The sequence below is a fragment of the Eulemur rufifrons genome, chromosome 19 (assembly GCF_041146395.1).
Source record: "Eulemur rufifrons isolate Redbay chromosome 19, OSU_ERuf_1, whole genome shotgun sequence".
In the NCBI taxonomy this organism is placed as follows: Eukaryota; Metazoa; Chordata; class Mammalia; order Primates; family Lemuridae; genus Eulemur; species Eulemur rufifrons.
This window is the reverse complement of record NC_091001.1, coordinates 74,240,244-74,384,422: the sequence shown is the minus strand read 5'-3', so window position 1 is coordinate 74,384,422 and position 144,179 is coordinate 74,240,244.

Below are 144,179 nucleotides of genomic sequence, written 5' to 3'. Positions count from 1 at the left end.
AACAGCATCTAACAAAAACAAAATAAAGTATAAGAGTGAATTAAATGTGTAAGGAGAGAGAATAATGGGAGCAGACACAATAAACAGCAAGCATTTATAAAGAGCCATCATGCCAGGAAAAAATTGATTGCTTTTATACTAGGAGAGAATTCCAAATGAAGGGCTGGAGATACACATTAGCATGTGAGGTTGAGCATTTGACACAGTACCTCAAAAGATAATGAATTAATTCAGAGGAACTTTGGGATAAGAACCGTTAGCCAGGCTTAGAGGACATTTGACCCTGTTCTTAGCATTGTTCAAGACACATAGTTTGCAATTGAATAAGACGTGGTCTCTTTGCTCTTGAATAACTCACGGCTAGAACAAGAGTAGGAAACCAGAGAGATTCAGATCATCCCTTTGCCTTGAGGTCAAAATCTAGAATTGCAAAAGTTGGCAAAAGCTCAAAAATGTGTCTGCATAGTGTCTTTCTTGCCTTCTCTCCTGCTTATAAGTCATGATAACTTGCAAAAGTCAGATAATGACGAACCTTCCTATGGAGAAGGTCACTTTCCATTTACCAGGTCACCCATTACCCGAGACTGGTTTGAAGCTTAGTTATTTTAATTCCATTGTCTTTTAATTTTTGGACACAATAGTTCAGCCTTCTAGCAAATATTTTTGAAGAAATCAACTAACAATACAGAAATATTAGTAGTTTCTTAAAAATACAAACTGTATTCCATCCTTCATTTAAAAATGTTATTAATAATGTATGTGTCTGTCTCTTGGATGTTTCTTTCCTCATCCATAAAATGAATGCAATATGATACTTGCCTGCCTTATTGAAAGGCTCCAATAATTAAAATTTGTGAAAGATATTTGTAAATAGGAAAATACCATGTTAACATTAGCAGCCATCATTATACTCGAGAAAGCCGAGGTTGCCAAGTTCGTGGTTGCAGTTCTCATTTAGCGATCCACAGGGAGGCTGTGCATGAGGAAGAATGGCGGAAAGCTCAAATGAAAAGGATTCAGTTCATCACACACTCAACAGACCGATGGCACAAGGCGGCACAGTGGACAGCAGGGTGAAATAAAATCAAGACAAGTGGGATGTTGTCCTACCTCCACAATCGGAAGTGCCATTTAGGGAGAACCAAATGATTTATGGGTCGTGCCTCATTTATTATCTCTCAATATGTTTTGAGCTCTGTATGTAAAAGATAGAATTTTCCTAAAATTAAATAGTTCACAATATTCAACCTCAGAATGTGGATCTCTGCCATAAGATCAAAAGCACCCATGGGGAATTTTGTGGGGTTAAATAGATGACTTTTCACTGTTAAGCTGAAGTGTTGAATAAATAATTTCAGCTCCTTTTGAAAGGCTCACTTACCAATATTCAGGGTTTTCTGTAACTCAGAATTCTTCAGTCTCTAATACCCTATTTGCTGTAATTCTTTGTACTGAATTCATTTGTGTTTATTTGGAAGAATCCAGGGGCTAATTGTGCCACCAAAGTGGCTAAAGGAATATAAATGAGTTCTTAACATTTCTTAAGCCTTCAGAGCCCATCAGAAATTAGAAAAATAAAATTAGAAACAAACTGAACTATAATGCAAAACTTTTTTTCTATAATCTGGAATGGGCATGAAATATTTTTACTACATCAACCAATGATGTTGGGCAACTATCAGGGTTCAACGCAAGAAACAGAAAACCTTCTATGTATTTCAATAAGAAGGGAATCTAGTAAGGAATTAGATATTCTCAAAATCACTTGAGAAATGAATGCCATGGAGCTGCCACTGACTTGGATTTTTTTGCTTCAAAGTCACAACCCCTCAGCTGTGATTCAGAGGTTATTGAATTACTGCTGTGACCACCTGTTGTCCCATAACCACAAACTGGTGGCCAGAGAGTGGAAAGTGGCTCCTGGATGCTGAAAATGCTTTACATTCTTGGGAGCTGGTTTGTCAGCTGACATGTCTGAAGAAAGCAATCCTTCCACTCTCGTGCATGTATTAATACATCTCGCTGGTTCTACACAAATCACATCATTACCTAAACTAAAACAGAGTCTCGGGAATGTAGGTTTTAGCCTTCCAGCCCCTTTTATATGGATTGGTTGGGGGAACAAAAAGGAAGTAGACATGCATGCTGAGTGTAATAAACCATATTTAGCCTTGCATGTTAGATGCAAGGCAGTTAGTCTAAGCATTTTCAAAGATTAAAAGATAGACAAGACAGGAACCTTTCTCTCAGGGAGCATTTATTCTAACTAGGAAGACAAGAGATATATGTGAAGAGTTAAACATCAGGAAAAAACAATTATTAGTATTCAACACAACAAAAAATTAGTTATGGGATTGAATATAAAGATTCATGGGCATGGCAAGTAGTCAGAAAATTGGCTTTGTGTTAGGTGAGACACAAACTACTTGCTTCTCTTTATTAACTCCTAAATCATTTCAGTAATGAGGAGAGCACTGCCAGTATATAAAGGATTGAATAGATATTTAAAACTCCTTCAGGGTCAAAGCAGACTCACAACTCCAACTACTTCTTTCTACCCAGCTCTCAAACGCGTTGAAAGTTTCAGCAGTGATTGTGAAAGTACATTCCATCACGCAGAATGAGAGAGTTGTCTCGAAGGGAGGAGGCAAGATAAAACACCTATCATAGGCCTCGGGAGAGAGAAACAATAACGATACAAGGGACTGACTCCAAGCCTATTGACTACGGTAGGCAGCAACTAGAGGGCCCAGAAGCTAAGGCCCTGTGAGCCTAGGAAGTCCATATTTTCAGGAAGACTTTGCTACTGGGAAATCCCAGAGATGTTTTCCGGTTAGTGAGTCTCTCGGTCCTACGTCGAGTTTGTCCTTTGTTCAAGGTACCTGTGGTCAGAGATTCCTCAGTGGTCTGTTGCAAAGGTACTCAAGGCCCACGCATGGCTAGCCCTTACTGGGAGGCACAAACGAAAGAAGAAATGGAGAGTCAGAAAGAAGGAATGGTACTGTCAGCTAGAGGCTAGGGCTGTCATGCCATAGCTTATTGAAAACTTTAAATATATAATATGTGACAATTCCATTATCTGTAAAAACAAAATTACACTACTGGAAGCACAGTAACATTTCCTCCAGTTCCAAGCAGACATTTCCTGGTTGGAAGGAATCGTCATAATTTCTGAATCAGTATTCCATAGTATGTGTGCCTCCATTTCAGAATCATATATATTAGAGGAAAAATTTTGACCTATAGGCAAATCCCTGGTTTCAGGATGTCATTCTGAACTTTTTTCTTCACAATTTCTTTCTTCGAGGATTTCATTCCTTTTAAGTTTGCCCATCTTTTAAAAATCAACTACTGTTAACAAATAAGAATTAAAGTTTCCAGGATAATCCCCTCAATACTTTTTGGTTGTATGACAAATTAATTTGGGGGCAAAACTAATCCAAGTAAAAGATCTTTAAAGGGGCATTCCTAATTTGATGTGTTTAAGTACAACGTAATTCCACAAATGCTTTCTGAGTTCCTGCTGCACACCAGGCAACAAAGTAGGCAATGGGGACTCAGAGATGTGCAAAACACAGTCTCAAACCTCAAGGAGATCACTTCTGGGGGGGTCACATGCAAAAAACAGAGGAAATTACGCTTGCGTGGCATAAATGCTATACTGGGCAAATGCCTAAAGCTGAGGGATCCCCTACAAGGAGCACTAAGCTAGACGGAAAAGGCTCCCCGGAAAAAGTGATGTCTGCACTTTTAAGTAAAGAGAGCGTCTTAAATGTACTAGAGTCTTCCCATAAGGAGAGAGGGCAGTAGCACATTGAGAAGTGGCTCTGAGACTTGCATATAGATGGTTTACTAGGAGCACTCTTGGATCAACACTTCGAAGAGAGTGAAGGAAGCAGAACTAGGCAAAAAGCGAAGTTGAAGCATGAGACCCTTGGAAGAGAGGCCTCAGCTGATTACAAGTGAGCTCTGAAGCTGGGTGGTCCTTCAGAGAAGCCCTGCACTGAGGCAAGGGGGCCAGGCCTTTGTAACTCTGAAGTCTTATCAATCACTGGATGCAAGCAGCCCTAAAGGAGGGGGCCAAACTCATGTGGGACAACTCCCTCCATCAGAAGGCAATTCCTGGTGACGAACTCACTTGTGAGCTGCCAGCAGTCAGCACAAGCAGAAGCTGGGAGGGTAAGCGGTTCCATGGAGACAAAGGGACCCGGGCGTGCACCACAGCATCCACTGCGGGTGTGAAAACCCACTTCCCACTCTCATTCTTTGGGTTTATCAAGAGGTCCCTTCATTTCTCCATGGTAACTCTGGCAGCTGGATAAGCCACAATGTTGGCAAAAAAATCCGATCTTCCATTAACACAGAGCATTTATTTGGACCCCATGTTTCATTTTCACACGTTAGGCCTTTCTACCAAATGGATGCTTTGGCCTGATGACAAGTTCAGAAAGGGGACTTGTTTCAAGACATCCATTGTTCCTGAGCAACAGACATTTCCTTCAAATATGAAAGATCTGTCACCACTATGAACTTTAACAGAAAATTAGTAACAAATTTTTCATCCAGATCAGTGTTACCCTGTTCAAGGTGGTCAGTTTTTGACAACCTGTACTTGATACTATTTTGGAAACTGCTCTTTGGAAATTAATTTCAAAGCCTATGACACATTTTTGTGGAAGAAATGTGATAGTGTGGTAGAGATAATTTAGGGCCCAGGTAAAAATGGGTTCAAATTCTAATGTTTACCAGATATTATTTATTTTTCCTTAGTGAAAGTTTTAACTTTTCTCAGTATCCTTTTGTTTTTCTCCTGTAAGACTGCAATAATAACTATTGCCATGGAACTACTGTGAGAATTAAATGAGAATACAGACATAAGATTTTGGAACATAATAGATACTCAGAAGAGGTTAGTTTTTTGTTCGTTTAGTTTATTTCTCATTTCCTCTTCTGTTCTCAGTCAACGAGACATATCAGAAACAAGGATGATATCTTAAGTATGAGATTTGTCCTTTTTTAAAATCCTTTGTATTTTGAAATAGTTTTACATTTACGAAATTGTTGCAAAGATAGTACAGAGAATTTCCATGTGCCTCACACCCAATTTCCCCTATTATTAATGTTTTATATTTGAATGATATATTTGTTACAGTTAATGAACCAAACATAATTATTGACAACAGTTCACAGATTATTCAGATTTCCTCAGTTTTTCTTCAATATTCTTTTCATGCCTCAAATTTGTCTTTTTCAAATAGCCAAATATCATTTGAAACAAAATTCAGTAAATAAGGTAAATAATAGAATTTATTTTCAAAAAGGAGTTAGCAATACAAATAAATAAATGAAGAAGGCTTGTGTGATTTATAAACTGACCTTTAGAACCATTTCCAAAGACTTCCAAAAACGTTTTCAGCCCCAGCACATCACTGGAATCAGAGTCGGTTCCCAAGCTGACTACACCAGAGGACAGCATGCATGAGGAGCACAGGATTGCTTTGTGAACAAACTTAGCATGCTAGTTTCTAAGCAACCTTTTTTAATTATTTTCACCTTCACCCCCTACTACTATAAATGCTCTTTCAAACCCAAGCAAAAATTACAATTAGGACAAAAAAGGGCACCAAAACATATTTTGGGAGATTGGAATCCCAAGAATCAGCCTTTATTTGGACTCATAATGTAAACTTTGATCTTTCACAGATAAAATACCCCAGTGAAAGTCATCTCTGCTCCATTGTAAATTTATTTCAGTCTTTTTTTAAATTTTAATAAAGTAAACTTAATAAAAATATACCATAAAACTTATTAGTAATGATGGTTACCTCCCAAGAGACTTGTCCATAAATATTCAGTTTGAGGTTAAAGTAGGCTGTGGGTTTCATTGGAAGTTTGTGGAGTTGTTTTGATTTAATAACAATACATTCCTTATGCTGAGACCAGGTTTTGAAAACCATTCTCACAGGTTCTTATTTGGCCCTTTGCATAGTTAATGTGGCCTCAATAAAGAATATGCATGCTACTGGCCAAGGGGATGAAGTATTCAAATCTCTCAAGCATGTTATAGTTATGGATTAACAAAATCTCCCTCTATGCTCCAGAGTAATTAAAATATGCAGTGTGGACAGAGCTGAGAATTGGGAATGCACCTGAAATTTTATGAAGACTCATTAAACCATCAAAGATAATCCTAAGCAAAACATACTTCTCTGTTTACTCCCTTGGTTTTTGCATGAAAACAGAACTCTTTGCTTGCCCCATGCAAAAGTGAATGTGTTGGACTTCCTTCTTTTACTTTTCTAGTCAAGAATGCAAAACTCCTTTTGAACAGACATTGCCTTCAATTACAAATTCTGTGCTTCTATGGTCTAGAAATACAACAATCCTCAGCCTACAGAGCTATTAAAATCTGGTAGCAAACCTCAGGAAAGTGAAAAACATACTGCTTATCTTGTTTTATTTTAAACAGAGAGTTTAGGTAACTCAACGCTTTTGTGGGAGGAAGAATCTCATATCCCTACACTGAGCCTTTTGTGCTGCCTTCTATGGCATGTTACTAACGAGGCTAATGCCACCTCTACAATACGTATGTTGCATTGTTTTCTGACCACAACTCTATGCTTAACGCATGTTATATAGCAGAATTGTTGATGGAGCAGACACTTATTTGGAGGAGAGAGAGGTGTCCCACTGTTCTGTTGTTTCTCTTAACCCTGATGCTCTGATAAGTTCTTTCCAACTCTTCTCAAGAAATCTACATCCAGCAAGGGAAGAGACAGTAGTTAAAGAAAATCACAGAGAAAAGAAAAGGAGATGTACAGGTGCCATTAATGCAGAAAACCACTAGGAGAATATGCTGTAGAGGTATAAACAATTTCAGAATTTCAAGGATTTTTAGTAGAAAAGAGGCATTTTCCTTTGATAAGTTGGAATAGGGAATGGGGTCCACTGTACCTTTTCTTTGCTGCCACATGCATGTATGGATACACCTCAGTGGCCACATGAAGGAGCAGTGAGTTCATGGGCCCTCCTCGTAGTGAGTCGGTATTTCCTTTAGAAGAAAAACAGTATGTTATTTCACTTAGCATAATTTCTTCAAGGTTCATTAATTTTGTCTCATACTGCAGGATTTCCTTCTTTTTATGGCTGAATAACTTTCCATTGTATGTATATACCACATTTTCTTTATCCAATCATTCCTTGATGGCCATTTAGGTTGTTTCCACATCTTGGCTATTGTGAATAGTGTTACAATGAACATGGCAGTGCAAGTATCTCCTCTAGATCCTTATTTCAATTCTTTTTAATAAATACCCAGAAAGTAGGATTACTGGATCCCATGGCACCATTTTGCATTCCCACCAATAACATAAATGGTTCCTTTTTCTCCATATCCTCACCAACACTTGTTATCTTTTGTTGTTATTCTTTTATATAACAGCCATCCTACTGAGTAGGAGGTAATATCTCACTGTGGTTTTGATTTGCATTTCTCTGATAATTAGTGGTCTTTTCAAATACTTATTGGCTGTTGGGAATCAGAAAACAATACCCCAAAGTGAAGGCCTCAGAAGCAAAGTTTCTCTCTGACCTTCTCCTGCCCTCCTGTCTTTCAGCCTCATTCTCCCCGGAGGCAAGCTACGGAAACTAGAATCCTTCTTCCCCAAGGAAGGTCATAGAAACCAGAACCCCTTTTCCCCAAAGCCAGCCATGAAACCTAAAAATATTACTTTAACTTTCCCCATACCTTTCTATGTAAAAACTGACCATAAAGATATTCTCTGACCTACCTTGTTTGATTATAGGTCATAAGACCCCCATTCTAGAAAGGGTCCTGCCCCCTAGTCGGAAGGAAGACATGCATGCTCAGAGAGGCCACAAAGAATCCAGACAGACAGGCCTTGATGGATCGATCCCTCCCCACCAACTCAGTCTATTATTAGATCATACCCTTTTTGTCCAATCACACTTCTATGTGGCTGTCCCTGCTTCCTTGAACCTAAGCATAAAACCAAATAGCCTCCCTGCATCTTTGGGCCTTCATTCTGAAGGATCTCAGTTCACACAAAATTATAATCAAATAAATTCGTTACACTTTTCTCTCATTAACCTCTCTTTTGTTATAGGGGTGTTGGTTGTCACTCTTAAGGTGGGATGATGGGGATGAAAGGGATCACTCTTTTTCTGTCCCTACATGACTATTTGTACGTCTTCTTTAGAGAAATGTCTATTCAAGTACTTAGTCCATTTTTTTATTGTTATTAGGTTTTTTGGGGGGGTAAAATGAGCCAGTCACAGAAGGACAAACACTGTAGGCTTCCCCTTATGTAAGGTATTTAAAGTCATCAAACTTTATTAATACAAGCAAAGAATAGAATGGTGGCTACTGGGGATTGGGGCAGGGGGTGGGGGTGAGAAATGGGGAGATGCTAATCAGCAGGTATAAAATTTCAGTTTTGCAAAATCAGTTCTAGAGATCTGCTGTATAACATTGTGCCTATACATAACAATACTGTATTGTACACTTAAGACCTAAGAGGGTAGATCTCATGTTAAGTGTTCTTATCACAATAAAATTAAAAAATTTATTTTTAAATTTAAAAAAATAAAATAAAACAGAAACCATGTAAATTTTCTGCTCCCCTACCCAATGAGAGAGATGATTGTCGATAAGCAGTGAGTAAGCAGAAGTGTGGATAAGGCCCTGCAAGTTCTGCAAGCTGAATTTTATTTTCAAATCTCATTTAAATAATTTGTAAGACTCTCCTGGTTTCTAATGCTTACCACTAAAATTAAGCAACTAGCATAAAAGCAGTGTTTAGTAGAGCTGTTATCTTGGGAGAAAAGTCATTGTCAGCCCAGAAAAAAAGGAAAAGAGGAGACTCACCCTGCAAGGATAGATTTCTTTCAAAGGTCAGCTACCGTGTTGCATGCAGAGCTTGTTTGCCGTACCCATTATCTGTATCGAGGGAGTGTGGCTTTGGCCATATTTGTATGATTAAGAAGCTAATGAATCACCTTGCAGTAGCTGACCTCCAAATTAGAACTGCTTGATAGTTCGTATCAGAGTCAGTGGTTTGCAAAAGGCAGCTGCTTATATGCAGTCAATGCAATAAGCCATGTTTACTAGGAGCTGGGACCAAAATGCATTTAAAAAAATAATAAAAAAAATTTAGTTGTCTAACTACCAAACAGTTGTAATATTTATAATTTATTTGTAAATGAAGATTTTAATTTATAGAGTATTTGCCCTCAATATATTGTCTCACAGACATAGGATTCTATGCTTAATACTGACTTCAATTATTTTTCAATCACTGTATCTTAAAGTTCTTCTTTCCAGCGTGAGCAACTTTGGCACTGTGTTCATAATATGAGAGACTTTTAAATATGATACTATAAATACCTCGGCACCATAGCTGCTTATTGACTTAAATGAAATGGACTGTTAATATTTAGAAATCCAATATTCATCTCTCAGTACTAAACAAAATTGAAAACTGGAAAGGAAAACAAGTTTCCAGTCAAAACTGGCCCCTCAGTTCTTCATGTTTATAAAAGTGAGAGTTATAAGCTTTGTTCCTTGGAAAAGCAACAGTAGGCTGCAGTTTTGAGGGTGGTCTCAAATCTCCTCCAATTCTAGCCAAGCAAGTTTAATAGCATCCCACAGCTTCAGGTACCTCATCAGGGAAAAAGAGGTTAACATATTTCCTGTAGGGTCATTTCAAAAATTGAACGGGAAACTGCATGTGAAAGAATCTAGCAACAATGAGCACTCATTCGATAAATATTTTTAAATATAAATCTACCTCTTCTTAACTTTTCAACCTGTAAGAACAACTAGAAGCCAGGGAATTTCTTTTGCTCTAGAGAGGGGCAGCCTCATGACCTCAATATCCTTCATGTCTTTGATTTGTTCTTCATCTCTTCCTAATCCCACAAAATATCCATCACCACAAACCACCTTAGTAAACATTTTTCCCTTTTTGTAGAGCTGAGATATCCACTGGATAGCAAAGAAAGGTAAAAGGCACATTAGGAGTTAAAACAGAAGTTTTCTAAGAACAGATATGACTTGCCTTTACAACACTGAAGCACACAGAAATACACACATAGGAAGCCCTCTGAGACATTTGCTGTGAAAAGGAATGTCTAATCAGCCTCTCTGAGCCTCATCTGGAAAGTTAAGTTAACAATACCCCCGTCACAATGCTATTGGGAAGACCAAGTGAGAGAATGTGAAAATGTCTGCAGCAGTAGCCAGCAGTGGCCAGCTTGTCTGAATCATTGACTTGAATCTCAAGCTTTCCCCACAGAGCTGACAAGCTAATAAAACATCCTTCCTCAAAATTGTCTGCAAATCCAAAAGTGTCTGCCATACATCAAAGGCATTAATATGAGTGATTTACACTTTATTCAGGCTTTCGTAGATGTATATAAACATTACCTTAGGCAATCCCTATACCTGAAGTATATAAAGTCTCTTTGAAAACCGACCTGCCATGAATTTGACCTACCACTTTGTGATCAAGACAAGGCCTGATGCTGAATCACCAGCTACCTGTATACATCAGTAAGAACCACTTTAGTAAGACATAAACTGCTAATGCTTCATCATAGTCTATATTTAGGCCTTAACCTTCGCTACTTTCAGAGAATAAAAGAGACTAAAAACAGACCTCACAATTAAGAACAGTCTGTTTGGGGCAGTCTAGCCTCTTTTAAACAAATGTGTCATGATTAATTTCTCTTTCCAGAAAACTCCTATGAAGTTTGATGTCACTTTCACGTTGCTTCTTAAAATATACCTAAGTCAGATAACTTTCACTATGATCTGGTCTTCAAATTATTTGTGTCTATCTTCACTGATCGCTGATTGTCTCAGCCCAAAGCCAATCCCATCTGAAGCTAGTTTCCTAGATGCAGGGTTCAAGTTCAAAACAGTTAACACCCAGTATGGCACAGAGCAGCAACCAGTCAGAGAGGACGTTGACTCCAGCACCTAGCTGGGTTTTGGAGCCTACCCTGCTCTGCTTGCTGTTGTTTAGTCCTGGGGAGGTGGGCAGGGGTAAGATTGCAGTGGTAGTGTTAGAGTGACTGGTGAGTGATGGGCATCACTCAGTATGCTTAAGACAGTCCAACAAATACGGATGTAGTTTGGTATCTTAAAAACCAGTAAGGCCAGTACCTCCTTCCAAATATGTACCGTAAATGTACGGGAAATTGAAGAAACAGAAGAGCCCAGCACGTAAGGAGCTGCCTAAAATTCCCATCATTAAAAGACAGTTGTAAGGACAGAATCATGAGAGTCTTAAAATCTCTATTTAAATGCAAATTACCTGAGAGAGCAACTCCATAAGGTATTAATATTAGGACCTCTTATCACGTTGGTACCTATTAGTTGAAGACACAAACAGTGGACACTGTGAAAAGCAGGTAGAAACCCTGGCAGACTGGGGGAAACTCTGGCCTAGAAGTTTGCAGAACTGAGGGAAACAGGGAAGGCTGGAGAAATAGATCAAGATTCTGGTGTGGCCTGGAGTCCTCAGGAGCATGGAGAATAATTTGATGTCACTTAGCTGACCTGCATCCCCTTCTTGCCAATGGGTTCATGCAAGGTTGTGCTATCAAAACCCAACCACAGTCCATAGGCTGATGCCGTTTCTGGTTTGGGTTTTCCCCCATTATCCTAAGTACAGATAAGTGAGCAAATTAATTCAATGCTGCCAAACCTCCTCTAACCTTTCTTTAAAGACATATTGATCAACAGTTATTTAAAGGTAGGACATTTAATAGCCAAAGCCTCTTAACAGAAATTTAGATTCTCTTGTAAGCAACGCATCACACCATTTATTTTCAAGATGTTTAAGGAAGTGGCTCAACTGAATGCTTGCAAAATAACCACAGGTGGATAGGAAAAAGAAGATGAATGGCCAATAGCCCAGCCTTTCAGGGCCATATAAATGAATCACTACTAGCAATAAATGGATTAGATGGTTTCATAACCCACATTCTGATTTCAACTAACTTCTCATTTGAACAGGGAATAGAAGAGTAGAGAGACCCACATAATTCAATAAAGCTCATGAGCATTTTGATCTTTGTAAATATATATCTGACAACAAAAATAATTTAATTGTAGAATCACTCTGTGAACAAGCTTTCACATGCCAATAGGACAGTTTATAGGCTAACTAAATTCCACTCTATTGGAAAATTTTTTCTCCCTTGCTTTTCAATGCATTTGATTTTAACATCGTATTACAAGTTCTTTAATATTGATTATTTTTCTAATGGAAGTATCAATCCCACCACGTAGGTTTCATCATTTTTCCCTAAATGAAAAATGTGAATCTCAGAGCTGTATGTCACCAATCACCAGTGTATATGTGGATGTCAATATGGTATCACTCTAGAAAGCTCTGTGTGTGTGTATGTTGTGTACATGTGGAGGAGTGAGTTTGTTAGAGGATCATTCAGAACGACACCAGGAAAAATTAAGAAATCAAAAACAAAATATTCTTTCAATGTAATTTTAATGTGCTTTTCTTTTTCTATTTCAGTTCTACTTCTTTTCCACCATGACAGTGACTTGTAAAAGGGCCCAATTATATCATTCCAGAAGAACTGATTGCTGGCGAGTGAGGAAGAAAAGGTCAGAGAAGCTTAAGAATTAATATTCAAGAAGCAGAAAAACAGGTTTTTTTTAAAAAAAAAAACAAAACAGGAAAGTTAGGATCTTCTGGTAATACTGGACAGAACACACAGGAAAGCTGAATGTTGCAGAGGTTTGGAGATCGACACATGAGCAGCCAGTCGGTTGAGACTGGACCCTCACACTAGAGGGATTTATTGTATTTAGAAGGCTGGATGGTAGGGTAAACTGCAAGCATATGAAAAGATGACAAGGAGAATCTGGCTCCTTCCAAATATGCAATCCTAAATTCTGATGAAAGAAAAACTTCTGACAAACCCAGACTTTGGAGCCTGGCTTTTTGGGCTCAAATTCAACTGAGAAAAGTTACTTAACTCTCCTCATATGTAAAATGGGACTAAAGAGAGGATCTACCTTATAGGATTATTGTAAGAATTAAAAGAGTAAATATTCTTAAGTGATTACAGCATCCCTGGCAAATACATGAGCTATATAAATTTTTATTAAATAATAAAATAAAACAAAAAGATTTATGATATATGTATTATATATAAATAGAGATCATCAATTAATTTCATGTGACGCACTCACATGAATACCTCTTAGAATATTCCATCAGCCATATGCCTTCTTTTAGCCCTGATTTCAATTTAGTATGGGAGTCCAAATGATTGAAGGCCACAGTCTTCTGAATCCCCAAGTCGCTCCCCATCCATGCCTCCAACAATGGGGGCATTGCTAACCCTAACCTCCGACCCTTCAGGGAAGCACCAGGAACAGTTGAGCAGGAAATGTGATTAAATTAAGGTCCTGCCAGCACTTCCACATGCTTATTTTCAGAATGGTTTAATTAAAGTTTCTGACACGAAGAGAGCTATTTCTGCTCATCTATTCAGAGCTGGTTATGGAGAGAAAAAAAAATTGAAATAGGCTGTTTCAGTCAATTTGTAACAATATAGTTGTACAATTAAGCTGGAAGGGTACAAAGAAAGTTAGTCTATATAATTTTTCCTCTTATAGGGGTATTCATTAGAGAACAAATTGAGGTCTCAGATAGAATAATGTTCAGACAAACCAGTCAGAGGATAACACAGTAGTTTCACAATGTTCAGCGTGATCTCAACGTCCAAAATTTTAATGGTGTTCCTATTTTATTAGCAATTCATTCCAAAAAGCTACAGAATGGTCAAACTGAACTAATTACTGCACTGCTCATTAATTACTACTTATTATTGCTGATATACTTAATTATTCCTATAGATTATAAACAAATGCTTTATTTTTTAATAACTAAACTGACAGAAACTGAATAATTATTTGAAAAGGATTTTGGTTGCTTCAGTTAATCATTATATCCATACTGGGAGATGGATACCATATATCGGGAAAAAATATCTAGGAGCCATTCAAGCATTTGAAAGGAGCTGGAAGGAGTGTAGATGTGAATTCTAAACAGTTCCTCTCCCCAGCCTCAAAAAATGCACTCAGGTCACAGAGCTTGTACATCTCTTCCCGCAGCCCAGAGCCAGAGATGGCTATGAAACTATTTATTCAGCCCGCAACGCGCCAACCCCATTTGTCAGTTGGCCTGAGCAGGTGAACGGTGGTAGGACTTGTCGGTCACCTAGAGGGTAGCAGCTGCTCCGAGTTCTGAAGAGGCCCGAGGAGGGAAGGGCAGCCTCATGTCGTGCGCCAGGAAACAGCGTCTTCCTGCCCACGTGGATCTGTACTCAGCCTGCACACACCTGGGCCAGGATGTTGGGCACCATCCATTACGCCAGTGATCACACAGGTCTCCAGCTTCCTGGGGAGCTAAGGTGAGGAATGCTTAATTGCACTGCAAAATAGCTTTTGCAGGAACAGATGTAGCCTTTCACATTCTAGTGACTTTGGGGAGCGGGTGGGAAGAGGAATGAGAGGAGAGAAGGAAGTGAACAGGAGAAGGAAATAGAAGGATGAGGGAGCAAAGATACAAAAAGCCGACTAGACTTTTGTCTCCCCTTTCCCCTGTCTCTGTTGCACACAAGTGGTGCCTGGACAATAAAGAAATGGCCTGCATGTAGGGATGTGGTTGCCACCTGAACAAATGTTCTTTACCAGAATTCAGCCATGGAATAAAGACAGCATATGTCTTTTTATTTTTCACAGCATTATGGAGCTATAACCAGCATTCTATAAAATGCACATATTTAAAATGCACAATTTGATGAGTTCTGATACATGTAAAAACCACAGATCGTCCCCACAATCAAGATGTGAACATATCCATCATTCCTAAAAATGCCCTCAGGCCCCACTGTCCCCTTCCTGCCCTGTCCCCTTCCCAGGAAAATATGATCTGCTTCTGGTCACTAGAGCTTAATTTGTATCTTCTAGAATTTTACATAAATGGAATTGTATTGCATGTACTCTCTTTTGTCTGGCTTTGAGGGCGGCATATACTTCTTAAATCAACTTCTCTCATCTACTTTCTCTTGTTCCATTTGCACTCTCTTCATCTTTCCGTTTCTAGTTCTCTACTTTTAAACAGTTTTGAATTCTAACATTCACCAGCTGATACAAAAGGTATCTTTAACCCACTCACAAATATCAGAACTTTGCATAGGCCATATGTAAAATTGGTTTGATGTCTGGATAAGGCAAATATAAATGTGTTGCCTGTCCCAGACTGCTTGAAGCCCCCCTCCTCACACGGGAATTATAGTGGTTCCTGTTCAGAAAAGCAGAGTATGCTATCAAGTCTGTATTCAAATCTGCCAATTGGGAACGTTCTACAGCTGGCTGGCCCAGGCATCTAAGCCCGCACCATGGTGCCCGTAGCAAATGCCACCGGATTTCAGAAAATCTGTTGGCACTCCCAGTTCTTTCCCAGCGGCGAAGTCACCTCTACTGAACTGATCATAACTTTAAAGCAGGCAAGTAACCCAACTCTGAAGAAAATGTTTACATAAAACCTAAATGGATGAATCCCAACAAGTATCTAACTCAGGGGAATAGCCATGCCATTCTGCAGACACAGAAATTATCGTCACCACCAGAACCAATGAACCAGACATTGTCATTTTGCCTCTTAAAAAGAAAAAACATTGTTCACCAAAACAACTCCACCCCCAGAGAGGAATGTCTATGTCAAAATAAGGTGGGTGAAAGAAAAGACAATTTAGCAAGGATGGAGAGAAGAGATATGAGAAGACAGCCTTGCAACCTTGGAAATGAGAGCAACAGGATGGCCTCAGGTGACTCATGTTCCATCTGAGGATGTCAATTTCCCCTTCTGTGGAGCAAGGGCATCAAAGCATGTCTTTCCTTCTCAGCTCTGTATTCAGCAAGGCACAAAGAGAGGCAGGAAAGGGGAAAGAAACAGAGGATGGTAGGACCAGTATGATTCAGACTGATCAGCATAATGTATTTGTGGCTTCCTTTATTTTTCTTAAAAATCCTCAGGACCCAATCAAGGCAGAGGATAGCCAGATTAGAAAGCACAAATGGGGCCTCGATCCCAGAAAGTCACAGACAAGCCATGCTGGATCTGGACCCAGACTCTGAGCCACCCACCAAGAAATTTAAGAGAAGGGCTCCAAAAGCAGAGCTGCTTCCAATCCAGCACCTCCGCCTCAAACAGTCAAGGTCCGTCTGACTGTTCCCTTTGCAGCAAGGACTTACGCTTGTCAGCCTGCCAGCACCCTGGCATTGCTGGCATGTGGACTGCAAGGTCACTGGCCTGTTAGATACACTCTGTAGTCTCAGTGAAAACAAGACAAACCATGGGGGTCGGTGTGTGGCGGAAACACCTGGGGTTGGATCCCAGGGTCACACTCTCTGACACTCTGACACTTTCCTGCTGGCAGTCGAAGACAGCAACGTTTCATGACGTGGGGAATTTTCTCTGCTTTTATTCTTAATTTTTTTAGGAAATAAAATTGCCTATTCTTAAAAGAATTCTTTTCAGAATGAAAAGAATAAATATTCCTAAAATGGGCAAAGAGATGATGGGGGATATTTTAGCTGCTCGAAAAAAAGTCATGATTCTAAATCTTTAGAATGCATCAAAACACAGATTGCTGGGCCGCCCTCCCAGGGCCACTAATTCATTAGGACTGGGTCTGGGACTGCACTTTGAGAATGAGTGCCTTGAAGAACTTTCTTTGGCTTGGATAAATAGATTCTAGCACCACCACCACCAATAATAACAGTTAACATTTATTGAGGGCTTACTATGTGGTAAACACTAAATGCTAAATGGTCTGCTCACACGAATCATTTCATTTAATCTTCACATCAGCCTGTTGAAGTGTTGTTATTCTTCATGTTTTACAAGTAAGGGAACTGAGGCTATAGGAGATTAAGAGAAGAATAGCAGGTAAGACTGCCAAGTCCCACAAGATCTCTGGGGAAACTGAGGGAGCAGGTGTGGTAATGAACAGTTGTATACATGGGATCTGGAAATCACAACTGAGCAAACAGCAAAGAGACAGTGGAAAACAGCAGTCCTTGTGGAAGATGCCCGAGTTTTCATAGGTAAGGAACTCAACAGATTCAACACCACAGTATGGCTACCCAAAAAGTCATAATGATCTCTACCTGCATTTCCTGACCCCTAAGACAGGGGTCTCAAAGTCTAGGACCTGCAGAGGACAGACAGGTGGCGTTGCTGTTGTTGGTCTTGATAACATCAATGTCAGACATCTAGCTGTGCCCTGGTGAGAGCACCTTCCTTGCAACCCTCTTAAGGTATTAGGGTTTTTTGTTGTTATTGTTGTTTTAATTTCTTTCCTTTCACACTCAAGCTACCTCAGAGCCTAGAGTTAGGTACATGCATTAGAGTAAGTGATGCTAGTGACTTAATACCATAGAAGTCTCTTTCTTGCTCATGTGAAATCCAACCTGGTGATCAAGAGCAGCAGACATTCAGGGACCTAGGATCCTTCCATTCAGTAACCCATCATCCCCAGGGCCTGGAAGTCCTCCAGGGATCCTCTGTCTCCATCCAGCAGACAAGAAAAGAGAGGGAATGGAGTAATGCACATGCAAGGTTTTAAGGCACAGGCCTGGAATTGCTGAGCATCACTTCCATCCCCATGCTGTCAACTAGAACTCATCTCATAGCCACGCTTAATTACAAATAAAGCTTAGAAATGCAGTTTGTGTGCCCAGGAAGAAGCAGCAAAGGGATTGGTGCATATCTGGCCAGTGTTTGTCATAGGAGATCAATGGCCTTCCAAGCCATTTGTCATCCTTCTTCCTTCAAAAACCCCAACACACTTGAAGTTCCTAACTTCAGACTTCCTTAGTCCTCCTACAGACCTCCCAGGAACTTACCTTCACTCACCATTGAATTTAGCACCTGGTTTACTGTATTTCTCCCTACTTCTATGCCTGTCCCCATTCTTGGTGACTTTGATATCTACCTGGAAGGGCCATTCAACATCTTGGCCTCTGTGTTGTTTGACCTCCTCACCTCCAGTAATCTTTCCATCTCAACTCTATCCCCAACTCCATAACAGTAGCTGAACCACTTCCCAAAATATCAAGAGTCCCACTTGCTGACCAACATCATTTATCTGTCTGGCACACTCAAATTATTATTCCCATTTCAAGATGTCCTGATTTCATCAAACCACCAATACAATGACCCCAACAATGTTCACCACCTTCCTCCCCCTTATAGCCTCACTCTTTTGCTTACCCAGCGAAGAGTCTAAACAATCACTCCCTTAAAAACATCAGTAATTACTCTACCTCCATCCATTTTACTCCATCCATTCTACTTACCTACAAAAACTTCAAACCTGGCTAACCTTGACCAGCTGCCTATCCCATTCTTGCACTCAAACAGCTGAGCATTGTTCTTCACAAACATTCCAGTTCACTATCTTCTAGGGAAATTATGGAATGACATTTCCCACTCCTTTGAAATTAGGCTAAGGCAGAAGTTGACAAACTATGGTCCAAGAGACAAAATCAGCTCAATTCCTGTTTGTGTAAATAAAGTTTTATTGGAACACATTTATTTGTTAGTTAAAAAATTGTCTATGACTGCTTTCATGTTACAACAGCAAAGTTGAGTAGTGGTGACAGGCTTTTTATGTCCCAAAAAGTATAAAATGTTTACTATACAGCCTTTGATAGGACAAAAGTTTACCAACTCCTCAGACTATCATGCTCTGTGTCACCTGAGTTTTAATGGCCATAAAAAGTGTCATGAATTTTGACAGGTTTTTTATTAAAGGGTTGTAATTTTTAAATTCATAGTTTAAAGTTATAATATTCAATTGTCTGCAAAAATAATTGTAAATTATTGTGTGTCCCTGATGCCACAATATAATATGACTGCTATGGTCTGAATGTTTGTGTCCTCCCAAAATTCATATGTTAAAATACTAACCCTCAAGGTGATGGTATTAGGAGATAGAGTCTTTGGGAAGTGCTATGGTTTAAACATTTGTCCCCTCTAAAACTCATGTTGAAACTTAATCCCTGCAATAATTTAGAAATGGTTGGTTTGTCCCCACCAAAACTCATGTTGAAATTTGGTCTCCAATGTGGCAATGTTGGAAGGTGGGGCCCAGTAGGAAGTGTTTGGATCATGGGGGCAGATCCCTCATGAATGGCTTGGTGCTGTTCTTGAGGTAGTAAGTGAGTTCTTACTCTGGAGAGACTGGATTAGTTCTCTCGGGAATGGATTAGTTCCTGCAAGAGTGGGTTGTTATAAAGCCAGGATGCCCTGTAGGTTTTGTCTCTTCACACATATTGTCCACTTTTTCTTTGACTTTCTACTGTGTTGTGATGCAGTATGAAAGCCCTTCACCAAAAGCCAACCAGATGCTGACACCATCTTCTTGTACTTCCCAGCCTGTAGAACTCTAAGCTAAATAAATGTCTGTTCCTTATAAATTACCCAGCCCCAAGTACTCTGTCCCACCAACACAAAATGGACTAAGACAATCCCCAATGTAACAGTATTAAGGGATGGAGCCTTTAAAAGGTGATTGGCTCACAAGGGCAGAGCCATTCATGGATTAATGGATTGACGGATTAATGGGTTATCCTGAGAGTAAGTTAATTGTCATGAGAGTGGGTCTGTTATAAAAGCCACTTTGGTTCTTGCTGGTGAGCCTTCTTGCTATGTGATGCCTTCCGCCATGTTATGACACAGTGAGAAGGACCTCACCAGATGGGCCCCTCGAGCTTGGACTTCTCAAGCCTCTAAAACTGTAAGAAATAAATTTCTTTTCTTTATAAATTTCCCAGTGTGATATTCTGTTTTAGCAATAGAAAATGGACAAAGAAAGGAGGTGATTAGATTACGAGGGCAGAGCACTTGTGGATATGATTAACAGCCTTATAAAAGAAGCCTCAGAGTTCTCCCTCACCCCTTTTGCCATGTGAGGTTACAGTGAGAAGGTGGCCATCTACCCGGAAGCAGGCCCTCTCACCAGACACGGAATCTGCCAGTGCCTTGATCTTGGACTTCCCAGCCTCCAGAACTATAAGATAAATTACTGTTTTGCCTTAGCCACCTAGTCTGTGGTATTTTTGTTATTGTAGCCTGAAAGGACAAAGACAATGACTGAGGTGTAAATACGTACTCATGCTGATTGCTACTGACTTTCTCTTACAGTACTTTAAATCATCATCCTGTTGGAACTTATAATAGTTCTGTAATGAGGATCAGGCAGCCATTACTGACTCTATTTTAATGATAACAGGAGAAGAGAACTGAGGCTTGGAGATTAAATGACAACCAATCAAATAACTGTCCCTGGGCTGAGACTGAAACCCCAGTGTCTCACTCTTAGCAGCTAATGCTGTCTTATTCAGCTTTGCTGCCTCTCCCAGGAAGACAGTGTCTAGCCCATATGGAAACACTGATTCTTCTGTCCCCATTGTCACTCCCACTACAGGAATCTGCACCAGAATATGCTGGATCCCAACCAGAGACCAGCGTATTGACTCCTGGTACAATGCCCAGGGCCTGGTAAATGTGGTAGATGGTGCACACAAAATATCAGGATGGAGACATCACAACACCCAGGTTCAGCACTATTTTTCTGTATGGAAAAGTAAAATGTAGTTGTCAAAGGAAAAAAATCACTGCCTTCTCTCAACAGACTTTGTATGGAATTATGAAAATGAAGGTAAACCGTTTTGTCAGCTTGCCTAGCTTTCTGAGTCCTCACCACACATTCTCATAGACATCTTCCTCCAAAGTAGGATGAAAGCTGACCTTCTGGTGTTTTTATTGCTCATTTAGTACAACTTCAGCAAAAGACTCTTAATTGCTTTGAAAGTGAGAATAGAATTGGGATTATGTGAGTATGTTTAACAGACATTGATCTTATGTTGGGAGATGAAAAAAATGACTGTGCATGACTTCCATGGAAGGTCATTTAGCCACAGCTAAATATGGCTTCACAGCCAGCCAGAAAACCTTGCCGAACACCCACCTTGCCTTCTAATTTCTGCAATGAACAATGCTCATTGTTCCTCCGCAGTCCACAATCAATAGGGACTCATCTAGTCAGGTGTGATGCTCTGCATCTTTCAGCTCACTGATCCAAATCCAGCATTCATGCATGTCACATGCACTTGAGACAGACACTCCAGGGAGAGCCTCTGCCTGTGCAAATCAATAAACAGATGATTCTTAACCCTATGTCATGTTTCCATTACGACAAATGCACAGTCTGAGCACAGCTCCCATGAGCCAGCCACAGATCTCCCAGATGGTCTCCCTCAGCCTTTGCCCCTGCACCCCTTCTCTTCAAGCCCAATACCTTTATCACTAACACCCACCTGCCATTGAGGATATGGCAAAAATGTTAAGTGATCTAGAAAGTGGACTCCCCAAGGTTATGCTACATCTTTCCTCCTCTGTTCCTCGAGCAACTGGGAGAGGAACCACCAAAGACTGAACTTACCCTCCCCCAAAAAATTCTCCTGTTATAACCTAACCCCCAATGTGATGGTATTTGGAAGTAGGGTCTTTGGGAGGTGATTAAGTTATGAGGGTGGGGCCCTCATAAATGGGATTAGGGCCCTTATAAAAGAGGCTTCAAAGAGATCCCTTGCTCCTCCTACCATGTGAAATTATAGAGAGAAGAAGGCTTTCTCTGATCCAGGAAACAAGCTCTTACCAGACACTGAATCTGTCGGTGCCCTGTTCTTGAACTTCCCAGCCTCTAAAACTGTGAAAAATAAATTTCTGTTGTTTATAAGCTCCCCAGTTTATGACATTTTGTTATTGCATCCCAAAAAGAATAAGACAGGAACTAAATATTAATTTCCTAGAAGAATTTCCTGTTGCAAATTGCAATAGATTTGTAATAAGCCCTGACTCCAAACCAAAGTCAGGATAGGCAAACTATATGAACACTGTACTTTTAATTACCTCTTTTCTTTTTTTGTGTCCTTTTATCCAGTAGATTCTAAGCTCCTTTATCCTAAGCACAGGGACTGTGTCTTATTTTTGAGTAGTATCTCCAGCCCCTAGCACAAACACCAACACTTAAGGGGCACTCAATACTAGTTGAATGAATATTGTTAGATTGCAGAGGATCTGGAGTTTGTATCATCTTTGTGCTCTTGCAACTAAAGGTCATACACTATATGACCAAAATGCAATACTAGATAATGTAGATTTCACCTAGATCAATCATCCTGGCTGATTACTATATAAAGTCCAATTTATAGTAATACTTTCATTCTAATTCAAAGGCTACTAGCCATTGCAATCAAACTTAGAAATATTCCACCAAGGTATGTGTACTTCTCAGTACTTTTTGTAATGCATGGTTTTCTTGAATACAGGAAATAGCTGAAAACAGAGTACTTTTTATGCTACAGAGCTGGATTTCCACTCACCTAGACTGGCTGTCCACAGTCATGCTACCAGGAAATTCTGATTGTTGTTCTCATGTGGAACCTATGAGTACAGAGGCCATCACCAGGGTGAGTGGCCAGGCCAAATCACAAAGCAGCTTCGTAGTTTGCAAATAGAAATGAGAGTTCATATTGGTGTAAAGGTTGCTGCCTGGAAAGGCACTCTGTTTCTGAAATGTTCTTTGCAGACAGCATTGCAGAAATACTACCTTTGTGCTGGAAACAGTGTGTTTTCCAAGAGCACCACTTTAACAGTGCTGAGATACATGAAAAACCCGAGGTGTCAGATTCACTAATATATATCTTATAAATGAACATTACAACTTAAGCCACCAATTAAACATTAATAACAACGCATAAATGGGAGCCAGAGGAGGACATACTAGCTGGACTGCCCCTTATAAAAGGCAGACATACATTTATATTTTCCATGTATTCATCTTTTTCTTTTTAAATAAGATTCCAAATCCTCCAAAGCACAGACACTTTATAGTAAATCAAATAAGTAAAGAAAAAAAGAATTACTGCCCACAGTTTCACATGCTTCATAAGATTCTGGAGAATGTTTCTGTCTGCCTTGTTTTTATTAGTGTTATTCCTAGTCTACTTGAATAAGAAAGATTTCATTCTGATCTAATTTGAAAGCTACATTGCACCTTCTCTTTCCACATATTCACCCATCTCTTTAATGACTAGGAGTTAGAAAACATGCCAGGAAAGAGCTCTTAAAATAATCAGTGTTACTTGTTACCTCAAGTAGTTAACAGGCTCTTTGAATGAAACTGGGCATTTTTAATTCTCATGACACTCCCAGAAAACTATCATTCGGGGCAAAATGTCACCTGTTTTATCGTTGACACTAAAATATTTCTGTGATGCTGAAGGGAAAGAAAATGCTAGAATCAAATATGTTCCTAGAAATATGTGGAATCCTTGCAAGCATATGTTATATACATAATAGATAAAATTCCTTCTAGCTCATCTTTCTGCTGATAAATTGGTGGCTTCTTGTGCAGAAGCACACTCATTGAAGGCAGGCTGGTAGAATGATCTCTGTGGAACTTTTAATCAAACCTTACACAGAACCAGGGCTCCAAAGGTGATCTTGTTTCTTCCCAAAGAAGAGAGGCAGCTCTCTTTCAATTAGGACCTCAATCTCAGACAACACTGGCAGAAAACCACCTAATAAAAAACAAAAAAAGAAATTTTAATTCCTTTGCCAGTTCAAAAAGAGGGGGTAGGTAATTATAGATTAGAAATACCCTGAAATCCTAACATGGCAGTATAAACATGCCTCATGATACCATAGTAACATTCTCTTTTTTTTTTTAATGAAATTGATTAATTAGTCTGTGAGCTCGCAAAATGTCAGAGCAAAAGGATTGAGAATGCTTCTCTCCACAGCTAACACCTTCCCTCGTCTCTTTCTTCCTGAGCTTGTCAATCGGAAACACTAGAGGTCGATCTGTTGAAGAAATCTTGAACTACAGCTCTGTTTTAAATGCATAAGCAATGTGGAGGCTTCGATAACTTGCATTCCAAATCAGCTTGGAAGATACAGAGAGGAGAGTGCCTCAGATACGTAAAGCTCAAACTAAATACAGCCCCATTTGACTGGGGTGAGAGTGGAAGGAGAGAACTGGGGAAGTTGTTTTGCAAATTGAACCAGCTGGAAACAAATTTATGTCTGTGTGTGTCTGATATAGCTCTGAAGGAAAGAGACCATTTTCACAATTCATACATGGGCATTTCATGTGATCATCACATCTCATATGTATATGGAAAGATAGATATATTAGCGTGCTTTTACATGTACTATAAATTTCTAGGAGTTACTGGGCAGAGGCAGTATGAATGAAAAGCTAGGCTTTGCTGCTCCTTCAGGGCAAGGGAGGTCATATTCTCTTTTGGAAGCAAAAGCAAGAACAATCTTTGCCATAAGCCTGAGCCTAGTCAGAGTGGATTTAGATATACCGCTGGCCTTATCTGTGTTATTTTAGTATTCCTGTCCTATCCACATAAAAAGACCCCTCCACACACACCTCTCCACTGCCTGGGGGCCAGAAATTCCTATCTTTAGAGCAGAGTTGTTCACTCTCAGCACTATAATCATTTTGGTCCAGATAATTCTTTGTTGTTGAAGATTATTCTGCACATTTTCAGATGGTTAGCAGTGTCCCTGGCCTCTACCTGCTAGATGCCAGTAACCATCTCCCAACTCCAGATATTGCAAACGTTCCCAGGTTCTGATGGGGAGGAGGAAAACTCACCCTCAACTGAGAACCACTGCACTGAAATAATCAGTGAGTAAGAAAAGGAAAAAAAAAAAGGAGAGTGCTTTGTCTTGTGAAAAAAAATGCAAGTCACTCAAATGAGAAAGAGAAACAGCTATTTTTATTTATTCAGAGCTTTCTAGAGCGAGGGAGTCAGCTACCATCACTGGTGATTGGCAGAGACTCAAAGGCAGACAGGGGAGTAGGAAGGCTTTATACTGAGAAAAAAAAGGTGGGAGGCTTCAGATATGCTCTGATTGGAGGTTGTTGGCACCAGGAAGCTGGAGGCAGCATCTTAACTTGACTGATTTGGGAAGCACATTTGGTTTTCTCTGGTTCATCCAGCGATGGAAACAGGAGGAGGAGGAAGGCAAAAATATAGGGAAGCTCACAGTCACCGACCAAGTCAGTTTTCACCTTTGTGAACCCAGTACCCACCGCTGTACCTGGTGGCATTTATATTAGTCTCTTTGTGCTGCTATAACAAATTACCTCAAATTCAGTGGCTTAAAACTATGCAACTTTATTATTTTACAATTCTGTAAGTTAGAACTCTGATATGTATCCTAGTTGGCTACAATCAAAGCGTCAGCAGGCCTGTGTGCCCTTCTGGGGACTCTAGGGGAGAATCCGTTTTCTTTCCTTTTCCAGCCTGTAGGTGCTGCTTGCATCCTTGGCTTATGGCTCCATCCCCATCTTCAAAGGCAGCAACGTTATCTTCTTCAGTAGTCACATCCCCCTGGCATTCTCCTCTTCTCCCTCTTCTAATTTTAAGGATCCTTGCGATTACATTGGGCCCACCTGGATAACCCAGGATACTCTCCCTAAGGTCAATGGTTTAGCAACTTAATGTATTGATCTATTAATTATAAATTAATTCCATCTGAAGACTTAATTCTTCTGCACCATCTAGCACAACATGTTCTGTCTCCAGGGATTAGGACATGGTCATTTTGGAGGGCCATTCTTCCTCCGACCACCGCAAGAAAGAAACAAAATATGGTCCCTAGACTAGGAACATGAGTATCACGTGGGAACTTGTTAGAAATGCAAATTCTGAGACATATCGTTCCAGAAGCTCTGTAGGTGGATCCCAGCAACCTGTGGGGTTTTTGAGGTTTTTTTGTACACCAGTATTTAAACATTTATTTCACATTATGCAAGGTCAATTATAACATAGTAAAAAATGACAACAGCTATAAACTGCAATTTTACATTTATGCATTGGAAATGTCCGTTTTCAAGAGTTGAACATAATTATCATATTGTCTGTAACAGCTAAGCTTTGATTCAACTGCTTATACAGATAAAATTGGCTATTAAAAACAATGATTTCATATCTGTCCACATTCTGTGATACTTTCACTAACAGACGCTTTAGGAGAACCAAATGATTCAATCCTTTTCACAGTATCCACGCCATCCTTTAACAAGCCCTCCGATGCAAGCTCACGCTAGAGAAACACGGATCTACACTCTACGCCCACTCTCCCCAGTCTAAAATTGGTCTGTATATGAGGCCCTTGGGTAGCACAACAATTAAGTTCCTTAGAAATACTATTTACAGAGTAATTAATCTTTCCAAAATGTGAATTCTAATCATATCACTCATCTGCTAATAATCCTTAAATACATGTGATGGTTAATTTTACATGTCAACTTGACTGGGTTAGGGCAGGCCCAGACAGCTGGCAAAACATTATGTCTAGGTGTGTCTGTGAGGGTGTTTTCAGAAGAGATTAGCATTTGAATTGGTAGACTGGGTAAAGAAGATTGCCCTGGCCAATCGGGTGGGGACCATCAAATCCCTTGAGGGCCCGAATAGAACAAAGACACAGAGGAACAGTGAATTTGCTCTCTGCCTGAGCTGGGACTTTTGTCTTCTCCTGTCCTGAAACATTGGTGCTCCGGGTGCTTGGGCCTTCAGGTTGGGACTGGAATTACAGCACTGGCTTTCCTGGACCCCCAGCTTGCAGATGGCAGATCATGGCCATAATAATTTCATGAGCCAATCCCTCATAATAAATCTCCTTCTATATAGCTATATATATTTATTGGTTCTGTTTCTCTGGAGAATCCTAACTAAAACAGTTTAATCCTCTATGGATAAAACTCAAACTCCTCAGCATGGCCTAACAGCTTCCGAATCATCTCACCCCTGTCTGTTTCTCCAGGCTCCTCTCTCTCCTCCCCTGCCTTACTAAGCTTCTCGGGGCTATGGGCACTTTCATGCTTTGATGATTCATCCATCCTCTTCCCTTCTCATGGAAAGTTCAACTTCTTTGCCTGACACCTTAATAACATTACCTCCTCCAGAAAACTGCCGCAACTTCCATGGGAAGTTGGAAGTTGCACTTTCTGTGGCCCATAACCCCTTGTATAAACATCTCCGTAGCACTTTCATGGAATGGTTTTACACATTTGTCTCTCTCCCGAGACTCTGAAGTTTCCAGGCATCAGGGTGTGAAATACCAGCACAAAGCAGAGTACCTGGAATACAGGAGACTCTCTGTGGATGTTTAAGGGCATGAACAAATGATAACATTTAATGAAACATTATTCCAGCAAAGTTACTGGTGATAGCCTAAGGGGCAGCTACCATCAGATAAATTTGCCCAGAAAGAGGTTTCCTGAAGATATATTAATATTTAAGTGATGCTAGGAATAATCACCTTAATCTTCTATAAGGGAAAAAACCCTCAAGGGCATGGAAATATTATTAAAATCCTCCTCCCACACCAACCCATCTCCACACACCTCCTGCTACCTCCTCCTGAACAACAGTCTGAAACTTGATCCAAAAGCCATGAACCAACTAACAGGGTAGGGATTGGCTTGGCAAAAGGGCCCCACTGTTCTCCTTTGCTTGTGTGCTCTACACAGGCAGCCGCCAGCATGGCCTGCTGGGCTTGAGGCGGGGATGGGGGAGAAGTTAGCCTGAAATTACTGTTGAAGGACGACCTGTACTGCACAGACACCAGCACGGCCCCTACCTAACCCTCTGCAGAGATACTGAAGATTCTCCGAGCTTCCTAGAAGGCTATGAAGAGAAGAGCAGGAGGGTGGCACAGTGGAGAATGGCCACTGTGGGATTGTAAGTCAGGGCTCAAAGGCAGTACTTTTCAGGTTGTGAGTGAGTGATGGGTGTTTGATGTGTGGCCACGGGTGCCTAGATATTTGGTTAAACTCTGTTTCTGGCCGTATCTGTGAGGGTGCTTCTGGACGAGATTCACATTTGAATAGAAAAATCGAGTAAAGCAGGCTGCCCTCTCCAAGGTGAGTGGGGCTTATCCAATCCATGGAAGGTCTGAATAGAATAAAAGGCTGAGTAAGGAAGAATTCTTTCTCTCTGACTGTCTTCAAGCTGGAACATCAGTCTTCTCCTGCCTTCAGACTTGGACTCAGACTGGAACTTATACCGCCAGCTCTCCTGGGTCTCCAGGTTGCTGACTACATATCTTAGGAATTCTCAGCCTCCATGATTGCATGAGCCAATTCCTTGGAGTAAATATATATTTTGTGTGTGTGTGTGTGTGTGTGTGTATGTATATATATCTATCCTATGGGTTCTGTTTCTCTGGAGAACCCAATCTAATGCAGGGCAACCAATTAGTAGGGCATTTAACAATTTATTGAGAGCGTAACTAGCATTTTTTCATAAAATAGAGTATTTCCATAGACTAGCATATTAAAAAATAAAAAAGACTAGAATAGAATAGACCAAAGTACACATCACATAGAAAGGGTGAAGTATTTTTTGGTGAAACATCAGTTTCAGTGATTCACATCCATACATGTATATGGTTTGATATAAAGTACTCTTCCTCCTAAAATTCAGGGTCAATACAGCATGGACACACCACTCCAGGAGATGTTGGAATAGTGCTAGACACTTTCCTGGACCATCCCTGTCTCTTTAGCTGGAAGTGATTCCATACTGAAATGATTGCCTACTTTGCACAATACAGTGGTATCCAGCACACACAGCTATTGTGGGCTTCATTGTGATTTCACATGTCTCCTAACTTCCTAGTCACACTCTAGGTTCTCTGTGGACCAGGACAGACTCCATTCTGCCTCACAACTTTCTCAAGCTTGGCCCGGTGTCTGGCACACAAAATAGGTTCTTAATGAATATTGGTTAGTTGGCTGATCTTACATACTGTGAACTTTATTAAGAGAATCAGGTAAAATGTTTAGAGGAAAAAAAAAAAAAATCAATAGCCCCTCAAGAACAGTCCAAATGCCAGATGTCCCTTTGAAAATGACAACTGAATAGCAGTCCCAACTAATAATGCATCATGACCCCACTAGCAAGAGACAGTGGAGCTGCAACCGCGCACTAAGAGCAGAAACCAAGGCAACGTGTTTTCACTCTGCTTGGAAATCTATGCTCTTCCCAAAAAACCAAAATTAAGTAAGAAATTGTAGTAGATGCAATCAGCTCCATTTATTATCAATGTTTCACAGCAGCAAGCATTAATAATACATCTTATATTTATAAAGCTTTTGTTTTCCAGCTTTCCCTGGTACTGAGCCAGCAAGATTTGAGAATGTCTGTGGGATCCAGCCTTTGTTAGGAAAAAAAAAAAAAAAGAATTTCCAAGAGAGAAAATAATCAAATTATAAAACTATTTAAATATTCAGTATCCATGTGCAATTTTTCAATTATGCTACTACTTTATGATATATCCGACATGAGTCATTATAATAAAACCAGAAACAAAAGCCACACATAAAACAAGAAAAACCACCAAAAGTTCTTGGTATGGACAGAGCTTCCTGCCTCGACGCATAATTTATACTGTCTATAAAGCCAACACCTGGGAACTGCTAATTTAATTAGTTTGTATCGAACACTTAATTGTAGTAAGCCAAGGTTTCAGACTATTCTGACAGCTGGTTTCATTACATCTAATTAATCTATGGCATTCAGTTCTCTTTCCCACTGTATTAGTCAGCTTAGGCTGCCATAACAAAATACCACAGACAGCGTGGCTTAAACATCAGCAATTTCTTTTCTCACAATTCTGGAAGCTGGACTGTCCAAGATCAAGCTTCCAGCAGGGTGAGGGCGCTCTTCTCAGCTCACAGGTGGCTGCTTTCTCAGTACATCCTCACACGACCTCTCCTTGGTGTGTGCCCACAGGGAAAAGAGGGAGAAGTGACATCAAACTCTCTGGTGTCTCTTTGTACATGGCTACTAATATCAGATCAGACCCCACCCTTAGGACCTCATTTAACCTTAATGACTTCCTTAGAGGCCTCATCTCCAAATACTGTCACCTTGCGGGTCAGGGCTTCAACATATGAATTTGGGGAGGACATAAACATTCAGTCCACAACATTCATCCTGCATAGACGGTAGAGACTATTTAATTTTGTTTGGTCTGAGGAATCCTTTGCATCAGATGACATCATGTAAATGTTACACTCCCTTAATCCCCTCATGCCAGCAATGTATGTGCTGATAGTAGAAAGTGTTGCGTGCTTGAGGACACCCAGCTGTCTGCTGTGGTCTCACCAACCCCTCCCAAAGAACAGCCCTGTGGGCCCAGCGTCTCCTTCACAAAGTTTTCCCTGACAGCAGCCACCTTCATAAAGGCATTCATTCACTTATTCACCAGTTGGCACACGTGTACGAAGTCACTTATGCCAGAAATGCACAAGGGGATGGAGTTACAGGGCCAAAGAAAATCCAGTCCTTGCCTCCAAGGAGTTCCCAGCCCAGTGGAGGGCACTGAAAGGAAAGCGACATTAAGAATTCAGGACAAGCTCAACCTTAACCTTTGCAGGCCCAGGCTGAGTACATATAGGGCCCACATACCATATGATATGATTCAAGCTAACAGCAGTTAAATAAAGCATGTTCTCTCCTACAGTTTTAATAAATATAACTTCAACATTACCTGGAAGGCAGTTTCAGATTTACAACCAGCAGAACAGGATAAAAACAGACCCCAGCCTGTAGCTCAAGCCCTTCTCTTCCTTCCCCAGCTCCAGGCTGCCTGGCAAGGGGTCCGGCACACGTGTGTCCGGATACCCTCGCGTGTCCACAGCCCTTACAAATAGCTGCCCCTTGGTGGACTGAAGAAAAAGACCAACATAGGTTCTGGAAACAGACTTAGGGCAGAGGGTTTTAGAGCCTGGTTTTGAAGTGTGTTCAAGGATGGGGACACCCCACCAAGAGGGGCATTAAAGAAAGGACAGAGCAGGGCTCTCTAGAGCAGTGCGTGGCAAGCACTCGCCTCCATGACCACCACCTGCAGAGCACATTAGAACATGGGTTCCTGGGCCCTAGCCCCAGAGAGGAGGCTTCAGTAGGTCTGGGGTGAGGTCCAAGAATTTTCATTTCTAACAATGCCCACAAGATGCCTGTCAGTGAACCACACAATGAGTAGCAAGCCTAAAGCACAGGGCCCAATTAAGTCAGTTAAGTCTAACAGCAGCAATGATTTCCTGAGATACATGCTTCCAAAAAATCTATGCACAAAGTACTAGGGAAGGGCAGCGGCAGACACAGTAATAATAAATATATGTAAGCGTACATGTACTTACAGGTATACAAGTATACACTGAGAGCCAACTTTATGCCAAGTACTGTATTAACTGCCTCATTCATTCATTTACCAAATAATTATTGAATGAGAGACTATGCATGTGAAAAAACTCATAGAACTATACACCAAAAAAGGTCCATCTTATTGTGTGTAAATTTAAAAGTTTTACAGGATACAAGCAAAAAAAAAAATCAATATGTTCTAGAAACCTCCAGTTCTTCTAACAGCAGAGTAGCTTGTATCAGAGTGTTACTCCCACTACCAATTGTAACCCGTGGTCAAAATATTTTGAAACTTCTGTTTGGAGGCACTAGAAAACAACCTACATGTGCCAGACACAATCCTAGGCATGAATATACGCCAAAAGGAAAAGGAAAAACTTCATGCCTTCTATGGAAAAATAAGCACCACATGTACTCACCATCAGACTGGTTTCCCTGATCATCACCTAAGTGCACATTTGGGAATAACACCAATTGGGTGTTGGGCAGATGTGGTGGGGGGGGGGATGGGTGTATAGCTACATAAGTGTGATGTAGCTATGAGTGCGATGCGCACTGTCTAGGGAATGGACACGCTTGACGCTCTGACTCGGTGGGGTGGGGAGGCATGGGCAATATACATAATCTAAACTTTTGTACCCCCATAATATGCTGAAATTAAAAAAAAATCTCCATGCCTTCTTTTACGTATATGCCTATAGCATGCATCCCTAATTCTCATAATATTAAAAATTAATCATAGCTATTCCCATTTTAAAGATGAGAAAACTGTTTCTCTGAGATGTTAAGAAATTTGTTATGTAGTTAGAACCCAGCAGAGCAAAGATTTGAACTTGGGTCTGTCTAACACTGTCAACTCCCCAAGCTCTCCCCGGTGTACAATAATGTGGGAAATCAAGGGAGATAAGGAGGTCTAAGGAAACCTTCTAGAAGAGATAATGACTTTTTTCTAACAGAAGTTAGCAAAAGGGAGAAATAGTCAAAATAAAGGCATTCCAGCAGAGGGCAGAGTTTGTGTGGCAGCAGGAGTATTCCATATGATGGTGAATTAGGCGAAGAGTGGATCTCGGACATAATGCCAGCTACTCAGGAAGCTGGGGTGGCAGGATAGCTTGAGCCTAGGAGTTTGAGGCCACAGTGAGCTATGATGACCTCTGTGAATAGCCACTGCACTTTAGCCTGGGCATCGTAGTGAGACATGTCTCTGAAAAAAAAAAAAAATGAATCCTTTTATCTGCAGTGAAGGTGGGCATACATAGGCAAGCAAGAAAGAGGGAGGAGCCATGTGCATGGGGAAAATGTTACGGATGTGTGCACTGGGCCAAAGAGATTGAGACAGAGACAGAGACAGAGACAGAGACAGAGACAAAGCAGGCTTGGGGAGGAACATGAGATCCATTTTATACATGTTCTTCCTGTCCTCTCCCCTCCCACAGTAATTAATGTCCACCGAATTTGGCTTGTAATTACTTATATACTTCACAAAGAAATCTCTGTTGATATTTTGAACATTTATTTAAGTAATCTGTCATTAATTCACTATCCACATGCCTGTATCTGGGCTTCTCAACAGCCTGTGTCGTTTGTGAGCAAGAACTGCGTGGGTGGGTTTCACAGAACAGCTACTCATTATTTGTTGATTTCGTTCAATAACGACTGAAGTGTCAATAGACTTTGCAAGGAAGTTATTAGCAATGAAAATGTCAAGTTACTTCTCACTGGTGATGAGCAGAACAAACAATACGACGTGTCCCTTATGAAGGTGCTTGGAAACATGCGTGTTTGTAGACCCTGACTCAATAGGCAGAGAGAGGCAACAGAACGAGTTCTTAATTGGACAGAGGTTTCTTGATAATGTCATGATCTGAACAGAGCTAACAATTCTGGTCATCATTTCTCATGTGGATCTTCAGATAGTTATATAGAATTTAAAATAATGTCTAAAAATCCATCAAAAAAAATAAATTTCACCAACTCCCTTACTGGTGAATTATTGAATAAAAACAAACAAGACACATTCCAGTACATTTTAAATTCATATGCAACAGAAAATGCCATCAAGATGACTTCTAAGGAAGTAAATTCCCTTTGTGTTGCTGACCTGGAGGTGTAGAGAGAACATCGGTGCACTTACAAAGTTTGTGTATAATGTTGCAGCAGAAAACTTACAAAAGATTCACTGAAAAGAAAAATACAGATTCCCCAACTTGAAGTTTAGCATCCCCTTAAGGAGGTGTAATTTCAAACTCCCCTTGTACCTAAAGCACCGTGTGAAGTATTCACTCCCTACAAAGAGGACCACTACCAAACTTGGGACAGTACTTTATGACATGGTGAATTAAGTGACAAAATTTGCCATAAGTTAGACCTCTGTTGGCCCTTGCCACAGAACACCCCTTGCTGTAAAGATACTAGGAAAACTGCCCCCATTGCTGATGGGGGTTGGAGAGGGATGAGTTAGAAGCTCTCATTATTATATTGAGGCTATTTGAAGGCCCGCTGCTCACCAAATCGGCATTAATGTTTCCCTCAGCTTGACTAAACTTCAGACAGCTTCTTTCTGACCACAAATCCCTGACTGCCCTTTTCTTAGAGCATTTACTTTAGATAATTTCCAACCGTAAATTTTTATATGCCCCTTTGAGATGTAAATCTTTTACGACCCAAGAATGACCTGGAAGCCACCCCTTTGAAATGTAATCATCACAAAAGATACTGCCCCATCTCCCAGCCTCTGAGGGAGGGTGGGAGCCTAACTTCCCTTACTGACAATTAGGAACACAAGCAGCCTAATCACGTTGACCAACCTCCTGCTGGGTGCTTCCACGCTGGGAGGAAGGAGATGAGAGGTACCAATAAGGCATCCCTGCTTTCTGAGGTTCAAAGCTAGATTTACCTGTTGGAATAGACCAGGGAGGATCAGACCCAGGCACAGTGGCATGAAAAGACAAAAAGCCCTGGAGATTCTAGGCTGGTGACTCATGCTCAAGACAAAAACTAAGGTTTTGGGGCAAGGAGGCCTGGTCAGGAAGTGCACATGGCTATGAGCTGTGCTTTGGGGGACAATGGCCACTCTCGTGAGAGAGCACTAAAAGAACAGTAATCCTGGAGTCCAAGTTTGGGCACACTTGTCCTGTGCAGGGACCAGGAACTATAAGCCTCAGGAACCAACTTCAGCAGTGACATCTTGTGGCTCCAAGAGACAATGGCTGGAGAGGACTCCAGTTCCCTTTCCTAGGCCCTTGGTGGAGAGGGCTGGTTCCCATTCACACGAATGAGCCCCAGAGTTCTTGGGCAGCTGGGGGTTGAGGGGTGGCACTGGTGAACTTCAAGCAGAAGGTAATGGACTTCCTGCTCACAGGGCCACTGCTCAAACAAGTGATTAGAAAACATGAAGAGATTTTAATGCATTTAAATAGACAAGTGCACACACATTTCTGAGCTGCTTATCCAATATATAATTTTTTTAATGAAAATAGTCATATGACAAAAAATACTTTTCTCTTTTCTAGAGACATAAAGGAAAGATTTGCGGAGGTGGCAAAACCAGAACTCAATCATATTTGGACAGGTGGAGGTGGAAAGGTCTTCAGCAGGAGTAATTCCCAAGCTCGTGTCTTCTCCCTACTGGGTATGACTTAATTTATAACAACAATGATAAAACAGCTGAATAAGAACCCTGAACAGGACCCTGGGAAACCTCTAAGAAGCTTCGGCTGCTCAATCACCTTGGATATCAAGTTGTTAGAGGTGGCAGCAGTATCACAAATGGTGAATCTTAGTTACAAAGCCTCAGAGAAGTGTACAGAAGTTCTGTGCTTCAGGTGGAATTCATAAAGTTACCTCAGATTTATGAAACATTATTTTTTTAAATTTTAGAGATGGGGTCTCGCTGTGTTGCCCAGGCTGGTCTTGAACTCCTGGCCTCAAGTGATCCTCACTCTTCAGCCTCCCAAAGTGCTGAGATTACATGCATAAGCCACCACACCCACCAGATTTATGAAACATTAATAGGCAGGCTCAACCTACCAGGAATTTTATTCCTGAATAAATTCTGAATAAATTCCTGAATAAATTAACTGAATGATTCTTATCACACAAATAAGACCATTTTTATAGAAACACTAGGAAACAAAGAAAATGAAACTTCCCATAATCTCACTACCCACTAATAAGTACAATACTATTAATATTCTAATGTACATATTTCTAAACTTTTACATAAATATATGCTATTTACAAAGTACAATCACAATGTACAACCCATTTGGTAACCTTTTTTTCCTCTTAAATGCATCATAAAATCTTTTTATAGATAATAAATATAGATATGTTACCGGACACATAACAGTTTAAAGAGAAATTTGTACAGATTAACTCCTTAGCAACTATTCAGAGGATACACGCAAGAGGCAACATATTTTCATTTCTGTGGCTTTACGGAATTTAACTCTCTTGTGAAACAGCTGCACCATTTTGTGAGTCTGCATTAAGGGTACCTGCGACAGTGCGGAATTGTCTTTTCTTTATCTTTTTTATGGCTTATAACTCATCCTCCACCCTTAATCACTGAATCAAGAAGAAAGGAGTGAGATGTTCTCACACAAAGGATTTAAATATCCCACTGTTCTGCAGTCATTACCAACAGGCACATTTCAGCGTGACAGCTGGAAGAAGACATTTCGTCCTCTCTGTTAGGATGGAGAGGAGAGGATGCCCATTTCTGGGAGTAGGGCTGCTTGTCTGATGTGTGTAACCTACCAATTGATCTTTTGGACCCCATCTATTATTTTACATCGTCTATGCTCTGTTGAATTATTTCAGCCCTGCTAGGCAACCCAGTAATACCTCCACCAAACCTCGGCTTGCTCTTTTCTCAACCTCACTTCTACTGCTGGGTTGTCTTAAACTTTCTTAAATTAAAAGGCAAGAAAGACGCCTTGACTCCCAGAAGCCATTAGGCCCCCTGATGCTTTTGAATGAAGTGTCTCTGACCCTCATCATAAATATATTAAGCAAAGAAAGGTTAAAAATCCACTGAGGGGAACATGGTCAGCCATGAGTCATTTATGCCCCAGAGTGAAATCAAAAGTCGCAAATTAAGGTAAATTCATCCCAATAGTATATCAGAGAAAAGAGGAAAGATGTGAACATGTCAGGCTGCTTCATTACCAACATAGGATCTGTGTATGGTGAATAGGTCTCCAAAGACGTGGAAGCAAGTCCAGAGGGCAGGAGAAGCTGCTCTCAGAGGACTGGGTGAGGATACTTTAGCCAGCAATGATTTTGACTGCAAATCATAACCAAATACGCAAAATGTAATTTTTGAAATCACATCCCTTGAGCTAAAACTAATTCAAGCCCCCTGAAGTTCCTGCATCCTGTGCCCCTGACAGATGTGGGGTTGACTGTCTGTTCTGTGACTCTGCAATGCACTGCCTAAGATGACCCCAAACTCAAAGGCCCTTACTCCTTCCAATGCTTGGCTGCCATTCATCTGTTCACCATTCTTGGGTGAACAAACTTACTCAGTGACATGAGAAAAATCTCATCTCTGGCTCCTGGCCTCTTATCCTTCCTGCCATTCAAAAGTTCTCTTCCTTATTGATCACATTTATTAAAAAATACATTTTTATATACTAAAAGTAGACCAATATAAAATTGGTCAATTTATAGGGCCAACATAAAATTGATAGGAAGGCAGCCTATATCCCCTTCTCAGGGAGCACAAATGTGCTACGTGCTATGAGTACTGTCAGTCATTAGCTATTAAAAAATGCGGCCCCTGGCCCTACCCAACTCCCTGTGCTGCTGTTTCATATTTTTTTCAAAAAAATTAATACAGGTTCATAAAGGCAATGCATTAAATGTAAAATAAATGCAATCATACCTTTTAAATGCTTTTCATAGAAAGCAATCCACAAATTAGACAAAATACTATATGGGATTAAGTTTCCAGGCATAATTTAACAAACACATTTAAATGTACACATCCAAAAACTTCAATGAGTTTCAAGTAGACAGAAGCTACAATGGAAGTTTCAGCCTCTTGAATGTCTGGGCTGCCCTGTTGGTCTGTAGGCTCTGTAAAGGCTAAGACAGTGTCTGCATTATCTGCTGCTGTATCCCCAGCACCGAGCTCAGTGGCACAGAGTGAGTGCTCACCAAATATTTGGTGGAAGACGGGGTGGGGAGGGAGGAAGGGAGGAAGGATGGACTAACAGAGGGTGAGTGGGGGAGGGAAGAGGAGTAGAGAGAACCACATGACTTTGAGAGGACGGCTCCATCCCTCCTGTGCCCCTACACTCTAAGTATACAGTAAAGGTGAGAAGGTGGTAGTGGTAAGGGAGAAAAATCAGGAGTCTCTCTTTGTCATGGAATGGTTACTGTTAGAAAAAGAGAATACTGGGGCCATTTAACTCTTTTCTGTTTCTGTCATTTTGATTTTTTTCTTTAAGAATAACTACTTTATTCTTTTTGAAAAAAATAATTCATAATTATTATAAAAATTCAAGCAATGCAGAAAAATGCAAAGAAGAAAGGGAAAAAAAAACACTCCAAACCTCATTACAAAGAACTGTGTCAGTATTACATAAACAAGTTTCCAACCATCTTTCTGTGAACATTTACAAATTAAAGCGTCACCGTGCTTACAATATCCTCTTATAAACATAGGATCATGCTGTGCATGCTGTCATTTTGATTTAAGCTAACCCAAAGGAGCCTCTCTCCCCACCAGATCAGTCAGCTTGCTGATCTAGATGACCAGAATTGAACACACTGAAATGCAATGACCATGGCTCTGTCACTGGGCTCCCCAGGTGTGCTGGGCTGGGTGGCAGGTATTGCTGCTCCTGGGCAACAGGCTGCCACCAGACTGGGTGACACAGCCCAAATCACTTACAGCATTTCAGCAGCACAATAAATCATTATATTGACATTAATGTCCCTGACCAGGACAAAACACACATAGGGACAAACCAGACTTATCTTTTCAGGCTAACAAAAAGCTGAAATAACATCTGTTTTTCACCTAGTTTATATAAAATGATGATAAATGAGACATCTGCCAGTGTGCTTTTCACAATGGAGCACCAGTCCCTCCTTGGGGGTCTCCACTTTGAACAACAAAACTAGTATCCTAATGGAAAGGCTAAGCCTCCTGCTTTTGACTGTCTTGGGGTGATATTTAAGTTTGAGATGAGGAAGGCATCTGAATGTGCAGAGCTCCTCCCTCCTCTCTTCCAGATCTGCCTCCCAGCAAAGACATTGCCTTGGGCCACTGTGCCTGAGGCATGTAGCACATAGTGGGGAAAGACTCTGGCCCATGTGGGCAGGACTGCAGTTTTCTAGTGCAGCCTAAGACTAGGTGAGTAATTCTTTCTAATTCCGAGGTTCAACAATTGGAAGCTCACACCTAAGCTATTTTCATACAGCCCTATCAGCAGCAAAGCTGGTATTTTGACCTTCATTAGACTATTTTATCTTGATTGGAATAAAACTTGGGAAGGGAGATAAGGGTGTAATTTATTAGCACTCCCCACCCCAAACTCAATAATATACATCACATTTTTATTCCATAACTACTTTGGTTTCAATATATAATCTATAGAATAGATTGGGTACTAGATTAGGAACTCAATTCATATATCAATTCATGTGTATTCACATATATGTGTATGTACATATATACACATTAACTAGATGAAGATATATCTATAAGCATCTGAGTTATTTATACTTTATCAAGTTTAGTGAAATATTCTTACTTTCTAAGAATACAGCAATATTATCCTACTACCACAGAACTTGAAGTTAGAAGATGCCATAGATATATATAGATATAGATATGAATTTCGGTTTTTCAAACCTCCTTTCAAAACACTCATTATTAGTGTACATCAATATAAGAAGTTTTTAGAACAAAGAGCAGCAAAGTACAGCCCACAAGCCAAATCCAGCCTGTGATATGTTTTGTACAGAGAGAAAGCTAACATGATGGGGTTTACCTTTTTTAAATACTATAAAGAAAAAATTATACACAGAGACCATATGTGGCCCACAAAGTGTAAATTATTTACTAAAATAAAAAAATCTTGACAAACCCTATTCTAGACCAACTCTTTCCCAGCACGGGCACACACACAAATACACACACACACACACACACACACACACTCTTTCTCGTCTCCTACCTTAAGGTGAATGCCAGATCCTGTCAGTGGGGTGTAATGGTTAGAAGCACAAAGTTAGACAGACATGAGTTCCAATCCCAGCTTTGACATCATTGCTATGTGACCTTAAGCACGTTACTTAACTTCCCTGAGCATCATCTTCCTAGTCTCTATAAGGGAGTGATAACAATACCTGAGCTTTCCTGAAGCTTTGATAACATAAGAAGTATAAAGGAATCAGGATAATGCCTGGCATGTGGGATTGCTCAATAAATTAGTTTCTCTTAATAAAGTCTAGTTACATTAGTGCACTTCTTGGTTCATGTACCCTCAAACCTAGGCATTCCTCATCCCACCATCCACCTCAGGGACAAATTATTCCTCATGTGTCTAAAAATAACTGTTCCCATCAATACAATTCTTTTGCCTTTTTCTATGAAAACAAGTGCAAAACTAATAATAAAATGCTATATGCTAAGATTTCAGGGAAAAATACTATGCCATAGAGCAGTTCGCTCAATGTGGCTGGCAACCCTTCCTAACAGATGTGAAAACTCCACAGAATACTTCACTGTATTTGGATCTTTGTGCAAAATGATTTACTGTGAAGGCAACTAGCTCCTTACACAAAATATAGGCTAAATGAATAATCATGTTCTCAATTAGACAACTACAGAGCTGAGGGTCAACAGTTGACACTGGGGTGATTTGGCATGCATTTCTGTTTTAAACTCACACACAAAAAAATTTTTAAATTGTTTCTGCATCTCTTGACCTTGTTGCAGAAATTTCTAAACCTTGCCCTCTTGAGCTAGCCCATATCTGACATTTATACTCAAACTGAACTGCAGACAATCTGAGCTATTCCAAAAATGCATTCAATACAAGTAGCTTCCCTGGAGACACTGCCTGCATCGTCTCTTTATCCCTTGACAGGAAAAGCAAAGGAGAGCTGCCACTCAAGTTTAGGCAATATCTGTGGTGATAGGAGAGGGGCTTTATCTCTGCCCTGAGGATTCTCCAAGTCCTGTCTCGTAGCATCACGGTAACACATTATTTTTCAGAATTCCCAAGAAGCGAAGGGTCTGCACCTAAACAAAACAGACTCCAGAGGCCAATTATTGATAGTAATAAATTATACTTGTGTCACAGCTATAAAACTCACGTTTGTAACTCAGATATATAAAAATATATATGGCATTTTTATTTTTGATAACTTAAAAATGCCTCTTTCAATCTCCCATTCTGAAGGAGTAGTGAGGATACAATTTCAGTGACCTCTTTCCCAAGGTGACATATGGTTTCAGGAGGGTGGGGCACCTACATCTGTCCAGGGGTCTGGAGGGAGGCCCTGTGTGTCAGAGCAGCTGAGAGGAGCCAGTGGCTAAGGGCAGCGATACAGAGCCAGACTTGCCCGGGTTTGGTTCCCGGCTCTGCCAGTTACTTGCTGTAAGACCACAGGTGAGTCACTTGACCCTTCTGTGTCCCAGTTTTCTCATCTGTGAACTGGGGATAACAGCACCTATGTCATAGGGTGCCATGTGGATTAAGGGAGTTAACATTTATAAAGCACTTGAGCAACCTTTAGTGCTCGCTAAGCATTATGCCAGTATTTGTTAAATAAATAATAAATAAATACCTTCCAGTTGTGAAGGCATCTGCTGAGACTCCTATCTGACCCTGACTCAGCTCGCCATCCAAGCATAAGATGTCCCTGTTCCTGTCCAAATAGCCCCATCAGTCCAGTGGGTGGCTGCTGCTACTCATTCTTGAGAGCAAGGAAATCATCCCACTACTTCCATGTCACATTGGGATGGACGGAATCTCTGGGAACTGTATTTGCCACCACTACACTAATGCAAGTGTTGTAACTACAGAAACATACCCCACACAGAGCAGTTATTCTAGCTGTAATCCCCCAGGTCTTCAAACAATGCCAATGTTATTCTGTTTCACAAGAAAAAAAACCACACCATGCAAATGTTAAACAAAAATTCAAATTTTTCTGTCTCTAAAGTCAAACAGAAAGAAAAACAAACTCATTTATTCAAACACTTGAGATTTTCCTGTCTTCCACAAAGGAATGCCATTTCAGTTAGAAAATGTTTTTTGGCTCAATCCTAAAGAACCTTCAAGGTAAAACGTTATAACTTGAATGCTTCTAATTAAGCAAACTTCAAAGAGATATTGGCTGGGAAAATCCCAAAGTATATTTCCAAACTGTAGAAAGAGGGTTTATAAACTCCTACTAATGTTTTTACATTAGTATGAAATACATGGTTCTTAGGGATCTGCCTGGTTCAATATAGTGGCCAGTAGCCATACGTGGCTATTGAGTACTTCAAACATGGAAAGTCCAAATTGAGATGTGTTGTAAGTGTAAAATATTAGTACATATCGGATTCAGAGACGTGGCATGAAAAAATAATGTAAAATATCTCAATAATTTCATTTTTATTTCATGTTGAAATGATGTTTGGGATATATTAAGATAAATAAAATGCATAACCGATATTAATTTCACCTATTTCTTTTTTAGTTTTTAAATAGGGCTACTAGAAAATTTAAAATTACATAGGTGACTCATATTATTATGTTTTATTGTATAGCACTGCTCTAGATAATATAGGACTGACCCTGTGTATTAATTCAGAGTAATCAGATATTTCTAGATAATAAAAATGTCAATTAATCAATATCTTCTTTTTTGTCTTATAAAGAAAAAGAAAAAGTATATGTTCTTCTTCACTGTTTTTTTACTGTGAGAAGGGCCAAATTTATATGTATTATTGAGTAGGCTAGGAAATGCTAATATTTTGTCTTTTTTTGTTTGTTTGTTTCTGTTTTTTCTTTGATTTTTTTTTTATTGTCTTGTCCCATTTGAATTCATGCAGTCATTTACTCTAGAAACTTAGTGTAGTAGTTTACGGTAATTTTTAGTTTCAATAACATGTATCCCAGGATTATTCACCCTCTATTCATAGCTATTCCAGCCGGCTTTGGAATTCATAATAGATTCAATCAACCTAGAACTTCGATGACTAAAATCAATAGTTTCAGTTTGACAAAAAACAAGAGGAAAAGTCGAGAATCATATTTCACATGTTCTGGCCCCACGGTATCATGGAAGGTAGTTCCATAGTTATTCTAGTGTCTGCACTCCAAACCCATGGTACCTAAAACAAGCGAAGGCAGTGTGTGGTGGCTCACGCCTGTAATCCCAGCTTTGAAAGGCTGAGAAGGAAAGATCACTTGAGCTGAGGAGTTCAAGACCAGCCTGGGAAACATAGCAAGACCCTGTCTCTACAAAAAAAAATTTTTTTTTAATTAGCTGGGCATGGTGTTGTGCCCCTGTAGTCCCCCCTACTCAGGAGGCTAAGGCAGGAGGATCACTTGAGCCCAAGAATTCGAAGTTACCGAGAGCTATAATTGGGCCACTACACTCCACCTGGGAGTAACTTTACTTTCCAAAATTAGAGGGTATAGCTGAATTATATGCTAATATAATTGCCAATGCATGCCAATATGTATTGTAGGTTCAAATGGTCTCAGAACAAGTGGAAGTAAAACATGCTTCCATTACCATTACTGAATCAGCAGGTCCCTGAGTAGAGTTACCCATTTTGACAGGCCCTCGGAGGTGTCTACAAGCTTTGCAAGAGCCTTTGCAAGAGCTTTATTCATGCACAGAGGGGTTACCAAATAAAAATCAGGTTCTCAAAATAAGAAGATGAAGATGGCATAAAGCCTGAAGGGCAGAAGGACTTACGCACATGTCTTTGTCCCCTCTATTAAACTAAACCACTACGCTCCACAGGTTACACACATGTGGATTTGCAACCATGCATACACCTAGCACTCTCTGGATGTCCAGCAGACGTAAATCGCATGATCTGGTAGTGTAAACTTTAGATAGATAACAGACTGAGTTGATTCTACTATATCCATGTGTCAAAATAAAAAGAAGATTTTCATCTGGGATCATTAATCACGTAAATGTTTAATTTAAATCAGTAATTCTTAATATTTAGAGTATGGAAGAGTCACTGAGTGCTTGATAAATGCAGTTTCCCAGTCTGAATCAGGAGGCCTAGGGTGGGCCCAAAGTATATACATTTTTTTAATAAACACTCCAAATGGCTTTCATGCAAGAACCAAGGGTTCTGAGGTGGCTAGATCCACACTTTTAGAAACTCTGATTTGAAACATGGGTTCTAATGTATCACACATTAAATCTGATCCTAAAATGACTCATGGTCATGGTGTAAGGAAGGGTATGATGGTTAATTTTATGTGTGAACTTGACTGAGTTAAGGAGTGCCCAGGTAGCTGATAAAACATTATTTCTGGATGTGTCTGTAGAAGTGTTGCCAGAAGAAATTTGCATTTAAATCAGGAAACTGAGTAAAGAAGATCCACCCTCATTAATGTGAGCAGGCATTATCCAGTCCATTGAGGGCCTGAATAGAATAAAAAGATGCAGGAAGGGCAGATTCTCTCTTCTTGAGCTAGAATATCTGTCTTCTCCTGCCCTGGGACATCAGAGCTCCAGGTTCCCAGGCCTTTGGACTCTGAGACTTATGCTGGTATCCCCTAAACCCCACCCATTCCCCACAGCACCCCTTCCCTGTTCTCAGGCCTTTGGTCTCAGAGTGGGAGTTACAACATTGTTCCCCTAGTTCTCAGGCTTTTGAACTTCAACTAAATTACACCATTGGCTTTCCTGGTTCTCCAGTTTGCAGAAAGCAGATTGGGGGGACTTTTAGGCCTCCATAACCATATGAGCCAATTCCCAGGGAAGAAAAAAAAAATATATATATATATATATATACACATATATATATATATATCTCCATCCTGTTGGTTCTATTTCTCTGGAGAGCACTCTAAAAAGAGATATAAGGAGACAAAGCTTCCAAAATGTTCATATTCCCAAAGAATAAACCCTACACTCTTGACACATCTGTGCTTCATCTTCAGTAAGGCACACAAAGTTAAAAACGTTCCTTTCTGCAAAATTTGACTCAGAAGTATCCTTGTGCAAAGGCTTAGTGACTCTCAGTCATCCTTAAATTCTATCGTGCACTTTGGGAAAAGGGAGGGGAATTTCTCACTGTCCCCAATGATAGAAGGAACTTATTTTATTAAAAGAGGAAGAAAACTTTGCTGGGAATTTGCAGTGAGAGTGAGTCTGACAGTATGTTAATTGACAAGCCCTGAAGTGTTTAGCAATACAACACAGGGAAGGAGAATCAAAGATGGCGGAGTGGTGGTGACGGCCTGAATCTGCGCTCCCGGGAAGGAAGGCATCGATCCGGACCTGCCACAACGCTAGAAGACCGCTCCCACACAGGAACAGCGGTGTGAATCCACGGAGAATCAGCGTGGGACAAACAGAGCGAGTGAGGTCTGAGGTGAACGAAAATTGGGAACGCGGGACAGACACTAGCCAGCGGAGCGCGGGTCGGATACACCCGCCCCCAGCCGGGGCGGGTGCAGCCTCTCGGGAAAGCGGCTTGTCCTCCTCATTGACCGCCGCTCCCAATTGAATAGAGCCCTGACCCAGGCCAGCGCAGAATCACTGAGGGATACGTGGCGCATTGCAGACAGGAGGCTTTTTTGAGAAATTACCTTAGAACCTGGGGGATCTCAGCTGAGACAGCGCTTGGCGAGGAGGGACGGATCTGCCCCAGGGCAGAAAAACACAAAAGACTCCCGGACAGCAAATAGCGTTGTACCCCGTGCTGCCTTTTTCGGCAGTTCTCCAGCCGGTCACCCCCGGTGCGTGTCCTTGCTGGCCAGCCCCTGGGCAGTGGCGGTCTCTGCCTGCCGGGGAGCCGGTCCCCTCCAGCCCCGGAGCTTGGCAGGCGCCATCTTGAAAGCGAGAGCGAAACGGCTCGGGAGCCAAAAAGTGCCCAGCGGCTCTTTCTGCCGGTGCTGCCTTTTTCGGCGGTTCTCCAGCCGGTCACCCCCGGTGCGTGTCCTTGCTGGCCAGCCCCTGGGCAGTGGCGGTCTCTGCCTGCCGGGGAGCCGGTCCCCTCCAGCCCCGGAGCTTGGCAGGCGCCATCTTGAAAGCGAGAGCGAAACGGCTCGGGAGCCAAAAAGTGCCCAGCGGCTCTTTCTGCCGGTGCTGCCTTTTTCGGCGGTTCTCCAGCCGGTCACCCCCGGTGCGTGTCCTTGCTGGCCAGCCCCTGGGCAGTGGCGGTCTCTGCCTGCCGGGGAGCCGGTCCCCTCCAGCCCCGGAGCTCGGCAGGCGCCATCTTGAAAGCGAAGACAAAACCGCTCGGGAGCCAAAAAGTGCCCAGCGGCTCTTTCTGCCCGTGCTGCCTTTTCCGGCGGTTCTCCAGCCGGTGACCCCCCGGTGCGCGTCCTTGCTCGCCAGCCCCTGGGCAGTGGCGGTCTCCGCCTGCCGGGGAGCCGGCCCCCTCCAGCCCCGGAGCTCGGCAGGCGCCATCTTGAAAGCGAAGGCAAAACCGCTCGGGAGCCAAAAAGTGCCCAGCGGCTCTTTCTGCCCGTGCTGCCTTTTTCGGCGGTTCTCCAGCCGGTGACCCCCTGGTGCGCGTCCTTGCTCGCCAGCCCCCGGGCAGTGGTGGTCTCTGCCTCCCGAGGAGCCGGTCTCCTCCAGCCCCGGAGCTCTGCAGGCGCCATCTTGAAAGCGAGGGCGAAACCGCTCAGGAGCCATAAAGTGCCGAGCGGCTCTCTCTGCCCGGCGCCCTCCGCTGGTCTCTGAACCAACGCCAGGAGTGCGGGATATGCCGGGGCCGCGCTCGGGGTGAAGGGGCAGAGCTGCGCTAAGGCAAAAAAAAAAAAAAAAAAACACGAACAAGAAGAATAGGCTCCCCGAACTGTATATTTTATTCTTGGTAAATTTCTTCTGGGTTTTGTTTGTTTGTGTTTGTGTTTGTTTTTTTAGGGTTTTTTCTTTTTTTCCTTTCCTTTTCTTTTCTTTTTCTTTTTTTTTCCGGTGGCGGACAGCCTCGGCGGGAACGTTTGCCCTCTGGGCCTCTGGCTGCCGCGCCTTTTTGAGCGCGGAGGTTGGATCCCCACCACCCTCGGAGCTGTGCGGGCGCGCAGACGTCATCTTGAAATCCACTGCGAAACCGCCCGGGACCCAGCCGGGTGGGCGTGAAGGGGCGGAGCTGTGCTAAGGCGTAAAAACAAAAACATCTAATGGCCGCTCCGGACCCAGCCGAGCGGAAGTGAAGGGGCGGAGCTGTGCTAAGGCGTAAAACAAACAAACAAACAAAAAAAAACATTGAGTCGCTGAATTATATACTTCAGATTTGTGTATCTTTCTGCCTTGCGGTGTGGTGAAGTGCTATGTAGTTTGTTTTTGTTCATTTTTGTTGGCGTTTTTGGTGTTTTTTGGTTTGGCTTTTTGCGTTTTTCTTTTTTATTTATTTTTTTTTTTTTCTTTTTCTTTCTTTCTTTTTCTTCTTTTTTTTCCTTTTCTCTTTCGTTTTCTCCTCTTTCTTTGCTTTCTTTCCTTTTCTTTTTTCTTTTTTTTTTTTTTTTTCTTTTCTTTTCTTTTCTTTTCTCTTCTCTTTCTCCTCTCTTCTCGCCTTCAAACTGGGGACCCACGGTGAGCTTCGGAACGGGCCAGGTCCCTGGCTCTGGTACATACCGGATCCTGAGTAGTCACCCCCAGGGCCGGAGATCTGCGGGCACGCAATTGCCACTATAGAGCCCACAGCCAAGTCACTGCGGAGCAATAGGGTACCAAGAGGCTCCCTGGACGGCCCTCTCCCCTGGTCCACGGACCTTATATAGGATCCCTGCCCAAGTGTAAACACTGAATACTTCTCCAGAAGCGAGAGTGTGGAACCTGATCCCTGGGGACATTGGGCCAAGACAGACTTTTGCCCGTGGGAGCTACAGCAACTCCCCCTCTTGCCAAAAGAAGCAACATACCTAGACTGTTTCACAGCCTAAGAATAGAGCACAAAGAGTCCTGTTAACCAGACTAAACCTATAAGTAAAGATCCAACGACAAATCTAGATGGGAAGGGCCCAGCGAAAAAACACGGAGAGCAAAAAGAATCAAATGGAAAGCTCATCCCCAAAGAGAAATACCAGCTCCCAACCATTTGACACAAACCAGACTCAAAACACCAACATGTCACAGGAAGAATTCCAATTATGGATTATAAACAAGCTGAATAATATACAAGAATCAATGGATAAACAACACAAGGAAAACACAAAAAAAATACAGGATTTGGAGGAAAAATTCACTAAAGAAATTGAAATATTGAAGAAAAACCAAACTGAACTCCTAGAAGTGAAGAATTCACTCAGAGAGCTACAAAACACTGTGGAAAGTCTCAAGAGCAGGGTAGATCAAACAGAGGAAAGAATCTCAGAAATTGAAGATAACTCCTTCCAACTAAATAAGTCAGTCACAGAGATAGATCGAAAAAGTAAGAGAAATGATCTGAGTCTTCAAGAAATGTGGGATTATGTGAAGAAACCTAACTTGAGAGTTATTGGCATTCCTGAGGGTGAAGAAGATAACAAGCAAGGGTTGGACAAGCTATTTGAAGACATAATCGAGGAAAATTTTCCAGGCCTTGCCAATACTCTAGACATACAGATTCAAGAAGCTCAAAGGACCCCTGGGAGATTCATAGCAAATAAGAAAACACCACGCCACGTAGTCATCAGGCTGACCAAAATATCCACTAAAGAGTCACTTCTCCGAGCTGTAAGGAGAAAGAAACAAGTAACTTACAAAGGAAAACCCATCAGAATTACGCCAGATTTCTCAGCTGAAACCTTACAAGCAAGAAGAGGTTGGGGCCCCATTTTCACGCTTCTGAAACAGAATAATGCCCAGCCTAGAATCTTGTACCCAGCTAAGCTAAGTTTTCTATACGAAGGAGAAATCAAGACATTCTCAGATAAACAAAGGTTGAGGGAATTCACCAAGACAAGACCAGCCCTCCAAGAAGTACTCAAAAGAGAATTATACACGGATCAGCACAAGAAAGATCCACGAATGTAAAACTACTCAAGAGCTAAAGATGAAATTCCAGATACCACAATGGCCCAGGAGAGAAAACATCACAATGAAGTTCTACCCAACAAGCTGAACAAAAAACTGTCTCACCTATCAGTTTTCTCAATAAATGTGAATGGCTTGAACTCCCCGCTCAAGAGACATAGACTGGCCCAATGGATAAAAAAATACAATCCAAGTATCTGCTGTCTTCAAGAAACTCACCTAACCTGCAAAGATGCATTTAGACTGAAAATAAAAGGATGGAAATCGATATTTCAAGCAAATGGTAACCAAAAGAAAGCTGGTGTGGCAATCTTAATTTCCAATAACTTAGCTTTCAAACCAACAAAAATAATAAAAGACAAAGATGGCTACTACATACTGATTAAAGGCACAATTCATCAAGAAGCCATGACTATACTCAATATATATGCACCCAACCTAGGTGCACCTAGATTCATAAAGCAAACCCTACTAGATCTCAACCAAATGATAGATAACAATACTGTAATAGCTGGAGACTTTAACACCCCACTGACAGTACAGGACAGATCCTCTAAACAGAAAATAAACAAAGACATAATGGACCTCAATAGAATGCTAGAACAAATGGGCATGGCTGACATCTATAGGACATTCTACCCAAAGTCCACAGAATATACATTCTTCTCATCAGCTCACGGGACATTCTCTAAGATTGACCATGTCCTAGGACATAAATCATGTCTTCAAAAATTCAAAAAAATAGAAATTATACCATGCATCTTCTCAGATCACAGCGGAATAAAAGTAACAATGATCACAAACAGAAACCCTCACCCTTACTCAAAGTCATGGAAGCTAAATAACCTTCTCCTGAATAATTATTCTATAAAAGAAGAAATCAAGATGGAAATCAAAAATTTCTTTGAATTAAATGACAATGGAGATACAACTTATCAAAATCTATGGGATGCAGCTAAAGCAGTCCTGAGAGGAAAATTCATATCCATAAATGCCTATATCAAAAAGACAGAAAACATGCAAATAGACAACCTAACGAATAGACTCAAAGAGCTGGAGAAAGAAGAACAGAACGATCCCAAACCCAGCAGAAGGCGAGAAATTACTAAGATCAAATCAGAACTAAATGAAAAGGACAACAAAGAAACTATAAGGGAAATTAATAAAACAAAAAGTTGGTTCTTTGAAAAGATAAACAAAATAGACACACCTCTGGCTAGACTAACCAAGAGCACAAAAGTAAAATCTCTAATAACCTCCATTAGGAACATGAAAGGAGAAATCACAACCGATGCTACAGAGATACAAGATATCACCTATGAATTCTACAAAAATCTTTATGCACACAAACTGGAGAATGTGGAGGAAATGGACAGATTTTTAGAAACACATAGTCTTCCCAGGCTCAACCAGGAAGAAATAGAGTACCTGAACAGACCAATATCAAGAACTGAAATCGAAACAGCAATAAAAAACCTTCCCAAAAAGAAAAGCCCTGGTCCAGATGGGTTCACACCTGAATTTTACCATACATACAAAGAAGAACTGGTGCCCATCCTACATAAACTATTCTCCAATATTGAGAAGGATGGAGTTCTCCCTAGCAATACAACACAGGGACAGGGAGTACTTCCCTGAGATGAGTGTTCCTTTTTGTGGAATTCATGCCTTTCCAGCACCAGAAAGCCATAATCATCACAGATTTCCTCAACTTCTATGTTCCTTTTAGGAAACAGAATCCTAAAGATAGATACATGAAGATTTGCTTGAGTTTGAAAGAGTAACTTTGTGTCTATACTTATAAAGGCCCAAGCTGAGCTGGAGAACGGTACTAGAAGCTTTTCAATAGAGCTAAAAAAAGGAAGTACAAATAATTCCTAGGGGAGAACAAGCTTTAAAAGAGAAGAAAAGTTTTTTTAAAAAATATTAGAAATCCAGAAAGACTGAGACAAAGGGACATTTCTTTGGAAAGTAGCCTAAAGCCTTCTTAATTAGCATTTGTCCTAATATGGACTTCTTTCTTTAATTTTCCTATTTCTCCCTTATGTCTTTGCACTTTGTACTTTGTTGTCTATTATGGTTAACTAGAAAGAGCTGGACTTGGTATCAGAAGAACAACTGAAAACTATTAGTTATGTGCTAAATTTTGTCCCCCCATCCCCTGCAAAATTCATATGTTAAAACTAACCCCCAGTACCTCAGAATATGACTGTATTTGGATATAAGGTGACTAACTTAAAATGCGGACTCTAACCCAATTCAACTGGTGTCCTTACAAGAAGAGGAAATTCAGAGGCACAGACAGACACCAGGAAGGCACGCACAGAGATTTAAAAAATCATGTGAGGACACAGCAAGAAGGCAGCCCTCTGCAAGCCAAGGAGAGAGGCCTCAGAAGAAACCAGACCTGCCAACACCTTGGTTTTGGACTTCTGGTCTCCAGAACTGTGAAAAAATAAATTTCTGTTGTTTAAGCCATCCAGTCTTTGGTATTTTGTTATGGCAGCCCAACACAACTAACACAAGTACCCTGTCCCAGTTACCTAATTAGCTTGTTTTCTCATCAGTAAAACAGACATAGAAACAACTGACCTATCTATACAGAATTGCTGAGAATTGCTTATAATATTTTGAAAACTACAAAGGGTTATGCAAATTTAATCACTGAGATAGTTTATTATGAGAAATGTTTCCCTTTTGTGGCTTAAGCCAGAAATGACAACAGGGGGCATTAACATGTCATCCCCTGTTGTCACTCAGAGTCGGAGATGTCTAACTACTACACTAGAGGTTGTGGATTCCTGAGACCCTGATTTGTTTGCATTTATTGCTTCCCATTCTTAACAGTTGAAGACAAAGAAAGGTAAACATTAAATATGAGTAAGAGAAAATGTTCTCTATCCCATCCCATTTTCCTTAATTCTAAAAGTAATGACAAGTATTCTGGGTTGGAAAGGGAAAAAAAATCATCTCCATATTTATTCTTGTTATGTAGTCAAAAAGGAGGAAAGGAAGGCTGAAGACATTGACATTTGGAAAATAAGTTAAGGAAACAGGAGTAAGTAACAAACTTTAATTAGAGTTCTATAATGTATTGAGAAAATAACTATAAAAATGAAAAGTATTCCCCAAAAAAGTTGAAACAGAAATAATTGAAATGCATTTGAATTCAATTTAAGGGGCTATAGAGGGCAGCGTAAGTAGGGCATAAAAGAAAAAGAGAGAAATAAAATGATTCTAAAAATAAAAGCAGCCTTTTAGGAAATACTGAAATATTTGTTGAAAAAATAAGCAGCCATTACAAAAACAGTAAATGTGCAAAGTTAAATATTATATTTTAAATTAAAATGCCCTTTTAGTTCTCAGAAGTCTTAGAAATGAGCTCCTAAAAGCTGAAAGTCTGAGACATTAAATTGTTTTCCTGAAATGGGAAAACAGACAAAAATTGAAAGAACATTAGACCTTATAATAGATGATTTAGACAGATGTCCTGATTTTTTTTTTTTTTAGATGTCCTGATTTTTAAAAACATCTAATTTTTTTCTGTTAAGGTGGCTCTCAAACTTCAGTGTGCATCAGAATCACCCGGAATGCTGGTAGCAACAAATTGCTAGGCTCCACAACTAGATTTTCTGATTCAGGAGGTTTGAGATAAATCTCAAGAATTTGCATTTCTAACAAGCTTCTAGGTAATGCTGATGCTGCTAAAGACACTCTGAGAACTGACCTGCTAAGATGAAGACCATGTTGGAATTCCAGTTGAACACAATTAACTGCATACATTCATTTACTTCCACAAAATGCTTCTGAGTATTTACATTTATCTCAACTCTTTCCCATTAAAGTGGCAAGTTTTAGGAGCTGGAAAACAAATTGATAAGAGACAACTGACTTGGAAAACCACAGAAAGCCAAAAGCTAAGTGCCACTGGGGACCTGGAAGGGGTTAAACAGCATATGCAAATGGACAAGAACTGCAGGCATCAGGTAAGGAGTAGGAGTAAAAGTATGAAAATTGGTTCAAAGTATTTAAACACTAAGCCCCCGATCTCCTTCTGTGCCCCAGCAGAAGACTACATGTTCACTATGCAAAGAGATTAAACCATGAAGCACTTGGTAGTAGAGGAACCTGGCAAAGCTTGGGAAGTGCTTTACTAAAAAGATAGGGACAGAAAAGGAAAGTTTATACACTGAAAAATGAGACCCACACTCCCACTGCCCCAGTCTCCTTTTGAGGCCCCTCCCAAAATGCTAACAAGCAGAAAATTGAGGCTTCCTCTCTGGTGAAATTAATCAAGTGAAGAGAAAAGACATATAGACACTAACATGAGAAATTCCCCCATGAAATGATGGGATCACTATCCAACAAGCCTACATTGAAGACCACCAAATACCCACCATGCGAATACAAACAGGTTCCAATCGGTACTGTAGTGTCTCACTCTTAAATATGAATTGTTAACTAAGGGTGATCAGATATTAGAAAAACTCACCTAACATGAAGACAAAGAACAAAATAAACGAATGGGATAAAAGAACTCAGAGGAAACAAAGGTAATAGAGGCAAAAATCAAAACAATAAAATTAGACCTATAAAAACGTTTTTAAAGGGAAAAGAAAAGATACCCCATTCATGAAAAAAGAAAAGGATGCTGTTTTAATTTTTCTCAAGGAACACCATGAAAGCAATAAGAAATATTAAATAATAATGATAAAAACAAGAGATAAGGCTGAGAAAGTTCCAAAATATTACACAAGTAGAGCAAAAAGAGACAGAAAATTGTTTCTATAGGATTCAACCGGGGGTGATTTTTGCCTCTCAGGGGTCATTTAGCAATGTCTACAGACATTTTGGTCATTTAGCAATGTCTACAGACACCTCCCCCACAACTCAGGGGGCAGTGGGGACAGCTGCTACTGTCATCTAACGAGCAGAGGCCAGAGGTGCTGCTAAATATCGCACAACTCGCAGAGGGCAGTTCCCCACAACAGAGAATGAACCGGCCAAAAATGTCAAGAATACCAAGGTTGAGAAACCCTACCATAAAGATAATGCAGCCACTTAAATGTGAATCTCCCTATCTCCTAAAAGAATACAAGTAAACAATGAGAATAAATAACGTTGCTTATAACCTAAATCAATAACATAAATAGGAGTCAAAAAATACTATGAACTTCAAATTGCTTGTAAGTAAGGAAATACATGTCCAAGTCCAGAGCAGAGTCAGGGCAGAGAATATACGAGAGAGAGGGGGAGAGAGAGAGAGAGAGAGAGAGAAGGGGAGGAGAAGGGAAGTGCTATAGATGAATGTGTTTTGTGTCTCCCTAAAACTCCTGTGTTAAAATCCTAACCCCCAAGGTGATGGTATTTGGAGGCGGGGCTTTGGGGAAGCGATTAGGGCATGAGGGTAGAGCCTTCAAGAATAGTATTAGTGACCTTGAAAAGGAGACTCCAGAGAGCTCTCTTACCCCTTCTGCCATGTGACTTTACAGCAAAAACCAAAAAGCAGGCCCTCACCAAACACCAAATCTGCCAACACCTTGATCTTGGATTTCGTAGCCTCCTGAATTGTGAGAAATAAATGTCTGCTGTTTATTAGCCACACAGTCTGTGGTATTCCGTTACGGCAGCCTGAACAGACTAAGGCAGGAGCAGATGCAGGAAGGGAGGGGAAGAGGAGAAGGGGAGAGGAAGAAAACCAGGCTACATCTTCAGCACTTTGCTTAGAAATCTCCTCAGCTGTGTAAAATTTTATCACTTACAAATTCTGCTTTCCACATAACCGCAAGATACAATTCTGCTAAGTTTTTGCCACTGTATAACAAAGATTCCCTTTCCTCCAGTTTCCAATAACATGTTCCTCATGTTCATGTTTATCATTTCTTTATTCTTCAAAATTCTCAAAATTTTGTATCCTGCTAATGCTTCTTTCCCGAGTTTATGGAATTGTCAAATCAAAAGCTCCCAGTCTCAGTATCAATCTCTTATTGGTTTAAAAAAAAAAAAAAAGGAAAAAACTCCAAGTCAGTCACTGGGGAAACAAACCTGGAGCTCAGGGTTCCCAGGAAGTAAGTTGCCAGGAACAGCCAATGGGAAAGCCCTTTTGCTGACGGTGACCATCAGCCATAGGCAGCATATCATAGCTAAAAACGTGGGTTTACATCCTGTCTCTGCTGCTGACCATCTGAGTGACCTTAAGTAAGTCTTTAAACCTCACTGGGCTTCAGATTCCTCATATGTGATATGGAGATGGACATACCTACTCCTAAGGTTGCTCTTGAGGGTTAAAAAAATATTGGAAAGGAAGTACTTGGCAGTGCTTGGCTTGTGGTAAGTGTCCTTTTGATGGTGCCTTAAAAGAAGTGATCTTCATGCTCCTCAGCTGGTATAGTAAAGAGTGAGTCATCCATGCTACTGTTCTTGGGATCCTTGAATGTCAAGTTTAAGGGACAATCCAGACCAGTTCTTTAGGGAGAACCCAGGCCACAGTAGCTGTGCACAGCCAGAAGTAAGCTGGGCATACATTTACCATGTGGGTAAAATATTATGGTTTGCTTCTACCTTCAAGTATTTTTTATGTTTATTTGGGGGTATAATATTTCAGTGTCAACACATAAACCATACATATACACATTTCAAGATACTGCTACCTCAAGAGCAGTGGCTCTCAAACTTCAGGGAGCATCAGCACCACCTGTAGGGCTTCTTACAACAGATTACCAGGCCTTAAACCCAGAGTTCCTGACTCTGCAGATCTGCGTAGAGCCACGGAAGAATGTACATCCTAACAAGTTCCCAGGTGATGTTGCTGCTGCTGGATCCAGGACCACAGTGTGAGAACTATTGCCCTGGATAATGAGACATATAGATCCTTCTTTTGAAATTACATGACATTCTATAAAGCAACCTATCAATAGCCACATAAGATTAAAATGGCCTTTAAATAAGCATGAAACATTCAACATTTTTTACACAATTATCCTCACCAACTGGCAGAAAGACAAGCAAATGGATGGCTCTTGTGACTGAGAAGTGAATTTAACCCAGCTTTTGTAAACTGCAATCCATAAGATCCTTTTTTTTCCAAAAATTTAGAGTCTTTGAAGAGACTGCAAAACCTTTACCCATTTTATTAATACTGGCTGTTATAAAACATTACCGTAAATCATCCTTCAGTTTTCGCAGAGTGGTTCAATAAAGTGAGGATAATATAAGTTTGAGACAAATGCTTATTCTCATTGCCCAAGAGGATAAACACAGAATAAATTACATTCAAGGAATTCGACCTTAGCAGGAATTTTGAAGGCACTCAATATCTACCAAAGCTAATCAGCAACAGCCTTCTGGGGGGAAATTTGAGCATTTCTATTTCTATTTCTTTTTCAGGTTCTCTATGGGATGACTATAAAAGTAAAATATGTTTTAACAACATAAGGTCTTATAATTCTTTTATTTTGCTCCGTCAACACAAGAAAATTTTGGTGATGTGCTTTCAGAATAATGTGTTTTAAAAGATTTTTAAATATACTAATTTAATAACTCTTTATTGAATACCCTCTATTTACAAAGATGAAATAGGAATAAGGTAGACATCACCCTACCCTCAGGGTACTTAAAATACAGATCATTCTGTGTGTGTGTGTGTGTGTGTGTGTGTGTCTATGACATGTGGCCCACAGGAAGGGGCTATATCCATACCATTCTATAAAAGATAATGTTTACATCTCTCACTCTGAATACACACAGATGCTGAATCCATCCTGTGTACCTGCCTCTCCGTTGCACTGCATGAAGGAGTCCTTACTACTAACTTTATAAAAGGCATTCCATTCAGGCACCTGCCCCTCCCCACAACAAAACAATTCTCATGAAGGCCAATGACAACCTCCATGTTACTAAACCCAATTTTCATTTTCATTCCTCATCTTATTTAATGTTTCCATGGCAATCACTGATAACCACATCTTTCCCATTGGAATAATCTCTTCCTTTGTCTTTTATGCTTCACGTTGCTGATTTTTCTCCTGCCTCTCTAGCTGGCCTCTCTGGGGCTCCTCTGAAAGCACATCCTTCATTGCCTGGACCACCTCAAGGCTTTCCTTAGCTCAATTTCTCCTCAGTCCTCACTCTATCCCTAAGACTCCTCATACCATGGCATCAATCACTCCCTTAATGCCAATTTTCCCAACCTATATCTCAGTCCAGAACTCTCCACTCAGCTCCATGGCCATATGACCAACACTGAACATGTATGATTCTTCCCCTTAAATCTGATCCAATATTGTCTTCCTTGGTTGCACACAGGCTAGGAGGCCTAATTCTCCCTCTCTGCTCCATACACAATGCATCACATATCCATAAAACGTACTGCCTAAATGGCTTTTGAATTATTTTCTCCCCACCTCCACTGTCACCACCCTTGTCCAAGGTATTACCATCTTTAGCCTAGATTCCCACACGAGCCAGGTCTACACACCCACATCCACTCTGGCTCCCTCTAATATACTCTCCTTGATGCAGCCAGCATAATCTTTTAAAAACACGAATCTGGTAACGTAACCTTTTATGTAAAACTCTCCATTGGTTTCCCATTGCTCTTGGAACAAAAGCAAATTCTTTAACACATCTGTAAGGCCCTGTGGAGTCTGGAATCTCTTCACTCCGCCATCTCTGTGGCTCCACTTCCCTTTGCTCCATGGGCTCCAGCCACACCAGCTGTTTTCAGTTTCTTAAATACACCATGCCCGCCACCTGCTACAGGTGCTATTTGCTGTCCCCTTCCCTACACCTAGTCAACTGCTGTTCATTCTTCTGCTGTCAGCCTAAAGCCCACCTTGTCAGGTAAGCCTTTCTCGCCCCTCAAGACTATGATCTCATAACACCATGTATTTCCACTTCATAGCACTTATCACAGTTGTAACTTTGTGTTTATTAGTATGATTAGTTGAATAATGTCAGTCTCCCACTCCAGACTGTAGGGTGCACTGTAATTGTTTTGTCATGTATTATATCCTCAGCACCTGGCACTGCCAGAAGCCCAATAAGTATGTGTAGAATAAATAAGTGAATAAACAAGAGTAGCTGAGAGTATATTAATGCAAACTGTAATAAATAACATGCAGTTGGCTAAGGAATAATATGGACACAGAAAGAGATGTACATATCCGCTGAAGGAGACTACCAATCATAAAAAAGTGTGACTCTGGTGTGCTTCTGGCCTAATTGCTGATTTCTCCTCTCTGAAATGTTGGCAAAGCCTGTAGACTGGTGGTTTTAGAGAGATACTTCTACCCAGATCTTTCTCTTCTTTTATTGTCTGATCCTAAGTCATCCACTGATGGAGTTTCTGTCCCTCAGCTGTCGACATGCAAGCATAGCTTCCAGCAGACTGTTCACCTTTTCATACCAGCTCCTTGTACTATATCACAGAGATAAAAGACACCCTTCGGACCCTTCATGATCCAGCAGCCCCTGCTCGGCACCTCCTCTCCCTCGGGTCACTCCCACACTCCTAGTCTAAGACATGGCTTTCCAGCCACACTCACCTCCTCCATGTTCTCCAAATGTGCTGTACTCTCCTCCCAGCCTTTGCCCAGGGCTTACCTCTGCCTGGGACACTCTTCCCAATCCCCCCTGCACCCTTCACACCTCTACTTTGCTGTCATCTCCTTTTGACAAACTTTGCTGTTCTCCAGCAAGGCTTGATTGGATGCTTCTCTTTTGTGGGCTCCCAACACCCTACCTTCCCTGATCATGGCACGCCTCACAGTGAAGTTTCATGGGTTTCATGGCCTATGTACTTTAAGGTCTTCCTTACTGGTCCTTGAAAGTAGAGGCTATATCTTTTTCAGAGTTGCATCCTGAGAGCTTAGCATGGTGCTGGAAACTAGTAGATAACTAATAAATACTTGTTGAGTGAATAGAGAGAAACCTCAGCTTCTACTTACACAGCAGCTCAGAGTTCAGTCTGTACTATCGTTCTGCAACTCAAACTAGCTCCTGCTCTATTTGCTTCTATGCAGATTCAGTACTACTGCAGAGACCCTGCAATGAGTTTCTTTCCTAATGCTCATTCTGCAAATGTGCCTACCATAAATTGTCACCTTCCATGCATTACTGAGTACAAGACATTTTATAGGCTTCTTTATGTTTTCATAGGAAGAAAATAATTTTGCCAGAATGAGTACAATTTAAAATAATTCTGTCCCCACTAGCCCAAAGGCTTGTACTTTACTATAGAACTTTCAAAGCATGTTACAAAAAAACACCATTATCCAGAATGTTCATTGGTATTATGCAAAAAAATAAAGAAATAAAGAATATTCCAAAAATAAGATATATTTGGGAAACACTGGGATAAACAAAATTAGGTAGGTATTTTTACTGCAGGACTTCTCAAAGCCTTTAACAAGATAGTCCACAATCCACACTGTGAATTTCTAAAAGGAGGGTATGGTTCACAGCATTTTCCAAACATATTAAACCACAGAGCTCCAACCACTCCCAATTTGTGGAGCATATCGAGGGAGTAGTCTTCCACGGAATGCACACTAGGAAATGCTACTTTATGAATGCTTTTCATAACTCATAATAAATGTTCCCTCAGCTACAGCTAGAAACTCTCTGATTGCTGCCTTACATGGAGTTATACTGTTCATCAATGTTACACTGATTTATACATGGATAGTGTACAGTGACTGTCATAGTCCCCTGCTTTGTGTAAGAACATACACAGCTGACAAGATATTCTCTAGACACAGCTCTGCCTCTGAGGGATCTTTTCCACAAGGCAGAATAAGCAAACAGCCTCAATGTAATCCGCTAGACCTAGTGTGCCAAAGAAGTAGACTATGTCCTGCCACCAAAAAGAACCAAAATATGGAATGCAGGCTTCCCTACCCTTCGAGGATATAAAGGTGAATTGTTCTTTTCTTTTTTTAAATCTTGAACATAGAAATGGCCCAGCTGGTTCTAATCTTTTCCTGGGCAGTCTCTGGAACACATGACCAACACACACAAACACATACACACACACACACACACATATACCAGTCAATAATTTTATAAACCTACCTACAAAACTCCAAGTCTCTTCTAACTAGCAATTTAAAATATATATTTCAAAGGACAAGGCTCCACCCTCTAATAAATCATTTTCATAAATCCAGCATGAGCAAAAAGAAAGGGGACAGACATGGAATCTACAATGGACGCCAACCCAACATGAGATCAACAGTGACAGCAGAAGAGGAGGCTGTCCCCACTAAACAACCCCACTCTCAGCTACCAAGTCCAACTTTGCCACGACTGTGCTGGTGTTTACAGTGTACAAGATCATGCTACGGAATCTATCTGCAGGACCCTGTATCTGCTGGATTTATGATAATAGCCCTATGTTTCCTATTACAGATCAATAAGCCTTCAAAACTGAGAGCTGAGAAAAGTTAAATCCACCAGGTATAGAAACCACTGAATTATCTGCTTCTTTACCATTCCTAATAGCCTGTGAGCTGATCCAGTAATTCAGCTGTGACCCTAGAAAATGGTTCAATTGTATGAGCCTCAAAGCTACACGTATCTGAGTTTGGCCTGTTTGGCTTTGGGGAAAAGAGAGGGCAAAAAGAAGGTAGCAGGAACTAAATTTGGCCACCATGTATTGAGGCTTACTTTGTCTTGATCAGTGTGGGACGAGGAAGGGGTGAAAGGTAGGGAGTGTAATGACAAATGCTCCTTCTCTGGGGATAGGGACTGTCCTCTACACAAACAACCCTGACACTGGAGGAGAGGAGAGATGCGAGGGGGGCAAAGGCAAGGCCCTGCCAAGCCAGGAAGAAAGGTCGAGGCAGGACACACAGGACTGTGATAACAAATGAGCCACTCGCTATCTGTAAAGAAATGACCTTATCCTTGATGTTGCAGCTTCAAGGCAAATTTTATATTCAGCCACTTTGTTCTAGGCAGATGCTTGTGACACATTCTAAATAACAACAAACCTCCAATGCCTCTTTTGATTCTCAACTTTCAAAATTGCTTCTGTCGATGTTGAGCTATTATCCATGAGCCATAGTATTTTTGTCTTAGCTACACCTGGAACCAAATAGTTTCAAAAATGAAGCCATTATCCACCCACTCCACCAACTTCTAGCCAAACAAACTCCTCCAACTTACTTCCACATTATCCTCAAGGGTGATAATGACAGACGGGCGAAGGTGAACAATACTCCTATAGCTCTTGTGGCTCACTCAGTCGACAATATTCATGCTAGAAGACAGAAAGTTGAATGATGAGACATCCTCAAGGAGCTCACAGTCTAACAGGGGAGAGGGCACAGCAACAGGTCCTCACAGTAAGAGAGTAAGAACTGCTAGCATTGAGTGCTACTGTGCGCTAGGCACTGGCCTCAGCAGCCTACATGTGTAACTCATTCCATCAATGTATTTTCATCATTCCCATTTTATGGATGAGGAAACTGAGGTATAGATAGGGAACTGCTGGAATTCAAACCCCAGAAGTCTGTCTCCAGAGCCATTCTCTCCACCCTCACCTTGTACTTCAATCCCACACTCCCCACTTCCTCATGCACCTTCTGCCACCTCCTCCGGTCAAGTCACCCCAAATCTCATGTGATCTTTTTCTTTTCTGTCCTTTCCCCCTGACTCCCGTAAACTCATGGAGATGGCTAGAGGAGAGAATAGCGCGAGATTGTGGTATGTGATTGGGTTTGGCACTAGGGGCACGACACAGCTACTTAACTATTTTTTTGAACTCAAACCTTGAACTGTGGCCAGTGCAAGTCACACCTGACTCAAGAGAGCCAGAAACACAAAACAAATAGAGTGAAAACCTGTAAATGTAGCTGTAAGCTACATTATCAAGTGTAAGAGGAGAAACATACCAGTTAATAATATCAAGACCTTGAATTCACTTAGCATTTTTCCCCAAAGTGTCAAGGTATGCCATACACAAATATACTCACTTTGGCATGCAAAAATAGGAGGAAGTCTGATTTAAAACTATTTGCTTTGTTATAGCGCTTTCTACTTTCCAAAAACTCCCAACACACATCTCATTTCATCCTCAAAACAATCCCCAGAGGCAGATGTTACTACATTTCACAGCTAAGGAAACTAAAGTTTACAGATTTTTAAAGACCAAAAATAATCTGAGTACTTAAATATGCTTTTTCTACAAAACATGATTCTACAAAACATAATCAAAATTTTTCTACAAAACAGTTACCCTGATTTGGAAAACAAACTACCAGAGCTTACGCACCACTGTTGAGACAAACTATTTTTATGGAACTCTGTTTAAAGAAGTGGAAAAACCAAGGTATATCTGCTCAACCTAAGCAGCCTTTAACACTGCTTAATGTCACTCTAGTGGGCCTCCTAACCGCACATTTCAGCCCCACTCAAAGTGGGTTTCCTGGTGTTGAAAAGAAATATTGTGTCTTAACTTCTGTGTAACCGTGACCTGACACTTGACTCATTATATTATTTCTAGCTGCAGCTGTGGGTGTTTGGGTTCAAAGTGAAACAAACCACTTTATACACAGAAGTGTTTAAGTTCTCCAACTGCTGAAGCTAAGGGCTTATCTACCTATACCTGGAACCTACCAATTCTCACAGTTGAAAACACTTGAAGGAAAAAACCCTCTCTTTAAAAAGAAGAAAAGAAACCACACGATTCAACTGTAAAGAAAGCTGGGCAATCACTAAATGCTTTGAGGGCTTCAATGGGCAGTTTGACACCAAAATAGTGGGGGCAAAGGAGGAGAAGCGGAGGCCCAGTTAACTCGTAACTGTTCTTCCCAGCAGAGACACATTACATAGCAAAAGAGGCATGGACTTTGGAATCCAACACAACTCCCCTACTTAAAAACCTGTTGGCTCCTCAGCTACGTTATTTTAATAGATTTAGAGGGTACAAGTTGAATTCCGTTACATGTATATGTTATACAGTGGTAGAGCCTGGGCTTTTGGTATACTCAGCACCCAAGTAGTGTTCACTGTACCCCACAGGTAATCTTTCATCCCTCACCACCACCCACTAGGACCCACGTGGCCCATGTCGGTGTTACCGGTGGCTGCAATGGATTGGGCAGGCTAGTCCCCGTTCCCACAGCCACCTGTCACAGGGTGGTGGGTATTTTCCTAAGTGCACTTAGGAGAGCTCTGTCTGCCCTGTCCCTTCCCAGCCAGTTTGTAACTGCAGTCACATCACCCTGAGGGCAGGGTGCTGCCCAGTTTTAAACTTCCAGAATGATGCCTTGTGCATCAGAGAAAGTGGGGCTCCTTCCATGCAAGCAGCATATGCAAGATGCCGAGGTTAGTGCCATCCACTCACAACTCAGTACCACAGAAGCCCAGAGCGGGGCAATGGGAATTATCCCAGGTATGCGTACGAGAGCCTGGGCTCCCCTGTCCCTCATCAGCTAGGCAGGACTGTGTCCTTTGGGCTGCAGCTGTGTCAGCCCAAATTCAGCCTGAGGGGAGGGTGCTGCCTAGCTTCAAACTCCCAAATTGGTGTCCTGGGCCTGTGACCAAAAAGGACAGGGCTCTTCTCAGTCAGGCTGTGCTGGCAGGAAACTGTAGGGAGTGCAGTTCATTTGAGACTCAGTCCCACAGCAGCAGGCTCCAGGATGCTGGGCACCATCCCAGATGCATGCATAAAGCCTGGTTTCCCTGTCCCTCCCCAGCCAGGTGGGGGTGGCAGCTGTATCGAGCCCAAATGCAGCCTGAGGTCAGGGCACCACCCAATGTCAAACTCCCCAAATGGTGTCTTGAACCTGTGACCAGAAAGGCTGGGGCTCCACCCAGGCAGGCAGTGTGGGCAAGAAACGGTGGAAAACAATGTCTGCTCACATCTCAGTCTCAATAGCAGCCCACAGAAGGGTAGTGGGGACTTTCCCAGGGGTGTGTGAGGATGCCTGGGCTCCTCTGTTCCTCCTAAGAGCCATGCAGTGGCTGCAGACATGCCTGAGATTCCCTGGTATTTGGGCTCTCAGAATGGTGCCTGGCTTGAGCTGCTCTAGGCCTGGATTCTGCATGAGTTCCCTTTCTGAAGCAACATTCCTGTGCAATCTCCAAGCTGCTCCCTATGTTAGGCCCAAGAGGGTTCTCTTGTAGCCAAGATCATAAAAGCTCATTTTGGTGAGTGGAGCCCCAGGGGCTTCTCTTTTACTATTTCCCCACATCCAGGAGCTTGTCCCGGCTGTTAGCCAGGCCCCTGCCAGGCAAGTTGCCCTGAACCCTCTCCTTACCCACTTTTGGTGCTTCCTGTCATTTCCCTGGTGAATTCCAGCATTCTCTCCTAAATGATCTGTTCAAAACATGAGAATTTACTTACTATTCTGGTTCCTCTCCATGGAGGAGGCACACGCTACCTGTGTCTAGTAAGCTATCTTGATCCTATCTTCACTCCTCAGCTAATAAATAAGAAAAACAATATTCTCCAAATAAGGTTTTGGGTATAATATGATAGTTTGATAGGGCTTCCTTAACAAAGTAGCACAAACTGAGTGTCTTACACAATAGGAATTTATTGTCTCACAATTCTGGAGGCTAGAAGTCTGAAATCAAGGTGCTGACAGGTTGATTCCAGGTCTTTCCCCTTGGTTTGTAGATGGCCGTCTTCATGTTCCCATAGCATTCTCTGTATATCTAAATTTCCCTTTCTTATAAGGATACCAATCACATTGGATTAGAGTCCACCTAATGACCTCTTTTGAACTTGATTACCTCTGTAAAGACCCTTTCTCCAAATAAAATCACATTCTAAGGTACTGGGGATAGGATATCAAAATGTAAACTGAGGTTGGGGGTGGGAGACTGGAGAGAAACCCAATTTAACCCCATAACATTGGGAGACAATATTTTTTAAGCCCCTCGTGTAATAGACATTCAAAAACAGGCTTTCTACTTTCCAGCCCTGGCACTGCCATTGCCTTCCACGTAGCTTTGGGTGAACTATTTAACCCCTCTGAAGCATAGGGGCCAAGCCTATACAATGAAGACTCTGGAATCATGGATTCTAATGGCCTCCTAACTCTGATACTGTTTCTGTACCTTGTTGATGCTTTTTCTTTTCTAACACATATGTTTTGCACTTTATAACTTCTAACACAACGGTCTGGGGTTTTTCTTCTTCCTTTCTTCCATCTTTCCATCTTTTCCTATACTACAAGCAACCCCACCAAACAGCTCTGAAAGCATTTTAATGATGTCATAGCATGGCTATATTTTACTCACATCATTAAGAGAAAAGATGGACCTGATCGGTTGAGTTGATTCCCTCTCCCCATTCTTGGGATAAAAGAAAGCAGTCTTAAGGGTTTTTAGACATGCTTACAAAATCCAAAAATACAAGCCATTCTTGGGAGAAGATTAAAATACACTTGACCTTTCTCAGAAGTTGAATAAGGAAACATGTAACGAAATGTTCCATTGCAGGTAAATATCTAAGAGAATCATACAATTTTAAGATACAGAGGAAACTTAGGGCTCCTTCATGATTCTCATTTTTCTTTCTTTTTTTTTTTTTTTTTTTGAGACAGAGTCTCGCTTTGTTGCCCAGGCTAGAGTGAGTGCCGTGGCGTCAGCCTAGCTCACAGCAACCTCAAACTCCTGGGCTCAAGCGATCCTCCTGCCTCAGCCTCCCGAGTGGCTGGGACTACAGGCATGCGCCACCATGCCCGGCTAATTTTTTCTATATATATTTTTTTAGTTGTCCAGCTAATTTCTTTCTATTTTTAGTAGAGACGGGGTCTCGCTCTTGCTCAGGCTGGTCTCGAACTCCTGGCCTTGAGCGATCCACCCGCCTCGGCCTCCCAGAGTGCTGGGATTACAGGCGTGAGCCACCGCACCCGGCCTGATTCTCATTTTTCAAAAGAGGATTTTAAGGTCCGGAGGGATGAAGTGTTTTGCCTGATTGGACAATGAATCTAGCAGTCAGAAGTGATACCTAGTAATGTAATGATTTAGTTTTGACTAAAACGGGGATTTTACCCAATCTCGTGGTTGTTTTTACTATAATAGAGACAGCACCAGGCATGATCTCTAGCATTGTCATTGTGCCAATGTGATTGCAGGATTACAGCTGGTACTGGGCACATCGCTGCATTTTTCTGCATCTCATTTTCCATATAGCCAAAGAGGTTATAATAATTCTGACCTCCTCTTGGGACTATTAGAAGAATCAAAAATATAATAAAATGTGTCGAAGTACTTTCAAAGCATAAAACGCTTTACAAATATAAAATACTTTCACTATTAGCTATGCACATACCTACCTTTTTGCCAGCTAAATGAGGTCAGGCTGGCTCCCCATGGGCTTACTCCCCACTTTAAATGGAAATTGAAATGTATCCCGCCCATGGGTTCACACTCCAATCACCTGCACTAGCTTCTTTTGAACATCATTAAGCCGCAAACCTGAAACGTATTGTTCTTTCTTTCATTCTTTTGAAACCTCCTGCTCATCATCTGACCATCCAGAATAGCACCTCAGGAAAAGGAGGTTTGAAATGTGAACAAAATCTTCCAAAACCCAAGGTAATTTTAACAGAAACCAGGAAATTCTTGACATATATACCTCTCTCTTGAAAACTTTTGAATGACGAGTGTCCATCCACCCATGCTGAAAAGAAGACTTTATTTTGAAATAATCCCTGGGGGCTACTAATGTGTTCATTCAAAACAATGCAAGAATATGCAATGATTTGAAAATATTTAGAGCTGGCTTCGGGGCGAGCATGTCTTACCGTTGTTGAGGTAGCAGTGATGTAGGAGAAAAAGCAGGGGACTGGGAGCTCCATGACTTTAGTGTTAGCCCTGGCTTTGCCCCTTGCTCAGATCAGCTACTTACATTATTAGCCTGCCCCAACATCACTGCAAGGATTAAATTGTGTGTGCCCAAACTCTGCATCAGTGGACTTCAGAAGTTTGCTGGTTTAGATTTAGAGTGGACCTGAGAAGGCTGCATTTTTTAAAGAACCCCAGGTGATTCCCATGCAGGTAAGAAACACTGTCAAGGAAGTTGGCTACACCTCACGAGCCTCAGCTCATGAGGGACAAAAGGGAGGCAGGGAACAGAGATCAAGTCTCAGCAACCTACCAGCATCCCGGCTCATTCTCTCCTCAGGCTCTCTCAAACTAGCCCCTCAATTCTAGAGGAGCCACCTTTAGTGATACAGTTTCTTCTTCACTCAGGGTAACTACTCAGCACCGTGCGTAACCCTGGCTCTTGTCCTCTCAGGATAGACCAGCAGATGTCAAAATGCAAGCTGTATCACCTGTCAAGCACTTCCTTTAATCCCTAGGGGCTGCTAATGTGTTCATTCAAAACAATGCCAGAATATGCCATGACTTGAAAATATTTAAAGCACCTTTAGCACTATGGTATTCTCCCCTGCCCTCCAAAAGACTCATCATGGAGTAGTGGTGATTCAAACTCCCAAGCTTCCTTAACATCCTCCCTCACAACCCCCAGGCTCCCAAGATATAGATGAAAGCAACTGCCCATCACACCTGACCTTAGACTATTTACCTTTGTGCAAACATATTCAGAACTTTCCCAACTCTAAGTCTCTGCTTACCCAGCTCTCTCTACCAGCAAGCCCTTACCATCCATCAAAACCCTACCTGAACTTGAAAGTCCAGATTAAATGAAGCCTCCGATGATTTTCCCCAAAGAAGAGGGTTTCCCTCATTTCTTCTATCTGACCTTAAGATCAGGGACTATACATTTTTTATCTTTATGCCTTCAGGGCAACTAGCACAGTGCTGTGCACATGAGAGTTGCTAAATAAAAATTTGCTCAATTTGCAAATGATGAGACAGATATTAAAACAAGAAATATCTCATTGCAATGGAAGCCATGGGAGTGAGCATAGAGGGAGACAGAGAAAAAAAGTAAACAAGAAAAAAGAGAGAGTCACACCCATTCTCCTAGTCAGCAATTATCTCAATTATCTCAATCATCTACAATGAGGATTAGCTTACTTCTAAAATTAAAATTTCACCTCCAAATCATATTGGCTAAATTAAACAATAATTTTAAGGCATAAAAATTATTTGTGTATAAAGCTCAATTTTTGCTCCATTTTCCTACTCCATGCAACCTGATATGAAGCAAGATTTTTAATTGGACATCACATGGTAAATTTATGAGTTAATATCTCTAAAGTCAATACTGTAAATTTGCACAACTTTTAATCCATATGTCTATCTAACTCTCATGCTCACACTGACAGTTAAATGCCAAGCACATCAGGACCCCAGGAAATAGTCCCCCTCAAACTAAATTGCCAAGTAAAAATTAATGCATTCACTAATTCAGCAAATCTGCATTCAGCACCTACCATATTCCAGCACAATCCTGAATCATTGCAACAGAGGGACCACTATCTAATCTTGACCAAGGTTTGCAAGGTCCTGGCATAGGCCAGTTCAGTATATATAACCAGTAAGTTGGAAGGTAAGTGTAACCACCAACATTTTTTAGATGTATGAGGGCTATCTAATTCCCTGCTATGAGGATACAAACGAAGCAAGTCTGCGACCAAATTTAACCATACATACCAACGTTTATGAGCAAATACTCACAGAATCCTCCATACAATGTGCTCTGCCTGCTCACTCCCAGGAGTCCATCATTTGAGGTGATCCAACATGGCTTGAAAGATTCACCTGGGGTGGATGAAACAGTATCCACAGGTGTTGGCAAACTGTGGTTGAAGCTGTGATTCAGTCAAATGCCTGAAAGTGGATGAATTACAAATGTGGCTAGGACCAAATCCTGGTGACTTGAGAATATTACATCATGTTTTACTGTAAATGTTGGTGTCGGTAGCTACAGTGTCTGTAATTCATGTTCAATACTTCGGCATAGATTGGATAACAGTAAGAATGTGTTTGAGTTAGTTTAAGCCATATGTTAGGGGAAACCAGTTGCCCTAAGCAGAAGTTCATGCCCCAGGCCAAATTTGGCTCTTCCAGGATTTTGTAAATAAAGTTCAATTAGAACACAGCATGTCCATTCTTTTACCTACTATCTATGGATGCTTTCACAGGACAAAGGCAGAGTTGAGTAGCTGGAGCAGAGACCATTTGACTGGAAAAGCATAAAATATTAACTATCTGATCCCTTCTAGGGAAAGACTGCAAATCCTGTACTAGAAGCATCAGGTAATGAGATCTCCCTGAGGGTTCAGACTAGAGAACTTGCTAAATTTTTATACCTTATTTGTACAAGAGTAGAGAATATCTCTAGAATATTTTAACTTATTCATACTTCCTGAATAACGCTAATTTCACCAAAAAAGAGCCCTTTCCAAAAGTCCATTATGCTAATTACAAGCCACTGATTTCCACCTGTTAAATCCCATTCCTAACATCTATTATGCTAATCAGAAAAGCCTCTGGGGTTGACCAAAAATAAATAAAACAGAAGTCCCCGGTAGCCTCATCAGAGAAAGGCCTTTTCTGTTTAATTGCTAACTATATACTCCTGGAGCATGAACTTCTGCTTAAGGCAACTGGTTTCCCCTAACACGTACCTTAAACTAACTCAAACACATTCTTACTGTTAGCCAGTCTATGCCCAAGTATTGAACATGAATTACAGACACTGTAACATACTGACATCAACATTTACAGTAAAACATGATGTAATATTCTCAAGTCACCAGGATTTGGTCCTAGCCACATCTGTAATTCCTCTACATGCAGGCATTTGACTGAATCACAGCTTCAAGCACTTTCTGATAGATTCTACCAATTCTCTAAAATTCAGTCCCACTTATTGAAAATGTAATGTAACTGATGCACAGTATCCCTAAATATAAAGCAGGGCTGACCATGGAAAATGCATTGGACTCTTTTGCTACTGTGATTTAAAAAAATTTGCACTTAAGTCCTGCATGGATGATAAGAAAGGGAATTTGCCTCATGTATTAAGTGCTAAACCACAAATAGGAATGTGCCTCCTTCTTACATTTGGACCCGGGAATATTTAGAGCAAATATCAGTACTCTTCTTTGCAAATAGGCCGGTAGATTTTCCTAAAGGATAGAGAAAAAAAATTATTCCACATTAGTGAAAGCAAAATCAAGGAGTTAATTCTTAAATATCACTGTTGAGAAACACTGAATTAAAACAAGAAAGTTAATATTTTAAGTCTCGCTTTCTTAACACAGGATTTTGTTAATTTCACTTTTTCCCATTTTGCTATGAGCTAAATATGTGGCTTTTTTTAAATTCCAAAAACAATAGTCCCAGTCATTTCTAATTAGAAGCTTCTGAAGTAAAACTAGAACTAAGGAAAAATCTCTTCCCGTTTCAGTAAGCCACTGCTCGCTGGGAGTCCCCTGGGCATCTCGGAGGAGAAGCCAGATGGTTCCCGGTGATCCTAAAATGTGTGCAGCTCTGAAGAATATCCCCGTCGCCCTAGAAACCATGTTCCCACCCTAAACCCCACCAAATGTATTTGCTTCATTCATTTGGATTAATTTCTTGTAATGCAGCACTTATGATTGGAAATACTAGGGAGTGAAATTTTTAACTAGAATTTTTCATGTTTTCAATCAGCCAGTAAGGAACAGATGCAGTAGGCAAAGCATTTTTTAAAAAATATATTGATAGCCACTCATAAATAGAAAGGAAGTAGCAAGTATCAATCATTTTCCCAGCTCTAAACCTACACTAAATACTGCACAGGATTCCACCCTGCTCCTTCTGTTGACGCTGAACAGGACACAACAGGACACAGAGAGGGTCCTAAGCGTTATTTCCGCAGCCATGTCTCAGCAGGCTCCCAATCAAGAGATGCTTTCAAAATGCCCATGAATGAGAGACCCGCAAGAGATAAGAGGGTTTTGTGTGTTTTCCTCAGGCTACTCCTCTGCCTCATATGTGCTCGTAATAGTCTCTTAAGTGATCATTAGGAGTCTGGTTGAAATTCTTCTATCACCTTTAGCAATTAGTCATTAATTGGACTTGCCACTTCAGCCCTTTCCTAATTGATGCTCCTGAGAGAGGAGCTCTGTGGGGACAAAAGGGAGAAGCAGGTGGCTTCCTGCAGTGAGTTATTCAGCAGAAGATGTGGCATCCTGTTTTCCTGTACCACATCTCCAGTACCCTCACCTCTGTCCAAAGCATCCCACCCTGGCCATGCAAGCTGTGCCTAGACAGTAAGAAATTTGCTTGAACACATATTCCTGAGTCTGTCCTTGTTTTTTTGTCTTGACAATAGCATCTTCAAGCACTGTACAATTTTTAAAATAACTTCATATATAATGATCTCATATAATCTCAAGACCATTTTACAGAATGGGTAAACTGAGACTCAAGACAGTTAAGATACTGGCCCAAACTCACACACCTTACAAGTCGCAAGCATGCACCAGCCAGCTGCATAGCCCCAGGCTGGCCGGTTTCAAGGCCAGGGCTTGTCCACCTCACCACACTACTTCCCAGCAGGAAAGTCCCCTGCAGAGTATGGTCAGCTGACTCCAGACTTTGATGGTCTTCAATGACGTGGTCCAGATACACTGATCTGTTGCTTCTCGATAGCTTGACAGTCTTCAATTAAGAGACTGCACCAGAGCTGTTCTTAAGGTAGAACCAAAAATCTTGATGGTCTTTCACAAATGAACGGTCAAGGCCCAGGGGGGCATGGCCTGGCTGGGCTAAAAGGAAATAGGAGAGGATTGGAGGAGAGGGTAGTATGCAGTATCCTAGAGGATAATATGCAATGAGCCGAGAGGAGCCGAGAGAAAGCTCGTCCAGCCTCCATACAGGTGACGATCAGTAAATGCTCTTGGGGGTGAGGATGGCTTGGAGACTTAAACAACAGGAATGTTTATTATTCAGTTTTAAATTGTTTGCTTTTCTGTGATGTGATGTCATCCCCAGAGCCAGATGAGGCCGAGGCAAGAGAGGCACCTAGGGTGCAAAATCTCAGGAGGCACCAGTTCTCAGGGTTGACTGGCGCTTGCCTCACCCTGGCACCAGCCTGGTCACCCCCTGCAAGGCACCAAAGCTGAGATCAAGTCTGAAATACACAGCAGCCTTGTGGAGGCAGGTTTTGGGAGAGTGAAAGAATGAGAGCAGTAACTAGCACCAGCTGATGAGATTCATAACAGGATTATATACTGTTTGGTACATACATATTCATTTGATGAAGTGAATCATAAACTGAAATAATTAAGCAAAAGGAGAAAAACTAGAACAAGAGGCCGCTGGGAAAAGATATGCCCCTTCCCCAGCAATTCCCAGAGATGTGAAGAGGGACATTAGGTGTCCCGCATTCGTAGTCTAAGGACTGCAGACAAATTTAATTCACAGGGTGATCCTGGCCACCTAGAGAATCCCCGGACACTCAAGTGACCAGCAAATGGGTTACAGTTACATGTGGGTTTTGTTGTGTTGTTGTTTGTTCACAACTGAATGCCTCCTCTCTATTTAGCAAGTTTCCTGGATGCCTTAGTGCCTGTTTATGACCAAAAAAGTTGTTTTTGTCTCTCAGTCTACAGCATCTATCCAGTTGTAAGGACAGGTAGGGGAAGAATTATAATGCTAATGGGGAAAGGACCTCGGCAGTGGCGCTGTGTGTCTCCAGCCCTTACTGTTCCTACTTACCTGTGACCAGAGACAGCGTGGGAAGCCCTGAAGCATATGCTGGCACCTAGATCCCAAAGTGTAACTCATCTATGAGGATGCCAAGGCCCCAGAACTTGGAATAGCAACCATTTTAGCATTTGGACAAAAAGCCTAGTGGTCCACTGGAAAGAGCTCTGGGCCGGAGGGCTCTGTCATGACTTATTCATGCCCCAGCCACACAGGGGCAGTGACTGGAATCAGATCATCCCAGCTCTGCTACTAACTAACTTTAGGACTCTAGGCAAGTCACTCAGCCACTCCTGTACTCACTTTCCTCATCTGTCAAGGAACACCAGCCTCATAGGATTGCACTAAGGAAAGAATACAAATTTTTGTAAATGTGGAAAAGCTTTATAAAAGTAAATCAATGCTGTGCAATGATCAGGGATTATTTTCATGGCTTTATTATTGTTATGGTTGCAGTTTTTAACAATAATAGATGTTGTGATTGAGACAAGGTGACATAATTAGGTGGTCTGAATGGCAGACATTGCTGGTTGGCCAACCAAATGTCCATTCCCAGTCCCTTCTTCTTTGCCTGGCTCTGTTACAGAGGAGGGGAAAAAACTAGATACTCACTTTCCTAAACACTCAGACAGCCAGGGTCGGGGGGTCGGGGGGCAGGGGGGGAACCACATGACCTAGTTCTGGTCAATAAGAAGTAAGAGGAAGTCTTCTGTAGCATTTCTGGTTAGATTTATGACTTCCTGAAAAATCAATGTAGATGGCATCCTCTCTTTTTCCTTCATGGAAGATGATCATGATGCTTGGAGCATGGAAGTCATCTAACAGCCATGAGGTAAAGGCCAAGAGAGTTAGAAGCTCTCAGTGAACTGCTGAACCAACACCTTCAGTTCCCTGTCTCCAGACTGCTTTTTATATAAGCAAAACAAACCCCTACGTGTTCAACTTCCATTAGTTACCTGCAGCTAAAAGCATTCCTGATTGATATAACACATATTCTATCCACTTGTGGCCATTTGTCTTCTAATAGAAATTTCTCTTCTGGTGATCTATTCAGATAAAGAGCTTAGCTCAAAGAGTAGAGAGGAAACTTTTTCCTCTAAAGACCTATAAACCATAAAGAAATGACTAAGAAAAATGGACAAATGTCCCTCACTCCACAAAGTTAGGATGTCACTAATAATATCAGGCCACTCAATCACCCTAGCTTCATATATTTGTCTTGCCAAGACACCCAGCCTATAATGAAGCCTTCACTGCCTACCCCACAGGGTTCTAATGATCAAAAGACTTAATGGTTGTTAAAGCTCTGTCTAGACTATAAAATGCCTCATAAAGGTTGAGGTGACCCAGGAGCCCATCCTTGGTGCTGTTCTCATCCTATAAGATCTGTTTCTATTTATACTCCTATGCTGCTGACTCTCATTTCTGTTTTCATTCCCTGTGTCTCCAAAGAGCTCTTGGTCTTTATTTCCACCTACTTCCTGAACATCTTCACCTAGATGTTCTAAAAGCACTTCAAACTCAGCATCTCCGAAACTGAATTAATTACTGTTCTCCACAAAGCCATTCCTCTGCCTGTGTTCCTGATTTCCACGAATAGATGTCACCATCCACCTATTTTCCACAGGTAGAAAACTGAGTCATCTTTAACTCATCTCTCCCTTCCTCTTCTACGGTCTAACTCAAAAATAACTCCTTCTCTGTTGCCCTTGATCATATCCCATTATTTTTTTTTATTGGAACAATAGATTATAAAGTTTTCTGACTGTTCTCTCTGTAACCAGTTTTTCTGACTCCAGCCTGGACAGGGATCCTCCTAAAAGAAAAATCAGATCACATGATTGTCTTCCTTACAAGCTTCATGGATTCCATGTTCCCACCTGAATGAAGCCAGACACCTTAGGATGGCCTAGAAGTCCCTTCAGAGCCTGACTCCACCTTATCTCTTCAGGGTCATTCTGAGCCCCTCCCCTTCCTAATCTCAACCTTCTTCTCCCCTGGATTCTTATATGCAGTGGTCACCTGATGATTTTTTCTTTTGCCTATTTCTTGTCCTTTTTCCTTTCTTTTTATTCCCTTGGCATCATCCCAGTCTAGCCTTTAGCATATCACATCTGGATTATTCCAAGAGCCTCCTAAAGGGAGTTACGAGTTTCCCATCATTCTTTAGTTCATACTATATTGCCCAACAAAATTAAGTTGCTTAAAAGGCCCCTTTGACAGAAGTCCCATTAGCTACGGATACAGTTCCCACTTCCCATCCCGGCTTTCCTGACCTCACGTTTCTGCTGCTTCTTCGTCTTCCAGCTGTGTCTCCCATCGTCCTCTGCTTGCATGCACCCTGCACTCCAGACAACTGATCACTCTCCACACTGTGACCACCAGGAGGCCTTTCCCTTCTATGGCTTCCTCACTCTGTTCCTTACACCTGGAACGTTGCCTCTCCCTAGCTGCCCTGGCTCTAGTCTCAGCTTTTCTGCCACCTGTCTCCATGGGCCGCTTTCTGTTAGCCCTCAAGCCACAAGTGAGCTCTTCTTCCTCTACAGTCTCATAGCTCTTAATTTAGATTGTACTTTAGGGACTTATCATCACCTGCCTTACCTCGTAATCGTCTAGATTCAAAAGCCATGTTTTACCTTTTTATATATTTATCTTTGCATGTAACACAGTGCCTCCTGCATTATCAATGCAGAATTGCTAAATAAATTGTTAAATAAATACTTATTGGGTGACATATACTTTTCAAGTTGCGAGCACGTTCATATCTCTTATCATAGCACAACAACCACCTGAGGGAGGCAGAACAGATATTACTGTCTCTGTAAAACTAGGGCCAGGAAGGTTAAAGAACTTTCCTTAGGTCACCCTGGAGTTCCAAATCTGTCCTGGGCCTTTTCTGGTCCCAAAGCAACTTGTGTCACCCTCCCCTTCCACTTCACCTTCCAGCCGCAGCCAATGCACTGGGTAGTTCCAGAACACAGCCTCCCGCCAGTCTCTCTCCACCCTCTGTGACACCTGTCTCAGGGACTCGGTGAGAAGCAGGAGCTATTGTTCAGGAAACATGCTGCCCTCCTGTGATGAAAGGTGCAATCTTCATCACTCCCCAGACACAGCATCCGTGTCTGCTGCGAAGCAGACGCTGTGCCTTTGCAGCTGCTTCCCGAGAGCAGCAGGAAGCCATTATCCCAGCCCACTGTTCTCTTCGTTTGACACTCTCTCTGAAATATGCCATTTTTCTCATTTTCATTAATAATCCTTTTTTTTTTATCCGCTGAGCAGCCTCACTGTCTGCTCTAGGTTAAAGCCTATTATCCCATTAGAGTTTGACATTTGGAATGAAATGAGGCATTCATGCACAGGTAGCGCTAATGGGGGAAATGGCTTGAGTCAGGGCTTTGTGCACCACGCAGTTTGGAAAATGAGAGGGGTCAAAAAGAAACAGAAGGCTGCCTCTGTGCCAGCCACAGGTTCTGGGTCCCAAGACAAGCTGTGTCCCTGGCGAGAGGTTTGGGACACAGATGTGACCTTTTCTGCCACCCGGGGATATTTATCAGGAGGCATATCTCCTAGAGCATGTGTCTAGAAAGAACCTGGAGCAGCCTAAAGAAAATTAGGCAATAGACCTAATGACTAGTCAGTGAGCCTAAAGAAATTTCACTGACCGTGTCTGCCTTTCTTGACTCCCACCGTCCGGTATTCAAGGCAGCCAGTTATTACAGGGACCTCAGAGGATATTCACGGGCCCCTGGTATCCTCCATGTGCTGGCCCTTGTTGGGTGACTGAGTGGAGAGTAATCATCAGGACCAGAGGGCCACAGAAGCAGAATGTGACATCACCTCACTGAGTACCTCAGCTAGTGTATGTTGTGGTTTTCCTTCCTAAACCCACCAAGCAAAAATAACCTTTTATATTTTGCTTACTTATTCCCTCATCATTTATTCAACAAATACTTATTAGAGACTTCCAAGGTAGGTGCTGGATGTGTGTCTGCCTTCACAGAATTTACAGCACTTACAGCGGCCCCACTTTTACTTTCATTCTGGCTACAACTCCTCCATGTAAGAAGGGGAAACTTCATCTTCAGTTTTGAGATGCAGGAGAATAAAATCTCAGTGGGTGTGAAACCTTAGGCTTACGAGAAATAGACCTTTCTCTCATTTGTTATAATAAACTTAACTCCAACTCCAAATCTCCACCTTGCCAGGCCAGAGGTAAATTCCGTCAGACATAACTGGCAATGCATCTCCTTCTAACGAGGACCAGGATCGAGAAGCCCTATGTGGTACCAGGAATGGTGGCAGGGACTAACGCTGGCCCAGCGTGACGACCAACGCCATCCTCATTGATCAAGCCCATTGTGGTCCCTTGGGATATGGTGGCCCTCTACGTCCATGCCACATATGGGTCCAAGGATCTTTGCTGGGGCTGGGACTCCTGGTGCCTACAGCCCTGCCTTCCCAGGCTGACTGCGTGGCCGTTCCCTCTGAGCTACCACGATTTTCTGGAGTGCTGCTGTGAAGCCAGGTATGGGTTCACGATGAAGGTTTCCACAATTTCTGGAAACCTCCCCCTCCTCTCTCCTTTCCCTTTCAAGAAAAATGGGTATAATCTTGTTTTTCAGTCTAGCTATTCCAAAAGAAGGAGGAGACATTGGCTCCCAGAAGTTTCCATGTTCCACATGGCCAAAAATTTCTAGCATAACAAAGTGACTGTGATCAGCAATAAGTTAAGGTATATTTTAAAGTAAATATAAGAATGGAACTGGGGCCGGGCGCGGTGGCTCACGCCTGTAATCCCAGCACTCTGGGAGGCCGAGGTGGGCGGATCGTTTGAGCTCAGGAGTTCGAGACCAGCCTGAGCAAGAGCGAGACCCCACCTCTACTAAAAATAGAAAGAAATTATATGGACAGCTAAAAATATATATAGAAAAAATTAGCCGGGCATGGTGGCGCATGCCTGTAGTCCCAGCTACTCGGGGGGTTGAGACAGGAGGATCGCTTGAGCCCAGGAGTTTGAGGTTGCTGTGAGCTAGGCTAACGCCACGGCACTCACTCTAGCCTGGGCAACAGAGTGAGACTCTGTCTCAAAAAAAAAAAAAAAAAAAAAGAATGGAACTGGAATGCTTTTAACAAAAACAAATGATAAATGCCTGAGGTGATGGGTACCCCAATTTCCCTGATTTGACTAATTCACATTGTATGCCTGTATCAAAACATCACATGTACCCTATGATGATACACAACTATTATGTACCCATAATAATTCAAAATAAAAAATTAAATAAATAAATAAATAAAATTTCTGAATCCGTGATTCTAAGGCTAAGACTCTCGCAACCTGCTTAAAAGGGCGAAGGAAAAATAGAGAACACTAATTGGCAGTCAAATTAATTATTCTGCCACAGTGATAAAGAAAACAAAACTCTGGAAGGGGTAACATCCACCCCCTTGAGCTCTACATCCAATCCTGGCCTTGGTCCATATCCCTCATACCCTGTGGCATGTGGTTGCCTCCCACCCGTCAGTAGATCCAGAGTCGTGCAGTAGCATGGGACCAGGGGAACGCTCTGTAACTTACATAACTTAGCCACACAAGGAGGGAAACATATCGTCCTGGAGTGGGCCCCCAACCCCGCCCCTGCCACCAAGATAACCTCACTCCTACTGCCATCAGACCAGAGTGCACCGTGACCTGACCCCTACCCAAATTTCTGCTCTTCCCTATCCCTGTTTTCCTGCATCTCTCCCAAGGCTGCATCTCTCACCAGCAAAACATCTATTCTTTTTTTTTCTTCCAATCTCTGCTTCTGGTGAGTCTCAGCCCTTTCTAGGGCAACTAAATGGAGGGGCCATGGAATCTTCCCGAGCACCCCGATTGTGGGTCGCCTGTGACCTCAGTCCCCTGTAAGCAGAATGCATTAAAAGGGAATGAGCAGGAGAGGAGAATAGGGACAAATGTGAGCAGGGCCCAGGCCAGGTTTTCAGGCTGGAGGGGAGCTGTGAGAGCGTAAGTGTGTTGAAAATTCATTTAAAAGGTTGAATTTGTTGACTGACTGATGAATAAATTCAATAACTTTATTCAAAAATGTGTATGGCTTCGCCAGGTGCTTACTGCCACCGTGGGGTCACTTCTGAAGGAGACAAAAAATGTAACTCATAGTTTTAGTCTTCAAAGTGTTCCACTTAATATGGGAGAAGGGATGTACACACATGTATCTAAATGTCAAAAACAATAAAGATAACGCATATAAACAGAAAACATAAAATGCTGAGTGCTATGCTAAATACTGCTATGCTAAATCAATATTTTATTTATTTGGCACAATATCCGTATGTGGTAAGTATTAACATCAGCCCCATTTGCAGACGAGAAAACTGAGACACAAAGATTTTTTTTAACTTGACCAAAGTTCTATAGTGCAAGAGTCTAAACTGACAAGGACAGTTTATAATGGTTCATTACAACTTTATTTCTAATAGTAAAAAGGTAGAAATTATATAACTATCCAACAGAAAATGAATGTTTAATTAATTACCAGAGAGCCATACAACAGAATATTGTGCGGCCATTAAACTCATCTATTGAAGAAAATAAAATAATAAAAGAAAATGTTCATCATAAATTATAACTAAAAAGGAACAGGATACAAAATATGTTTATAAGAGAGAGAGAGACAAGAAAGAGGAGGAAGAGGAGGAGGAAGAGAAGGGGGAGAGAAGAAATCAGGGAAATACATCAAAATGTTAACAGAGTATCAAAATTTTTCAATCTTCACACTTTAAATATGTGCAGTTTATTGCATGCCAATTATACCTCAATAAAGTTGTTAAAAGTGTTAACAGAAGGTTTCTGGGTAGCAGAATCATATATGATTTTATTTTTTATTTTCTTTATTGTCAAAATACTCTAAAAGGATTATACACTACTTTAATAATAATAGGTAATTGTGAAAAGAGTTTATAAAAGGGAGCTCTGGGAAATAATACTGGAAAAGAAAATTCTGATTTAATTGATATGGGGTGGGACTCCAGTATAGTTTTGTTTGTTATTTCCCCAGATGATTCCAACGTGTAATCAGGTATGGGAAGCCCAGATAGACACAGAGCACCTAGCCCAGTGGCTGCTCTATAGCTGATACTTGATAAATGGTGGCCATCATCACTGTCATCATCATCACTATTGTTGTTATGCTCTTCAGCATTCCTGGAATATTTACATTCTCATATTAAGCGAGAAAAAAACGTCTAAGTGGAGCAGATGGCTCAGGCATTGGCAGATTCATTGGAAACATCAATGAGTAATCAGGTGTTGGACTGGTGATATTTTCCTGTCATAGACTCTGTCAGAGGCTTTCATTTCCCCAGGCCTGTGGGATTAGTAATGCAGAGCACTTCCAGACTATTAGTGTATAAAACTACAATGCAAAAACTTTTTACTAAAATTAACGATGCCAGGCCAGCCATAAAGAAATTCATCTCCCAAGTGACAAGCTCAGCAGAGCCGTACCAACTTCTGTAACAGATGTCTAGACAATTTGACTTTGAAATACATACCCGAAACCTGAGCAGCCTGAAGTTTCCCAGCCAGTGCCCAGCCAAAGTTCAAAACAAGAGACCAAGCGGGAATAGATTTGAAGATTATAAATAAACTTATTCATAGGGAAAGCCGAGCAAGTATAGCAAGCTAAAAATTGATTGCCCAGAGAGGATGACTCATCAATGAGACCATAAAAGACCATCTTGCAGTGATCACACAGCAAGACAGTTCATTGTCCTTAAACATTAACTGCCTGTCACGCCAGGCCTCCCACCAGCAGGCTGTAAAGCCCAGAGCTGGCCTCGTTAAAGCATTCTAGATATCTCCGCCCAGCAAAGAAGCAATCCATTTCTCCTGGATCTCTTTGAAGCCCCACACGGCAGTGAATATATCCAAAATCAGTGCCCTAGATTCCTAGTGTGTCAGCCAGTTGAAAGGATTTGGCCTGGGTCAGTCTGGCCTGTCTGATCATTTTAAGACATTGCATGTTTGATTGAATATTTTACGGCTAGCAATCTCAACAGGTGGCTGAGGTCAGACCGAGAGCAACCTAAACAGTCTCCAACTGCCGAGGCAGTGGGAAAGCCACTGCTCTTGCTTTCACTGCGTCTTTTGAAGAGTCAAAACAACCCAGAGCAATCCAGCCAGGCCATTTATAAAATTCTGCTTTCCTGCTCCCTGCTTCTGCAGCATAGTAGGTGTTTTGAGTGTTTTCAGATGCTCAAAATCTACCTCTACAGCCTTGAGATTTTACTACAATGACAAGCCTCTCAATGAGACTGAGATGCAAGGGTACCACGAACAGTAAATTATTGTAAGGAAAATCAGCAGAGATGACATTCATCTGACAAACATCTCCTAAGCCCTGGCTATGAAAAAATACTGTGATCACTGGAGTTGGGAGAGGATCAGACATTAATCCTTTTATTAAGGAACTCAAGGCCGAGTGGGGGGGTGGGGGTAGGGTGTGCTATGAGCCTAAAGAGACGGATGGGAGGTGTCAAGGTCACACAGGAAGCACAGGTAAGTGGCTAAACTGTTATGACAAGGGAGCCATGACTTCCATTTAGTAGAGTGGATCAGAGGAGACTTTGAGCAGTTGATGGTATTTGAGCTGGTCTTTAAAGATAGATAAGATGAGATCAGGCATGGATGTAAACAAAACTCAAACCATAAAGAGGGCGGGGTCCTTTCAGAGTGCCTTTACCAGCATGGGACTAGCAAAGCCTAAATGAAGGTCAAGAGAATGCCTACCGTAGCCTAGTCAAGGATCATAGGTATGTCACCAAATGAGACTGAAAGCCACCAGAGAGAAGCCAAATTCAGTAACAAGTCACCCAATATATGCACAGTGACAGCAAACACCAGAGTCCAATACACCTGCTGAGATAACTGTCTGGCAAGGACTGGTAAAGAAGGAAGGAGTTTGTTAAATATATTGCAGCGTATCTAGACAGCAGACTACAATGTGCTCATTTAAAGTGATGATATACATCTGTATTTGTTGACATAGAAAGGGGTCCTCGATATATCAAGGGGGTGAGGTTTTGTATACATCAGGTTAAAGAATGCTGTATACAAAAGATCATCCATAAATGTGGCAAGATGAGTCCTACTCCACTAACCTATGTGTGCAAGAAACATCTCATGTCTTCACACCAAGTTAGAGCTAACTCTGAGCTCTCAACCTGGCAGAAAGTTCCATCTCACTCAATAACAGGGCTTCTTTCATATCCCTACAGTTGCACGAGAATTTCAAAACTTTAGAGAGTATCCATAAAACAAAGTATGGCCTCTACTCTTCAGTCCATCATCCTCTCCACCACTAACCTCATCGTCCATGCCTGCCTGCTCCTTGAAGTTCATCCGTGCCAAGCATATAACAGGAAAACCCAAAATAGCAATAGCTTAAACAACATGGGAATTTCTCTCTCTCATACAAAAAACGTCTGCAGGTGGACAAGCTAGGACTGATATAGCAGCTTCACAATGTGGCCTTCTCTCTCTGTTCTACCACCCTAGAATGTGGCTTTCATCTTCCAGGTCACCTCATGGTCCAAGGGGGCTGCTAGAGCTCCACCATCACATCCTCATTGCAGGCAGAAGAAAGATGATCGGCAGAGAGAAAAAAAATCTCTTCCTCAAAGGACCATACCAAATAACCCTTTTATAATCAAATGGCCACAAGGGAGGCTGGGAATTATTCTCTTTATCCCATGTGAGCATGTGCCTATCTAAATTTGAGGTTCTATTGCTAAGAACAAAGGAGAGATTGGATATAGACTCTAACACAGATGTGTAAGTAAAGAACAGAAGAAGGATGACAGTGAATTCTTGAGGATCATCAATATTTGAGAGTTAAGAAAAGAACAAGAAACCCACAGAGGGGACTGAGAAGAAGCCATCACAGAGAGAAAAGATGTTCTGAAAGATAGGGTATCAAAGAAAAGGCAAAGGAAAAGATTTTTAGGCTAAGGGAAAGCTTAATAGGGTAGGATAAGGCCAGGAAAAAAGGATCATTAGAAATAATTCAATTGTGGGAAGAAAATAGACCTCTGGAAAACAAAAACTGCAGGCACTATTTTGTTTATTATATTCTTCCCAGGTGCTCAGTAGTTAGATAGATTCTGTCAATAGAATGGATGGCCCAAAGGAGCCATCCTACCATGTTAGTATTCCAGATGAGGCCTCCATGCCTGCTTATATTCAGAGGCCACAGCCACAAAATTCTGGTGCATTCTTCATGGCTTTGCTTTAATTATTCCTTGAATTCTCATGGTTTCAGGAGTACAAATACATTGATCCTTTTTGTAAGAGATGAATAGGCCAGAGCGACTCAGGAAGAAAGAAAGGCACCTATTTATAGTGTAGCATAATAAGAAAAACAGCGAACATTTATTAAATATATATTACATGCCAGGCACTATGCTAACTGCTCAATGAATGTTATCTGTGCATGTCTGTGTGTGCATGTGCACACACAGACACATAGATGTTTGCGTATAATTAATCCTCAAAATGTTCTGTGAGGCAATGTCTTAGTTAGTTGGGGCTGCTATAATAAAATACCATATACTGAGCGGCATAAACAACAAACATTTATTTCTCACAGTTCTAGGGGCTGGGAAGTCCAAGATCAAGGTGAAGGACAATAAGCTCTTCACCTTCCCAAACACAATGTTTAGGAAGCCTTCCCCAGGCTCTTTGATCCTCTTCCTGGTTTGCAGGTGGCCATCTTCTTGTTATATCCTCACATGGCATTTCCTTGGCACAGTCACGCAGGGATCCTGTGCCTTCACCTCTTTTTATAAGGGCATTCATTCCATCATGTGGGCCCCACTCTCATGACCTAATCTAACCCTAATTGCCCCAAAGTCCCCACCTCCAAATACCATCACCCTAGGAATTGGGGCTTCAACATAGGAATTTTAGAGGAACACAAACGTTCAGCTCCTAGCATGCACATATTCTTGTCCTCATTTCACAGGTGAGGAATCAGAGGATCAAAGAGGTTAAATGGTTTGCCCAGGAGCAATAGCCATTTATCCCCATGTCCTTTGCTGCTTCTGTACACATGCTGCCTCCATAGCAACAACATATTTTAGCAAATTTCTTGTTATTTTTAGGTACAACTGCTTTCTTCCACACTCCAATTTTGTCTGTCACCCTCCTGGGCTATCATGAGTTAGAAACCTAATTAGTGAGCTAGTGACAATGAGGGTTTACATACAGCAGATCATTATTTTCTTCCCGGTGGAAAGTAATTCAGAGGGACTTGGAGGTCAAGGGTTCTCTAAATCCCCTGGATTCTTGAAGACATTTTGATCATATTATCTGGATAATAATAACAATAAAAGCAACATATATTGGGCACTTATAGTCTAAGCATTTACCTTGTATTAACTCATTTAATCCCCACCCAATGACCTTATAAGGTAGCTATAATTATTATCCCTATTTTATAAATGAGAAAAATAAGCAAACTGTGGTACAGAAAGGTTAAGGTCACTTTCTCAAGAACCAGTTAGTGAACATGAAACTTGAATTTGAGCCCCAGCAGAATGACTCTGGAGGCTGCACATCAACCACACTGGTACAATATTTTTTTTAACGGGTGAGAAGTAATAGTGGGAGAATGGGTTATTTAAAAGGGAATCATATCTGAACCTATAACCTCACAACACAACTAGCCTAAAGGATCAACTCCTGACAATTCTCCCCCGGGGTTGAGCTTCTCTGCAAAGGTGAAGGACCATAACCGCTTTGCCTTCCCAAACACAATGCTGATGAAGCCTTCCCAGGGCCTTTGATATCCATGTCCCCAGTAAATGTTAGTAAATGCAGGTGGCAGGGTCTGATTACCCAGCAATCCATGAACCATTAACTGGAGCTATTTTCAGCTTCTAGGGAGCAATTCCTACTGCAAGAGGTAATAAGGGTCTGACTAATCAGCTAGGATGGGGGAGGGAGCTTATTTGACAGCTCACTTAGGGAAAAATATCTTTAAAAGAATACAGGCCAAGGAAAAACATGCAGGATGGAATGAAGCAGGATGTCAGAACATCTTTATTCAGTCAGTCAACAACATCAACTGAGGCTCCAACACTCCTGCCTAGAGAACAGGTGTTGGTGTTGAGAAGGAATATATGAGAAATAAAAGACACACATGGTCTTCTCCCTCCATGAACTAATGATCCTCCATAAACCTCAATGGTCCAGAGCAGTAGGCAACAAAGATGCTCTGGTCAGTAAAATATGCTAGTGAGTTGAGCATTGCCACATAAACTCTACAAGGATTGTTAATTTCTTAGAATTAGAATAAAACAAAATAGATGACATATTTTTTAAAGAATCCAAAAATGAATAAGAACATTGAGAAACTGGTGGCTCTCCAGCCTTCTCTTTCAGATGTACCGTTCTCCTCTAACCTTCTGGATTTATCCTTCACTTTCTCCTGCAGGTGACCAAGGGCCTCATGCTCTTTCCACTTCCAAGCCTGCCAAACCTGACAGGAAAGAATCTGAGGATACTGAGAGGTGAATATTGACAATGTGTTTTTACATTTTAATAAGGTTCAGACCCTTACATGAAAGGTGTGAATATTAATGGTGGATTTCAGTCATTTGTTTACTGAATGGGGAAGTTGTTTGGGGGACAGGTAGTACTAAGTTTTTCTTCGTATATCTCGACGCTGTTTAAAAATGTTAAATGAAAAAATTACAATAACATTTTTAAATGAGTAGGAAGCAAAGATCAAGTGAAATATACAGATACTCAATAACTAATTCTTGTCTGTTTTAGTTTCAACTTCCTTAATACCTAGCTATGAGACCATGATGGGTAGAGATCATGATCTATTTTTATAACCCTAGTGCCTAACACAACACCTATAAACATTTGAGAAACGTCTGTTGAACTGAACTAAAGATGATAATTGGACAACTTTATTCCATTTCCTATCTTTTGTTTTCAATTTAATGGAGGCAGACTTCTTAATGAGAACCAAAAGGTTCAGAAGCAAAGCAGCACTAAAGAAAGGAAATAGAAATCAAGGAATCTAAATATCCCTAAATTGGGAAATCATTCCCTGAGAAATAGAAAATTAACTACCTTTTTTTTAACTCTACTTACAACTTTATTAAAACTAATGATCACTATTGAGGAAGAACATACAGAATATGATTGGAACTTGCTTTTCCATAAAGTCTCAACCCATTGATCTCATACAGCAGAGAATGTTATTGATGTTGATGGTATTAAGAAAAGTGATAGCAACATATTACTAAAGATCTTTTTTAGATGAAAATATATGTTAAGTAAGGTAGAAAAGGGTCAGGAAAAAGTAACTTCAAAATATTTTAAGTGCTCTCTATATAACAAAGACTTAGGTTCAAAGAATTCCTTTACTTTCAGCTAAAGATGGTAGATTGAACACAGGCATTTAATTCCCCTCTTCCCTTATGCTCTCTAAAATTACAATAAAGGACAATTTTAAGCAATAAACTCAAAAGAACAATGGGAAAGAAGATAATATTTTTATAAATTGGAAGTCAGAAAAGCAGGTAAATTAGAGTTTTCTGGTTCAGCAGGGCCTAAGTAAGCTCAATCTAAGCCAGTAGGAAAAAAACAAAGAACAAATCAATTTATACAACAAAACCCCCAAAGGCTCAGAAAGTAGTAGTTCCACGTACCTTGGACATAAGGAGGAAGATGAAGATAAAAGTAAAATGACTGGTTTAAAAACTATTTAAGAGCAAATATTAATAAGATGACACCCAAGATTCCTCTCCTTTACTCCATACAACTGGCTGACTCCCCTTCCTCAGCCCTGGTAGAGGACGAAAGTTTCATGCTCTTGAGAATATAAAATAGACGGGCCCTGGACTGGGAGACCCCATGCCCAGTGAGGGAAAGCGCACTGTACTAAAAATAAGGGAAATTAAGTGAATATATACATACTGATGTTAAGACCCTCAGACTTCTTCCTTAGTTCCTAGAATTCTGACAACCAGGCAGATATACAAATATAATTACACATAGACACTCATATATACACACACACACTCACATACGAACACACACAGAGGACATAGGAAGATCCTCCTGGGGAAATCCGACTAGTCCAAAAGAACAGACCTAACAACAGAGGCATCAGAGGCTTCTCAAAGAAATAACCTGCCAGATCTCCCTATAGTGAAGACCAGAGCAGACAAGCTCCACCTGTTCAAGCAAAGTTTCCAATCTGCTCTACTACCTCACGCTTAAGTATGAACAGCCAGCCAAGAATCAAGATATTTGACTCATACATCTGTATGAAATGCAGAGACTACAAGAAAACAAACAAAAAAGCAGTTTGGGGCTATGAGAAAGAAGAAAAAAAACTTCAAAAAAATCTTGTAATTAATCACCAGAAAGATAAAATAATATGTTGTATCCATAAAACAAGAAAGATATCCTATTTTTAAAAAGAACATTTAAAAATAAAAAGGGAACTCTCAGAAATTAAAAGCATGATAACAGAAATGAAAAATTCATCAGGAGAGGTAAAAAATAATTTTAAGTAAATGCTACAAAAAGAGAGACATAAAACAGATAGAAAATAGTAAGAAAAATAAATGAAAATGTGTGCATCAATTCAGGATTTTTAACTTTCAAAAAATAAGAATTCTGGAAAGGAATGAGAGAGAAAACAGCAAAGGAAGTCAAAGATATAATTCAAGAAAATCCTGCATGACTGAAAGGCATGCTTTTCCAGATTGAAAGTATACAGTACAAGGGATAAAAATAATCAAACATCCATACATGTATCACCATGACAATTCTGAAGACAAAGAAAAGATACGACAAGCTTCCAGGCGTGGGGAGGTGGGGAACAGTTATCATACACAGGATCAAGAATCAGTATGGAAGAGATTTCTTCTTAACATCATCTCCTGGATCTAAAAGATAATGGAGCAATACCTTTAAAATATTGAGGGAAAAAATGTCCTAACCTAAAACTCTATACCCAGAATTATTAATCTAGTGTGAGGGTAAAATAAAGACATGTTCAGATATTCAACATTTCAAATTTTTTTTATCCCACCTGCATTTTATCAGGAAAATACTGGAATATGTCCTCCACCAAAATGAAAGAAAAAAAACAAAAATGAGTAATATACATAATCAAGGAAAAGGAAATTCAGAGAACAGAGAAGTGAAGGGGAACCCCAGCAGTGAAGGGAGATGCAACATAACAGGTGCACCTAGGGTCTAAAGAGCAAACAGTGCAGATCAGCGCAGACCCAAATTCTGCGGGATATTTTAAAAAATAAATAAATAAAGCAGATGGCCTAACACATTTAAATGTGTGGAGATAAGATATGTACAACTGAGGAGGGCTTTGGGTTGAAGTAGAGATCAACACACAGAAAAAATAAGCAAATATATAAACAAAAAAACCCAATTATTATTAACTTTAAGAAAAACAAAATATTATGGAAGAAAGCAAAATTAATCATAGTACATTTCCTGGCTCCCTGTGTTCACATTAACATAGCTATAAGACTGTAAGCACAACAGGAGGAGAGGGGCTTCTACATATCATATATGTAGAAATAGTCATTACTTCTAACATGTGGTGGGGTTGAAAGCAGGGCATGAAAGAGTTAAAGCCTGGGCTTACATAGAAGAAATAGCTGACATTTGAAAGTGAAAATTCAAGAAGTAGTAATACAAACATGTTATTTAAAAACATGGATTTTAAAACAGTTGCTTCCTCGGAAAATGCAAAATGTTAGGGTATGAAGATGATGGGTCAGCTGTTTCTCATTATAACCCTTGTAGCACTCTGACTCTTTAAAACAGGTATGTATTAAAAAATAAATTTTTAAAAATTTATAAAAATTTTTTTAAAAATAAAATTTAAAAAATATATAAACTTCACGAAAAAAAAAATTTCCCAACTCTAAAACTGTAAGACTTTAGAATGTTGTCACCTAATAAAAATATCTAACAATTATGTAGAATGGGCCTCAAACTCTTCTAAGTAGTTTATGTACTCATTTAATTCAAAACAACCCTATGAAGTTAGTACTTTTTCCCTTACTATTGTTTTTATCTTTTCCTTAGGAATTAAAGCTCAGAGAAGTTAACTATCCACGTTTACTCAGTTACTAAATAATGGAACCTGGATTTGGAGGGAGGAAAAATGGCAGAGTAAAGTTGACCTCCTGGCTCCCTGCTCCCAGAGAAAGAGGCAAAGATCTCGGTCTGCTACGCATGAGTGGATCGCTCCCCTGCAAGAACAGCATTGTGGAATTGCCGAGAAACAGCGTGGGACACACAATGCAGGGGGGAAATGTGAATGGGGGATATAGGATCCTGAAGTCTGGAGAGTATGAGATAAACTATAGAGAATAGAGCCTGGGACGGCTGCGCCCGCCCAGCCAGTGATTGCACTGGGATCTGATCCAGAGGAGAATGTCCTGCTTTCCCACTGACCTCCACACCCACTCAGACGGGGACCTGCCTGAAATCGGTGCAAAAACGGGGTAGGAGACATTAGGCTTTGTGGGGAGAGACAACAGCGGGAAGCATCTTGAACTCCCCAGAGCAGCCTCCAAAGAAGAATCCTGAATAACAAATTAGCGGCTTCCCCTAGTAGCAGATCAAGCAACCGTAGAAGCACACACATCCAGGCTGCTAGGCAGCAGCTGCAAACCGCCTTGCCCCTACTTTCACTTTAATGCGGAATAGGGTCCAAGTAGCCCTCGGGACTGGCAAGATCCTTCCAAAAGATTGGGGCATTAGTATGTCTCATCTGGGGACCAGAAACCAGCACAGAGGCATCAGATTACCTCGATAACTGGCTCCTCCACACAATCTACAATCAGTGACAGAGAGGGTAACCCCATAGCTCAACACAGTACCCTCCATCTCAAGCTATTAGAGGACAGTGGGGTCATACGCACAGGTGCAATTCACCACATGGGAGCTTAAGCTGTCCCCCAGGCTTATTACACATGCTACTCTATGGAAGGGACTGTCAATGCTATGGAAGAGAGCCCCAATAGAGAGATCATGAAAGTCTCTTCCATGTGTATGGCACCTTACACCATCAAAGATGATGTAAAAAAACGTCATGAAAGCCATCAAGCCTGAAACAATAAATTCCTGCTGGAGAAAATTGTGTCCAGATGTTGTGCATGACTTCACAGGATTTACAACACAGCCACTCAAGGAAACCATGAAAGAGATTTTGAATATGGCAAAAAAGGTGGGGAGTAAAGGATTTCAAGAGAAGGATCTTGGAGAAATTTAAGAGTTAATAGACACCACACCGGACGAATTAACAGAAGACGGCTTGATGGAGATGAGCGCTTCCGAACCAGTGCTAAACGATGAGGAAGATGCAGAAGCAGTGCCAGAAAACAAATTGACATTATCTGGCAGAAGGGTTCCTATTATTCAAGACTGTTTTTGACTTCTTTTATGACATGGTCCCTTCTATGATACAGGCACTGAAACTAAAGCAAACAGTGAAAGGAGGGATTAGTACCATATAGAAACATTTTTAGAGATATGAAAAAGAAAAAAGTCAGAGAGAAATTATGAGGTATTTCCATAAAGTTGTACCAAGTATGCCTACCTCTCCTGCCTCCCCTTCCACCTCCTCTACTCGTCCACCTCTGCCGTCCCTGAGACAGTAAGACCAACCCCCTACTCTTTCTCCTCCTCCTCAGCCTGCTCAACCTGAAGACAACAAGAATGAAGACATTTGTAATGATCCACTTCCACTTAATGAATAGTAAATATACTTTCTCTTCCTTATGATTTTCTTAATAGCATTTTCTTTTCTCTAGCTTACTATATTGTAAGAATACAGTATATAATATATATAGCATACAAAATATGTATTAATCAACTGTTTATGTTATTGGTAAGGCCCTGGTCAACAGTAGGCTATTAGTAGTTCAGTTTGGGAGGAGTCAAAGTTATACATGGATTCTCGACTCTAGATGTCCCTAACCCCAGTGTTGTTCAAGGGTCAACTGTGTATAGAAATAGTCATTACTTCTGACTACTCTATTTCTGTTGTGAAAGCAATGAAAACTCCCCCAAACTGGTTACTTACTTAATTATAAACCAAGGAACAGAGATTGTTGATTAGCTAAAATTTTACTTTTAAGTAACAGCATTCCATCTCTCCATACTTTTTGTCTCCTGAGGGCCTCCTCTGATCATCACCATAAGACAAAATTTATCAACATCTGTTTTTGTTTTTGTTTTTTTGGAGAAAGAGTCTTGCTTTGTCATCCAGGCTAGCGTGCAGTGGCATCATGATAGCTCACTGCAACCTCACACTACTGGGCTCAAGCCATCCTCCTGCCTCAGCCTCCCAAGTAGCTGGGACTACAGGAGCACATCACCATGTCTGGCTAATTTTTCTATTTTTTGTAGAGATGGGGTCTCACTCTTGCTCAGGCTGGTCTCAAACTCCTGAGCTCAAGAGATCTCCCTGCCTCAGCCTCCCAGAGTGCTAGGATAACAGGCATGAGCCACCACACCTGGCCTCAACATCTATCTTTAGGTAATAGCATTTATACTTCTGGAGAAAGGCCAGGGTACCCATACATGAGCAGTGATTTGACTTATTTGACTAAATAGAAAGACCTATTCTAACTGCTTTGTCATTTAGTTGTGGACAAGTGATTTCCCCTGGATTAACACAAACTAGTTTGTCTCTTTATTTTTTAACTAACCAGATGCATACATCTTTGTCTCTAACAGAAACACTCTATTCCATATAATTTATTAATAATAAGCACTAAAAGATTCAGTGACATCTTACTCATTAGTGTCTTCAAATAGTCTGCATATGGGTGCAGGTGTTTTGTCTTCTGCCATGTCATCATTAATGGAACTCAAAGATAGGCCTTTGAACGGTGCTTTTTATTTCTTTAGGTTTGCTTTATACCATACCTAGACTAACGTGAAAAAGATTCATCAAAGACGTCATGATTTCACATTTCTCTGCCCTGACTGCACCCTTTCTCGTCTGTTATCCTTCCAGACATCTAAGGTCCTGTGTGTCTGGCTGTACTGCTCTCCTCATTATCTGCCATTCCACTCTCATCCATTGCCAACTAGGGCTGCTCTTTGTTCTTTGGTTCTTTGCCTTTCATTCTCAGAGCCAAATATCAATACTGCTTACACTGCTCCAAATATTCAGAATCAAAAGTCACATTAGCAATTCTTTCTGAATAATACTGTCCATTTTTTAAAGCTTTTTTTATTTACATTGACTCTTTTTCACATTTAAAAAATACACACACACATTGGCTTTCAGAGGAAGGTATCCTTTGATCCTGCAAGAGATTGAAAAAATGCCTTTGGGTACTGCAGGCTCATATTTAATGGCACATACATCTTTGACTTTCACTTCGTCCCATCTTCATTTCGATCATTCATATTTAATGTTACATACTTGACTCCTTGACTTTTTTTTAATCTCATATGCTGAATGGTGCACATATTTGTCCCATATTCTACTATCCAGCAACTTGTCATTATTTATCAGCATTGACTGAGCTATCATTGTCATCTATTCATTAGCTTTTGAAAGATTTAAACCTCTTCTCATGTATAATCTAGCTGAGTTATTTATCATATTCTGTCAGTAACTCCTCTTTCCAGTGGGGTCTGCCTTACAGCAATAGATCATCTTCTGGGCTGAACTTCTCGTGAATGTAAGAACTGCTATTTTTGAGCTACCGAAGTTAACCTCAGTGGGGGTCACTGCTTGGGTAGACCAAACTCTGGTGTTCTACTAACTAAGCAATGGCATCTCATCATTAAATAGTCTTGTGATAACTATCTAGTTTCTGTAATTCCCACTGAAGAGAACCACTAGCTGCCTCCCCAGAAACATTCTAGGAGAGCAGAACCAGCCCTTTAAGAAAACTAGATCCTGTCTCATTTGGGAAAATCTCTAATCTAGGAAAGCTTTTGGCAGGGACAAGTGCTACCTAACAATACAGCCCCATTTCATGGTATTTCGAGGTTTCAGATAGAGGAGAAGGCCTGAAAAAGTGGTTCCATTGTGTTCTTTTCAGTGTTTTTTTCCAATGTCCTGGAAAGTCTGTCCTCTGGACTAATTGGGCTTGGCTCCTGAACTGAGAATGCACACACCAATAAACAATATTCACCCTGACTTCTTAATAGCATCAGACACAAAATAAATCTGGCTTTTGAATGGCTAACTCAATCCAGGACTGAATATAGGCTGCATAAAATCAGAATATGCTTCATGGATACCAGCAAGCGGTATGATGTTCTTGGACGAAGCACATGATACATTTCCAACATGTGGCTCCTTCCTATGCCATTCTATTATCTCTGGGCATATTTCCATGTGAGTAGCCAATTAGGCCATGGAGGAAGGAGATGAAGCAGAGTCAATGGATAAGGTATCCTCAGATTAAAAATGTCCACATATCCTTTAGCATGAATCATGGCAAAAGAAGAAAATGTGAAAATAAGGGGAGGAGGAATGGGGAGGCAAATGTTGATTTTGAAAAACAGCCAAGGCTCTGAGTAAAACACAGAAGGAACCCAGTCTAGTGCTTTCCATATAGTCAGCCAGTATTCAACAAACATTTGAATCAGAGTCTTTCTTGAATGCTGTAACCTCATAGCCAGGGTCAATGATAAGGAAAATAAGGCTCACAAGTGGATAAGGAAGGTAAGCTCACTGAGGAAGGAACAATGCTTTGTATCCCTTCACTGCCATGTAAAAGGCAGGTGAGCAACAAATATTTATTGAACAAATGGATGAGTGAACAAACACACAACCAGATCCTTCAGTGACCCCAGCCCTCCAGCAATGCCTGAACTAGACCACAAAGCCTAATCACAATGAAATGCTCCATTCTGATAGTATTATAAAGGTTGAAATTTTCTATCACAAACCGTTTTTATGTTTCAACCTGAGAATGTTTTTACTTGGATAATAGCATCTCCTCTGGCTTTTTTCTCCCTTACGTACACATTTTGGTCCATATTTACCCTCTACGATGTAGCAGGCACAGGTGTTGCTACAAATTTCTTGTTGCACTGCACTGCAGGACTTACAGCATGTTTTATCATGGAACCACATTTTGGCCTTATAAAACACAGTACCGCACAGCATGACATTCACTATAATCTAATTAAATACAATGCCAAGGGAAATATGTCACTGTGATGGTGAAGCACACATGCTATTTCCTTCTCCTTTCTATGCAACAGGCAGCTAGGAAGGAGGCTTTAGGAAGAAGGTATTTAACACGGTGAGTTTCTGCAGCTTGCCAGCAAGACAAAAGAAAAAAAAAAAAAAATAAGGCTGAAGGGGAGAGGACATAGAAGAGAAATATGAGGAGGAAGGGGAAGACCCAATAAGGGATAAGTAGTATTTCAACCATTTTTTCCCTACTTAAACCAAAGTCTCAGAAAATTTCCAAAGATTTCAGAGATGCAGTGAGTAAGCATCTCTGAGCAATGGATAAAAAAAAAAAAAAAAAACCTGTTCTTACCTACATACTTACTGATCAGCTTCTGAAAAAACTGGCTTAAATAGTCCCTCCCCAATCCCCCCAAAAAAAGGAAAGAGTGAAAATTTATTTTGTTTCCTCCATGCTCATGTGACAACAAATAGTTAAGGCAAAAACTGTCACCAAGTGGCAGAATATCTGAGTTCCAGTCCTGGTTACATCTTTACCTGACTGTAAACTAGGGCATGTCAATTAGCATCTTGGGCCCTCAGTTAGTTATTTAAAGGATGAGGACATTGGGTTTAATTACCAATGCTAAGATTCCAACATTGATTTTATGTAAGGTTATCTGCCCAATTGCATTTCTGTCTTCCCTACATGATCTGAAACGTCCGTTAGGGTCAGTAGAAGCTATACCTTACAGTGCAGGTATATATAAACCTACTATAATAAACACAACACACAAGAAGCACAAGCAACACTCTTCTCTCACCTCTACAACCTAGAAGACTTGGTCAAATGAAAGAATACAGTACTTCCAAAGTTGACTTACTGATAATCAAAGAGCAACCTAATGCCCCGCTTCTAGCAAGCAACCCCAATCTTTCTGAGGCACTCTTGAGGCCCCTTTGTAAGCTTGTGGGATAAAAAATACATACCTCTCTCCTCTACAAAAGAAGAATGGAAATGCCACCTTTAAAGACTCCTTCTCTCTGTTAGATACTAGAGACCAGCTGCAGGCCCTAGTTTTGGCCGCCTCTTAATATGTCATGTGAGGGTGGCTTTTAAAAATGAAAGCAAGGGTCATCTACTGTCCTCAGCTTTGGGCTTCTGCTAAAAATCCCAAAACAACAGGAAAAATCCCATTTAATATCTAATTGGACACATTTTAAATTTTATACAATCCAAAGAGATTTTTTTTTTTTACCAGCTCCTCTCCCCGCTCAAAATTTAGTCTTCTTCCAGTCTGTTATATCTATTCAACCCACCAGCTGCTCCAACCAGAAATCTAGAACACAGTCTCAGTTTCTCTTCTCCCCTACTTCCAATCCACTGGCAAGTCTTATGGGTTCTACGTCCTCCCTTACCAACCTGGATCCAAGCCACCATCATCACTCACTGAGATTCTTGCAAGAGCCTAACTAGTCTCTCACCTTCCACTGTTGCCCTACCTGTAGTCCATTTGCCACCCAGCAGCCAGCATGATCTTGTAAAAGTATAAGTTATATCATGTCACTCTCTGGTTAAAGCATTCCAATGGCTTTCTAATCTACCTAGAATAACAGCCTACAGGCCTCCACATTACCAGGACCACTTACTTGTTCCACTCTCCTACCTGTTTGTGTCCTCTGATCACTCAGCTCTTCTTTCTCTTCCTTGATATAAAAGTTCATCTCTGCCTCTCAGTCCTTGTGCTCACTCTTCCCTCTCCCTGGAACAATCTACATTCAGATCTTTCTCATTTAGGCCACAATTAAAAATACCCCTTTTCAGGGAAGACTTTCCTGACCATCAAATGACAAATTTAAAGTAGCTAAAGAAAAATAACTTCTATACAAAAACAATATTAAAAGTTATTTGCATCTATAATATTCTGTCTTCTTTCTCTAACAAACTTGCCATCCATAGGGAAAAATAGCAAGACCCAGAGGGAAAAATCTAAGCCTATTTGCAAATTGTCATATAAGGCCTGCCCAACTCCAGAAGAAAGCTAAGATTTTTAAATATGTAGGTTAATTTTTATAGATCGCCATTTTAAAAACCACTTTAAAATGCTTAGGTTTTAATTTGCCAGAATGGGTCATCTTTAAACTGGTAATTGTCTAAAACTAATTTCAACATACTATTTAATTCCTCCTATTTCAGTTGGTTTTTCTAAAAATTTATGTTTGCTGCTTTTTCTGGGGATTTTTAGATATTTGTAATAATTGATTAGATTTTTTAGTCTCCTATTAGAAGTTTTAGATTCTCCCTCAACTCCGTGCCACCAGCTGAGAAAAGTTATTGAGTGCTTTAGTGACTTTAACAAAATAGGCCGACATCTTCAGAAAAACTTAAATGGAAACAGGGAAAGCTCAAAAACCAGATTCTAAATATTTATATCTATAAGAAATTAAAACTCTATGAGGAAGACCCCAAAGGCAATCACAGTAACAACAAAAATAAATAAATGGGACCTGATTAAATTTAAAAAGCTGCTGCACAGCCAAAGAAACTGTCACAAGAATAAATAGACAACCTACAGAATGGGAAAAAATTTTGCACGCTACACATCTGATAAAGGACTGATAACTAAAATCTATTTAGAACTCACAAAAATCAGCAAGAAAAAATCAAACAACCCTATCAAAAAGTGGGCAAAAGACATGAACAGAAATTTTTCAAAAGAAGACAGAAGAATGGCCAAAAAACATATGAAAAAATGCTCAACATCTCTAATCATCAGGGAAATGCAAATCAAAACCACAATGAGATATCACTTAACTCCAGTGAGAATGGCCTTTATCAAAAAGTCCCATAAAAAATGTTGGCATGGATGCGGAGAGACAGGAACACTCATACCCTGCTGGTGGGATTGCAAACTAGTGCAACCTCTGTGGAAAGCAATATGGAGATTAAACAGATACAAGTAGACCTACCATTTGATCCAGCAATCCCATTATTGGGCATCTACCCAAAGAACAAAAGACATTCTATAACAAAGATATCTGCACCCAAATGTTTATAGCAGCACAATTCACAATTGCGAAGATGTGGAAACAACCCAAGTGCCCATCAATAATGAGTGGATTAATAAAATGTGGTATATGTATACCATGGAGTACTACTTAGCTATAAGAAACAATGGTGATATGGCACCTCTTGTATTTTCCTGGATAGAGCTGGAACCCATTCTACTAAGTGAAGTATCCCAAGAATGGAAAAATAGGCAGCACATGTACTCACCATCATATCGGTTTCACTGATCATCACCTAAGGGCACATTTAGGAATAACATTGATCGGGTGTCAGGCAGATGTGGCTGGGCGAGGGGATGGGTGTATACATACATAATGAGTGCGATGCGCACTGTCTAGGGGATGGACACGCTTGAAGCTCTGACTGGGGCAGAGGGGGGGGGCAGCGGTGTGGGGGTCAAGGGCAATATACGTAACCTAAACTTTTGTACCCCCACAATATGCTAAAATAAGAATAAAATAAAAATAAAGAAATTTAAACTCTATATTACTATGTAAACAAATTTAAAGTGAGTTTTTGATCATGGATTATATTCCCAATGAGGCAGCATAAAGAAATCAGAAGCCCTGAGTTCAATGTGCTGACCAGCAGTGTAGACCAAACCAGGTGTCTTTACTGCTCTGAGTCTTGATTTCCTCACCTACAAAGTGATAATCTCTACAGTCAACATGAGGACTCAATGGACACTTAAGACAGAATCTGGAGAGTAAGCAACTCAGAAAATAGAAGTTCTGGCTGGGCGCAATAGCTCAGGCCTGTAATCCTAGCACTCTGGGAGGTGGAGGCAGGCGGATCGTTTGAGCTCAGCAGTTCGAGACCAGCCCGAACAAGAGCGAGACCATGTCTCTACTAAAAAAGAAAAAAAATTATATGGACAACTAAAAATATATATAGAAAAATTAGCCGGGCATCGTGGTGCATGCCTGTAGTCCCAGCTACTCGGGAGGCTGAGGCAGGAGGATCACTTGAGCCCAGGAGTTTGAGGTTGCTGTGAGCTAGGCTGACACCACAGAACTCTAGCCCGGGCAACAGAGTGAGACTCTGTCTCAAAAAAAAAAAAAAAAAAAAAAATTATAAAAAAAAAAAAAAAGAAAATAGTAGTTCTTACTATTTATTGTTTAGGGTAAATACTTAAAATATATGAAATGTCAATTCTGAATCTACACAGTGTAGTACATTTATATCTATGAATTGAACAGCAAACTATGTTTAATGATGATGGATTCCAGATTCATGATTAAGCAAGTAAATACAATAGTCCCTCCTTCACTGTGGTTTCGCTTTCCAAGGTTTTAGTTACCCATGGTCAACCATGGTTTTAAAATATTAAATGGAAAATTCCAGAAATGAACAATTCCTCAGTTTAAAGTGTGCTGTTCTGAGTAACGTAATGGAATCTGTCACCATCCTGCTCTGTCCCTCCAGGGGACAGGAATCATCACTTTGTCTAGTGCATCCACACTGTATACACTACCCATCCATTAGTCACTTAGCAGCCATCTCAGTTATCAGGTTGAAACTATATAGTACATATTGTATACATAGGGTTCAGCACTATCTATGGTTTCAGGCATCCACTGAGGGTCTTGGAACACAGCCCCTGTAGATAAGGCGAGACTACTGTCATTAGGAAACACCTACTTCTTTCACACATGATGTCTTAAGCTCTCCCAAAAGTTAAGTACAAACCAGCTAATTATTTCTGAACCTCTTTATTTTTTCTTTCTTAAAAGAATTGAGGGGTTCACTTTCTTTTCCTCTTGATAAGTATCAAGCTGAGGGCAGGCCACACACAACTGGTTGTAACTAAGAACACACATAATCATTCTGTGATAAATTACTCCAATAATATGTTCAGGTCAGTCTTTCCATAGAAAATTTCAATAACCCTCACTAGCCATTTGTCTTATATCTTTTCACTTTATCATGCTACAAAGTACTAAAATTACATACATTTCCAGCAAATCCACGACAATGACCAATGAGAACATTTCCCTGGGCATACACTTTAAAACATCAGTATTTTCTTTTTATTATTATTAATGAACATATTTCTTTAACATTGTTACATTTTTGAAGCTTGTCATAGGCTTGTGGACATTAGCAAGACTAAGAAAAGCTTTGAGCTACCTGATCAATCACTTACCTTACATATGAATTTTCTAGCAACTTATTAAGTTAAAATACTACTGAAGCCTTGCAGGGTAGCTAGAGAACAACAGCCAGCCTTTTCTGACTCCATGAGAAATGGGAAAGTTTGGAAAAAGTCTGGACTGAACACCAGCCAACTGGGCATCTATTGATCTGGTTGGTTTTCTATTTTTAATTAAAAATTGACTCCTGCAGTCATTTTACATTAGTAGCAGAGTAAAACAAGTGAGGAGATTTAGAGTATTCTGACATTTACCTAAAAACCTGATATAATATGCTGTTTCTCCAAATGCAATATTAAGTGGAGCATCGAAGTAATTATCTGGATAATTAAAAAACTCATGATATGCTATCAAGGGGAAAGGGTGAGAAGTAGTGAATGGAGACTCAAATTATCCATTAAAAAATCATTAACTCCATTTTAACCACTATTAGTTTCCAAATGGAATGTCTCATTTAGGTGACAAGAATCTCCAAAGCGAAGAAAATATTTCAATGTGATTATGTGATTATGTAATTGGAAAACAATTATTCACATCTATAAAAAGAGAGAAACTGTGGAATCACATGCAAAACTTTGTCTAAATTACCTAGGTTTTCCCACAGTGTTAGCCTTACCCAAATCCAAATGCTAGCTCAAGTGAGAAGCAATAAAACAGGGTTTTCCATGTGTTTGCGCTTCCTGCAGGGTGGCTTTCCCTCTCTGGCTCCCTCCAACGAGATCAGGGCAGTTGGGGAAGACACACAAACGTTAAGTCAACAAGATCATCCAAAATTGGCTTGAAAGTGGAAGTAAAGTTGAAATCATTAATTCAGAGATCATTGACACCATGAAAGCATTTTATTTTTGCCATGATATCCAGATTTACTAAATCTTTGCCCCCATATGAAACCTGACGAATATAAGATAGAAATATAAGCCCAGACCTGTCTTTCTATCTTCCTGTTTAGTAATCTTAGGCACCAGTCTGGCTCCTTAGGACAAGAGGATGAAGCCAACTCTGGACAGGGGACCGGGACCAGTCTAACCCCCAGGCCATCAGCTCACATGCATATAAATTATCTTCTTTGAGGGAGCCATACATCAAGCTTTCTTTTGACAATTTAACATGAGAAGTTGTGTCACACTGATCTGTCCCTGAGTTCACACTCCTTGAACAGGTTGAATGAACTAAAATAAACCTGCCATCTGTTCCTGACACTTGTTTAATTTTGGAGGGAATCTAAAATTTGACTGACTCTGTAAGAGGAGCTGAGAAAACGTAAACAAAGCCTCTTAATTTAAAATTGACTAAACGCGTGTTTTTTCCTACTTCCAGACAATCTGCTGTCTTCCAGCTGTGCCTGCTCAATTCTGCATCATTCTGGAAGCCCTGGTGTCACAGCAAAGAATAGGCAGGGTATGGTGGAGAAGAGACTGTGCCAACCTGGCCTTCCCCACAGCATACAAATGCGTGCCCTTATGAAAGCATTAATAATACAGAGCACACCAAGGTAGACGGCTTGGCACAGCCCCCCATGCACATCAACAGAAGCAGCCCGGGCTCGCCAACCCAAATGTGTCTGCACAGTCTGACTGTCTACACGTGTGCCTGGTCTAATCACCAGTCTCCTTTCCCGTCACCCTCAAGGGCTTCATGAATAAAGATGAAGGACAAACACTTTCTGCTTCCCTTTGGTGCCTCAGCAGGTGCACACTTAATAAACTTTATCTCTTTGGGTAAAAATGACCTCAGAGATTCCACAAACCCAAAACTGTCATTATTTTTTCACCTTTCATCCACAAAAATGTGCCTGAGTCACTGAGTAAGAGAAGAAAAGGAAAGAAACTAAACTCAAAGCAATGCAAAATGCCCACACTGAAAATATCCACCTACCATCACAAACGTGCTTTACTCTTAAGCAACTCCATCTGCTGTACTCACCAAAGAAAAAGCACCAAATTTTAAAAATTTTTCTGTGTTACCATATGCTAAGGATACCCTAGTGTCTCCAAGAAAGTTGCACCAACATCTTTGGAAAGAGAGATATGGCTAGTTTTAATTTGATGGTCATCTGAAGGGATGGCTGGTCCCAACTCCTGGGGCTGAGTGCAACCCGTGCAAACTTTAGGTGCGGCCACAGAAAGCATAGAGGGAAGAAACTTACATTACGGACTGTTTTCATATTGTGACTTAAACTGTGAATTACAACATTCAACAGACCCACAATAATATTACAATATAAACACAAATGTATGGGTGAGCCAGCCAGCAATTAAACACATTTCTAAGTTATAATTATCTAAAAGTGGATCTGTTTTTATATGTGAAAGCTTCTTTTATTACACAGTGAGTAGCATATAGTGGCATTTGCTAAATTTTTGGACTGAATGAGGGACTTAAACACTGCTAGATTGTGGATCTCGCCACTTACAGCAATTCTTACTTCCCTACATGTTCACAGCCTCTTTCTGTCAAGCAGTTGAGGTGGCTTCCTGCAAAACATACATCAAAAAATCCTGGTAAACTGTAAGTAAGAGGACAAAGCAGGAAATTCAAGGGAAATACAAACCAAAGCAGAAAGACAAAGCAAGGTGAAGACAAAAATGCAAGTATGTTGTGTACAGTTCCCAAGCTCCAAGTCTCCAAGCTTCCTGAGAATTGAAGGAAAAAGATAACTTTACTCAGCAACACATACATGTGTGTTAGCAGAAAGGATAAAACATCCCAATTCCTCAGAAAAAAACAAGTTCTAAGTTAGCATTGCTATTAAAACAAAATTCTCACACATGTTTCTACAGAAGGGTTCCCTGTCCTGCTGGGGACACATGGAGAACGCTCCTGCCTCAGGCCTTTGCAGTTACTGTTCTGCTGTCTGGAATGTTCTGCCTCCTGTCACTTACAGGACTCAGTTCCTCACTGCCTTGAGTCTTAGTTCAAATTTCACTGTCTCAGTGAGGCATTCCCCAACACTCCACCTAAAACTGCAAATATCCAATCTCACCCCTGCCCTGCCCATCCCATTTTTTCCTGGTTTATTTTTCTGCTTAGCATTTACTACCTTCTGTCATACTAGATAACATATATATTCTGTTTAATGGCCCTCTGCCACCTAGAATATAAGTTCCATGGGATAAGAACTTGTCTGTTCCATTCACTACTCTATGCCAGGGCCTATAACAGTATCTGAAAAATTTACTGAATGAATGGGTAAGTGAGCAATTTTCTCAACAATATTATTGTGACAAATGCAATAGTTTCCCATGGGGAAGTAATTACACTGAACAAGATAATTGGGTCCTGTTTTATGGACATCTAGTGATGTGGCTTGATCCAAGGACAGACTTGAACCACCTAGAATGACTCTTAACCATATCTGGTCACAGATTCTTTTGAAACTCAGGAAAGAGATAAACCCTCTAATGCAGCTGCTATTATTTAAATGTCTGTGTCCCTTCCAAACTTCATGTGTTGAAACTTAATCACCAATATGATGGCATTTAGAAAATGATTAAGCATTCAAGGTGCCATCTTGAAAGCAGAGACAGGCCCCTCACCAGACACTGAAACTGCCAGCACCTTGACCTTGGACTTCCAGCTTCCAGAACTCTGAGAAATAAATTTCTATTGTTTATAAATTACTCAGTCCCAGGTATTTTGTTACAGCGGCACAGACTGTGCTGCCACATATCATGAACGTGAGCCACATGTCCTGTTAAATTTCCTAGAAGCAGCCACATTTAAAAAGTATAACTAATTTTTATAACATATTTTGTATACCTCAATTCTCCTTTCAACATGTAATCAATATAAAATATGATTAGGGAGAGATGTCATTCCCTTTTTGTAGTAAATCTTTGAAATCTGATGTCTGTTTCAATTCTGACTAGCTACGTTTCAAGTGCTCCACAACACACATAGCTAGTGTATACTATATGGGATAGCACAGCTCTAACCAGGCAAATTTCACATATGTCCATACACAGAAAATCTCAAATATAATTTTGGGGGCCCCAGTCTTTCTGAAATTCATCTATGGATTTCTAGGGCATTCTAGACCCCAGTTAAGAATCCTTAATGGGATGGACAGAAAACATCTACTGGCAATCAGACAGTTATTCCACAGAAGACACTCATTCATTCCGTCACACATTCATTTATTCATTAAATGAACAAATGAATTCCTACCCAGGTGCTTTACTTGGCCCTAAGACACATAGCAGTAGATTTAATCCTGCAACTTTTAGTGAAAATACAGTCTTTTCTGACTTTCCTAGAAAGTTAGGAAGCTAGAAAAGAACTTGGTAAGCTCAGATGAGAAACCAAACTTTCAAAAGGAGTCTGGTTTTCTTTTCCAACTCTACATATAATTCTTAGCCTCCTTGTAAAATGGTGTGCCTTTAAGTCTATAATTGCTACATTGCTCATGCTGTGCCTTTTGGAAGAGAATAAAGCCTACAGTTTTACAGCTGCCAGTCCCCAATCAGTTATATGCCATAAAATGAAATGGCTCTCTCCAGTGGGTTGGACCAGACCTGGCCTCTCCAAAACAGCAAGGTGACCCATCTTTGGTCACCACCTGCACATCTGTTAAGGCTCAGCTAAAATATTACTTTCTCTATAATAAACCTTGAAATTTCCCAAGTAGGACTGCCAAATAAATTACAGGACCCTCAGAAAAATAATTTTTATTTTTTTTTCCATGAAATATTTTGGACATACTTATATTTTAAAAAAAAACTATTTGTATTTGTTTTTTTCCATGAAATATTTGGGACATACTTATAGTTTTAAAAAAATTTCAGACAACCTGCAGAATGGGAGAAAATATTTGCATGTTATGCAACTGATAAAGGGCCGATAACCAGAATATACAAAGAGCTCAAGCAAATCAGCAAGAAAAAATCAAACAACCCCTTTAAAAACTGGGCAAAAGACATGAGCAGAAACTTTTCAAAAGAAGATACACTAATGGCCAACAAACACATGAAAAAATGCTCAACGTCTCTAATCACCAGGGAAATGCAAATCAAAACCACAACAAGATATCACTTAACTCCAGTGAGAATGGCTCTTATCAAAAAGTCGCAAAACAACAGACACTGGAGTGGATATGGAGAGATAGGAACACTTATATATTGTTAGTGGGACTACAAACTAGTATAACCTCTATGGAAAGTAGCATGGAGATACTTCAAAGAACTTAAAGTAGACCTACCATTTGATCCAGCAATCCTAGTACTAGGTATTTACCCAAAGGAAAAAAAGACATTTTATAAAAAAGACACTTGCATGCAAATATGCAATACAGCAGCACAATTCACAATCGCAAAGATGTGGAAACAACCCAAGTGCCCATCAATATATAAGTGGATTAATAAAATGTGGTATATGTATACCATAGAGTACTCAACAATAAAAAAAAGGTTATCTAGTGCCTTTTGTAACAACCTGGGTGGAACTGGAGACCATTCTTCCATGTGAAGTATCACAAGAATGGAAAACCAAACACCACATGTACTCAATACCGAATTGGAACTAATCAATCCAGACTTATGTGCATATATGGAAATAAAACTAATGGAAACCAAGTAGGGGGGAGGGGGTGGAAGGCGATGGGTAAATTCATACCTAATGGGGACAATGCACACTATCTGGTTGAAGGGCACACTTATAACTTTGACTTGTTATGTAACCAAAACATGTGTACCCCTGTAATATTCTGAAATTTAAAAACAAAAATGTACCCATGGGAAAAAAATTTCACTGTTTATCTGAAATTCAAATTTATCTGAATAAATTATTTTTATTTGCTAAATCTGGCAACCTATCCCATAGACAAATCTGTTTTCCCCCTTTTAAAGATGTATATATATAGTTTTATATATATAAAAGTCTACAATGATTTAAGCAAAACCCTTGGAGCCAGGAGGCAAGATTTCCATATATGGTTAAGTAAGGGTATCAGCAAATTTTCCTCCAAAAAAGAACCCTAAAAATCTAGACAAAATTGACAAAAGCAACAATTTTCAGCACTCTAGAAAGTGGCCAAAGGCATATAACTATATAAAAAGCATTTCTACTTGAAAAACTGCTGACTTTTAGGTAAGAACATTGGGAGACTGTCACATTCTTGCCTGTAGCTGCTTCCATTCCCATTACAGCTTAGTCAGCATGGAATCTCTGCCAAGGTGGGGCTGGCTGTGAAGACAGGCAGCCTCACCAAAGAGGAGTGATAGGAGATGCCCACATCTAGTGGCAATGGCAGTAAAAGGGACAACATTGGTAGTCGGCCCACTGGGAGGGCCAATTGTTCTACTGGCCAAAGTTGCAGTTATAATTAGGACAAAGCTTTTCTTGGCTGAGATTGACTAGAGAGAGCTCAAGCTAGCAACACAATCTTGAGGCTGCATGTATGTGTAGGGGAGATACAGAGTGACCCAGCAGAAAGTAAAAGCAGGGCCAGCCTTGAAAACAGCCTTAACTTCAGATTGTGCTCTCCTAAACATACACACACACACACACACACACACACACTCACGCATACACACACTCCAGCAGAAAACAGTCTTACTGGCTAACAGCCTTTGGCACAAATTCTTTTCTATCACTAGCTGACTGCTAAGCTGTGCAGACATACATAACCCCTAGGAAGCCATGCTTAAAAATAAAAATGAGAACATAAAAAAAAGAGCAAAAACATCAGTAGCTACACACACTGGGGGAAACAGATTTTACAGATCCCAGGCAATTTATTAAACCAATAGCAACAACAACTTTAGGGGAAGTGAGAGGGCAGGAAATCAGAATGCAGAATTGTTACCGTATATTATCTAAAATGTCCAGTGTTCAATAAAAAATTATAAGACACGCAAAGAAACAGCCAAGTGTAACCCATACTTAGAGAAAAAAGCAGCCAATAGAAACTGTCTATGAATGTCCCTAAATGGATTTAGTGGACAAAGACAGCAAAGGAGCTATTATAAACAAGTTCAATAAATAAGAGGAAACATGTTTAAAGAATTAAAATTTAGCAACAATAAATCAATAAGTAGAAATCCTCAATAAAGAAACAGAAATTATTTTTTAAAGAATTAAATGAAAATTCTGTAGCTGAAAAGTACAATAATTGAAATGAAAAATTAACCAGAAGGGCTCAATGGTAGATTAATGAGTTGAAAGTAAACCAATGGATATAAAGAACAGAGAGAAAAAAAAATTAACAAAAAATGAACAGAGCTTTTGACACCTGTAGGACAACATCAAGCATACCAGCATACATGTAATGGGAATCTCAGGAGGAAAGGAGAGAGAAAGAGACAGATAAATATTTGAAGAAATAATTATGAGAGCCGGGCATAGAGGCTCAACCCTGTAATCCCAGCTACTCAGGAGGCTGAGGCAGAAGGATCAATTGAGGCCAGGAGTTCAAGACCAGCCTGGAAAATGTAGTGAGATCTTGTCTCTAAAAAGAAATTTAAAAAACTTTAGCCAGGTGTGGTAACATATGCCAGTAGTCCCAGTTACCTAGGAGGCTGAGGTGAGAGGATCACTTGAGGCCAGGAGTTCAAGATGAGCCTGAGTGATATAGTGAGATGCCAATATAAAAAAAAAATTTAATAAAAGAAACAATTGTGGAAAAATTCCCAATTTTGTTTTTAAAAAAATTTATATACACATCCAAGAATGTAAATAAATATCAAGTAGGATAAATTCAAAGATGCTTACACCTACATACATCTTGTTCAAATCATTGGAAATCAAAGAGGGAGAGATTGAATTTTAAAAACAGCAAGAGAAAAATGATGAATTATGTACAAGGGACGATCAATATGAGTTGACTTCTAATCTGAAACAGTGGAGACCAAAAAACAGGAGATAGTCCGCATACTAAAGAAAAATGTTATCAACCAAGAATTCTATACTTGGCAAAACTATCATTCAAAAGTGAAGGTAAAATACAGACATTCCCAAGAAACAAAAACTGAGAAAATTTATTGCTAGAAAATCTTCCTTACTAGAAATTCTAAAGTTCTCCACCCTAAAAGAAAATGATACCAAACAATAACTCAAATCCATAGAAGAAATGAAAAGCATTGAATATGGTAAATATATGGGTTGATATGAAAGATTTTAAATATATTTCCTCCTTTCTTCTCTTAGATTCCTTTAAAAACATGATTTTTATAAAGAAAGAATTATAACACTGTACTGTTGGGTTTACAACATATAGAGATATAATATACATAACAATAAGAGCATGAGGGAATGGGAAGAAAATGGATTTTTATCAGAGCAAGATTTTTATTTTTTTACCAGAATTAAGTTAGTATTATTGTAAAGAAAATTAAGAAGCATATTGTAATCCCTAGAGCAACCACTAAGAAAAATATATTTGTATGAGTATATACATATACATATATTAAAAAAATCAACAGTGTAATTAAAATGGCACTCTCAAATATTTTAACATAAAAGATGGCAGTAAAGAGAAAGAGAAGGACAAAAAAGACATTAGACACAGAGAAAACAAGGCAAAATCCAAATGTTAATCTGACCATATTAATAATTACACTAAATGACAATGGATTAAATTCTCTAATCAAAGTGTAGAAATTATCAGACTGATAAAAAAGCAAGAAACAACTACAGGTTAAGTATCCCTTATTCAAAGTTCATGGGACCAGATTGTTTTGGATTTCAGATTTTTTCAGTTTTTGGAGTATTTGCATTATTTACCAGTTGAGCATCCCAAATCCAAAAATTCAAAGTTCAAAATGCTCCAATGAGTATTTCCTTTGAGTGGCATCTCAGCACTCAAAAAATTTTAGATTTTGGAGCATTTTGGATTTCAGATTTTTGGATTTAGGATGTTCAACCTGTATATACTGTCTATAAGATATATACCGTATATTCAAAGACATATAGACACATATAGATTGATAGAAAAAGGATAAGAGAATATATACCACACAAACGGTAAATATAAGAGATCTGAGTGGGTATTTTAATATCAGACAAAATAGATTTTAAAACAAGAAACATTTTATAATGATAAAATGGTCAAATCATCAAAAAGGTATAACAGTTACAAATGTTTACACACCTAACAACAGAATCTCAATATACACGAAGCAAAAACTGAGAGAAATTAAAGGAAAACAGATAACTCAACAATAATAGCCAGAGATTGTAATATCCCATTCTCCATAGTTCACAGAACCAATGGAAATCCAGTAAATATATGGAAGACTTAAACAATACTATCTACAAACTTAACCTAACTGGTATATAGAAGGCTCTAACCAACAACTGTAGAATACACATTCTTTTCAAGTATATATGGAAACATTCTTCAGGATCTATCATACGCTAGACTATAAAACAAGTGTTAATAAATTTAAAATAAATGAAATCTTAAAATATTTTCTGACCACAATAGAATTACATAAGAAATCCCCAGATATTTTGGAAATTAAACAACATATTTCTAAATAACCTAAGGGTCAAAAAAAAAATAACAAAAGGAATTAGAAAATATCTCGAAGCAAATGAAACTTACTGAATTTATAAGGCGCAATGTTAAAATGGTGCTTAGAGAGAACTTCATAGATTTAAAAGCCTATATCAGAAAAAAAGAAAGGTCTCAAATCCATAAATTCAGCGTCTGTCTTAGGACACTAGAATAAAAAGAGCAAATTAAACCTAAAGCAAGCAAAAGAAAGTAAATAATAAAGACTAGAGCAGACAACAAGGAAATAGAAAACAAATGACATGGAAAGAAATCTATGAAACCAAAAGTTAGTTCTTTGGGGAAAAACAACAAAATTGACAAATCTTTACATACACTGACTATAGTGAGCTGAATAGTGGCCCCCAAAAAGCCACATCCATGTCCTAATCCCTGAATATTACCTGCTATGGCAAAAGAGTGAATATTATCTTATGAAGCAAAAGATGTGATTAAATTAGTGATCTTGAAAGGAGCTTAGTTTAAATTATACAGGTAGGTCCTAAATGCAATCACATGTATCTTTATAAGAGAGAATCGATAGCAGTATTGAGACAGAAGAGATAAGGCAGTGTAACCGTGGAGGCAGAGATTGACGTGATGGGGCCACAAGCCAAGGAATGCCTGGAGCCACCAGAAGCTGGAAGAGGTAAAGAATGGATTCTCTCCAAGAGCCTTCAGATGCTGCATGGTTTTTGCCAGCACCTTGACTTTGGACTTCTGGCTTGAACAACTGTGAGAAAATAAATTTCTGTTATTTTAAGCCATCCAGTTTGTGGCAGTTAATTACAGTAGCCACAGGAAATACATTGGCCAAGGAAAAAAAAGAAAGATAACAACCTACCAAAATCAGAAATTAAAAAAGGAACATTGCTACTGATCTTACAGAAACCTAGCCTTAAATCATCTTCATTACTAACTGGATCAAAGAGATCTGCCTCTACTTTCACCTAGTCTAATTTGCAGCTCAAAGAAAATCACATCTTCTCTGGAAGAATAACACATCAGCCAGACTACCTATAAATTTTGATACACAAAGTCTGACATTAAATGGAAACTTAACAAACATGTCAAGAAGAAAAAATGCAATTAGCATAAAACATGAAAATATAATAGGAACAGACCCACCAGCAATTCCAACACTGGAGTTATTACATCTTGAAATATCTGTTTAATATGTTCGTGAAAATATATTGAGATGTGGGGAATTTCACCAGTGAACTAGAGTCTATGAAAAAGAATCCATAATTTAAAACTTTTCCCCAAAGAAAATTCCAGGCCCAGAGACCTTTGCCAGTGAATTCTTCCAAATAATTAGGGAGAAAATGATGCCAATATTACACAAGCTTTTCTAGAGAAGAGAAAAAGAAAGAACATTTAGCAAAGCCTTTTACAGGACCAGCGTAACCTCGATACCAAAACCTGACAAGGACATTAAAAGAAAAAAAAAATACATGCCCATCTCTGTTATGAATATAGATGCAAATATTCTAAATAAATGGAATTCAGCAATATATGAAAAGGGTAGTTCGTCATAATCAAACTGAGTTCATTCTAAGAATTTAAGGTTGGTTTAACATTTGAAAATTAATCAATGCAACTTACCAATTCACAGAAACAAAGGAAAAAGCTCACATTTGCATCTCAACAGAAGCAGAAAAACATCTGATAAGATTCTTAAACATCTATTCATAATTTTTAAAATCTCGGCAAAATTAGGAATAGAAAGAAACTTCCTTAATGTAACGAAGGGCATATTTTTAACATCTAAGGCAAACCTATTTATGAAATATTGAAAGCATTACCCCTGAGATCTGAAATATAACAAGTATGTCAGCTATCACCAGTTTGACTCAACCTTGAACTAACCAATGGAGCAAAACAAAGAAAAGAAATAAATGATATAGGGAATAGAAAGGAAAAATAAAACTATCAGTATTCACAGATGACATAATTATGTAGAAATTCAAAAGAACATATGTGTATATACATAATCTAGTAGAATAATCAATAAGTTTCTAATACAAAGTCCAAAAATGTATTTTTATGTACAGTAGTCCCCCCTTATCCACAGGCCATACATTCCAAGACCTGCAACGAACGCCTGAAACACAGATATATACTAAGTTTTTTCCTATACCTACATGCCATTGATAAACTTTCACCTTTTCACTCAAAAGAAGCACTTTGTGGCTTTTCTTTGACACACCTAAATTTTCAGCACCACTACTCTTGTGCTTTGGGGCTACTATTAAGAAAAAGGGTTAGTGGAACACAAGCACTGCCATGTCATGACAGCCTATCAAATAGCCAAGGTGGCTAAGTCGGGTAGCCGGACAAAGGGATGATTCACATCCCGGGCAGGACGGAGTAGATTGGCATGAGATTTCATCACACTACTCAGAATAGCACAATTTAAAACTTGTAAATTGTTTATTTCTGGAAATTCCATTAAATATTTTTGGACTGCGGTTGACCACAGGTAACTGAAACAGCAGGAAGCAAAAACAGAGATAACAAGGGACTACTATACCAGCCAAAATAATTTGAAAATAGAGCTTTTCAACATGATGTAATTTTTTAAGTAATATTTTCATTTTAAGAAATACCAAAAAATAAATCTAATGAAATATGTGCAAAACTCAATACAGAAAGCAAGAAAACACTACTAAGAGAAAATAAAGACGACTTAGATGTAAAAGGAAATTTTATAATTAAGTAATGGGAGAGTCAACATTGCTAAGATGCCAGTTTTCCTTTACATTAATCTATAGATTCCGTACAAGGACAATCAAAAATCCTTGCTGAAATTTTTTATCGAATATGACAAGGTGATTCTAAAATTGACATGAAAATTCAAAGAGCCTACAATAGCCACAGCTGTCTTGAAGAAGGACAACATTGGCAATGTGGTGAGGAAAGGATGATCTTTACGTTAAAATGTTTTTGAAGAAATAAGACATCCTTATTTTTAAAAAATAAATATTAATCCTCCATCACATACCATACACACACACACATCGCTTCCAGACAGCTGAGATCCAGATGTGGAAGATAAAGCAATAAAGTTCCTGGATGATAACATAACAACGTTTTGTACGTAGAACACAAAAAGAAGTAAACAAAAGGAAAAGATCATAAATTGGAATTCATTATTCTCTTTATCAAAAGACAGCTTTTGTTCATCAAAAGACAACTTTAGGAGAGTGATAACTTGAAGACATTTGCCACATACATATTCAACAAAGGACTTGTATTCCGAGTATATTAAGAACCACTGTAAATCAATAAGGAAAACCAGCAACCAGTTTTCAATAATGAGCAAGCAATTTATAAAAGAGGACATCCAAATAACATCAACTTAAGAAATACTATTCAACATCATTAGTATTAGGAAAATCCACTTTAAAACCAAATGGAACGTCATCCTACACCTGTACTTTTTCTTTCAAAACAGACTATAGGCCAGGCGCGGTGGCTCACGCCTGTAATCCTAGCACTCTGGGAGGCCGAGGTGGGCGGATCGTTTGAGCTCAGGAGTTCGAGACCAGCCTGAGCAAGAGCGAGACCCCATCTCTACTAAAAATAGAAAGAAATGATATAGACAGCTAAAAATATATATAGAAAAAATTAGCCGGGCATGGTGGCACATGCCTGTAGTCCCAGCTACTCGGGAGGCTGAGACAGGAGGATCCCTTGAGCTCAGGAGTTTGAGATTGCTGTGAGCTAGGCTGACGCCACGGCACTCACTCTAGCCTGGGCAACAGAGTGAGACTCTGTCTCAAAAAAAAAAAAAAAAAAAAAAAACAGACTATAAGAAGTGTTGGTGAGGATGTAGAATAACAGAAACTCTCTTACACTGCTGGTATGGACGCAAGTGAGTGAAACCACTTTAGAAAACAGCTTTTATCATTATCTACTAAATCTGAAGATTCACTATACCCTTTGGCCTAACATTCCCACTTTGAATTACATAGCTAACATAAATAAGTATTTATGAGCACCAAAACACATGCAAGAATATTCATAGCACATGATTTAATATAGCCAGAAACTAAAAACAGCACAAACGTTCATCAACAGCAAACAGGATTAATAAATTGTGTCTATTCAGCATAAACTTGTTCTTGAACTTTTTATACTTGTTGTGAACCACAGCTGTTCACAACAAGTATCAATCTTACAAACAGGCTGTATCATTCCATCGACATAAATCTTCTATAAAGATAGAACGGGTTACCTTTTGGGAAAGGGTAATGACTGGAGAGAGCAAGAGGGAAGCTATGGGGCAGTGGTTATGTTGTCTTTTTTTTTTTAACTGAGTGATGGTTCCATGGGGCTGTTTATTTGGTAAAAAATACAAAAAGGTTATGTAGAATAAAATATACAGTCATCCCTCCATATACATGGGCTCTGCATCCATGAATTCAATCAACTGCAGAATTAGCTGCTGTCTTTTCAGTGTTTGAGGTGGATTCCCACTGATCCATCTCTATTTACTCATCTGCCACCCCTACCCCCACCCACCAACAATCATGGCCATTTACTGTATGGTGTTCAAGCAAAGATGGGGATGCACTCTTTGTCTTCTACAAGGACAAAGGTTCCTGTGGTGCTTTGGGACCAGCTTTCCTGACTCCCAGCCTCACCCTGCAATGCTTGGTGCAAGCAGCCCGGACTGGAGATACAGCCGTGCAAGTCATCGCCGGTGGATGCTAGAGGCCCTCACGCTGCGTGGGTGGGTGTAGGGGAAGAAGATGGCTGAGGCTAGAACCCTGGGGAGATAAATGCCAGCATTTAAGGAGCGACAGAACTAGAAGTGAAAGGAAAAAAAAAAAAAAAAAATAGGAGATGGCCATTCTGACGAGTCCACACATTCCTCTCCAGAAAGATTCTGGCTCTGTGACGATGAGCTCCTTTGGGAGCAGAGAGCTGTGAAATCCGAACCCCAATCATCCAGCAACAAATGCTGAGAGGAGAAGAGGCAAGCACACTGTCTTTGTTCCTAGGACCAGTTGCAGAAACAGAATGACCTTGTCCCTTCCTCCACAGCACAAAGGCAAACTGCCACTGAGCAGACCCTTCCCCTGGATCTCCCCCCCACGGGCCCCGGGCAGAGGACAGCTCCACCAGCATGCGAGCGGCTCCCCGTGCAACCCTCGGAGTGGTGCACGAGTCGGTTCTAACTCTACTGCCCATTAGAACTAAATTAGTACATAACTACAAATATTCATTTGTCGTCTACAGTAACAGCAAGGTTTGATGTACCCGCTGGGCAACAGATCCAGTAAGATCCTTCCAAAGGGAGGCAGGAGAGTGGCTCGTCCCCGCCTTAGCATTCAGGCACCTTTGTCTCTATGTTGGGCCTTTCTCTCCCACCCTAGTTTAACCTCAGAAAATTCACAGCCACGTGACAAAGAGAAAATAAAATGAAATGAAGGCGATGTTAGCATTCCAACCTCCTAATTTTTACTCTCCAGTTTCTAAATTTTCTCTACTGAATATCCCTTCAAGCAAATGACTCGCCAACTCAAAACACACCACCGAACACTCCTACCCAAATCATCTCCTTCAACAGCCCTTTCATCTTGACGTCAGCTCCTGATCGCCAACATCAATTGTGAACTCTCCACCCTCTCCACAGTCCTGCCTCTCCTATCTGCTCACTTGTTCGTGTTGCTCCCAGAGACCTCTTCTCTCAGGTGACCTCCCTCTCTGTGCCCATGTCCCCGCTGCCCACCCACCTTTGCCGCATCCTCTCCTCCAGCCTCATCCTTCCGCTTTCCACTCAAACGCCTCCGGCTAATTGAAGCTGTCACTAACCCTCTCAAGACTGACCTCCTTCTGGGACCTCGTAGCATCACACCTGCAGACATAATCTGCACTTCATTATATCCCATAGAGTGTGTATGGAATGTTTTAAAATATGGTGGATTGTGGGCCCAGAGTTATCTCCAGGGAAACCAATAAGCTGTCTCCAAAGAAACCTTGGAGGGTGACATTAATTAACTTTAAAAATATCTCCTGGTCCAGGATTTGTCTCCTGAACTTACAGGCTCAGATACCACATGTGCCATCACACCCTGGGTAGATTGTTTCCTAGGAAGGAGTTACATTACCCAGGCTCCTGAGATCCACTAGCTTGGAGCCAGCACAGGAGAGTGGTTATCGTTTAGATGCCAAGACCAGCTGCCTGCATTCAGACTCCAAGTTTGCCACTTGCTGGCTGTGCAACCTTGGGCCAAGTACAGAGCCTTTCTGGGCTAGATTTCCTTGTTTGTAAAATGGAGATATTAATCAATAGTAACATTCTCAAAAATCGTTGCAATGATTAAATGAGTTAATGTATGTAAAGTGCTTGGAACAAAGCCTGGCACCTAGGAAGCACTCAATAAAAGTTAGCTATTACTTTTATGCAATTTTTTAAATTTCTTTTAATTATTATGGTTACATAATTTTTAAAAGTTAGCTGTCATTTTAATTAAATCAGAAGGATAATTTAGAATTATAAATATAAGCATCCCAAAGGAGTCATACTCATAAACTCTAGCTAGCCTAGTCACTGCTTGATAAATATGGACCAAGACTAAGTACTTTTTATGGGATTCAAATAATGAGAAGAAGAACAGCATTGGTGGCTAAGAATTGAGTTTTTAATCAAGGCTCCAGTATTTATTAACTATGTAATCTTGGGTGATTTATTTAACCTCTCTAAGCCTTAGTTTCCTCATCTATAAAACAAGGGTGATGATATCATCTTTGTCATGGGGCTGTTGTTAAGAGTGATGGAAAAAGTCCACATGAGGCTTCGCAAATGTGCCTAGCACATAGAAACCACTCAATATATAACTCTTACTGCTAATATTTAGCCAAGCCCAGTGTTTATTTCACTATACTCAGCTACCTTTTGAAACAATCAGCTCCTCCTTATTGCTTTTCCTTTTTTTATGTTCTTCGACACTGGGTAGAATCTTCTGACACTATGATTCTTATCCAAACTCATAAAGAACTTTCAGGGGCCTAGATTACAACAGAAAAGACATGCTGGTCTTACAGTGCAAAGGCAGGTGCCCCGTGAGAAGACCCACGTTTGAGTGTGTCCCTGCCATATTATTTGTGTTACACTGGGCTGGATATTTAACATCACTTATATTCATTTTGCCTCATCTTGGGGAATCAACAATCAATATGAAAGTGATTTGGATGGTTTTAAGTACCATACAATGTTAACCACTAATAGCAACAATAATAAACAATTTTACGCCTTAATTTGAAAAGGAACACACAGTGAAGGGAAATATGTCAGACCCCAAAATAGAACGACTTGGATTCTGCATCTGCAAATTGGGATACTAATGACTTTTTTATGGCACTGGCATTAGGTGTGAGACATGGGATGTAAATCTCCTAGAAGGGACAGATTCTGTAGAAATGGCGAAGAGGAGGTAATCTCGGTGCGGGAGGGATATTGAGGTACCTCACTTCTGGCAGCAAAGAATTAAGGTGAGCAATGAAGCACAAAATGAAACCAGAATTTGCTCCTCAGATACTATCCTCTTCCCATCTATTACAACTGTCAGATCCCCAACTAAGAAGGAAGGACTGAAACCCAAGTCTGGAAAAAAATCTCACTCATATTTCTCATTTATCTGTACTTGGGTTCATTAAAGACTGAAGATAGGGGTCTTTTCCATGCCTGGAAAATTATTGTATTTGCCAGTCATCTGAAAGATACGAATACTGAACTTCAGAAAACAACTGAGTCTTAAAATAGATTCTTTACCTCAAAGGGCACTAGTAGAATATTTAGCCAAGAGTTTTGAAATCCAGAATGCTTAGGACATCCTTGTGGAGTTTCAACTAAGCAGGCATACCTCAAAAGGCCTCACAGCTCTAACTGCTATACATATTAGGGGATAGAGCTCCCATGGCCCTAAGAATATTTACATTGGCTGACAACCAACATCCTACTACTTGTCTTCTGGGTATGATGGATGTTAAAATGCAAAATGTTCCAAAAGAACTGTATGTCAAAGTTCTCAGTCATTTGAAGCTTAATGTTAATAAGTGTCAGATCTTTTTATGGACATAAGCTACCTTTTCAAGGTGGAAAAATACACACTGAATCAGAAAGCGGTGGACAACAGCCACTTTTACAATTTTACCTAGGTCAGGCCTTAAGCCGCAGCTACTGATTCAATTGACTCAGAAGGACCACTCCATATTATGGAACCACTTCACTTAGAGGAGAACCTTCCATTTTTATCTCTAAGAGGAATATGACATCGCAGTTTTGAATGTGACCATCTGGACAGGAGGAAATGGAATATAATTTATTTGAAAATCATACGTGGTAGGAGGAATATCTTAAGAGAAATTTTAATGTTTCACCAAAATAAAAAAATTGTAATTCCTCAGAACACTGAGTAGATTAAAAAAATCGGAAAAATCTAGACATATCAGTATGTTTCCTTAATTTAATTGAGGCAGATAAATTATTTTCTACAACCAAAAAGGTACAAATGACGATGAAATATATTCTGAGGTAAACACAGTAGTTCTTTGAGCAGGGAAAACAAAAAAGCAGCCATTTAAAGAGCTGAGCTTTATCAAGGTGAAGGAAAATAGAAAGCATCTGTCCTGATGGTCACATTAAAAACTGCAGTGTCATTTGTCGTAGAGATAAAATGGAAGGTTCTCTCCTACGTGAAGTGGCTCCTCAGCTTGATTTTGGAACAAGGCTTGATTTGGGGGTAGCAGCAGACTTCAGTGAGCATTAGCCAGCCCAGGCCTGCAAGAGTCGGTGATGATAGAGACACAACTTTAGAAAATGCCCTAGAAGGGCTCCAGAGATAAGGCCTGTAGTTTTATGTGCATGACAGGGAAACAAAGGCCTTGAAAACTTATATCTTGGGAGGCCACTTCTCAAGAAAATAAATATGACAAAAAGCCTCAAGAGGAACAAACACTCCCCAAGTCTGTAGCCAGCTCAGTAAAGGGCATCAGAGGCTATTTACTGAAACCAGAAGAGTCACCAAAGATGAAGCATGGGAAAGAGGGTAAATAAGGTGTTTTTATTGGGCACTCCCATTCCCAGCAGGAAATACGGCAAATCCTCCTTTCTGTTTGTGGCAGATTGAAGATTCAGAACCTACACTAGGGCTCTGCAACACAGGAAGTGGGCAAGTTGAATTCCACCTCAGGACACCTAGCCAAATAGCCATCCACTAGTGGTCATTAAAATAAAGTTTCTCACCTTTCAGAACCTAATTTTATGAGGCATTCTCATTTTCAAGATTGTAATTTGGTTCACTGATTCATATTCTATGCTTGACACCTGGCATCTTGGGTGGAAGTTCCCAAATCTTACCAATAACCAGAATCACAGGAGAAGGCGGGTATTGAGTGAGGGAGTGGGGGAGGCTTAGAAAAAAGACTCGAGAGCTGTTGAATCATCATCCCTGGGGTGGGACTTGGAATGCAGTACATGTGTTCCCAAAAGATTTGCACCACTATGCTCATACAGCTCCATTCCTCATAGCCCCAAACTGCAAACAACCTAACTACTCAACAACAGGTGAATAGATAAACAAATTGCAGATAGAATGAAATAAGTCACTATGATAAAAAGAACAAATCACTGACACTTGCAACAATACGGATGAATTTCAAAAGCATCATGTTGAGCATAAGTCAGATTCCAAACAGTACAAACTGAATGATTCCATTCTTATGGTGTTCAAGCACAGGCAAAATTAATCTATAGTGATAGAAATCAGAAAAGTGGTAACTTTCAACTGTAAAGGGGTTTTGACTATAAAAGGACATGCAGGAACTGTCTGGGGTGATGAATATGTAAATGTGTATATATGCAAAAATTCATCAAATTATATTTCAGATTAGTACATTTTCCTGTGTATAAATTATCTTGTGTTAAATTTGTTTTTTTTTAAAGCTGTTCTTTAATAAGATAGAAACTATCTGTCCTTTAAAGGTTTAGTAAATCCTTTCCACTACACTAAATATTTCACTTTAAAAAAATGTTTAAAACAACCCCCACACATATACACACACACGCTCTCTCTCTCTCATTCCCCACCCTCCCACTTCATATAATGTTGAATGCTGAGTTAGTCTTGGATAACTACATCTTGATAAAATAAGCTCTGCATTTTGAAATATGTGGAATTCACTAAATTGTATTGTTCACACTGCTTTCATAGTGTTAAAATTCTCAGCAGGTATTTCATTATTTCTTACCAGGCCTTGTAATAAAAACAAGTGTCAGTGTGTAAGCAAATGCAGACCAGTTCCACCCAGGAAAATCATAACCTCTCCTTTAACTCTATTGTAAATTATTGTATAGATGTCATGTTTTCAATTACTTTTAAGTTTTGAGAGTAAAGTGTTTTCATGTATGGCTTTTTTCATTGAAAATCCTCTAGTCTCCTTGAATTACTGCTAAAATTTTTAGCTTTTATTGTTTAATTGATTGACCTGAAATTACAAGTTGGTTGTCCAACCAGTCTCCACAATGGTGCCATTTTATAAATATGTATCCAGACACTGCTGGTGGGGCTTAGGCATGGCCTCTCCCTATCCCATTGACTGCCCCTCTGTGTGTTCCAGTTAGTGATGCCTCCTGTGTCTTCACTTCTCCCCTCCCCAACCTAGCCAACAAGCCGGCAATCTGAGCTCCCAGGAGCCTCTCATGTGTTTCTCAATGAACTGCCTTGTGGAGCAAACCTTTCCATCCCCTTCCTCTTTCTCTGCTACCCAATCCCACCAATGCTGTTTGATTACAATTTTGAAGCTTAAAAGTGAATAAGGTGGCAATGACATAGTTTCCAATAAATATTTTGCTCCCACATCTTGTTATCTGAGAAGCAGGTCAGCTGAAAATATGCATTTTCCATTTGTAAGGGGTCAGTTCTGCATACACTATAATTTAGTTTATGCCTCGTTTTCAACTCACACCTGCAGGTCCGAACGAAACTCCTGAAGAGATGAACAAATGCTTTTATGAAATAAACAGGAAAGAAAATAACCTAGCAAACTTACCAGAGCCCAATAGCATCTCCAAATATGTGACTTTATTTCAATGACAAATGTAGCCAAATATTAAATAAGGAGTTGAAACATTTTTAAATGTTAAAGAGAAAGTGCTCTTATTTGTTAAGGCTCATCCCCACAGAGCAGAACATGTACCTTCCAGTCTCCTCTTAGGATCCTGAGCCTCCCAGCATCACAAACCTGGAACTTAAACACAGCTGGAGCTTGCTAGCAACTCTGGCTTTATAGTCATGGATTTCCTTAATTCTCATCAGTGTACAAGGACCACTGACTGACCACGTTCACTCAGGGTGAAACCAAATGCCTTGTGCTGTTCCTACCAGACAAAGCACCTATAGTAGAGTTTTCAGACATGGCTTTCAGAAGCAAAACACACAGTGTAGTGGAACACATCTAACTCATCCATAATTTTAGACACAGAAGTAGAGCCAATGAAGAATGAAGAAAAAAAGTTTGTGCAACTGTCAACCTATCAACTCTCAATAAACTAGAAAAACCCATTCACCTAGACCCCACTTTGGTTTAATGGTTGGTTACTTGAGCTGATGGCTCTTGTGCTTATTAAAATAGCATCTGTCAATCCTGACCCAAAGACGAATTGTGTCTGTGTGTCCTCTTGCAGTGCTATGACTAATTATTAAGGTCTTAAACTTCTTTTCAATGGATTAAGAGTTCCTGGTGAGCAAGTTAAACAAGCCGTTAGGTTGAGAACAAAATTTGTCCACACTACAGCGATCCACTAATGCACCAACTGCTGCCACAGTAATTAGTTAGGGGACTTGAAGAATAGAAAATCTGAACTATTTTTTATTTGTTTTTTCCTCATTTCAAATTGAGACCATTTACATACAATAAAACACATAGGCTTTAAGTGTATATTTGGTAAGTTTTAACAAATATATATATCCATGTAACCATAATGCTGGCCAAGATATAAAATATTTCCATCACCAACAAGAGTTCCCTCGTGCCCCTTCAGTCAAATTCACCTCCACCACCAAGAGGCAATCACTGTTCTAATTTCTATTACATAGATTAGGTTTGCCTATTCTAGAGCTTTATGTAAATGGAATCATACAGTATGTACTATTTTGTATCTGATTTCTTTCACTCAACATAAGGTTTTCAAGACTCATCTGTGTTGTGTATATTGTATTTTATTTGTTTATTAAATGGATATACCACAGTTTCTCTTCCACCTTCCTGGTAATGGACATTTAGGTTTTTTCCAGTTTGAGGCTATGATGAATAAAGCTGCTCTGAATATTCTTGTACACGTCTTTGGGTGAACATATGCTTCATTTGTCATAGATAAATATCTAGGAGTACACTTGTTGAGTCATAGGGTAGTACTAGGGCTTAAGTTTATAAGAAATCGCTGAAACTTTTTGTTTACATGAATACTTCCACCTCCTCCAGTTTCTTCCACTGATGCCCACATGCCAGCCCAAACCACAGGCTCATTCCAAAAAACATAATACATATTTTAAGATTTTATTTTTCTTTTCTTTTGTTTCTTTCTGCTCTGGTAGGTAACTTTGGTTGTCACTGACAGGGGCAGTTTTAAGAACTCAATCCCCAACCACTGAAGGCATGTGAATGACCCTGCTTAGGAAAAGTAAGAAAAAGAGTATTCAAAAGGAGACTTAGCTGCCCAGGGCAGACCTTCAGAGGCTCTGCCAATAGGAGATGTCATGCTTATTGTTGCAAAAGCATCAGTTCCTGGGTTACCCTCTGAACTGAGACAGCTGGAAACATTTTTTTTTTTTAATAATACTACTTGGTTTTAGCCTGTGAAATCACTGCTCAAAGGGATGGTATTATGCAAATTAAATTACAATTGAATACTTGTTACTAAGGTAAGCTTGGACAAGTCTTTCCCTTTGTTTCTTCATTGGAGACTTGGGGTTCCTCAAATCCCCTTGAGCAATGTTCAGTGCTGGCCCTGGCAATAGAGGGGGGGTAGTTGCTCACATTAAGACAGCTCCAATTTTGCATGATCAGCAGCTCTTCATGGGTTAAGATTCATCTCTTTGATAATATGAAAAACAAGGAAACAAAATGCACTGAGTAAAAATAATGATTTACCACAGAACACATTTCACTTTAGTCAAACCTTTTTTTCTTTCCTAAGGAAAAAGTGTGTGGGCTTATCTCTTGAAAATGCCAGCATGGCTGTGAACACTGGGGAAATTAAAAGACTGAATAGAATGGATTTCTTACGAGTGAGTATGCAGGGAGTTGCATGGCTTATTTATTAAGTTGTGTGCTAGGGGAGGATTATCTGCCTTGGATTTATCTATTACTTTGTGGCAGTGGTTTTTAAATATGGAGCAGTTTTGCATTGTACAAAGCCAAGTTCAAATGGAATCTGAAACTTAGTAACTTTGGAAGCTTTGACTACGACATAGAGATCAGAGATATAAATACTAAATGAGGAAGTTATGACCTGGTGCCTTGAAGTTACATGCTGTCAGTTAATGGTAGTATTCTACACTAATACTGCTTTTCGTTTTTAATTTGAAAAGTGCTCTATAACCATTAGTCAATCTTCAGAATGTTCCTCAGCATGAGTCAATGCTATTCCTCCTATTTGAGGAGGGGAAGGTGACCAGGTACAGGAAAATCATACAGAGAATAAAAACAAATATTGGCCCTTAAGAATGCCCATCCCCAGTCCTGATCAAATTTGGTACTTTTAACCAAAAATATGCATCTCTACACAGAGTTTGTGAACTGTCCTGTGATAGCTCTTCAAATTGACATTATCAAACATGTGTTCATTATAAACCCCCAAAAATGGAATGTGAGACATTAAAAATAGGATGGATTTTGTCCTACTCTGGCCCTCACAGTTACTCTTGCAACTCCTGCACAGTTAATCCTGTTACTACCTCCTGGCAATAACCCAGCTGGACTAGATGTTTAATTAGAATTCTTCCAGAATGCATGGGCCTCTTGCTATTAGAAATACTTTATAATTAAAAAGGCAGCTTACACTATCCAGCAAATAGAATGAGTGGCCTATTATTTCAAAGTGGTATCCTTTATTCCACAGACAACCCATCATATCTGGGCTTTTTCCCCCAAGAATCAGAGTTCCAGCCTAGCACAGTCTTATGAATAGTGTCATAATGAATAGACACTAGAGAACACAGTGTCACCCTGCTCACCCCCAGAACTAATCCAACACTGGGCAAACTGATGTGATTGGTTACACTAACTGTTTTAACAGCCAGCAAGGAATGAACAGTCTTTCTGGAAGCTTTTTCAGCATCTAAAAAAATCTTATTAAGATGAATCTCCTTTTAGTATCTTTCCTATGAGTTCATGCCATGCCGCTAAATGATGGCGAATAGCAGGTGTATTTGTTTCTAGGGCTGCCATAACAAATTAGCGCAAACTGGGTGACTCAAAACAACAGAAATGTATTTGCTCACAATTCTGGAGGCTAAGAGTTTGAAATCTAGGCCTCAGTTTGGTTATGTTCCCTCCAAAGTCTCTGGAGAATAATCCTTTCTTGCCTCTCTTATCTTTTGGTAGTTGCTGGCAATTCTTGGCATCCGTTGGTTTGTGACAGCGTAACTCCAACCTCTGCCTCCGTCTTCACCTGGCCTTCCTCCCTGTGTGTCTGTGTCTCCCTGTATCTCTCGTCTTCATATAAGGATGCCAGTTATATTGAATTTAGGGACCACCCTAATGCAGTGTGACCTCATCTTAACTGAACTAATTACATCTGCAAAGACCCTATTTCCAACTAAGGTCACATTCACAGGGCAATGGACTAAATGTATCTCCCCAAAATTCATATTTTGAAATCCTAACCCCCAATGTGACAGTATTAGGAGATGGGCCCTTGCGGAGAAAATTTGATCATGAGAATGAAGCCATCATAAATGAGATTAGAGTCCCATAAAAAGAACCCCAAGGAGCTCTCTCACCCTCTTTCTGCCATGTGAGGATACAACAAGAAGTCGACAGTCGGCAACCTGGAAGAGGGCCCTCCCCAGAACCTGATCGTACTGGCAATGTGATCTCAGACTTCCAGCCTCCAAAACTGTAAGAAATAAATTTTTGTGGTTTATAAGCCACTCTGTCTATGGCACTTTGTTATAGCAGGCCAAACAGACTAAGATACACAGGCATCTGTGATTAGGACTTCAACACATCCTTTGGGGGACACAGTTCAACCCATAATAGCATGTCACCCCCCTATTCATGATTCCAGTGGTTCTCAGCTCTGAATACACATTAGAATCACTTGAAGGAATGTTCCAAACAAAAAACAATGTCCCTTCTCCCCACCTACCATAAATTAAATTTTAATACCTGGGAGAAGCCTGGACATCAGTATATTTTAAAGCTCCCAGGTCATTCTCACAGACAGCCACTGCCAATAACCCTTCACAACCTTGAGGAATGATATGCGTAGCTAAAGACAAGAACTACTAAAAATGGCTTTACCTACAACCTCCTTTCTCCAACATGGCCCCTCTCCAAACTAGCCTGATTTTAAGATCTAATCAAACTCTTGTGGTTTCCTCAGTAAATTTTGAACTGACAGTAAAACTATATTTTAATACCACCAGGAAAGTGCCCCAAAATTTATTTCACCCAAGAGAAAAATTACCTGGTGATTTAATCTCTAAAGTCAACATTTTATTATATGTGAAGTTAATCTAACTATATATTTAACTGTTTTTACTGACCTGAAACTTGTCTTAGAGCAAAAGATTTCCACATTGTTCATTCCAGAGATAGTAATAAATATTTTCAACCTGCGCAAACCGTGGCCTTTCTAAGATGAACATCAACCAAGAATGCAAAATTTTTTACAATAAATGGCTTGGAGGAAAGAAGTCCTGGTTTCAGATAAGTGGGGTTTTTCTCCTGTACTTTCTCCTTGCTTCGTGCTTTTTCTCTCTGCTTAAACTGGAGTTAGAAAGATATTTCTTGCTATTTGCTTCCTCAATCTCATCACTGGTTTTCTTAAATTTAAATTTTCAAGAAATAGCATGTTCTGAAGAAGACTCATGCTGAGATAACAGGCAGTGAGCCACGGAGATCCTATTGTATGCCGAATGAGCCAAGAGAACCAAGTAAAAATGAAAGCGGGTGTTCATTTAAGCAAATCAAAGATTCTGTATCGTGCATCCATCTCACTTCCTTTCTCTGGGCTCTGAACATCCAAACGCCCGCAGTGCATTCATTCATCAGGGCACTTTTCTGTCCTGCCAGATCTGTGCGGGGAAAGAGTCACTTCTCTTTCCCAAAGTGTCAACCTTTGTTGTTATTGATGCCTTGAAGCCTGCAATTACTTGACGCTAATGGGCAAAAGCACTTAGAGGGCTATGCTTTGTGGTTCCATTGTCATAATCCATGTAAAACAAACCAGACTCAACGCAGCCTGACAAGCTTTCACCCTATTATTATTGGGGGCTTATTTAAATTACAGGTTTGATTAAATTTATAATTTAGCCATTCCACTTAGCGCACTTGCTTTTTCTTTTAAAACTAACCCCAAGAGAGAGACATTTACAAAATCCCTTTCTCCCTGCTGTCAGATGTGAAAAATGTCAGTGGCATGGGTAGCCAGAGGGAGGGGTTCGGAGTGCACTTAGAATAGTAAACTTAAATCCAAATGGAATTTCACAGCTAACTACTCTTTACCACTTTGTCAGTGGATATGGCATATGTGTCCGTCCTTGTTAGAACCCTCCCATTAATCCTGCCATAGCATGGGGAAAAGAGTGGTATAAAAAGCAAGTCCCCATATAATGCCCTCCTCCATTTCTTACCCTGCATGATTAGATAAGCCCTTAACGAAGCATGAAGCCATTGAATTAAGTATTAATGTTTTAGCTGAGGAGGAAGGATGTCACTTCAGATGTCCTTCTTTGGAAACAACAGTATTGCCTTAAGAGGTGAACAACACATAAATACACCTAAGACCGGGTAGTCACGTTTTAGGCCATTCAAAATATGTACCACCATAAGGGGTAAGTAATGTCACCCTTACGCAAATATTTTATTACAACCAATGTGAAGGCATTATGCAAGAAAATTAAATCTAACATGCATGATGCATAGTGAATTTGGTCCGTGTTCATTTATTCAAACAATAGTTGCAGGGCACAGACCCAGGCCCAACACCTCGTTGAGTGCTGAGAACGCATAAACACAACCTCAGTGATGAGCTGGGAAGATGGGTTTTCGATCGATAATTACAAGAGATTCTGACAAGGTCTGTAAAAAGACTGTGTATCTTGCTCAAAACAACCAGAGAACTGAGACACTATATCTCTGCATGGTTGGGAGGTGGCAGGAAGGTTGGCTTAAAACAGGAGATGACTTTGGCATGGATTTTTAAAAATGAATTATTTACAAAATTAATCAGCCAGGGAAGGACACTGCAAGGAACAGTATGTGCAAAAAGTGTGGGGTCATGAAAGGTGGAGGTAGATGCAGGCAAATGTATGAAGTTTAGCACTGAGTACCTGTGGAGCATCTGAAAAGGAATAGAAAATGAGGCTAGAGGCAGTGCGGGCAGAATTCCGTAGAAATTTCGATCTTGCAGAAGTTTATGCATCTAAGCTAAGTTTATGCATCTGCCTCAGCTTCTGAGCCAAAGGCCATGTAATCAGGTGACTCCTAGACATTTTTAATTGACCCACACAATGTTGTCATTTTGTTTTGTTTTGTCTTTAAATATTCAGCTAATATTGAAAACCCAGGAGTTCCCCCCAAAATATCTAACGTCTGGCTTTAAAAAAAAATAGAACTTCTGGCAATACTAGGCTTATATTCCCACATGGACTTAATCAGCTGGATCTCAGTAGGAGCTGGCTTCCCATACAGAGCATGCACTCTGTAGTATGCCACAGTCCCTACCATTCCCGATGGTCTTCCCAGTACTAACAAACGTTAGCTACTATTTATCATTAAACTTAACCTCAGACCTTTTTTCAGACAGACTGAATTAGAATCTCTGGGGTTGAGATTGGACGGTAGAGGAGATTGGGTGCATTCAAGGTGGTAAGGCCATAGATGCAACTGGACAGTAGAGTCAGGAATCTGTAGTTTAGATAAATTTCTCAGGTAATTCTTCTACATCCTAAAGCTTAGAAAGCATAGCCTCTCCTCTTAGAGGCTCTCCTATGGATAGTGCCTGCTGGGATGTTTCACTGGGATCAGCAGTAGTGTATGGGCAAATAAAAATAAGAGGCTTAATCCTCCCTGTTGAAAATAAGCCAGGCGACTTCTCCCACCTCCTTTTTCTTAGAGCATTTATTTTAGAAAATGTATAATTATAAGTACTTTCTCTTCTCTTTGAAATGTACATAAATCCTTTTGAAAACTAGATGGGGCTTTTGTCTACTTGATGACCCAGGAATGTCTTTCACAGGGACCCGGGAGCCATCTTTCTGAAATTCAACCACCAAGGAAGGTAATGCCCCATCTCCCAGTTTCTGTGGGAAGGTAGGAGCTGACTTCCGTGGGTGCCTTGCCCCAATTTGCAAAGCTGTCTTCTGTCCTAAAGATATGAGGTTTGTTTTTCTTCTGGATAAAGCCAAAAACTAGCACAGATGGTCACCCCAACCACCAGGAAAAGTTAGGATGAACTATGTGTGACAAATGTGCCATCAGTCCCTCTTGCTCAAGGACTCGTTATTGTTTCTTTTGAAAACATATGTGCAGCAGGTTGTAACTGCTTAGCTATATAAGGGGGTGAGATTCCCTTCTATCTTTGCAGTCTCTCCGTGGACTGCCTGTGATGTGTATCACTTTCTGGTTTAATGCTTATTCAGTAATACAACTATTTTCTTTCTCTACTATCTTTGTAGAGAGGAATTCTAGGTTAGGAAAAGATTTTGTTTTTAATTATACTTCCCAACAGTAGGAATGTTCCTACTCTGTAGGATTAAAAAAAAAAAGTTTTTAATTCCTCCTAAATCAGCTCAGTAGAAAAGACTCCTGGGAAGATGGTATTATTCATGGCCATATCAGGGATAAAGAAAAGAACTCAAGCAAATCAGTGAGAAAAAATCAAACAAGCTCATTAAAAAAGTGGGCAAAAGACATGAACAGAAACTTTTCTAATGAAGATAGACTAATGGCCAATAAACATGTGAAAAAATGGTCGACATCTCTGATCATCAGGGAAATGCAAATCAAAACCACAATGAGATATCACCTAACTCCAGTAAAAATGGCTTTTATCAAAAAGTCCCAAAACAACAAGTGCTGGTGTGGATGCAGAGAGATAGGAACACTCAGACACTGTTGGTGGGACTGCAAACTAGTACAACCTCTATGGAAAGTAGTGTGGATATACCTCAAAAAACTAAAAGTAGAACTACCATTTGATCCAGCAACCCCACTACTAGGTATTTACTCAAAGGAAAAAAAGACACCTGCACTGGAATGTTTATAACAGCACAAATCACAATTGCAAAGAAGTGGAAACAACCCAAGTGTCCATCAATCCATAAGTGGATTAATAAAATGTGGTGTATGTATGCCCTGGAGTACTACTCAGCCATAAAAAAAATGGTGAACTAATACCTCTTGTATCAACCTGGATGGAACTGGGGATCATTATTCTAATCAAAGTATCACAAGAATGGAAAAAAAAAAAAACACGACATGTACTCACCATTAAATCAGAACTAATCAACCAACACTTATGTGCACATACAGAAATAACACTCATCGGAAATCCAGCAGGTGGGAGGGGGAGGAGGGGATGGGTAAATTCACACTTCAGGGGTAAAATGCACACCATCTGGGGAATGGGCACACTTATAACTTTGACTCAAATAGTACTAAAGCAATTTATGTAACCAAAATGTTTGTACCCTCATAATAGTCTGAAATAAAAATATACATATATTAAAAAAAAAAAAGATAACAACATGAAGCAGAAGAGACATGCCTTATCTCACATTTTCTTCACGTTCACCCTTACATTATGGATAAATCCCCTCAAAAGAACCACCTCGATTTCTTCGCCTGTGACTGCATGTCTTTGTCTGTGAACTGGGGTTCCATAACGACAGACTGTAACCACATGAAGCGGAAGGCACTTCCCCACACGAGGTTCCTGTGAAAGTGATTATCCATGAAAAGGTCAAATTAGAATGATTTTGAAAACCACACTTGTAAAAGCTCATTTCAGGAAATAACATACAATGGAAATAAGATAATCGAGTTGAGAAAGGGCAAAACTGACAATTTCCACCCACAACATCCTTCCCCGCAAAGCCCCTTGGGGCAGACTTTCCTGTGAAAGCTAGACAGGCCTGGGCTCTCTGCATCAGCTCGTGTGGCAGGTCCGGGCTGGTAAACTTACCTCACTAGGAGCAGAAGGGAAACTGAGTTAGGGATATAAAGGCCCAGGGGAAATAAGTCGGTCCCATCACAGGTGGAAGTACTTCCCCTGTAATTACAGAAAGGCCATTTCTCCCTTCTGCCATTCTAGGGTCTTCACCTGCAAGGCAGATAAACGAAAGCTCAGCTGAAGGAATTGAGGGCATTAGGAGTCAAAAAAATCCCAGGTTTTGTTTGTTTGTTTGGTTGGTTGGTTTTGTTTTTTTTTTTTTTGCTTGGATTTTGTTCTTGCCATTCAGTTATTTCAGGGCTGTGGAGAAACAGATTGAAGCAAAGGAAAGGGGACACGAGAACACAGTTCTCAGAATCCCACTAGATAACAAATGGAGAAATAAGTATTATTTATCTTTGTAAGAATGTTCATGCATCTGCAAGAGAAAACAATAATGTACTTTTCATTAAACATTTTGAGTGCCAACCATGCGCCAGGCATGATGCTAGAGGTGAGCAGATAAACACAGTTCTGCCCTCGTAGAGCTGACAGTTCAGTTAGAGAAGCAGAGAAATCGCCAACAACAACATCCCCCAATTGCAACAAGTGCTCTGAAGAAATAGCTAAAGGGCTAAAATGAGAATAGCTGGAAACACCTCCCTGGGTTAGGGAGCCCAGGAACGCCTCTCTAAGTCGTGCTCGAAGCATGTACCCCTGACATGGCATGATGAAATGGCACTCCACCTCTGTGGTCTTCCTCCCAGCAAGTAGTAACCCTAGATTAATCATGAGGAAAAAACAGAAAAGCCAATATCGAGGAGCAGTCTACAAAATATCTGACTAATATTCCTCAACACTGCCAAGGCCATGAAAAACAAGCAACATCTGAGAAATTGCCTCAGCACAAAGTCGTTGAAGGAGACATGGCAACTAAATGCAACGTAGAAATCTGGATGAGATCCTGCCGCAGAAGAAGGACATTAGTGGAAAAACAGGTGAAATCCAAGTAAATTCTGGAGTCCCAGTGCTAACTGGTGAGTTTTGATAGATGTATGTTAGAGACATTATTAACATTAGGGGCAGCTAGTTGAAAGGTATATGATATTTTCTGTAACACTTTTAGAACTTTTCTGTAAATCTAAAATGATTTCAAAATTTATTTTTAAAAATTTAAATATGAGAACACACGGGCCCTGCAAAGACTGTACCTGCGTGTGTCCTAGTATCTATGGGATCCTGTTCTAGGGGCTGAGGATTCAGAAGTGAACGATCTTCTAGTTACAGATGCTTATTTCATTTAGGGAAAAAAAGCCACCATACTCTGCACACAATGCTTGCCAATTTTTAACCAGCCAAAACTTCAATATTTCTTCCTTGCCTTCATCTTCTAAAATACGCCGAATCGTTGGCGCAAATCACTCAAATATTTTGTTTCAATTATTTTCCACACAGTAAATTAAAAACTCTTAAACCAAATAAGCATATTACGAAAGAAGGAAGGAAACAGCACTAACTTCATTTTTCGTTTAAAATTACCTGCAGCCAAAAGCAATGCCTAAGTCCCATGTTTCTTAATGTTTTCTATTAAATGTATAAAAGACATAACAGTATGTCTTTACTAAAAATCCTGAGTTTGCATTTTCACTCACTTGCAAGTCAGTTAAAGCACAAATGTTGAAAGAAAACTTTCTCTATGCTTTTAAACACATGAATGGACCACTTGCTCAGGGCCTGGGGAATTCTCCCAATCCTTCACTCATTTCAAATTTAACTCCAAGAACTGAGCATTTGTCATTGAGTGAAGCATCAACAGCTCACCTTAGATTTCAATTTAGATGAATGTGCTTCTGTCCTGAGATGTGTCCAGCTCCAGCTTCATCTAATGTTTCTGGCTAATCCTTAACAGACCCACAAGTGACTCTAAAGAGAGCAGCACAATCAAACTGTCTGTCTCTCTCTCAGGACAACATCAATAACGTGTCCACTTTGGGCTTTTGGAATAAACTGCAAACTTCAGTCAGAGGCCAATAAAATTCTTTATCCACTAGAGAGACAAATAAAGGACTTATTACATAAAACTCCTCTGGTTGAGTCCGACATGGTTGTCCCAAATTGGGGAGGGGAACTAACAGTATGAAAGGGGTTAAGAGTAGCAATCCTTCCTTGACTGGGAGGCTTTTCTTGCTACTGAACGAATGTGTAGCCCACTTCCACTGCACTCGGGAAAAGTAACGCAAACACTAAGTCGATTTAAGCCTCACAACTGTCAAACAGCAACGACACGCAGCACACAGCAGATGCAAGTGTGGTCCTGGTGAAGAGGCTCCTCCGAAGACATGATGACAAACTGTGTCTTCCATATTCCCTCTCTGTCTTACTCTTCCCTCTCCCCAACTACCTCCAACTTTCACTTCCAAAACAGGATTACAACCCAACTAGCCATAAGTCAAATCTGTTGCTACTGGGGGAAGAAACATGCTGGGATAAGACAACATTAACATAAGACAAGGCTGAAATAAAAAGTCAATATGTAGACACTCTATTTATCTGCCACAAATGATAAAAACTGTGTTTCCTCTCTGCTGGGTAGAGTTCTAATACTCACTTTAAATTCTTTCAACCTGCATTATCTCTGGATCTCTAATGCTCAGAGATTTGTTTTGCTTTTCATTTTGAACACAAAGAGCATCTGTTGGCTGAAATAGTCATCTGTTACTGACATCCCACTTTTTCCTTTATTATCAGCCCAAAAATACGTGTGTGTGACTGTCACAAGCAGAAAAGCTTGGCTGTTTGCCCTGCAGCTATCAAAAGGTTTTGGAACCAAGCTGAAGAGGGGGTTTGGGAATGAGGTAAAGCTGTTGATCTCCATGTAGGACTGAACTGGAGGAGGAGGAAGTGCCCTTGAAAAGACACGGGCACAACATAAGAATGTTTCCCCATGTACAAGGTGGGTGTTCGAAGTGCCTGCTGTGCTCTGAATCACAGTGCGAATAAAGTTGAAAACAGTGGTCCTCTTAAGTGTTTTCATGGAACAACCTGTTCTAAGTGGCTCAAATGGCAAAAATGACTGAGAAAATGACACAGAGTATACATTATTGGCTGCCTAAACAATATCTATGCCTCCTTCCTCTTACTAGTGAAACCTTAATTTTGATTGGGGTGAAAATATGTTCCATCCCAGGGAATGAATTTTGACTGATCTAAATCAATCATGCCCACCCTGTTGTCCACTTTCCCAGACGTTTTTGCATCAAGGGGTGGCCACGGGATCCAATTCTGGTAATGACCTGTCAAAGCATGTCAGGCAGGGGCCTTCAGGGAAAGTTTTACTTTCCTAATAAAAGCAAGAGACACGACTTGCACTATCCTTTTCTTTCCCTTTTCTTTTTGTTTTAAACACAGATATGATGTCAGCTGGAACGATTTGCTACCCTGAAAAAAAAAGACCAAGAGAATCTTAGAGGCGCCAGCTCTCATATTATTGAGCCACCAACCTAATAATGTCAGTTTGTTTCATGAGGAAAATGAGCCTATAATCAGGGTTTCTGTTGTTCACAGTAGAAATCATTCCTGGATTTAAATATTTGCTCATCTTCTATTGCTTTGATAGAAGAGTACAGAACAGTGAGGTTTTTCTTGAGGAACGCCAATTCTTAAACCGACATTTATTTGGGATTCATTATTTTGGATTCCCTTTGTAATCCATTTATAATTTAAGATTATTTCGGATTCCCTTTGTAATCCATTATCTGTTCTGCTTTAAAGTTCATATTTCTGTCAGGGCCACAAGAACCTGTCCTGGTGAAGGCCTGACCTGTAAAGAGATGACATCAGTGTTCCCCCCTCATAGCTCAGAACTGTCTTCATCAAGACAAGAAAATAGAATTGGATTCATCTACCCACCCCCTCTCCCCGTCACCCCTCCACCCTCAGCAGCCTGCCCTGGCCACATGCAGAGAAATGATTTTCACAGCCAGCTAACACCATGGTATGGAGGGAGGCTCAGGTACAAAAGGAAAAAGTTACTCTCAGTAAAAACAAAGACTAAAAGAACTGCCAATAAGAAGATGGTAGATCTTAAAATCATGCTGTCACAGCAGGAAAGTCTGTGGGAGAGTATTCTTCTATAGAGGGAAGAAAAGTTTGCCTAACAGAATGAAAGGCTAATATATTTTAGCAATTGGCAAAGTCAGGAAAGACAGTCAACCACCCAGGACCCAGGATCATTCATAGGCAAACAATCTGTTCTTCTGGTTATAGGCAGGCAGTCTTACATCCACTACAGACAATTACCAACTAGCAAGTGGCCACACAAATTCCATGGCCTTCCTGAAAGACATACCAGAAAAGATAAGTGTTGTGTCCTCTGGAAAACACTGCCAGCATATAGTAGGTGCTCAGTAAATATTAGTTTAATGAATGAACATTTTCTGACTTTGAAGAGACAGAAAGCCCCTAGCCTCTGCAAAGTGACAATGGCCAATTTCAGCTTATATAGAAAAAATATATGAGCGAGTAGAAATGACAGTTCACACAGACCATGGTGAGGTAACCTGGTTTCTGATGACACCCCAATACAGGGCTAACAGGAGCCCACTTTCTTTGTAAATCCAAGCCTTCTGGACGGAATGACTAACGTCTTGGCACACTTAGGGAACCTTCTTCTGAGATCACCAAACCACTGCCAATAATCTTTAAAGAAGCCTCCTAAGATCTAAGTAGACAAAATCATTCATGTTAAAATTAAAAGTTTTTTTAATCATTCATATACTTCTTGTAAAAGAGAAAGAGATCGTGAATTCTCCAAAATTGATGGCTGAGTTTGATGGATGGGATGACAAGTGAGATGCTGCCACTGAGGAAACTGACAGCAAAAATAGCTAATATTTATTGAGTGATTGGTATGCACTGGCGCTTTACATAGATTAATTCATCCAGTTCTCACAAGGACCTCAGTGGCCATTATTATTATTGTTCCACCTTGTACAGCTTAGGACAGCTTAGGACTTATCAAGGCGAAGTATTTCCAGAGGTTACACAGCTATTAGGGGTGGGGCTTAGTTTGAACCCAGACAGTCTAATTCCAGAGCCCAAACTACATTCCCTCAAAATTATCACTGTTTTCCTATAAAATGTGTGGGCGTATCCAGGCTACTTCCCACGGGTTATTATATGGTTAAGCTGCCTGGCCAGGCAGTGCCACTGGGCTGAGAAGGAACCTCACCTGAGAAGCAGTCCGATGACAGGGCCATTCAGACCCCTGCTTTCTCCCGTGGTATCCCTCCCCGCTCCTCCATCAACACTCCATACCACCTAATAGTGCTGTCTAAGGGAACATATTCATCTTACCACAGGGGCTTCCCACGGTATTTTTGGATTCTACGGCATTTTTAGATTCATTAGGATCTCTTCTCCCTGCCTAGGAGAGATCTACATCCAAACAGTGGCTCTCTGTTGTCAGGTTAGTGCACAACCCAGAGAGCAAGTCAATCGTAGCTAAAATTATTTCTTATTTTTCAATTTGTTTGCTTGCTTTTGTCTCTTCCCACTAGAATGTTAAATCCTATGCAGACAAGGATGATTTCCATACTGGCCTAACATAGTACCTGGCACACAATTGTGTGTGTATATATATGGAAGAATGAATGAATGAACCACAGGGAACAAATAAATTGTATACCATGTCTATCAATTTGGAGTTGCACAGATAATTGATTTTTTTCTTCATTATCATTATGATTATCATAAAAACATCTTCAGATTATTAAGCACCTATTAAGTGCCAACACTACTGGGCATTTTACACATTATTTCATTTAGTCCTCACAAGCCATATAGCAGACTTTATTATTCCCACTTTACAGATAAGAAAACTGAGGCTTATAGAAATAAAGTTATTTGCCAAAGGTTTCCAATTGCTCTTGAGATAGGACTTAAATTTCCTTTTTTCCCCCTGTATTATCTTTTTAAAATTATTTATTTATTTATTTATTTATTTTTGAGACAGAGTCTCACTCTGTTGCCCGGGCTAGAGTGCTGTGGTGTCAAGCTCACAGCAACCTCAAACTCCTGGGCTTAAGCAATCTAAAATTTTTAAATTAACAAATAAAAATTGTACATATTTATGGTGCACAACATGATGTTTTGATATATGTATACGTTGTGGAATGACCTATCAAGCTAATTAACATATGTATTACCTCACATACTTATCATTTTTTTGTGGTAAGAACACTTAAAACCTACTTTTTTATCAATTTTCAAGTATACAATACATTGTTATTAATTATAGCAACCATGTGTACAGGGCTTAAATTTCTTAATATGGTTTACAACTCCAACCTCATCTTCTTTCTTGGCTCAAACGCCAGTCAAATGCCCCATTCTCTATCAGTTAGAAATGTGGTATACAGTGGCTTGAACAGAGTTTGCATTTTCCACCCAAGAAGTCAGTAGGTGGCAAATGCAGGGCTGCTACAGTGGCTCCATGATGGAAACAAGGACCCAGCCTCCTTCATTCTTCTTCTTCACTATTCTGGTATGTCGTACTGTGACTTCACAGTCACATGATGGCTGCTGTTCCTATAACCATCCTGTCAACATCCAAAGCAAGGAAGAGGAGGAAGAGCAAAGACCTGCGCCAGGTTCTTCCTTAATCATCGCAACAAGAGCTTTCCCGGAATCCCCCCAGCATCCCATCATCCAGAACTGTGTCTCGTGGCCATCATTAGCTGTGAGACAGGTCTCTGTGGTGGAAAGTGGGAAAGAAGGACACAGATAGAAATAACTTTCAGGTCGGCCAGCCAGCAATATCTGCCTCTCAATCGTTCAAAGGTACTGTCAGATTCACAAAACGGCAATGCTTGCTCCTACTCCTAGACCCTTGCACATGTTCTCTCTTTTTCTTTCTTCCTCTTCTTTAATATCTTTCCTGACTCAGACACCTCCCACCAGCAAGAGTGGGTAAGTGCCCTCCCATCAGTTCTCTCAGCCCCTTGGACTCACCTGCCTTTCTTCTTGTCTGCATCCTCCACTGGACCAAACTCTTTGAAGGTGGTGCCATGTAGTCTTCATCATTATATCCCAGGCTTCTGTCACAGTGTCTGGCACAATAAGCCTTTATTGAAAAAGTGAAGTGACCAACCAAGGGATCAAACTCAGGTCTTTCCAATTCCAAAGTCCATGCTCTATTCCCTATATAACACTGACCACTGAAAATAAAACATTTTTTTAAAAAGCCATAAAAATCCAGCCTCCCCGTCAAAGATACCACAGAATTTTATTGTTATTGTCATCATCATCATTATCAAATTTCTCACTTGCCCTCTAATAGATGACCCAAAAACATTTAAAATAACCAAAAGCTGGGCAGGAGGACAACAGAACACCAAAACTAGCCAAACTGAGTGACCAGTTTTCAGTCCCCCAGAAAAACTGAAAGGTGAATATAACTAAGGAAAATATTTCAGAATTCAAGTAGGATGCTCTGGTATATCTAATTGTATCTCTAGCACTGACTGGCATTTGCTTTTTATCTTTCCATACGTGTTTAGTATTTACAGACCATGGCTCATGTTCTGTGATGTTTTTTTAAATTAACTTCCAAATGAATTGCAATAGCTCAAAGGTAATTGTTCATTCAGATGAAATGTACACCTGACAACCAGAGCTTTCAGTCAAAGAAGGGCCCTCAGAGATGGCTGAGAAAATGTGATGCTCAACCTGTGCAGTGCTGTTAGAAAGAAAGGAAGTTTCTTGCATCTGCTGGCAAGATGCCATTCTTCCACTTGTCCCACTCTGGACTCATATGAGCAGCAAACTGTCAACACCACAGTTCTGGCCACCACAATGATAAAAATAATTGCCATTACCAGGTACTACAGTCTACGTTTGGGTTTTGGTTTTGGTTTGTTTTGTTTTGTTTAGCATTATAATGTGGTCACCATAGGCCACTCTTCTTTTTACTTCCATACTTCCCCTACTCAACACTCAAACCTCGTCCATGTTAAACAAGTCATCCACTTGTCTGTTTCAGCATATTTTTAATGAAAAGAAACCTTAACTATTGTGGTAACTTTAAATATGCTCACAAATGCTTTGAAAAGATGAAGGCTAATTCCCCTCCCTTTGAATGTGGGCTAAACTTAGTGACTCATTTCTGACCCATAGAATAAAATGAAAAGGATGGTATATAAATGGGAAACTAGATCATAAAAGGCACTGTGATCTCATCTCCTCTCCTCTTCTCCCTCTCTCTCTCTCTCTCTTTCTTTCTTTTTCTCAATACTTGCTCTGGGAGAAGGCAGCTGCCATCCTACAAAGACACTCAGGAACCCTAAGGAGAGAGCCGCATAGCAAGGAACTGATGCCTCGGCCTCAGTGCAAGTCTCAGAGGACTACAGTCTCAGAGGACTACAGTCTAAGAGGACTACAGTAGTCTCAGAGGACTACAGCCTCAGATTACTGACTGCAACCTTCTGAGAGATCTTGAGCCAACCATGTCAGTTGAGCTCGGAATCAGATCTTCCAGCCTCAGTCAAGCCTCAGATGACTACAGCATCAGACTGTGGCAAGCAACCTCATGAGAGACCTTGAGCCAGGACCATCCAATTGAGCTGCTCCCAAATTTCTAATGCACAGATATAATAAATGATATAATAAATGTTTAACGTAGTAAGCCACTAAGCTTGGGGGTAATTTATTGCCCAAGAATAGATAACTAATTCAGTTACATTAAGGAAATATTTTATACAATTAAGATATCACCAATAGCCTATCATCCTATTATGGTTTCCATCTTTGCATATTCTCTTCTACATGAAAATCCTTTGTATAAATGTTACCATGATGCAAATACTATTCTGATTTCTGTCATATTCTCATATTTTATTGTAAATATTTCCTTTGTTGCTATAATGTCTTCATAGTTATTAATAACATTTTTAATAGTTGAATAACATTTGAACACATGGGCCAGGCATGGTGGCTCATGCCTGTAATCCTAGCACTCTGGGAGGCTGAGGCAGGAGGATCACTTGAGCTCAGGAGTTCGAGACCAGCCTGAGCAAGAGTGAGACCTCGTCTCTACAAAAAACAGAAAAATTAGCTGGTCGTCGTGGCACACGCCTATAGTCCCAGCTACTCAGGAGGCTGAGGCAGGAAGATCACTTGAGCCCAGGAGTTTGAGGTTGCTGTGAGCTAGGCTGACACCACAGCACTCTACTCAGGGGCAAAAGAGTGAGACTCTTGTCTTAAAAAAAATAAATAAATAAATAAATAATTTGATCATGTGGATATACCGTAAGCTTTAAACCATTTCCAAAACATTGAACATTTTAGTAATTTTCAAGTTTTTTTTTTTATTAGAGCTTTTACTGTAGTAAATATCTTTGAATGTATAGCTTTTTGCTTCTCTTGATTGATTTAGTTAGGATAAATTTCCTATATTTGAATTGCTGGGGAAAAATAATGTGAACATCTTTGTGGCTTTCATTGCATGTTTGTCATATTTACTTTTCAAAAAGATATATCAATTTTTCAGTGGTGAATAAGAGTACCAGCTACACTACAACCATAATTATATTATAATCTTTCAAAGTTGTGTTAAAAGGTACAAAATTGCATCTGAGGTTTGCTTTAATTTGATTTTCTTTAATTCCTAATGAGGTTGTATGGGGCTTTTTTTACATGTATTATATAATCACTATTTGTTCCACTTTTGTGAATTATCTCCTCTTGTATTTTATGATTATCCTATTTTTAAAGTGTACTTTTCTTATAAATTTGAATGTAAAATTATGGATTAGAAATATTAACCTTTTGTAATCTTTGATTAAAATGTTTCTCCAGCCAGTTATTCATTTATACCAGTTTGCTTTTTCCATTACACAAAATTTCATAATTTTTTACATGCAAATATATCAATATTCTATGCTATTTCTTCCATTCCATTTGTATTACTGCAAAGCTAACAGAGTTCACATTCTGCTTCCAATCTGAACTGATAACTTTCTTCTAGTTTCTCTAGAATTTATGAGATTTTTTAATTTATATTTATTTTGTTCTGTTTGTATTAATATTTACCTCAAATTCATTTGGAGTTTATTTTGGTATATACTGTAAAATGTAGATTATTTTTCGGAACTGTTCTTCAGCTTTTTCATTTTTTTATTAAAAATATTCATAGTAACTTGGTTTTAAAATTCTTACAATGTTCTTACAATATTCCTAGGGCTTACTGGTGATCACTGAAGTGTTACCAAAAATAATGGCAAAGAATGACATACCCAAAACCTGAAGTGGACACTATAAATGGAGACTTCTTTCCTTTTTCTTCACGTGGGTAGAGACAAGTGCTTGGGGAGACTGGCCCCTCCCTAGCCCTAGGGGGTGAATCATGATTGGCCCAAGCTAAATAGTTGCTGTTTCTGTGATTGGTTTAGGCTTGGGCTTGTCTCACCATGTTGACCAATGATACGTAAGGAGAAACCGGCCGGGGGGGGGGGGGGGGGCTCTGGAAATAGTTTCTCTCTGAACAGAAAGAGATTTATGGAAGGAAAGATTACTCTTCTATCAAAATTGCCACCTGCGTGCGATGCCCAGGACAGACTGGGAACTTTGCAACCACGAGGGAGCAAGTCAGAGAACAAACGCTAAAGATGGCGGAGGAGACAAAGGGAAAGACTTGGGTCCTGGATGATGATGTTGAACAACAGAATTAACCAACTCTGGCATGCTCTACCTAAGAACATGTTCTGTGAGAAAATATGTATTCCTATTGTTAAGCCACGTTCAGATATCTTTTCTGTTATTTTCAGCTGCAAGTGTCTTAAATTTAAAAACCTCTTTGATATTTTTCCCTCTGTTCATTGATTTCTCACACACCATTTAGAAATGATGGCACAGTTCCAATGAAGTGCCTGGTCCCTAAATTGCAAGAGCTAAAGCGCCAGAGCAGATCTAGGAGAGTGTTCTATGAACCTCCCTGTTGGCAGGAGCCTAGGTCTTTGTTGGCCCAACAGCCTTGCCAACTCTGTCTTTCTCCCACATTCCAAATGCCTTTGTGCTCAGGGCTCTTTGCCTTCTTTCTCAGTTACAAAACACACCTATTACAACCCTAACTACTTACGGGCTACAACTTTCCCAAGAGAACGAGTTGCAATGAATGACAAGCACCATTTCCAACTGCCATTAAACACAAATCTCTAGACACCCCCTTATCAGCAACAATACAATGAAAACTGAGCACTCTGTTAACAGGATTCTGTTAGTAAGAGTCCTAAACTGCCATGTTTTACAGATCCTGCCACGGGGGAACAAGGATTGGCCTCTTAACAACTATCTTAGCAATAACTGCAAATGCATATTTAAACAACTTGAGGCTTAACGAAAAGTTCAAATAAATCAGATAGTTGGTCTACAGCAGTGGTTTTCACACTAAGCTCCCTAGAACCTTTGGGCTCTACAGAGATACCTCAAATGAGAGTGGGAGGGACTGAGGGAGCAGAGCTCCGTTCTGGCCCCCTCTTTAAATGAGCAGCTCTGCTTTTATCTGCATTATATATATTGGTCTTGTACAAAATATTCAACTTGAAGAAAGGCTTTTTTTAATGTTTTAAAACAGTAGCTGACACTCTTCATGTTTGGAGGCATCCTGATGTTTGCAGTCAATTAATAAACATTACAATTTACAGCAAAATTTATAGCAAAACAATCAGATCATTAAAGGAAAGACAGAGAGACAGAAGATGCTATCTCTATTTTCTTATTTTTATTTTTCTTCTTGTTATTTTTAGTATAACAACTTAATGAGAGATCAATACATATGTGTATTTTTCTTTCTTTTTTTCTTTTTTTTTCTTTTTTTTTAGAGACAGGGTCCAGCTCTGTTGCCCAGGCTAAAGTACAGTGGAGCGATCATAACGCACTGCAGCCTCAAACTCCTTGGCTCAAGTGATCCTCCCACCTCAGCCTCCAGAGTAGCTGGGACTATACATGTACACCACCGCGCCATCTAATTTATTTTTTTTTAATTTTGCAGAGATAGAGTCTTTCCCTGTTATATGTATATTTTTCATATGAGAACTGGAAAAGATGAGATGTTCAGCATTGGATCCTTGCACTGTATCTGGCTTCTTGATGTTTGTTGAGTGGGGGAGGTGGTAAGAAGGAGAAGGCTGATTCTCATTGTTCCATTTTAAAATAATAACCTGACAGCACAAATTACTGGCATAGCTTTCGCCACATTGGCACACACTGGCTGTTTCTATTGATCCCTAAACTTGAAGAGTCCATGACCTCATCTGAAGTATGCTTTTTAATAATTCACTCCATTTAAGGGCCCATTAAAATGTCAGAACTGTCATAAGCCTTGTAAACACTTAGTTACCTCTAATGTCTTCAAAATAATAATGCATTATTGATGAACCCTTGGCTCACAATCACTTTGCTTCCATCTGACAAAGCCAAAACCCCACATGCTTTCTCTGCAACCCAGAACATGTTCTTCCCGCTTCCACCAGGATGCTTTGTTCCTGGGCCTCCCGGGTTCTTCCAAAGAGTTTTTTGGAATCTTCTCTTGCCCGAAGCCAAGAAGATTAACTTATGGGCTGACTTATTTCAAAGAGGAAACTAGCACAATATGATTATAAATTTGCCTGGAAAGCGGATCACAGGAACTAGGACCCTGGGCCACCCAGAGCATACAAAAATGCCGGGCAGTTAGAAACCCACAGCTAGCTGACACACTTGCTTCTCTGGATGTACAGGCTGTCTCCTACAGAAATTTCTGGGAGAGTTTAAGTACACAAACTTGATTTCAGGTGCCTTTCCAATGGAGCAGGAGCACAAGGAACAGTATTCGTTTGAGCATCAATCAAACCAATAAAATGAAAATAATTTCCAAAGTATGGGGCTTCTCCCTAAAAGTAGCATTGCCAAGTAAAATACAGGATTCCTAGTTAAATTTGAATTTCAGATAAACAACAAATAATTTTTAGTAAAAATATGTACCCAAATTACACAGGATACACATACACTAAAAAATTACTTGTCGTTTATCTGAAATTAAAATTCAAAGTGCCATCATGTATTTTTATTTGCCAAAGCCAGCAAGACCCCCTAAAATCCAAATCTGAATGCCTCACCTAACATTAAAAATGCTGGTGGTGGCAGCTTGGTGGTCCCCAATCCTGGCTACACATGAGAATTGCCTGTGGTTGCCTGGGCTCACCTTTTAGAGTAGCTGAGTCAGTCTCTGGAGAGTTCCGCAGGGGGTCCAGGATTCGGAACCACTATAGTAGAGGATGGTAATGACTCCTGAGTGACATTTCAGAGGGGCACATGTGAGGCATATCAAGGGGTATCTCACGATCTAGTGGCAGGGAAATAACATGTATTTTTAAAAGCATATTCAACATTTTAATATAACTTTATATTTGAAAAATATAAAGTTGTTTTTATGTTATAAACTACAAAAAAAATTATGGATAGCTGAGAGATTCAAATCTGGCCAGCTAAAAGAGATAATGAAACCCAGGGCCCTGGGTCCAAGTCCTAGATGGGGCAGAGGCCCTGGGAACAGGGAACAGGGTAAGGAGCCACGCACGAGGCAGGTGGGATTAAATAGATGCACAGTTCCCAGGTCAGAGGGTAGCAGAGACTAGAGTTCAGGAACGCAGACAACAAGAGCTGGGACCTCGGGCCAAGAATCTAGACAGTCATTAGCCAGGCACTAGCCGATACACAAGTGATCCTGTAGTCCTGCTGATCGCAGGACTTGCGGGGGCATCCAGAGTTCACAGATGACACAGATGTGAGCGTTTGGCTACAGTGGGGAACAGAATTACAGAGAAGGGCAACTGGGAAATTCACGTTTCTGAGTGCACTCCAGCTGACACGCACCTGTGGTGATCTGAAATGCATTTGACACTTAGAAAGCACAGCTTTTAGTCCTGTGTACTTTAAGAATGTTGGGTGACGCTCATCAACCTCAGGGGTCTTTTCTAAAAGCAGGGAACATAAACTTCTTTGCAGGGATGTGTAGCCAGCATTTTAAAACATAAGATGTATGCCAAAGAAACGGCATGTGCTCCACAGGTGTCTTTCTTGGAGACCATCACTATCCCTGGAACAATCACTGCTGACACATCCCCATGTCCCTCCCTGTCACAGGCTGCCCCCAAAGCTCTTCTGTGCTCTCGTTTGTGCAGGTGACTTGTTCATAGGAAAGTGGGGACCCAGTGCCTGGCACTGCACCCTGCAAGGTGGCTGCTCAGTGAATACTTGCTGCCTTAATTGGACTAAGAAATCTATACAGATGTTCCTCCTTCTAAAACACTTTTCAGTATTCCAGACACTGTATATCTTTATTTCCTCTCTGATATGCATTGCAAGCCTTGTATTTTCTAGCTGTGTGACCTGAGACAAGTGATTTAACTTCTCAAAGTCTCAGTGTACCCATCATATAAATTGGCAGTGTTAGTGGTATCTACTTCAAAGGTTTGCTGTAAGGATTAAATCAGATTGAAGATGAAATTCCTTAGCCCAGGATCTGACACACTATAAGCACTTAGAAAATATGAGCTGTTATTAGAAGGATCGCCACTCAACTCAGCCACTGACCCAGCAAGGTCCTTGACTTGGACTTATGCATTCCATGTCGCCCCTAATCCAAGTACCCACAGACAGGTTTGCACTGACTGCTACAGCCCCAGAGCGGAGGCTGGGCATTCTAAAGTCACCCGCCAGCCACCTCAGGATCCACGAAAAGGAGTCACAAGTATCCCAAGGCTCTCATTGACTACACAATAATAGAAGTTATCTCACATTTGCTAATCCCCTTCCGTCTCCATTTTCTGTCCTAGGTCTGTATTTTCCTAAGATTTCTATTCTCCTAATAAAATAGCATCATGCTTTTATGATCTTTATGCAAAGAGCCTTAAACCCTTCCAACCCATTCCCCAAAGGCATAAAAGTAAACCAAAAACCATATGGCACTGGAATGAAAGTCAGCATATTGTTGTGTTGTATAATTCACCATTATTATAAATGATTTCTCAGTGATATTATGGTATTAACCCACTCTAGTGTGCAATGATTCATTGTAGTTCTAAGTTTTCCTTTGAAGCCCAGCTGGCTGTCTTTCGAGTGGAGCTCAGCTGAATTTAGCCACACAACCGTTATATTGTCAGCATTGAGCCCAGCCCAGCCAGTTGCCGCATGGAAACTGCCTGTTTAGGATCATTCTGGCTCTTAGCACGCAAAGAACGCAGCAACTCCAAATTCACAAGAGCCCATCTTAATTTATGGAGGTAATCAGTTCCATCCGTCCTTAAAGACATCTGACCTTGTCACTCAAATGATACTAGAAAATCTTAGGTCAGGTGACCAGCTTCCTAATTTGTTAATTTGCAAATGTGAGGGTAGCGAATGGAAGTCACAAGAGAGATTGTGGAATTTTCCTCAATTAATGGGGAAGATGTCAATTTCCCTTCCTTTAATGGAAGGAAGTTAGTGTTTAACATATATGTCAATGTACATTAAATAACTAAGTAGGAAACATTTATGTATACACAAGCGACATCATGTATGTACACACATACGTATATACCTCTCATCTTGGCAACCCCAATCTCACAGCTCCCTGGGCTCACCCGGCCTTTTAAAACT